At 43.3% G+C, this 109,106-nt stretch overlaps 1 protein-coding gene across 5 annotated transcripts; it reads right to left on the bottom strand.

The window, feature by feature from the left end:
• Window positions 1–4,218: 4,218 nt before the first annotated feature.
• Window positions 4,219–88,486, bottom strand: RBPJ (recombination signal binding protein for immunoglobulin kappa J region). 5 transcript variants are annotated; one of them, XM_081020087.1, is made up of 12 exons: window positions 88,210–88,486; window positions 86,583–86,755; window positions 26,949–26,987; window positions 24,149–24,244; window positions 21,498–21,663; window positions 20,197–20,371; window positions 17,245–17,382; window positions 17,026–17,138; window positions 14,728–14,868; window positions 13,037–13,192; window positions 11,727–11,830; window positions 4,219–10,040 (listed from the first exon to the last, which is right to left on the bottom strand). In XM_081020087.1, exons 4-12 carry the CDS (start codon window positions 24,235–24,237, stop codon window positions 9,725–9,727), a joined length of 1,398 nt encoding a protein of 465 aa, XP_080876213.1. In that variant the 5' UTR covers window positions 24,238–24,244; window positions 26,949–26,987; window positions 86,583–86,755; window positions 88,210–88,486; the 3' UTR covers window positions 4,219–9,724. The 5 variants fall into 5 exon arrangements, with proteins under 5 accessions (XP_080876213.1, XP_080876215.1, XP_080876214.1 ...); XM_081020089.1 differs by lacking the exons at window positions 86,583–86,755; window positions 88,210–88,486 and adding exons at window positions 41,259–41,301; window positions 45,596–45,615; XM_081020088.1 differs by lacking the exons at window positions 86,583–86,755; window positions 88,210–88,486 and adding exons at window positions 41,259–41,301; window positions 41,982–42,406.
• Window positions 88,487–109,106: the final 20,620 nt, after the last annotated feature.

The raw sequence follows: 109,106 nt of genomic DNA, 5'->3' as shown, positions 1-109,106 counted from the left end.
AGGTTAAGTACTTAATTCTTTCCGGAGGTCTGTTCTTAACCTGAAGCACCACTTTAGCTAAAGGAGCCTCCTGCTGCCGCTGCATGGCCGGAGCCAGATTTCTGTTCTTATCCTGAAGCAAAGTTCTTAACCTGAAGCACTATTTCTAGGTGAGCGGAGTGTGTAACCTGAAGTGTATGTAACCTGAAGCGTATGTAACCCGTGGTACTACTGTATATAGACTATATGGGTCAGTCACTGTCTCAGCCTCACCTACTACACAAAAATGTTGTGAGTATAAAGTGATTTGGGAGAACCACATGCATAGCTACGAAATTCTTGGAGGTATGGACAAAAACAATGCAGTGAAGGCTTAGGATTTACTTTTAAATGGGCACGTATCAGGTGACATACTCTTTGACAGGGGTGGCTGGGTGGATGGAGAGAAAAGGGTGTTAAAAGCAACTGCAAAGCCATTGCTTGCAACACAAGGCATCTAATCATCTAGCTCTTCTCAGCTAATAAAGCCAGTAATATTGTGTGGTTACCTCGCAATAAGCCCATTATCACCATTTTATTCATTAACAATAATGGAAGCCTGCCATTCACGACCAAAATCGAGTTTCTCCTGCGTAGCAGGGAAGGGAATAAATTATGAAATGAAAATAAAAGCAGTAACAATGACCCCAGAGTACTTTCGTGCACTTTGTGCAAAACCTCGATTTTTGTTAAGCACAACGGGGAAATAGTATGTTAAGATAGCTAATGTTTGAGAAAGGCTACACTTCAGTTTCACAGAATTTTAAAAGGATAAAAGCCAGGATGATTTATGCAGCCAAACAGGATAAATATGCCTCCCCACCTCCATGTTACATAAAATGTCAGGTGCATTATTTTTTAGCATGAAAATGGCTTACCGTATTAGAGCTGGTGTAGTAAAGGGAGCATTTCGGGCTAGGAATCCTCCCAGAGTTTGCTCCAGCCACATAAGCGGGAAACAGGATAAAAGAAGCCACTCTTGAAATAATACTGACCTATATTTAAAGGTTATTAATAGGATTAGTAAAGGTAAAGGGGCCCCTGACCATCAGGTCCGGTCGTGGCCGACTCTGAGGTTGCGGCGCTCATCTCGCTTTATTGGCCGAGGGAGCCGGCGTACAGCTTCCGGGTCATGTGGCCAGCATGACTAAGCCACTTCTGGTGAACCAGAGCAGCGCACGGAAACGCCGTTTACCTTCCCGCCGGAGCAGTACCTATTTATCTACTTGCACTTTGTCGTGCTTTCAAACTGCTAGATTGGCAGGAGCAGGGACTGAGCAACGGGCGCTCACCCCGTCACGGGGATTCAAACCACCGACCTTCTGATCGGCAACTCCTAGGCTCTGTGTTTTAACCCACAGCACCACCCGCGTCCCTTTCCATGACATAGTTTGCATCAAACCATACCTCATCTTTATGTACAACTTAATATGATTTGTGACCTGGACTGGAGTCCATCTGATCAGTATACACAGAATGTAGTGTCTTCTCCATTGCTGCATGCCCAGTGCAGGTATGATTTCAATACTATAGGATGGCCTGCTAAGCAACAAGGGCCTTGCACAAAAGTACAGTTGCCAACTGCACTGGGAAATGGCACGGTGGTTGCTGTAAATGATAATGAGAAACCTACTTTTCTCTGCACTTGTTGGAGGACTGCCTGGGAAGAGCTGGAGAGACACATGGAAGGGACTTGAGCAATGATCAGCAGTTGCCTTTGCCTGACTGTTCTGTAAAGGTAAAGGTATCCCTGACAGTTAGGTCCAGTTGCAGACAATTCTGGGCTTGTGGCACTCATCTCACTCTATAGCCCGAGGGAGCCAATGTTTGTCTGCAGACAGCTTCCGGGTCATGTGGCCAGCATGACTAAGCCGCTTCTAGCGAAACCAGAGCAGTGCACGGAAACGCCATTTACCTTCCCGCCGGAGTGGTACCTATTTTTCTACTTGCACTTTGATGTGCTTTCGAACTGCTAGGTTGGCAGGAGCTGGGACCGAACAACAGCAGCTCACCCCGTTGCGGGGATTCAAACCACCGACCTTCTGATCGGCAAGTCCTAGGCTCTGTGGTTTAATCCACAGTGCCACCCTGTCCCTGCATTAATAGGATTGCTAGGTGAAAAATACGTACGATTGCTTTGATCACTTTAAAGTACTCTATAAATGTGTGTTATTCTAACATCACATTTACAGACTTCTCTGACCCTCCTTAGGAATATGAACATAGTGCCTTAAGATGCTGTTTAAAACATGTATGTAACCAAGAAAATTTAAGTGTAACCATAGTGTAGCAAGAATCCATGATTACAATTACAGGCTGCTGGTGTCTATGTACTTTGCTGGCAAGACTATTACAAATGTGGCTTTGAACACATGGAATACCCACATGCTTTGAAATGTTTAAACCAGAAGATAAACCCCACTGCCTGACGGTTCTGGCAAGAAAAGACCAAAGTATTAGCAATGGCCAATGTTCCTCTGAGCAGCAGTAGCTAAGGTGCAAGATAGTTGTCATATGGAGATGGAATTTGAATCATAAACTCTATTTAAACATTTTAAAAATGCTTAAAATAACTGTTTCTAAAAAAAAAACACCCCAAAGCCTTTCTTTTAGGAATTTTAGGTGCCGAAATCACAATGGAGCAGAAAAGACTATTTATGTATGTGACAACAGCTGCGTGGGTGTTATTGGCCCAGAGATGTAAAGAAGACAAGGTTCCGACCGGAGAAGAATGCCTGAGGGAGCCGGCCATTTAAATTGATTATGCCAAAATGGCAAAAATGACTTGAAGAATTTTAATTCTTCTTATTAAATTTTAATAAGGAATGGGGGAATTTTTATAATTTACCTTGAAAACCATTGTAAACAGTTCAAATCGTTAGTAGGATTGGAACAGCACTTGCAGTTTAATGGTGAATTTCGGATATAATGGTGATGTAAAAGATCTGGATTAGTATAAAAGATGCAGGAGGAAATGACTAACAATAGGACCCATAAAGGGGAGGAGGGAAGTCCAGGAGATTCTATGGAAGCTTGTTTTCATGTTGGATGTGTGATTGTCATATTCAAATTTGAAACACTAAATAAATAAATAAATACACTTTAAAACATGGGTAGGCAAACTAAGGCCCAGGGGCCAGATCCGGCCCAATCACCTTCTAAATCCGGCCCATGGATGGTCTGGGAATCAGCGTGTTTTTACATGAGTAGAATGTGCACTTTTATTTAAAATGCATCTCTGGGTTATTTGTGGGGCATAGGAATTTGTTCTTTTTTTCCTTTTCAAAATATAGTCCGGCCCGCCCACAAGGCCTGAGGGATAGTGGACTGGCCCCCTGCTGGAAAAGTTTGCTGACCCCTGCTTTAAACTCTATGAGCTAAAAGTGTACATTTACTCCTCCTATGCAAGCATGCCTAGAAAAAAAATGTGTGTGTCAGGCGCTGATGGCTCAATTCCATCTTCAAGCAATCAAGTCTGACAGGGAGCAAAGTGGAATGCAGTATTAATTGCATGTAAAAAGGTCAGGACCGACAGATTTCTGTATTATGTGCCCAAGTGATTCTGTATAAAACCCTAGAGGTCCCACAGTCCCTTTTCTAATTCCAGATCTTCATGCTGCCTTAGTTACAAATATGGACCTCCTCAAAAAATAAAAAGACAACTTCTTGAGAACAGGTTTTTGGGGTTTTAAAATCCCCCACAGTATGCAGACACAGCTGTTTGTATCCCAGTCACATGTTCAGAAAAAAATAGTTCCTTCAGGTTAATCATTGTACAGTGGTACCTCCAGTTAATGAACTTAATTTGTTCCGGAGGTCCGTTCTTAACCTGAAACTGTTCTTAACTAGAGGCGTGATTTTGCTAATGGGGCCTCTTGCTGCCGCTGCGCCACCGGCGCACGATTTCCGTTCTCATCCTGGGGCAAAGTTCTCAATTCCAGGTAACTCATCCAGGTTAGCGGAGTTTGTAACCTGAAGCATTTGTAACTCGAGGTACCACTGTATTCATTTTATAAATTACATTCCAATGAGTTGATTAATTTCGCTTTCTGCATTATATCCAAAGCAGAATTTCAAATGCAGTTGTTGTTTTTTTAAAGTTTAAAATCTAAACCCAAACCAGAATTAAACCCAAGTTTTCTATGTTTCAACTATCTAAAGCCAACTTAATTAGCTATGAATTTAAATGAAATTAAACAGTTTGTTTTTTCCTTATTTAATAAATAATATCAAAAAGTGAACTAGTTCATATTTACAGTATTTGAATAAAAAAACAGTCTTGTCTAACTTCTGCAATTTTTTACAAGCTGTATGAAAAGAGATTCCATATCCAGTTTGAGTGGAGTCCAGAGTGCAGTTCCTCACAGAGTTGACTTCTTGCATGGGTATGTTCTGCTCTTCTGGTTACACAGATGACTTCACTGTCAACCAATCCCTTGTGTGCAGAAGCACATCCAAATTTTAACAAGTTTGCAATCATCTCAGTGTCATACATCTTTTTTGATTAATTAGTCACAGGAAGAGTAACAGAACATTAAATTTAATTTTGACACAGTTGAGTGAAACGTTGTAAAATCAAATATTGAACGAGCTAATTACACACTCTGTACATGTGACAACACACTTGATGTGGCATACATTTCACTTTTATTTATTCCTGGAAACTGCTGATTATTTGCAGGCTTTAAGTTTAACTGATGAATTATAAAATCTGAGCAGATTCGTTTTCCTACAAAAGGTATAGCAAAGACTTGATCAGCCTTCTATCTTATTGCTACCAAGTTTTACAGGTGCACAGTTTGCAAAATAAAACCCTTTTGAGGACTGAATGGGCACATACACACATACAGATAAACATCACCACAAGAAGCCTGCCACCAATGTTTCGTCACGTGAATTCCCCGTTCCCTCAATCATATGCAATTTTACTCAATTTTATCAACAGGGGCTTTACTACCGATGCGTGCTTGCAGCCCAAACTGTTTACTTTAAGACTGCATTCCCCATCTAGGGAAAACTGTGCTCTTCCTGTCTACTGATGTATCTGTTCCTCAGCCGTACAAAAACTCTTAACAGCAGCCAACGTCAAGAGATTGCTGCCAGAACAAATGGCTTCTTAGCAGAGAGCCACAAACAAGCACCAGAGAAGTTCTGACATTCTACGCATAACGTTGAAAGAACATGAAGGGCATTGCGGGGAATGCACCGATGCCTTCAGCCAGAGGATGGAGGAGTTTGACACATGGAGTGTTTGGCTGCAGTGCAGGTCAGTAGGAAGCTGGGAGAGGGTTATCTACGGGGCTTTGACTGAGGAAGGGTGCACAAAATGCCAATTTCATTCACAGCGAGAAGAAACTCCCAACTCACTTCTAAATGCACACGTGTATAAACAGATTTCCAAGTAGACATGAGCTGTGAACAAATCTCTCTCCTTCCAGGATGCTGAATGTCCTGTTTGTGGTGATGCTCTAATTCCAAAAGCACAATACAACATAAGAAGAGTATCATATAAAGCTCCACAAAACAGAACAGAATATTGGGGGGGGGGGCACACATTCACGATGTTGGAACAGCTGCTCAGTACTGTAGTTTCCAGAGAGAGAGAAAAACCTCAGTCCCAAAGGCGTTTAGGGAAATCCAAATTTTGCTTCTAACGCCAAGCTGCCACCCAACCCCACATTTACAGTGTTTGAAAACAAGTTAAAACACCTGGCACAGGGAAAGTACAGACGCTCTACACTCACATAAACCAGTTTTCTAAAGAAAAAATAAATGCCATGATTCATAAGTTAAGTGTTTTGTTTCAGAATGGAAGCCGCTATGAAGCTATTTGGTCTGAAATGGGTTGCGCTAGTGTCGGAGGTGCAATCAAACACATTCTACTTAAGAGATATATCGAGAGATTTGCAGACGACTTGTACAACCCCTCGAGACTGACCTGTAGAAAATATGTTCCGGAAGGTTTAACGGTGACCTAACATGTAACAGCAGCACTCAGCACTGAGCTACTTTTTCCATACAAAACAGAGCATACTGCTTGCTCTCTCACATTGTTCGGAAAGCAATTTAAAGCAATTTAAAAAGTGGTCTGAATCAACTCAAAAATGTTACTTATCCTCCCCAAAGATGCAAGAATAAGGACCAGGTTAGAAAACCAAGTCATATTTCTGCGATGTTCCACTACAAGAGGGAAGGACTGCATGTCTGAATGCTGCCACAGAGGGTGGAGAACTCCTTGAATGCAGAAATTTAGTATGAGCATGGGAAAAGGCTGAATCCTCTCCCCTCCATAAGCTGGTTTTATAGGGACTTAAGGTATTTAAAAGCCAAAACAGTCCCTTCCACCTATAGTAGTGAGGTCAGAAAAATTATATTCTGATTGTATAACATGGCCCTTAACAGGGTTCAAAGACTATAGCATAACACTCTTATGCCAGCTATGATCATTTTGACTGGTTATTCTGAGGTAGCCCTGTTTAGGCCAGTGACCTTATTCCGAAAGCATTTTGTAGACCGCAGTTTCATTCCACCCCCCCCCCCCCAAGTACTGCACATTAGCAGGCAAATTTAGCTCACTACGTTATGGAAGTTGAACAGCCAAACCCATTTATGAAAAAATAAGGATCCATCCATCAGCTAAAGAGATTTAGAAAATAAAACGTACTCAGAGCAATGAAAGATCATTTCTAATTTTAGTCTGGAAGACTATTTCCAATATACCAATTTTCCTACCTGAAGATAACAAGACAGCTAGTCCAGAAAAAAAAGGTTACAAAAGCCAAGTGTCCTAAGGTTACAAGGTACTGCTTAAAAGTGAATTTATCTCTCCCCCCCAAAAAAACCACTCTCTCACTATCCTGTAGTGTAGAGAGAAAGGCAAAAAGTAGATATAATTCCTTCAGTTCAATTCCTTAAGAGATACAAATATTGGATATATGCCATTTGGGCAACGCAGGGCAAAGAGATTTAAAAGGATGAGATGCAGCTATATGCAAAAATGACGACACCCGGGGTACTGTGAAAGCTGATAAGCTTGTAACAGTTATCAACTGTGTATGCAATTATTAGTTTTGATTTTTCTGAAAACCTCAAACACTAGCATGTGTTGATCCCAAACACATTCAGCAAAAAGCCTGAAGTCCGTGAGCGAACAGCGCTGCGTACGTCAATACCTCCTCAGCACACACCATGAAGCAATTTGCACTACATTACAACCGGGAGAAAATTAAGAACAGACAACGTATACAGGCTTGCAAGTAAATGCCAGTAAACAGCCAGAGATAAGGCCACAATGAATCCTGCCCTTGGTCACTAAAAGAGAGAGAGAGAGAGAGAGATGAGGAGAGGCAGTAACTGGCTAAGTATTAAGAACCAACGGCTTGCGACAATGTTGTTGGGAGCAAGTTACACAGTACGAAAAGACAACACAGCGCATTTCAAGACAGCGGCACCGATTTAACTGGATGGGTTTAGAAACTAAAGCCTTGATGTGGAAAAAAATCTACTCAAAATGTAAGTAACAGTGCTGATTAAACTTGAGGACTATGTGGAAGTCACTAACATTGCTTACTTGTGTAGCCAAACACTTCCCTTGTGTTTATGGAAGAATGTAGTTTGAGGGAGGATGAGAAATGCACGCCAGGACTATATCCTAGGAAGTGTAACGGTACTTCTGTGTGTGCAACAAATCAAAAGAGAAATCGCTTCAACTCAACCCATCAAAGTGTGGGTGGGGTAGAGAGATAAGACATGACAACTTCCAAATTTAAGTACCACCAATATCCAACTAGTGCAACTCAAGATCAACCACTTCTCCACTCCCACTAGTGGGGCTTGGAAATCCTAGCCGTGGGCAGAAAGGCTTGTGACTGGGTCTACTATGTATTGGGTCTTCTTCGCCACCTCAGCCCAACAAATCTTCATCCAATAAACCTCAATCACAAGGATTCCCACGCATATGATGGCAGGGGGAAACCCTGTGGCCATATAAGCCTGGGGCTTTTCGTCCCCTCCTTCCTGAGCAACTTTTGGTCCTCTCAAAAGCTGCTCCTAAAGGTTAGGACAGGCTCTGATGTGGCATGTTTGATGCAGACAGAAAGGGATACCCGCTGCCTCCCTATTGAGGGTGCAGAAATACTGCGCATGCACACTTTCCAGAGTGGTAGCCACGTTAGCCTATCTCAGCAAAGACAAGGATCCCTGTGGGACTCCATCTCCTGTTGCTTTCAACACATGAACAGGTATTTAAGATCCTGGCCCTGGTCACAAAAGTCCCTATGGAGCGTTCCACAAGAAGCTTTGGAAAAGGACTTTGGAGAGAAGCAGTAGTGTCAATCGGCCCTCCATTAATGTGCAATCGGGGAAAGATATGAACCTTGCAGTAGATTATTGGCAACGGAGAAAAGGAAGGAAGAAGTGTAGTCCATATCAGTGCTTTTGCAATTAGCCATTTCTAAGTACTATCATTTAACTGTACAATGACTTCACACTCAAAGAAAGTAATATCATACAAAAGAAGAAGCTCATTAGGTTGGCCTGACGTCTGAGGATATAGCCACGCTGGTTTGTGATGGCTCCCAACTCGCAAGGAAGAGATGCACCGACCAATCCTGTTTGTGGCTAATGCTTCGGGGGGGGGGGGAAATGTTGCCATATGCCAAAGAGACAGACAAACATGCTGCCAAATGAAGTTATTGGGAACAGTTCACTTAAAAAAAAAAGAATCACGCACACATTTAACTTACACTTAATAGCAAATTATGTACAAGATTAGCAAAAAATAAAAAAGCCAACCTGAATGCATGTATTGACCGTGAAAGGAAGAACCCTCCGAAACACCCAACAGATGCCAGTAGCATGAGCAGTTAAGAAAAACTGCACGAGGCCACATTTGTAATGTAAAAAACCTCATGAATCAACACTATAAATACATAACAAAGGAACACATAGAAAGAGCTGTCCACAATGGCGGAAAGAGGAGCTCTAAAGTTAACATACATTGCATGTATTGCAGGCAAGGCAGAGGCATTTTTTTTAAAGCTTTTGCACAAACTTCATATCATCTTAAAAAAAATATGCTGGCCTTTACAAGGTTCTACTTGGTGAAAATAAAAAAAAAATCAGTTCATAAAAAGTCACAAGACTTCAGTTTAAAAAAATGCAAGTTCCAGCCACAGACCAAAAATATATATATTTTTTAAAAACTGGAAGAGTATGGTGATTATACAAGAATGGTCAGGCTTGGAACCTGAGTATACTTCAGAGCAAACGCTCAGAGGAAAAAAAATAATATATAAACTATTTGGTAACAAAAGCATACTATATGTTGTGATACAAAAAGGTATGGTGAAAATGTACCTTTTATACTAAAGCGTTTCCTTGGTCCATAAAAACTATGTTATGTCCATGTTTTCGAGTTCAACTTGTATCCCAGCCACTTTTATTTTATTTTTTTTTAGTTTTGAACCCATTTTTAAAAGAGACAACTAAAAATAGATTTTGAGTATGAATAGAAATGGGCCTTTCCTCCCCGCGATTTTTTAGTTGTGGCTTCTACTGAGATCAGCACTTGTAGGTGAAAGAAGTTCAAAGAGCAGTGAAGAGGTTTTTCCACCCCACCGGGAAACCACAAAAGTTGTTCAGTTTCATTGTTCGAAGCACTTAAGTTTTTTTTTTTTTTTAGAAGTTCCACATAAAAGAGCAGTGGTTAGGAAACTACTGTTGCCGTGGACGATGTGACGTTGGTTGGATTTGTGCTGACGTTTGTGTAGCTTCCCTCGCTGTTTGTGTTTGTTTCGTTGGAGGCCAGGAGACTGGAGTTGGCTCTGAGGATTGCTCCAGCGGCACTACAGTGGGGTCGGGGTCCTGGCTCTGGCGTGTAGGTAAATGTAAGGCTGGTAGAGTAGATTATGCCATCATTGCGCACCAATGTGACTGGGACTTGGACCGGCTGGCGGACCCACCTCCAGCCTTCCCGGAATGCGGAAATGTCAGGAACGACACACAGCATGCTCTCTGCACACCTGGGGAAGAGGGAAGAGACGTTAGCTGTCGGAATATGCAGAACTGGCAAATTCAGCTATGGAAATTAGGGATCGAGGCAGCCTTTAAGGAGGATTGGAAACCTTTTGTAGAATACAGTGGTACCTCAGGTTACATACGCTTCAGGTTACAGACTCTGCTAACCCAGAAATAGTACCTCGGGTTAAGAACTTTGCTTCAGGATGAGAACAGAAATCGTGCTCCAGCGGCGCGGCGGCAGCGGGAGACCCCATTAGCTAAAGTGGTGCTTCAGGTAAAGAACAGTTCAGGTTAAGAACGGACCTTCGGAACAAATTAAGTACTTAACCCAAGGTACCACTGTATTTAAAGAGTGATTGTATACTTGTGGAAATTGCAAGTGGGATTTGAATGAAAAACAGCAGGAACTACGTGCCTGAAAATAAGCAGAAAGGATAGGGCATAGAAAAATCAAAATATGCAGCAGCATCAGAAATTATGGGGAAACCATTGAGGGCAAGTCAAATGGTAACTGAATATTAATAGGGAAGTGCGTATTTTGTATTAAATTTGTAATAATTATTGTTATTTTATTATTTATACCCTGCACATTTGGCTGGGTTTCCTCAGCCACTTTTAAAAATTATAAATAAATATTAAGAGAGAGAGAGAGAGAGAGAGAGAGCGCGCGCGCGCATTAGCTGACCAACACTTTTATTGCCAAGAAAGAATGTGCAAAGTTGTGGATACTCCATACGAAGTAAAAAAAATAAAATTCTGAACCCAGGCAATCTAAATTCTCTAACAGGAAAAATTTGATTCTGCAATCACCATACATTATACATAACTAACAGATCTTTTTTTATTTCATTCTCTGTAAGAGAAATTGCAGGAGAAAAAGTTTCCCCCTTAATTTGTTCTGGCTTTGCTTGTACTGTGGAGCAAGGGACCGGAGTCAAACACCCCCCCCCCCCAAAAAAACCCCTTAAGATAAAAATTCCAGCAGTTGTTTCCAACAGTTGCCAGTTGCTTCCCCAAACAAAAGTTATTCACCACTAACAAAGCCCTATGAGTCCAGAAAGTATCAGTTTGTTTAACTGATATACCTTTCCCCAAACTGAATTAATTAATTAATTAATTAATTAATTAATTCGCTTTGGGGAAGGTGTATTTGCTGGGAAAACTTTGGTGGGTTGGCACGGCTGTACAGATTACCAGTATGCATGGAAAAGGATGATCACTGAGGACCAATGGATTGTACTGTAAATTATCGGGAACACCACCATTCTTGCTATGAATATGAAGCTAACTTGTCTTTTTTAAGGGCCTTGAAAGGACTTTGTCAGAAAAGGCGGTATAAAAGTATTTCAAACAGATAAACGATGCTTTGGGCAAAATTTTAAGTGGCATGATGAAAGATAAAAGCATTTTTGGTTCCCTGTTTGCTAGTGTAATGGGAAATGGAAAAGAATGTTGGAAAGATGGCCTCCTAAATTGTAATTTACTTCAAAAGCAGGCACCTATATTGAAGTTTTGGTAATATGCAAGTTAATTTAAAACTGATATATTATTCAAGGCTAAGTGGTTAATTAACTCTCACACTTACCTAAACGGATGACAGACTTATCTTTAGAGTCCACAAAAACAACAACAACACACATTCTGAACTTGATGTGTGAAAAGAAATATTGTTAAGTGTGATACCGTACCTGTACATTGTTTCCGCTTCCACATCTCCAAACCAGACGCGTAAATTTGGAGTGAAGTTCTGTCCAGTAAGTTCCAACATTGCTACATCCCCTCCTCCATTCAACTAGGGGTTGGGGTGGGGAAATGAGATATAAACTTATCAGATACTTGTGAGAAGTGCACAAATCACTCGAGAAATGCACAAAATGCAGCTATGTGCATTTTGAGGCAACGTTTTTGAGACCAAGTTAGCTGAAGTACCAATTAGACTTGTTAGATTAATGCAATCAAGAAGCAAGAAGCAAAATGGTTACGTGTGATAACCAGTGGTGGCAGCCAAACTGTGCTAACCACCTTTCTATTCTGCTAGCCCCGCTTTTATTTTATTTTATTTTATTTTTAAATGATATTTATTAAAGTTTCAAAAAATAGAAGAAATACAAAATACAGAAAAAAGAGTAAAAATTTTAAAAATATAACAAAAAAGTAAAAGATAAAAAAGAAACATACAAAATAAAACAGTTAAAAAGACATTAATTTTCCAAACCTATCTTCTCTAGACTTATTTCCCCGGACCTCCTCATACCTCCCTTTTTTGTATTCCAGTTCAGTTTGTTAGTTCAGCAAATCCTTACCATTAAACTTTTGCCCAATTGTAAGCCTTTTTTCATATCTCTTAAGGCATTACAGCTAAAAAGCTCTTAGTTTCTATCCAACATCCTTCTAAAATTCCTTAATTTTACAATATTTCTGTAAATAGTCTTTAAATTTCTTCCAGTCTTCTTTCACCGACTCTCCTCCCTGGTCTCGGATTCTGCCAGTCATTTCCGCCAGTTCCATGTAGTCAATCACCTTCATCTGCCATTCTTCCAGAGTGGGTAGATCTTGTGTCTTCCAATACTTTGCAATGAGTATTCTTGCTGCTGTTGTAGCATACATAAAAAAGGTTCTGTCCTTCTTTGGCACCAATTGGCCGACAATGCCCAGAAGAAAGGCCTCTGGTTTCTTCAGAAAGGTATATTTAAATACCTTTTTTATTTCATTATAAATCATCTCCCAGAAAGCCTTAATCCTTGGGCACGTCCACCAAAGGTGAAAGAATGTACCTTCAGTTTCTGCGCTTTTAGTGTAGCACCACAGCCCAAGCCAAGGGGCGTCTTGCACTTGCAAAAGACGCTGTGCAGCCCCTAGCACAACTACTGTTGTTATGATTTGCAAGCTACTCCCGTTCTACCACTCGCAGAAGGTCAACTCTTGAACTTAGCAAGCTAATGTCAGGTGGCACCTATGTGAACTAAATCCCAAGATGAGTGCAGGGACATCAACTCACCTGGAGACTTTCTACAACAGGCACAGGTGTTACTGGAGCGTGGACAGGTCCCATTCCCTCATAAAAGGTGTATTCTGCTTTATCTGTGCTAATGATTGTCCATGAAGCTCCATCATTAATCATCTCTTTATTTGGTTCTTTTGGACATGGAGTGGCCTTTAAAAAAAAACAGAGAAGTAATCAGGTGGCCAAGAATGCTTCATGTTAAAACAAAACAAAAAAGCGGAGAATGAATCAACTGTAACACATCAAGCCACCTTTGTCTGGGGAGAGGGGCTTCCCCCCACCCCCTGTTGCAAAAGCATCATTCAGAAACTAGTTGTGTTCACTTGCATAATTTGTAAGCTAGGATCCTCAGGGAAGCCCCTCTACTGTAGTTCCCAATTGTTTAAATTAGGCTGCTTAGTACTGCACTATACTGAAGCCTAAGTTCAGTATAATGAATTTATTTATACCCTGCCCATCTGGCTGGGTTTCCCCAGCCACTCTGGACGGTTCTCAACAGAATATTAAAAAAACAATAAAACATCAAACATAAAAAATTTCCCTAAAGAGAGTTGCCTTCAGATGTCTTCTAAAAGTCCTGAAGATAGTTGTTTATTTCCTTGATGGGAGGGCACTCCACAGGGCGGGTGCCACTACCGAGAAGGCCCTCTGCCTGTAACCTCACTTCTCGCAGGGAGGGAACTGCCAGAAGGCCCTCGGAGCTGGACCTTATTAGGCCAGATACACAGATGCTGCAGATAGCAAGTCTCTGGCCATCTAGATATTATTGGACTCCGTCCACTGCAACCAGTATGGCCCAGTGGTCAGGGGTGGTGGCTGTTGTCGTCCAGCAACATTTGGAGGGCCACAGTTATCCCACCACAGAAATCCATCTTCTATTTGGTCCTTGCTTCTTTCTGCAAAGTTTTCCCCAGCCCTTTGCCTCTCCCTGCCCCCTTCAAGTCCCCATCGCGAAGCCTCTTCAGGACAGTATTTTTTGCTCTATAAGACACACTTTTCCCCTCTAAAAAAGTAAGGGGGAATGTGTGTGCATCTTATGGAGCAAATGCAGGCTGCGCAGCTATCCCAGAAGCCAGAACAGCAAGAGGGATTGCTCCTTTCACTGCGCAGCGCTCCCTCTTGCTGTTCTAGCTTCTGACTTAGCTGCGCGAAGCCTCTTCATCCCACTGCCCTGAAGAGGCTTCACGCGGCTATCCCAGAAGCCAGAACAGCAAGAGGGATCGCTTGCTGTTCTGGCTTCTGGGATTCAGAATATTTTCCTCCTCCAAAAACTAGGTGCGTCTTATGGTCTGGTGCGTCTTACAGAGCGAAAAATACGGTAGTTGCATCCATTTCAAGGCAGTTCTCCACCACACTCTGAGCTCCTAACGTCTGCCATGCTATGCATCAATCTGCAGCTCCACAGCTAGTTCTAAAATACTTTGCAGGATGAGGCAAGCTTCTGAAACCTCAGCTAAACCTCAAAGGAAAGGTCTGATCTGCAACAAAGGTGTGCAGTGCTACGTACAATCTTTCCCGCTAGCAGCGAATCTGATCCAGGAATTGCTGAGCCCTGCCACCCCGCTCCTTTCAACAGCTCCAGACCAGGAGCTGGAACTTTGTGTACTCTGTTCCCTTTGGATTGGCACTGCTGCAGTGTGAGATTATGTCGACGTGTAATATTACCCGTTTGTCAAGTAACTCACTTGAAATTGGATGATTCGCTCCTGGGAAAGGCACAAGTACATTCGTTCGGTATCTTTAAGGTAGAACGCACACTTATGGAGCTGTGACACTGGATCGTCTGCATCTAGCAATGCCGTCTGTTTGTCCACTTTTCGAATTATCTGTAGATTAAAAAAGTGCACATAAGACACACTTGGAATCAAAATGCAAATTGTTTCTGGGCACTGAAAAGTGGCAGCAGTGAACTTGTATGTGAATATATTTGGTATCAAAAGAGTGCTTGAGGGATTCGAACTGTGGGAGGGATTCATCAAGTATCAGGAGCCAGTTAAACACATCATCCGTGTTCATATGAAGCTTCTATAGTTCATCAAACCTAGCAAACTACAGGAGGCACTTTAATTTAAGCACTAAGCATACTGTAGTAAATTGACAATAAGGATTTGGACTCTGAAACAGTGCCTTATACTGTTCTACATTGGTATACCTTGCACAGAACCAATGTACAGTGGTGCCCCGCAAGACGAATGCCTCGCAAGACGGAAAACTCGCTAGACGAAAGGGTTTTCCATTTTTTGAGCTGTTTCGCAAGACGAATTTCCCTATGGGCTTGCTTCACAAGACGAAAAACGAAAACGTCTTGCAAGTTTGTTTCCTTTTTCTTAACACCGTTAATACAGTTGTGACTTGACTTCGAGGAGCAACTCATAGAACGCGGTGTGGTAGCCTTTTTTGAGGTTTTTGAAGACTTTGGTGATTTTTGAAGCTTTTCCAAAACTTCTTTTAAACTTTTAAAACTTTTTTTGGGGTTTTTGGATTTTGGGTTGGGGTGTTTGGAATTCAAGGACTTGGTGTTGGGGAGGGGTTTGCAAGAATCTGGAAGCTTGTGTGGTTTTTTTCTGCATTTTTATGATTTTCTGTGACCATTGGGCCACTCTGCTGTTTTTTTAAAAAAAATCTGGATTTGAATTTCTGTGTGGTGGGTGGCTGGGAGAACAGTTGAGGAGGGGTTTGCAAGAATCTGGAAGCTTGTGTGGTTTTTTTCTGCATTTTTATGATTTTCTGTGACCATTGGGCCACTCTGCTGTTTTTTTAAAAAAATTCTGGATTTGAATTTCTGTGTGGTGGGTGGCTGGGGGAACAGTTGAGGAGGGGGTTCTTCAGCAAGAAGCAAAGAGTGGAAGAGGAACCTTCTTCGAGTTGTCCCCCAGAGTCTTAGAAAATGTACTGTACACTTTGTTGATTTTTAAATGTTTTTCTGTCATGTTTAGAAACTTAATTTATTGTTCCTTCAATTTTTGAAATGCTCTTTACAGTATGTGTGACTTTAAAGAGCACTTAATAAACTCTTGTTGTACCAAATTTGGCTTTATTTGGACTTTTTTTGACCATAGGAACGCATTAATTGGATTTCAATGCATTCCTATGGGATTTCGTGCTTCGCAAGACGAAAAATTCGCTAGACAAAAAAACTCGCGGAACGAATTCATTTCGTCTTGCGAGTCACCACTGTACCGTATTTTTCGCTCTATACGACGCACCCGACCATAGGACGCAGCTTGTTTTAGAGGGGGAGAACAAGAAAAAAAATTCTCCCCCTCTCTGCTCAGCGCCCCTTCAGCGAAGTGGCAGGAGGAATGGAGCCCCTTCGCTGAATAGGCACTGTGCAGCTCTCCCTCTCTGCTGAAGCCAGGAGAGTCTTGCTCTCCTGGCTTCAGCAAAAGGAACCCGAAGCCTCCGGAGCACAGCGGGAGCGCTCCCTCTGCGCTTCGGAGGCTTTGCGTTGCTATCGCTGAAGTCAAGGAGCCTGCCTTCGCTCCACAGGACACACACACATTTCCCCCTTAATTTTTGGAGGGGAAAAAGTGCATCCAATAGAGCCAAAAAGTACGGTATATCAAAACATAGAATAGTTTACAACCATTAACAGCTATGTATAACCAGCCTGGTAGCTTTTAAAGACTGATTATCAGTTAAAAATTGTATTCTCAGTTCTCTATTCTTTAACAAGTGTGTGTGTGTGTGTGTGTGTGTGTGTGTGTGTGTATATATATATATATATATATATATATATATATGTTATCAGAGATCCAGTGTGGCGTAGTGGTTAGTGTGTTGGCCCAGGATCCAAGACCAGGATTCATATCCCTACGCAACCATGAAGCTCCCTGGGTGACCAGCCACTGTCTTAGCCTAAACTACCTCTTGGGGCTTTGTTGAGAGGATAAAATGAGGAGAGGGAGAACCGTGTACCTCTCTTTGGAAGTAAGGTGGGATATAAATATAACACTAGATCTAAAATTTAGAAACAAATATACCAGTCTTGGGAGTGCCATGCCAGTGACGGAACAAACAAGTTTAACCGTCTGCCCATAATGAATGTAGCCATCTCGAACTGTGAATTCTTCACCTTCCGATTCATCATCATCCACTGCAGAGGAAAAGAAAAGATTTTAGTATGCAAGGAGATCAATAGATTCCAAAAGCAATCATACAGCACAGACAAGTATGGGTTTTCAATCGCAAGCTTTACTTACAGAGGTGAATGTAAAATGCTCCCCACTGTTGCGAGCTGGCATGGAAGTTTCCTCCCTCCACGTGCAAGTATCTCGTGCTAACTGTTTGCGACCGAAGTCTATTGAATAGTGCCACTTTTGTCCCCGATGCAATGCACACTGCAAAACAAACCAACAAGCCAGATATTTAAATATGTCAGTCTTTAGACTGTTAAGCAATAAAGATTTGCATGAAAAGACCATGCATGCAAAATTAATCTAGGCAGCAACTCTAATAATCTATTGCTACATATTCCTTCCAAAAGTACTTTAATGTTTTCGGTTGCAGAGCTAAAATCCAGAGAATGTGTATATATAAGAAAGCACAATCCTGGAATCGCAACCTACTTCAGAAATTTGGAATCTATGCTTTATTTTAAATATCTATAAAATTAAAATTCCTTAAATGTGGCCATAGTAACAGATTCACAAGCCAATTGCAACCGACTGTTTTTCTCCAAAGCAGCAAAAACAAAGCATTTCCTTCTAATTCCAGTGTTTGAAATTAATATGCCAGGTATCCCTTTCAACCACCCTCTGTAGGCCTTATTCCAAATCTTGGCACTGTTTCCCCTCCTCCTCCTCCTCCTCCTCCAAATACTAAAATTGTAAAATCAAGCGGCTTCTTTGTGTGCAGCTTTGCCTAGCCATTTTCTCAGAGTGTCTGGAACCAACCAAAATAGAGGTTAACATGGCCAATATTCGGCACCACACCACCATTCTAACACATCTGAGCACTAGCTTAGAAGTTACTACATTTAGCAGGAAGCAGAAGGGAAGTGACTGACACTTCTGCACTTCCCACTTGGGCTGCAATTTATGATGTAGGATAAAGATCTGATCATTACGAGTTCCAGCTTTGCATTTTATAGGAGTAGCAGGGAAGGCAGGGAATATTAGCTATGAGACAGCAACGCCCTATCCATCTCCCTGGCTGAAATGAAGTGTCACACTTGGCACTTAAACATCTTAAGAGGGTTTCCTACAGGGACTAGTTCACCCGGTAATTCTGTAACGCTACAGGTAAAATTGCCTGCTGCCTTACAGGACATCTTCAGGAGAAGAAAAGGCTTAGGAGTAAACGCTACACAAATCCAGAATGGAGTCCCTAAGATAGTTGGGTGGCGTTTTGTACGCCTCCTTCTGGCAACTCCTGCGGACAAGCTGGTGCCAAAGAGGGGGGTATTGCCCAGGATCTCCATACACACTGCCCAGGCTTGTGCCCCAGAGGTCACTTTGGTGCTGCTAATGCAGCAAAAGCAACATAGGAGGCAGCAATTGCAATTACCGTATTTTTCGCTCTATAGGGTGCACTTGACCATAGGGCGCACCTAGTTTCCAGAGGGGGAAATCAAGGGGAAAAATGTGACCCCCCCGGCTCTGGGAGCAGAGGACAGGCTGCACGCAGCCTGTGCACTTCTCCCAGACCTTCTCCCTGCTATTGCTGGAGGTGGGGGAATTCCCCCATCTCCTGCAAAAGCCCACAGGAGGGAGAAGGGACTGACTCGGCCAGTCAGTCCCTTCTCCCTCCTTGGGGAAAAGCCCCCAAGAGCGGCACGCTCTTTAAAGGCTGCGCGGCTCCCGCGGGCTTTTCTATGAGGTGGGGGAATTCCCACCTGCTTTCCCCCACCGCCAGCCTCCAAACCAGGTCGGAGAGTAGTGCAAAGGTGCCACACGCCTTCCCGCTGCCCCCCGATCCTCTGGGGCTGGCAGTGGGGGGAAGCGCTGCTTTCCCCCACCGTCAGCCTCAAAGACCAGACTCTCCTGGCTTCAGTGAAAGCAACGCGAAGCCTCCGGAGCGCAGGCTTCGGAGGCTTCGCGTTGCTATCACTGAAGGCAGGGAGCCTGCATTCGCTCCATAGGACGCACACACATTTCCCCTTCTTTTTTGGAGGGGAAAAAGTGCGTCCTATAGAGCGAAAAATACGGTAGCTGGCTTCTGCAGCTACAGCAGTAGCCATGATTCTCCAGCGGTTTGGCTTCATTCCCGGAAGTGCACTCCATTGACCGTAGAGAAAGATGGATAGATCCAGGCATCCACCGGTAGAATGGACACCACTGGTCCAATGGATTCCCCCCCCCACACACACACCCTCGCCAATCTGCTTGAGGGCAAGGTGATCTGCTCAAAGGCTGGGCGTGTGGAAGGCTACCGGGGGTATGGGAATGACAAAAAAAGAAAACCTGTTATGCAAGCAGACATTCACTCACACAGCACTGGATATCACCCTTTGAAAGTCCCGAGTCTCTTAATTTGCTTTTTTAAAAGTTCATTCCATTATAAAATTTCAAAGACTGTAAACCATTTTTTTTTGAAACAGATAAAGTACTTTGAGTATTTGGGGGATGGGGTGGAGGTGGAAGCTATCTTACCAATTTATCAATGTAGTTTTGTACACATAGAGAGTATATTATGTGGGGAAACGTTCTCACATTTGACCCTCCCTATAGTCTGAATTGGGTTCTGCCCAGCAAACAATCCATTGCATGTTCCAGAATACTGTAGTGGCAAGTTGAAGAAATCACCTTTTCAAAAGTTAAAGGGTGTCATTGAGGTGTATAGCTCAGTTGGGACACGAGTGTCACTGTGGTCTAACCCCCCCCCCTTTTTTTAACCTTATTTATAGCTCAGTTGGTTAGACCACAGTACTGATAATGCTAAGGTTTCAAGTTTGATTCTCATATGGGACAGCTGCATATTCCTGCATTGCAGGGGGTCCTCAGGGTCCTTTCCAACTCTATAATTCTATGATGTATCTGTTAGAAAGGTTCATGCCCTTCTAAATTGCTAGATCAAGTTATCATATGGCAGCACTGCTGTTCCTACATACACACCCAATGGATGATTAAAGGCATTTTCTCGTTTGAAAATTATGACATACAAATAAAGGTGGCATTGTGCTGTACAAAGCAGCTTGCAAAATCAATACTTACAATCCGCATTCTTCAGTGACTGTTTCTTTTTAGATGGTTTGGAAATTACTTTGATTCGTTTACTGAGGAACACACCAATATCATCGCTATTGCCATAGAACATTTTTACCGATAACATGAAGTGCTTTCGCTTGTCGGAGTCAGATATGTACAAGGTTTTAGCTGTGCAATAGTTCTGTGGATAAGAACAGGAATCAATTCATTAGAAGTTTTAACTAGCAACAGAAGGACAAATTATGACTTCAAAGCATTACGTGCTAAGGCAATTTGTTAGCTGATCTGTTCAGAGTTTTGACCGGGCTTTGTGCCTTCTGAGTGGCTTGTACAAGACTGGGAGGACTGACTCCAAATGTCACGAGGTTTGTGGAATGGAGGAAATGATCAATCATGTTCTATGGGATTGTCTGAAGCATATGGGACATATAGGTGGCAGTAACAGGGCAGTAACAGTAAGAGAACTGAGCTGTGGTACCCATGATTAAAGGAAAGCATGGACGAGACTCATACTGGACTGAAGCCTCTCCCTATAGTGCAATCAATTAACAAACCCTAAGAAACAGGCAACTAACTACCTATAGGCACAGAACTCTGTTCATCCTTTTCTTCTCTCTGGTTGGTCAGGGAGTGAAATGCTCCTTCATAGAGAAAAGCTAGGACTATGATACTACAAGAGACTTCAATTAATCCCCCTTGACATCTAGGGATGTAAGCAATTTCCCCAACATCCCAGGTTGCTGTAAATATACCAACATTGTTATGAACTATCTTCGTAAGGTCTACGCATGCTGCTTTAAAAATCATACGAGGCTTTCCTAACACTTCAGGGAGCTGTATACTTCCTTAGCGAGCATCACAGATATGTGGCTACTGAATTATGAGACATCCCGTTTTTATGGACCCAAGTACAGCATGATTGGCTGCATTTTTGTTTGCACTAATAGCATTAGAAATGCTCATATGTGGAATCTTAATTTTAAACAGATCAGGTCCGTAAACGTTCAAATTCTGAAATGCGCCCCCGATCCAAACAGGCTAGTGTCTCCTACTCCAGGCAATCCTTACAACAAGTTTACACATAGGATGAATTCTTGTACACAGTCTCTACTCAGTATCTACTCATTTTCCTGAGAACGAAAAGAGTGACCCAATCAATGTCTTACTCCCAAGAAAGAGCACCACGTTCCATGTTTTATCTTCTTAAGCCGGTTTACTGCCATAAAACACATACTGAAAAATGACTCAGAAGGCCTTCAATACATCAGTGAGCTAGCATATAAAATACAGATTTGTACTCATCCTACCTTTCCTTCCAGATTTAACTGCTGCATTTCTTGGTCACTATTACCTATCCCAATAAAGGCGCAGGGTTGAGACTCTTGTTCAGAGCAGCCATCCCGTTCCATCTGTTCTTTTTTTTTCTTCCACCCACTACCCATAAGATAGACACAGGGAGGTGGGCAAAAGAACCTGAAGATGAAAAACAGAGTGTTGGGTTCAAGCTCAATGCATTTGGTTAAAGCTGTGTGTATTCTGTACAAAATAAATACAACTCTGAACAAAATCTGAAGCAAGAGAAGCTGGGTTCTGTGGTGCACTTGTAAAAGTGTAAAAGAGTATTGGAAAATGATCCATAATGAATTGAAAAAAATGATTAAAAGTGCCTTCCAAAAAACAACAACAACAGAGTCCTTTCCGCTGGGGATAATTCAGACTGAAATTCCCAGGTGTTAAAAAAGGTTATTTATGTATGCTACTACCGTGGCCCGTGTTTTGTTAGCCCAAAAATGGAAAACGAGCGAGGTGCCAACCAAAGAAGAATGGCAACTTAAGTTGACAGAATATGCACAACTTGCAGACTTAACATATAGAACAAGAGAACAAGAAGAACATACGTTTAGAGAAGATCAGAAAACGTTTATTGAATATATGGGAAATAATTGTGTACAACTGAAAATGCTAGCAGCATTAAGATAAATTCAACAGTGTAAATAAGTTTTGATGGATGGAATAATGGAATACTGAATGGTATAGTTTTTGTAAAATATGCAGGGATTTATGATATGTAAAATGAACCATGGAAAGAGAAAAAGGGAAATCATATCTTAAGGATGCAAAATGAGTATTTTAAATTGTAAAACAGAAAATTTAATAAAAATTATAGAAAGAGAGAGAGAGAAACTGGGTTCTGTGACCTACATAAATGATATGGCTTGCAGAGATTTACTAACTATACATAGTTTTATTTTGCTCCTGCTTAGCCATAAGGAACTAACTATGCAGGACACTAAAACTCATTTCCTACTTTGCAAGGATTTACAAGGCATTTCTCACATTTTCCAATATACTGTGCCAGCTATCATTATAAGAATAACTATTCAAGAATCAATGTTCTGAGTTTGATTCCCGCCCCGGCCACTTTCTCCCTGTCTGTTTTCCCTTGTGTGTCTTTTTTATTATTATTGTAAGCCTGAGGGAAGGGTTTTGGTTTTTTTATTGACTGTATATAGTCTTATGTTAATTGACTGGAAATAAGCCACTCTGGGGACACTTTTGGCTGAAGAGCTCTAAATGCTTTAAATAACGATGATAATAGTTTTTCAAAGAGCAAAGAGTTTCTTCATTTTAGGATGAAGAAACACACTATTTTTAAAACGAAAACTGAAATTCCTGGATACTCTGTTTTCAGAATCAATAGGAGGCGACTGTGGAATTACAGAGCAACACAGCCTTGGCTCCATAACAATATAAAAGGTATCTGCACTACTGCTTATTGCATGCTTCTAAGCCTGACTGATTTCTATTAGAGACATCAAACATGTACTTAATTTTCCCATTGAAGAAAGACAAATGTAAGACAGGAGTAGGGAGTCTTTGCCATCCCCAGAACTGCATTTTCTTGGAGAAAATCAGTCAGGGGCAGCAGGTCCATAGGGGACGGGGCCAGTGTCAAAAGTGGATCACTCCTCCCTCTCTCTAACATCCCCACTCCCACCAAAACCATATTACCTTGGAAGGTGGCAGACTCTCTTTCAGTGGAGGGTTTTAAGCAGAGTCTGAATGAGCACCTATCAGGATGCTGTGGTAGTGCTTTTCTAGCACTGGCAGGAAAAATATGAGATTTGATGTCCTTTCCAATTCTTATGATTCTATGATTCATTCATTCATTCCATTCCAGTCTCTCTCTTCCCCTTTTCACTATCACCTTCTCTCTCTTTCTCTCCTCTCCTTGTCTCCCTGTGCAGCAAATTTATGCTTTAAAAAAAACAACAGCTTCCATTGGGGATAATGCAAGCTGTTTAATTGATGCCAGGATGGAGGGTGGGGAGATTGGGATCACAGCATAGAGTTGTAACACCTCCAATAATAATTTTTAAAAATCACCCCCAAAATCACAAAAAACACCTGCTTTTATTCTGTTTTGTTAGGCTGTTTTTGAGCCTAACTGCTGACTTTTAAAGCTATAGGAACAAGGGGAAAACCGGAAAAAAATTTCCAGAGAAGTTAAGATTCTATCTAAAATATCAACTGATACTAAAAGTATCCCCAGAATAATCTCCACTCCAATTTTTGACTTCAGTATATTGAAAACACTTTTGTAAAAAAAAAACTAATATAGGTTTCATTAGCATTCCTCATTTGGCCAGTTGAAGAACGTCTAAACACCAAGCCAGCCTTTGTGTGTACACTAGGTGGAGCTCCACCCAAAGCAAATTTCAGGATTTCGAAGAACCAAGGACACAAACTTACACTGTACAAGTATAACAATTTTAAACAACCTGGAACCAAGCTTACACTGTATTATAGAGCTTTTGAGATGGCACTACTGAAATCTGGAGAAAAGATACTGTGGATGCCTGAAGTTCTTCTAGATCAGCCAAATATTGTTTTATGTGTGACATTTCCCATAATGTCTCAAAATGGCACAATAGAGAGCACACAGCACAACACTAACCTCTTTTCATTTCCATATGATTTCTGTGCAACCTTTGCATGAAGGATTAGGACTGTTTGATCACCACGCTCCTTTAAATAGTTTCTCATTGCTTCCCTGAGAATTAAAAAGGCACAATAAAATTAATAGAAATACTCTTCATTAAAAAAACAAGCTGTATGGCAAAGGTAGTCTCCAGGCGTTGCAGCTGTCATTGTCCCTGACCAGTGGCTATGCTGGCCAGGGCTGATGGGAGGTGGGAGTCCAAAAACTTAAGGAGGGCACCATGTTGGCTTTAAGTTTTGATATTTAAAAATATTCCGGCAAAATAAGCAGCCCAAGTGCGTGGAGTACAAGATATCTGTAAGCACATACCTTTATAACCTCAAGTAGCTCACTGGCGGGGCTTACAGAGTTGCCAAGGGGCGTGTAGGTGGCTTAACCTAGTTTCTGAGTCTGTCCTCCTGCAGAAAGCACCTCCCTGTCCTCAGGCAACAGTAGTGAAGTGAAAGTCCAAGACGTATCCACCACAAGGGTTAGAATTAGTGGAATACATGATTTAAAGAAGGACTTGGGATCTGGCCCTTACTTTCTAGCAGAGCTGGAAAAGACATCAGCCGGCCTTTGGACAGTGGTGGATTTTGGGAGTAAACACTACTAAGATAGATGGATCAAGAGCCTAACACAGTTGAGGCACTTTCATTTGTTTTGACTTCACAAGCAGTAGCCTATCTACAAAATCTAGCTCTACTCGGAAAGGATAAACAGCCTCTTTCAAGAGTCGAATATAGTGGTACTTCTGGTTGCGGACGGGATCCGTTCCAGAGGTCCGGCTGGATCCCAACTGTTAAATTGTTCAGCCTCAAAGTATACTCTGGTTGGAATTACATGCCTTTTAATGGCTTAACTACAGAGCAAGCAGGAACTCATTCCAAAATACATTCCTGGATGTATCCCTAATTCTGTATTTGCTAGAAATTTTTCTAAATGCACATGAACCAAAAGCAGCTAAGACAAACATGTTAGGATACTGACATCTGCCTATAGTTAGGGGATTTGCCGCTTAAGATTACCAGTACTTTCCCATTTCATTTCGAACAATATGCAGTTATCATAGGGCAGAACCTGTGGAAATGATTACTTTTCAAAGGCTTCCCTAGTAGGCTACCAAGAGAGGGGAAGAAGCAATAACATGCATGTTCCACTGTCTTTCTGAAAATTATGACTAGCATTCCATACTGGTGCTCCAGGGAGTGGGAACAGCTTCTGTTCACAGAACAAAAGGCTGCTTCCATTCACAATATTGAATGCCACCCCATTGTCACAAACTGTAAACTTTAGCTTTGTCCTTGGCTACTAGGAGAGAACCCGCATTGCAAATAATGCTAACATACAGATAAAATAGAACATTTGTCTGCAGGAGGACTGTTTGGAGAATACAAACTAAAGCAACAGGAAAAAAGGATTCAAAATCTAGTGTTTTGCCAAGGAATAGGGTATGATTTAACACTGGAAAGACCAGACACAAAATGTACTAATAAAATTATGAAAGTTACAACTTAAAAAAAGGGGTAGCTGAATATTTCAACAACAGTAAAAGCCATCAAGAAAGTACCGTATTTTTTGCACCATAACACTCACTTTTTTCCTCCTAGAAAGTAAGGGGAAATGTCTGTGCGTGTTATGGAGGGAATGCCTACGGGTGGCATGCCTACGGATTTTCCTCCTCTAAAAACTACGTGCGTGTTATGGCCGGGTGCGTGTTATAGAGCGAAAAATACGGTATATATTGTCCAATCCAGTTCAAGCTCTTTAGCCCTTTACCAGTGAGTGGTCTAACCTAAGTATAATGAGGGGTACCTAGGCCACTCTGGAAGCTGTTTTAGATGAGGAGAAGGTCTACATAAATAACTAAATGCCTGGATTGTTGTGTGTTTAGAATTTCCATTATTTAAAAAGGTCAAAAAGGCAATCCACGGTGCGTTTGTGTAATCCAGTTGTAGTCAGGTGATCCAGCCCAGATTAACATGCCATCACTGAATTCAGAACTCCCCCCAAAAAGGAGTGCTTTTACTGTGCTGGCCTACTGACTTTGGAAAAACCTGCATTTAAACAGAAGGGCTGCAAGACATTTTTTTGTTGTTGCAAACATTTCATAATTTTAGTACTTTATGGGCTGTGAACTGCCTCGGGATCTTATGATGAAGGGTGGCATATAAATCTAATAAATAAATAGATAAATAAATATAAAAAATTATATGACTGCATCTTATTGTGCTGTTTAATAGCACACTCACTTTGAAGGCTGAAAAAGATGTCTATAAATATTGAAAATTAATAAATGTGGTACCTTTAGGTTGAAAACTGACCTAATAAAAATGTAGAGGTGAAGAATTATTCCATAGTTGGATTGACTTGACTTCACCATTCTTTTTACAACACATTGTCATAAAATTTGTATTTTCAAGATGGGACAAGAAAGGAATCCAGTGTGTATTTAGGTCTAGTTCATTCCAATAACAGATGCAATAGTAAAACTGTTCTTAGAGTGCATCACTTCAAATTACAGCTAGGAATAGAGTTACATGGTCAAATGTAATTTCTCCGGGGGGGGGGGGGACATACTTGCACAAACAAATTTAGCATATTGGGAAAAGGCTAAGCTACAACCTGTTTTTATGACAACTAGATCTTCATACATAGTTCAAAAAACCCATGAATTAACAACAGTGAACCATGCAATTGCCTGCCCAAAGTCTGAAAGAACTAAGACACTAATTGTATAAACTTGGATCTAGCAACACAAATAATTATGTCTTACCTGGTGAGCCGTTTAGGTTGAGGTCGCTCACCAAATTTCCTGTAAGCAGAAAAACACACAAAACAGTCATTTGTAACATTTCTTACTCAGAGGTATGGCTCACTGTGTTGAGTATATCTTCCTCCAAGGTATGCATGTGCAGATTGCAGTTTCAATCTGTCCACCTAACAGAGTATATGAACTTTTAACTCGATCTGCAAACCTAACAGAGCAGCACAATCCTGCTAAAGAAGTGTTTAAAATATGCAGTTCTTTACGCTTTCCTGGGTCTCTCCAAACTTTAAAGCCCTATTAAAAATGGCAGATCTAACTTTTTCCAGTTAAGCCATTCATTATAGCATGGATGTGCTATGCAGCCTAAGTTTTTTTTTAAGACATATGAAAATTCACATTGTTAATGATTTTTTTAAAATTGTGCTTTCTCGATGAATAAAAGAAATCAACATTTTATGCCTGTTAACATCAGTTAGCAGTTCAAAAAATAGTAACTGCAGTAGAAGAAAACCCAGGACTCAGCTACATTAGTAAAAAAAAGTGATTTGGATGCATTATAAACATGCAACACCAGATGACACCAGAGAGCACAAACCTTTCTATAGGGTTTTTACATAGGGTTTTTCTTTTCTTTTCTTTTGTTATAACGATTTAATTTCTGGCTTATTTATAGCGGGGGTTTCCCCCCTGTGTGTAGAACCACCTCCAGATGCATGACTATTATCACACTATGGCAACAGAACAAACAAACCCCAAGACCAAATTTATACGAAAAATTATTGGGAAAACCTGTTTTCAATACATAGAATAAATATAATTTACAGAAATACCTTTGCATTAACAAATCCATATCAGAAAAGTAAAGAGCACGAGAAATAAAAAGGAGAATATTTGCTTCACTCCGTAAGCAAGCAAGCAAATGTATGGAATTGTCACTTTGTTCCTTCCTTCGCATGAGCAGGCAAGTAACTCAGAAAGCCATGACCCATAGCTTTCCACTACGTCCAAACCAGGAAAATGTGGTTAATGGCTGCCAGACATGGAGGCCCTGGCTCTTTTTATTTATAACCAGCGCTAGAAACTAAAGACATATAAGCTAGGTACAAAATTGCTCCTTAAAATAGGGTTACAGTCACCAAAACGGATTGTTTATTTGCCATTTTTGGATGAGATGGCTCAAATATCAAATTTCTCAATACAAGGTTTGGGTTTCTGAAATTCATTCTGATTGAACAGATAAAACATAACAGGATTCTACAGGATGTGTTGCTAGTGTGTGAAAACAGTTAAGATTCAAGGATCCCCAGGCTTGCACCTTCAAATGGTGGAGACTTCAGGCACCATCCTGGCACCCGGGCATCTTCACTTGGTCACAAGTGTCTGAAAGCCAGGAGCAAAATGCACCTGTCACCTTTTGAACACTGTTTATAACTATTAACCAAGTTGACCATGCTTTGGCTAACAGAGGTTCCTGGCTTATTTGCTAGCTTGAGTGAAGGACGATGGTAAACAGGTGTGTGGTGTTGCAACCTGTTTATATCTTGGCTTCAAATATAAGATTTGATTGTCTGAATGCAGCCAATTATAGCCTCTGTTAAATCTTCAACTTTCCCTGTCATTAGGGTGTTTATTCGTCCTTATTCAGTGACTGCTGCTGCAGCCTGGGCTCTGTCAGTCTTAATATCCGTGAACTAATTCCTGTATGTCAGCTATAATCCAATCTTTCTTAAGAAAAGCCTGTAACTTAACAAAAAGAAGATTATGGGGAATATTAAACACTAGTCCTACTCAGAGCAGACCCACTGAAGTTAATGGACATGACTTAGGTTCATTAATTTCAATCTGTCTATTCTACATAAGACTTAATACAACCCTATGCCTCGAACATTTAATTCTCAATCTCACTGAATTTTCAGAGAGCGAGTGTTCAGAAAGAGTTCTGGATAGATGTTGATTTCTTACTCATAAAGGTTCACAGTTAAGGAAGCTTATGACTTATTATAGCTTAAATAATATATAATATATTATACCTTAATATAATATATTATACCTTATGACTTATTATTGCTTAAACTGAATCCCAACATTTAAATATTAAGTGCATTCTACAACTATAGTCTGATCCAAATTTTAAATATCCTTTAAAAGGTGGTGTTCGTCTTATGGGATTCTTGTTAATTTTAAGATATATCCTGGATCAAAATGTATTTTCTCTTCCTTTCATTAATGCTTCTATAGTAGCATAGTTTTCATTCTTCAATCAGCTTTCTCTCTCCTTTCACTCAAGCAGTCTACCTTTGAGGCTGAAGATTGTGTTCAGCTTTTAATAGTTTGTTTCCTAGTCTTAAATTTGCTCAGATGAAGTTTTATTTTCTAATTCTCTCCCTTTCATCCAATTTCATTTGCTGCCTCCTTTCTCTCACACATAACTATTCTTCCACACCTTTTCTCTCTCTTCAACATCTCCTAAGGGGCTCTGGCCTTGGAAGCTTTTAATTTAATAATAATAAAATTGTACTCTGTTGAAAGTTTTCCCTTGATGATCCTCTTAGACAGTTATTTCTACCTTTTGGGTCATATTTCAATCACCTATTTGTCTCTGAGCTTTATATAGACATCGTTAATTCTAATAAATCAGTTCATAATTCAGATTTTTGACAACCAAGACAAATAATGCAGTTCTAATCAACTACATAAATTAAAACTAGAACTCTCTTAAATTAGCAATTTTAATGACTCCTCCATTTTCATGCATAATGAACTGATCAATTTCCTGACATTTTCTTAACCAAGTAAAAATTGGGAAAATAAAGTGTAAATTCAATTATCTTTATATAAATAATATGTATCCTACCAATTAATCTGTTACTCGTATCCTAGGATTCCTATGTACTTAAATACCACGAAACTCCAAAAATTATCTGTGGTGAAATAATCTATATATGCATACAATATGCAGACATACACCAGCTCAACATATTGACAGAACTTCTACAACTTGCAGTCCTGTGTGCTAGAGACCACCTGTGTTAAAACGTACTTCTATAACATTTGTATTTTTGATAATTTCTTGCAAACAGTTCTGACTGACTGAGTTAAAAATCAGTCCAAATATTTTGGCTACCTCACCTACTCATTGTGACAAACAGATGACCTAAATAAATAAATAAATTTCTAGTTCACCAAAGCTTTCCAACTTGATCGCCTGAAGGTAATACACAAGTAATCTGGAAAGTATCTTTGTCATCTCTAAACAGTGTACAAAAAAGAAGCAACAACAGACAATTTAAACAAAACATTATAAGAATACAGTTACATATTTTAAGTTACATTAATAAAAAGTTGCCAATATATAAAAATCAGTATCAATTCATTTTCCTTCTGATACAACCATCCCCCCAGTTTTTACCAAGGGTCTAAACAAACTTTCAGCTCACCCACAAAAGTCTCACAATGAGAAGAGTTCCTGCAAACAGCAGACATCACCCTAGTCTCTTACTCTAGACTTGCTTTTTACAGGCAGGCCCAAGGTGGATGGCAGTTCCTTAGGCTGCCCACAACTGTGTCCTATTCAGCTGCACCCAGTTCTAGGTGCAGAAAGTTTGCTGAGATTCCCAGGGGGTCCAAAGGATGGAGAAAGGGGCCCTCTCCACTCACAGCTCTTTCTTCACCCTCTGCCTCTGCCTCCTCCTTTAGCTGCTTTGTGAAAAATAAATGAAGAGTTGTATTTTGATGAACACCAGTGCCTTTGTTTTTTGGATATTAAAAGCCAACACCAGGAAATTACATCCTCTGAATGGAAAGCTGCAAAACCTAGATGGCAAAATAATGACTGCATTGGAAAGATTCTTAGTAAAAAGATTCCAGAAATTATTGATTGATATTGTTTGCATATTCCACCGCAAGTCACTTCAAACAGGGCACTGCAAAGATGCATAGGACTGATTCACACAACCATACTTAAATGGTAACTGTATTATGCTCATTAACATGCCACGTTTCATATAGAGAGCATATGAAGTGTGGTAATGAGTTCAGATATCATGTAAATGCCTCCTACACGTATAACATCACATGTGACACAAGCATTTGAAAATATATACCAATGACAAAATATATTATTACAGGTGAGGTGCATATAACCAAAGTCTTAAGTCATGCTTGACATGCAGTAGGCAAGCAAGAACAACCTGGACCCCATTTTTCACAGTATTTTAAAAACTTAAAACAGACATAGTTTCTGCATCTCAGGGAAATTTCAGGAATATTTTCATTCCCCTGTTCAGTTCCAATTGGGAACTATCCCTTCTTTCCCAGCTTGAAGCTTCCGCAAAATTTGTTGACCTCTTGAGAGGTTTCATATCCCACCCATACATATATTTTATATTTTATCTACATAAATCAGACTTGAACAATACGGATAAGCTAACCTGATCTTCCACCACTGCTATTTCAGCCCCAGAAAACAACAGGTTGCATACATAGACAGTTATGTTCAGTTTTGTGGGTCGAACATGTATATCTGAGACAAAATTTACAAGAATAATTCCAGGACTAGAAAAATATAAGATCTACCCTGGTTATTAGGAAATCTTCTGGAAATTGTTGATACAATGCAACTAATCAGTTGAAATTAATTTCCATAAACAGTTTTTTTTTAAAAAAGAAGAAAGCAAGCTTAAATAGAAAAGCTGGACAAATTTGAAGATTAGAAACAAAATAAATCAAGACAAAATATTTCAGAAATCTTTCTCTAAGCTGCACCCTTATTTTCAATATTCCAGGATAGCTGACTTTATCATAAGATTACTCTTTTCTGTGTAACCACTGCAATATAGTGGACAATTTTTAATGTTTTTAATGTGGGAATATCTGGATTCAAATCTCTGTTCAGCCATGAAGTTCATTGGTGGCCTTGAGCAACTTATTCCTCAATACCTCATAGAAATTATGTAGGATAAAATGGGAAAGAGGATTGTGAACCTAATGCATTCTACTTAAACGCCTTGGGAAAACGATAGCAAGGCATATCTAATCAAATAACATTGTGTCTATCCACCTGCTTTACTCAACTGATACTTAAAATCAGTAAGGGGAAAAGTGGGTAGTTTGTATACTTTTTGTCCCCACTCTGCACTCAGCTCTCACCTGAAGGAGCGTCTCCACCCCCATTGTTCTGCCCGGACACTGAGGTCCAGTGCCAAGGGCCTTCTGGTGGTTCTCTCGCTGTGAGAAGCCAAGTTACAGGGAACCAGGCAGAGGGCCTTCTTGGTAGTGGCACCCATCCTGTGGAATGCCCTCCCACCAGATGTCAAAGAGAAAAACAACTACAGTATTCCAGACTTTTAGAAGACAGCTGAAGGCAGCCCTGTTTAGGGAAGCTTTTAATGTTTGACCGACTACTGTATTTTAATATTTTGTTGGAAGCCACCCAGAGTGGCTGGGGAAACCCAGCCAGATGGGCGGGGTAGAATTGTTTAAAATTATCATCATCATCATCATCACCTGTGGCTCCTAGAAGCTCTCAGTATGCAAGAGTAACTATACCCCAGGAAACGGCTCCAACTGGCCAGCTAAACCAGGTGAGGGTAACCAATGGGTCTCAAACCCTCAGATAGGATCTTTCCCTGCATGTAAAGACAGACTCTGGTGAACTGAGCAGACAAGACCAAACAGTGGGTCCAATGGTCAAGAAGGCATTTTTTGAATGAGGGAAGTGAGGGGCAGGTGGGGCTTGCCAGACTGGGAAGGTAACCCATCTAGGAGATGGAAAACTCTGATCCTAAACTTCCGCTGCCTTGCAGGATATCTTCCGAGAAAAGAAAAGGATAATAATAATAATAATAATAATAATAATAATTGTAAACCCTACACTAATCTGGAGAAGAGTCTCCAAGATGGCTGGATGGCATCTTGTAGCCCTATTACTGGCAACTACAGGGCCAAGTTGGTGCCAAACATATTGATCTGCTTTCCTTTGGACCATATCAGCGAGGCCAGGACCTCCATACATACTGCCCAGGCTTGCACCCCGTGAAGGTCACTTCAGTGCTGCTAACGCAGCAATTTGACTTCACCCCTGGAGGCGCACTCCATTGCCTCTTGAGACAGAAGGATGCCAAGAACTTAAAAAAAATCATTTTTGCATTTTAATTTTCCACCCCTTATTTCATTTTCCATGTGTAAATCAAATAACCATAGAATGAATATAGCAGTTTGAACATTGTTAATATGAGAAAACAAGAGTGATGATCAACAGTAAGGCCTTTATTTCAAAAGGCATTTTTGTGCATGACTTGTAAAGATGTCTTTTCATCATTTCTTTGTGGTTTCAAGTGAAAGTCAAGAGTTCACTGTTGTGTGATATTAATCAAATACTACACATACTGAGAGAGAAAGCTCTCTGTCTCATTTAAACCAAAAATTTTTTTTTAAAAAATTGGACTACATGCCCATGTCTATCATAAGATCCAATACCATTTCTATTAAACTGCACTAACCTTTCTATGACCATGTCACCTCAGTCATTTTAGAAGTTCATGGACAGGCAAAATGTCACATCACGGCACTATGTAAAGATAAAAGGACAACAACCGCCATGCCCCAGCAAACTTTTACTCTTACTACAAACAAGTTGAAAAGTCAAAGGCTCCATTTACGTAAATGGCTGCTGTTTTCCTGGAGAACATCAATGCAATAGTAGTGTGCTTTTCACCTTTATGTTCGATGGTGTGTTTATTTTTTCTCCCATGGTCCAATTTATTTCTAATGCTACATATTCAAAGGCATTCACTCGTGCTTTAGAGAAGTCACTTATTCCTCTGCCTGGCATTTAGAAATTTGCCAAAGAGTTCACAACATGTGGTGGTAACGTCTAAAGTGCCCCAGTGGAATTGATCGTGCACCTGTGATCTTCTACAAAACTTAAATATTCTGCAGCAGGCATGGCAACATGGGAAAAGGTTAATCAAATGCAGAATAGTTTTTAAATTACTGCAAAAGGGAATGGAAAGATTAGCAATTGTCTTTTTGTCTTAACAACTGGTAACTAAAAATTCAAAATAAAAAAGTCTTACACATGCTTCCCTGTCTCAAAAGGGTGTATTACTTAAGGTTTTAGTAATATGTAGTGTACGCTTGGTCCCAAATGCCCCCCAAATTTTGAAGTCCCATTCACTAGTGGTGAAATGGAGAAGCATTCCCCCAGGTTTTAAGAGATATACAGCAAAGTAACCGCCAATGAGAGAGGTGGGTTTTTTTTTTAACCTTTAACAGCTGCAGCAACTTTGTTGTTGTTTACATTATTTTACCACTGGCAGAGGTGGCAGGAATAGCCTAGCTCCAATCTCACTGTCTTACCACAATTGTCTTTTGCCTACTATACCCTGGACAACATTCACATCTGTATGTCTTACAAAATCAAAAGTCACCCAATAAAACTGAACTAGTTGGCCTAGATAACTGAGTTGATTGATCTGCAATAATATTGGCATCAATGGTGTGATGAATGTCCTCAAAGTGCCTAGCAAACATGATGCAGTGTGCCTCCAAGGGATGTCCAGGTTGCAAAGGGCCCCAAAACACTTGGAAGTGCTTCACTAGTGGTGGACAAAAACTGCTTCTTCACCTCCTTCATGACACAGAATAGGCAGATAGACAGATAATGTGCTCTTGTTTTTGTTTGATTGAACTTATTAGTCCTTCTCCATTTGCATTCTTGATGTCTCCCAAACTGCTTCCCTGCCCTCAGCTCAGGTGTATACTAAGGAGCTTAATGGGCTCTGCTCCTTGCAAAAGGGCACTTGGGAGCGATTATGCTAACTGCCCAAGTCCTCCATCTATATTCCAGAAAGTAATCAGGACTCTGACAAAAATACCAGCCACACTAGCTGAAAATCCCTCAGAATCCATTAGTCTCTGGGATTGACTATTCTAATAGGTTCCTCCAACCATGGAAGGGATAAAGCAACAAGCTAAACCTTCACAGAATGTGGTCCAGCCATAACAAGGGAGTATATATAAAATCTACCTTCAGACCACCATCCTTCTGTCCAGGATGTGTTAGGCTGATGACATGTTGTAACAGCGCCACAACTGTCATGGCACTCATGAATTTTTCAGCCACCATAGACAAAGCACTTAGCATGGGTGCTGAGCTCCCCTCAGGGCAATCATCCCAGCAGTCCTCAACCCCAAATCTGAGACTATGACTCCCAGCTCAGCTAAAGAGACTGGTGAGCAGTGGAGTGGGTGATATTCTAATAGGATTCTAATGTTTCCTGAGTATGTAACATAATATATGAACACTCAAAACTGGCACTCAAAGCCAACAGGAAGACTGGAGAGGCAGAATTCTTGTAGAAGACAGCAACTGCTTCTCCCCAACCCTCTAATCTATGCTGATTCTGAAACAAGCACCCAGAAGACCAGAACTGAGAGAGAGCAACTCCATTCAGCTCACTCACCCACATCTTGGTAAAACAGCAACAAAATCCAGCAGATGAAAAAGGAATTTAATCCTAGACAAAGCATCCAGTGAATCACTCCAATAACTACTTTAATTTTTTTAAAAGTGGCAGTAGAAGTTCCAGTGAACTCCAAAAGCTTTGCCACCTCATTCATGCTACAATTCAGCCCAAGGCAGAGAGTGCACACTGCTCCAACCAGGAACAATTACATTTTTTTCAAGACAAAGCACCGGAGTTAATCAAATAATTCATCTACACTCAACTCATGACCCAAAAAAGTAAATGAATGTTTGAGTCAAATAATTAAAATTGGTCTGAAGTGGTAGTACTTGTACAAGCAAAGCAATATATCCGACAATAATTTCATTAATTTCTAATCCATGTTGTTCAACCAGATAAATATTTTTAAATGCCAGAAATGTTTAAAATGGCAATACTTATTAATTTTCCCATATTCAACTTTTGCTGTAGGTAACAGCCTTTAGCACATAAAGGTACATGGACCAATAATGACATGCCATGCTCAGTAATTCTAAATTCATTCAAAATATTGTGTAAAAACAGTGGCAATATCAGAGCTCTTCTCTTTAGCTTCCCCCACCCCCACCTGTCAACACACTTCCCCCAACTTTCCTGAATGCAGTATCATTCTAGGAATTTCGGGGGGGGGGGGGAACAAGCTTTCACAAATAAGCAAGTGGCTAATGCATCCAGGACTTTCTGAAGAAGGAAACTAGCAGCCGCCACCTGCCAGCTACTGAGAGGAGCTCCACTTGTAGCAACTTGTAGCTGCAAAGTTTTTTTAAGCTAAAGAAAAAGGATCCACAGCAGCTGAAATGTTTCCACAAAATTCACCATTTTCTATGGAGCACAGAAATGGGGCGGCACTTGTGCTTAACCCTACCCTTCCCTCCCTGGGCGCAGTACACCATTCTGATCAGCTGTTAATCACCTGCTTCCTACACCTTGTTGCTGTACCCAGCTGACTGGAAACCCAGGAATTGCATAGCAACAAGCAGTCACTAAGTGCAGCTGGAACAAGACAGCACATGTCTCTATCTGAATGAGGGGTTAATGTCAACCCAGACAGACAGGAAGGGGATTCCTGTCTAAAAACAAAACGCCAGCTGTCCAGGAATGTCTTAACACATGTTGCTGGCTGAAATTAATTGGAAATCAAAGAATCATACAATCATAGAGTTGGAAGGGATCCTCAGGACCATGTAGTCCAACTCCCTGCAGTGTAGTAACATACAGCTGTCCCATACAGGGATAAAACATGCAACCTTGGCATTACAGTATCAGTACCACTCTTTAACCAACTGAGCTATCCAGGCGCAGGCCCCATTCTAGGACCAATACTTTAAACAAAAAATTCTAAACCAGACAGACAGACACTAATTCCTGACTTCATCTACCTGCGACCTCCCCAGTACCACCTGAAGCAGGTCATTTCACCTTGCTGCATGACTAATCCAGCATTGGAGCAGCACATCCTCTCACCCGAATCCAAACATTTCACTAAGCTCTTAAAAGTGCTTGGAAACCTAACAGGTTTCCTGTGGTCGTGGTGGTGCAGTAATGTAATATTATAGAAAGGAATTTGCTACCAATCACTGTCAGACGCAGAAAGCCAAGAAAAGTGCAACGTGTTGCCAGATGGGGGAGCTTAGACACCAAAGGAAGACAGAATATCAGCAAAAGCAAGCTCCAATAAAAACCAAAAATTATTTTAACCTAAGCCTGTTTAACTTATTCTTCAAGATCCCACTACAGAAATGATTATAAATATTTTCCCAGCACTTTCAGAATAGTATTTAAAAATAAATAAATTTATTGTTAGTCACTCCAAGGCCTCTTAAGACATGAAGACAGTAGCAATTTGAAAAAATTAAGTCCATTATGGCAAATAAAAACCACCCAGGAACAACTTGAGAGTGGGTCTAAGGAGTGATTGATTCTCTATGATGAAGAGGGTGCAGCCAATTGCTCTGGAGATGGTGAGGCTCCTTCTCAGGAGGTCCTACATGGATATAGTGATATTAGGTAACTACCACACAGTCAAAAATGTCCCTTATGGGAGCAAGATGATTGAGAAGGTAGTGATTAGTCAGTCCCAGGTGTGTCTGGATGAAGCAGATTATCTAGACCCATTTCATTCTGGCTTCAGGCCTAGGTTCAGCATGGAAATGGCCTCGGTCACCCCGATTGGTGACCTTTTTATCAGGAGAGTGAGACCGTGCTAGTTCTCCTTGACTTCTCATCAGCTTTTGAAAGAACCAACCATAATACTGACTGGCATGAGTTCTGTGGATTAGGAGCTAGAGGCACCACAATACAGGGCTCTACTCTTCTTATCTGCAGGACCAGTACCAGACTGTAGCAGCTCAGCTCCCCAGCACTTGTGCTGTGGGGTTCCATAGGGTACTATTTTGTCCCCAATGCTTTTTAAAGTTTGTCATCCCGGGATCTGAAGTACTATGTCATCAGTAAAAACATAAAGGTAAAGGACCCCTGGATGGTTAAGTCCAGTCAAATGTGACTATGGGGTTGAGGCGCTCATCTCGCTTTCAGGCTGAGGGACCAGGCGTTTGTCCACAGACAGCTTTCCAGGTCATGTGGCCAGTAGGACTAAATTGCTTCTGGCGCAACGGAACACCATGACGGAAACCAGAGCACACAAAAATGCTGTTTACCTTCCCACCGCAGAGGTACCTATTTATCTACTTGCACTGGCGTGCTTTTGAACTGCTGGGTTGGTGGGAGCTGGGACAGAGCAACGGGAGCACACCCTTGCGGGGATTCGAACCGCTGACTTTCTGATCAGCAATCCCAAGAGGCTCAGTGGTTTAGACCACAGCCCCACCTGCATCTGGAGTTGGGTAGAGTGCCCTTTCTGGACTGAGTTGTACTCACCGTGAAGGAGCAGGTAAATAGCTCTTGGCAAAACACTGCTATCACTTGAAGCCCAGATAGCGTCAAGGACTGCATATGTCCTTGAAGCCCAGATGGCAAGGACTGTATATGTCCAGCTCTGACTTGTTCCCCAGCTACAGTTGCTCCTGGACTTTGATAGCTCAACTATGTTAATACATACTCTGGTAACCTCTCATTTAAACTACTGCAATGTGCTCTTTGTGAGACTTTCCTTGAAGTCTGTCCAGAAGCTGCAGGTGGTGCAGAAGAGGCTGCTGACTGCCTATTTGATACCTGAACTGTCTGCCTATTTGCTACTGAGTCAAATTTAAGGTACTAACATTTGTCTATAAAATTCTATACAGCTCCCCTAGTACCTACCAACCAATGGCTTAAGATCTGGAGGAGACCCTACCCAATAGTTCTATTTACAGCTATTTTCTGCAGTGTAGTTATGAAGAGCAGGGCTTATCTGTTGTGGCACAAGAGGTATGGAATTCCTTCTCCATGGGGATAAGATTGTTCCTTATGCTAGCTGATTTTAGGCATCATATTGTGATGCATTAGTATTCTTAGGCTTATAGAAATGATTACTCAAAGAGCTAGGCTGCTGCTGAATTATTATATTTTTAGTAACCTCCCGATATTCTGACCCTTGTTCTATTAATATTTTTGGTTTTATGATTTTCTTGTATTAAAGTGTTATTTTAATGGATTGGTGTGTACCATCCCAGGCACACACCTGGAACCCTCTAATTTCTACAGCTTGTATTTAAAAACAGAGCAATGTGATAATCAGTAATTCAGAGTTGACATCCAGGTTCTACCATCCAATTATGAACAAAATCCTAAGGTTTCTTAGCTCCTGCGCATATTTCCACTCTTGCAACATAAAGTAATATTAATGTTGTACATATAATGGAATGTTTCAGAATCCTAATTAGCTAACACACTTCTTCAAAGACACACAACAGGCACGTTTTAAAGTGATGGTTTTAAATTAAAAAGCTCTAAATAGCTTGTGCACTTTATACTTATAAGCATACTTCTTGCCCCAGTGTCTTAGAGTGATCACTACTTCAACATGGCACAAGGCAATACAGAAGAGTAATTTTTTTAAGGATTGCTTCACAATGGTGAATACATTTATTAGTACAAATTCTGAACAGTAAATTAGAGAGAGCATGTTTCCTGCCGGTTTTATGTGGTGTAACCTGCCTGAGCATTCCAGAAGCTATTTAAGTCAAACACTGAAGAGCTTTCCATAGCAGGTTACAAAACCTAGTCTCTAGTCACCAACTAAGATTACCAATCCAAAGAACAAGACAAAAGAAATAATAGTTCATTATGACAACACCTGCCAATCTAAATCACCAATGACAACAATAACTAGAAGCAGCAGAACAGGCAAGGTGATGTTAATTGTGTTTATGAATTACCAATCCACTTTTAAGTGCCCGAGATGATGTGCAACGACACACAAGAATGTATATCACTTGAGTTCAAAAACTTTGTTCCAACAGCTGCCACCTTGCTTCTCAGATGCTAATGAAAAGCATACATATACTCTTGCCTGCTCCATTCATACCCCTCTCTTTAATCAGGTAATCTAACAGTCTGTTCTGTTCTCTATTCCCTCAGGAAAGCTTTCCTTATAACGCTTCCTAGTTTTTACAGCATTTAATAAATATAAAAGTTCACAAAGAGCTTTCTAAAATGAATATCATGATAACCAGCGTTCTAGGCACATTTTGCGACAAGGAATTTCATTAGCGTGAGCAGTTTCTGATCTCTGGGCGCAGTACTGTGCCTAAGATTTCAGATTAAAACTGCAGAGTGGAAGGAAAGGAGGGTCTTTTTCTGCCTCTCCACTTCCAGTCACTCTCTGCAGACTATAGGAGAGACCCTCTTAAGAATATTAGGGAGGTGTACAGGGGAAGCATGGCTTTCTTTTTTTGCAGTCTTCAGATGAGGACTAGAGCATGTGAAAAATGAATATTAAGATTTTAGCTGTTCATTCATTTTCAGCTTTGTATTCTTGTTGTAAAAGAAGTGTGCCTAGACATTCCATTGTTGCGCCCATAACCTAGGTTTAAGGTGCCATTTAGCTGCTAGCTTTCATATCTCAGTTTCTAACACTGATGATAACCTATAAGATGCATATAAAAGTTACCCAGCTTCAGTGGGGAACTGAATCTACTTCATTTGACAATAGTTCGGTTATTTTTTTCTAAAGCCACACTAAGATCAGCCACAAACCCATTCCCCTGCTTTTGCTAATTCCTCCCCATTCTGTACTGTTTAATAGGAAGTGGGGAGGGAAGCCTATACCAAATTAACTGTGAAAGCAATGGCTCATGACTTATGCTACTGGAGAGAAGATTTAAGGTCAGAATTTCAAAGGATTGTGTAAATATATTTTTGTTCACAAAGTTTTGTTCCAAATGCAGAAACAAACAGGTAATACTATCATATTTTTCAATGATAAAAATTATCTACATTTGAAGACAGAAAAGTTAATAAGTTTGGTAGTAAGTTTATACTGTGGATCCCACAACTACTGCTGTTATCAAATCCACTCTTTTTAGCACATCATCTTATTTCATTCATTTGTTTTACTGTTATTATATTCAGGAATATATTCAATAGCTGTACAGTGCCTAAACACAGTAAGATACCAAGTAATCAACACTTGTAGTACTGTACAGCCAATTTCCTAACCATTCCCTTTGAATAAAAAACAGAGGTGCTTATTTGTTTATTCACATTTTTAGCATGACCAACTACAAATCTCAGTGGGTAGCCAAACTTAATTCACAGTCAATTCAACTTGTAATGGGGTTTTATAACAGAAAGTAAATACATGCAAATAAGCTCTGTGCTACCTAACCTCAACTATCAAATAGCAGACACAATAATGATGAAGACTTACTTAGTATTTCTGAAAAATCCTCAGTTTAGGCTCCAATAAATGTCTAGGAAGAAGAGATTCCTAGTTATGAGTCAAGCAATTAAACTCTTTATAAACACCCTGATTCCACGGCACAAAATTAATTCAGTCAGTAAAATACTCTTGATAAATCTTGGTGTGCAAGACAGAACATAAAGAAGGAGGACATTTCTTAGATACACTGGACACAAACCATTATATGCCCTGATAAAGGCTCGCAAACAACCCCACAAGAATTACAAGCCTACCTGCTTGCCTCCACATGGCAGTATCAGTAATCTGTGATGTATCAACAGCCTGAGAAAACACAGAACTACTGATCCAGATTATAGAAGCCTTCTTACCTCTTCACACAAAAGGAATTCATATTTGCCATGTAAGACTTTTTTACAAATGTGGGACAATACTTAAAAGGCTACAAAGCACTATCTACTCTACAAACTTGGCAGTCTCTAAAAAACTATGAGACATTTTTGTATGAGTTTCATATAGATGTGTAAAGGATCAAGTGGCCTATAAATTGGTTAAATAAATAAGAAGAAACCAATGTCTTTTTAAAAAAACCTGAACCAAGTCAAGATTTATTTGGGGGGGAAGTAAACCAATTTAATACAGTATTCTGATCAGAGAGGCAACTTTTACAAGCAACACATCACAAGTTTACAGCTATAATTTTTTGTTCTAAGCAGTCTCTTACAAGCTTACCAGTATCAAACTTCCGTCACTTGGGACATTTAGAAATCTGGTTACTCTTTCAGGTGTTAACTCTTCAAGCACAGTTGACAGAGTCCAGTGCCCTTCATCTCTGTGTGATGTCACCCCCTCTACCTGTATATATGCACAAGTTGTACTTTTATTTGGGGCAGGTAGTCAACTTGCCTGATGACAGATAGAGGCAAGGAGAAGTAATACTTGCACTCTCATATTATTTCTTTGCTTCCAAATCCCCTTCCACTGAGGAAGCTGTTTCGTTGCTGATAAATGACTGGTGGGCCACCAGAAAAGGAATACAGAAGAATCCATCCTCAAATATACCATGTCTTCAAATACTTTAGAGCAGGAGTGGACAGACTTGAGGTTTGTTGGGTCTACTTGTTCTCTGTTAGCGCCACAAGATCTACTCAAGAGAGCTAGGTGCAAGAGAGACATAGGGTTGTTGTTTTTTTAAAATAGGGGGATGCTTCTGAGCACATTCGAAACCTAGGAATTGGTTTTCAGTCCAAAACAACACTGATATTTTAACCCTTTCCTGCAAAAATACATTCCCGGTTACTTTTATTTATTTCAGCAGTCTTAATTTAGCAAAGAAACTAATTTTTGCTGGTACTGTTAAACAACTGAAAGTACAAAACCCTGACAATCAGTCGAAGATCTACCAGTAGATCTTGATCTACCTTCAGCCCACCCTTGCTTTATAGGGTACAGTTGAACGGTTGCCATAGGAATATTTTGCCGCAGGAACCTCACATTGCAAAGCAGTTTTCTAAGCTTCCAAATGTCCCTCTTCTCTCTGCAACCTGTCCAAGTTCTTCATTGTTGTTTCCACAAGTTTACAGAGGGTACAGTATTCAAACAAACACTGATTAGAAAAAGGTAAAGGTAAAGGGACCCCTGACCGCTAGGTCCAGTCGTGGACGACTCTGGGGTTGCGGTGCTCATCTTGCTTTACTGGCCGAGGGAGCTGGTGTACAGCTTCTGGGTCACGTAGCCAGCATAACTAAGCCACTTCTGGTGAACCAGAGCAGCGCACGGAAACGCCATTTACCTTCCCACCGGAGCAGAACCTATTTATCTACTTGTACTTTGACATGCTTTCGAACTGCTAGGTTAGCAGGAGCAGGGACCGAGCAACGGGAGCTCACCCCATTGCAGGGATTCGAACCAGCAACCTTCTGAGCAAGCCCTAGGCTCTGTGGTTTAGATCACAGTGCCACCCACGTCCCTATAAAAATGTGGTATCACCAAATTAAATCCTTGGATATGAATGCATGCTGTTCATCTTATAAAAGCATGGCAATGACCCCCCCCCCAATATTCCTGCTGGTGTCCATCGTCCCTCTTAAGTGTGTATCTGCCATGCATTATTTTTCACCGGATGGAATTTCTCCTTAGGTTTCAAAGTAAATTTCAAAGCCTCCCATCAATCAAATTTTCTCCAAATATGCTGCACTGCTGCTTAAGAAAATGATACCTATGTCTCTAATAATGGTCTCAGCATAGCATCTGCACAATGGAAGTGTTACATAAAATATTAAATTATGTATGACAAAGTGCCCAATAATATGTAAGTTATTTTTACAGTGATAAAGCAGCAACTAAGATCCAGCCAGAAGAGGCCCAAAGTGTGAAGAACAGGGTGGGAAAGAAGTCAAATTCTGTCTGCACAAAACAGTAGCTCTCAATTAGCAAGGTACTACTTTTTATGACTTTTCAATATACTGACAGAAGAACATATTCCACAAGATTTTTGATGTTAAATTTGTGTCAGAAATAGATCTAGGAATATTAACATCATAATAATTAACTGTTCAGTGCAATACTCGATGCTTATTCAAGCAGAGAACTAGATCCTGAGGAACACATTTACCTTGCCTTCACTTACAAGCAATTTGAATTTGTAACAATCTAAAGCTAGAAGGAACTACTTTTCAGTTCAGAATGTTAGGAGCAATTTATACTCAACAGTAAAAAAGCGTACCCTGAATACATGACCAGAATAAAAAGAATCTATAAACCACAGAATAGCTGAATCAAATAGTCCAAGCCTACTTTCATCTTGACACCCCGACTCTAAAACCTTAAATAATTTGAAATTTGTAAGAAACAATTCCTGCTTTCTTTGGAGGGGAAGGGAGCAACATATTAGTTGCATACTGTGATACTAAAGCATATTAGAAAGTGATTTTATTGAAGGACTTTTCTGATATTTTCAATCAAGCTATCAGCACACTAATCTTAAAGACACTTTGTAGAAGTAAATTCCATAAATATTAGAGGTGGTATACTTTCACTTCGCAAATTATAGCGTAAGACTGCAGACACATTCAGAGTTTGGAACAGGAGATTGTTTCTGTAATGTCTGAACACCAGAAATCTCTATACAACAAATTCCTACCCAGTCACCAAAAAGCATCATTTGTTTTCAATGAAATCATGTGACCTAAATGACACCGGCTACCTTGAAGGCTAACTCTAAGCCCCAATGGACTGATGCTGTTGCCAGAAGACAACCCATAACTTAAGTCAAGCACAAGTGTGATATGCCGCAGCAACCTTTAATAAAGACTGGAGGGCCTCGTGAAGCAACACAAAAAGGCATCATCAGCTTCTGAGAGTCCAACCCCCTGCAAGGCAGGAACCTTTGGCCCATTGTAGGGCTCAAAACCACAACCCTGAGAGTAAGAGTTAGGGCCCCTTCAAGGAAAACCGGAACATGCTCAGTATGTCATTAAGACCCAAAGCTCAACTCACCTAGGGGGACGTTCCCATTAACCGCACACCACAAAGCAAAGATACGGAAGCCTTTGCTTTCAATCCAACCAACTTCACGCAACAACCTCAGGCACTGCAAGGAAGCTGGGGAAGTTAGTTATGCAATGCAACACACAAGAGGACAGCTTAACCATGCAGGGCATTGGGGGGGGCTTGAAGTGACAGCTCTCACTTTGGGGGGGGGGGTCTGCGCCTCATTCCAGGCACCACCAACACGAGCACCACGCAAGTGTCAAGGCAACGCGATGCAATTCCTCCTTGCATAAGTCAGAAAGGCAGAGGGTAAGATGCACCCCCGAAATAAAAGCAGTCAAGAGCGCGCAGACGTGCCAAGTTCCTCAGAGCCCCTGAAGTGACTTTTACTCCAGAGCGCTTTTTACCCCCCTCTCCTTTTTTTGGGGGGGGGGTGTTAACACCACTGAGCCGGAGACACGCAGGACCAGGCAGTTTTCACGTGTGGGGGTGTTTTGCCTCTTCTCCCCACAGAAGCCCCCCGAGCTCCGCGCGTCGAGAAGCGCTTCCCCACAGCGACGAGGCTCGAGGCGGGACTTTCCCGCCACCCGGACCCCCGGCCCGTCGAGGGGCCCAGGCGACTCGGCCTCCCCACAACCACCACCACCACCACCGACCACCACCAGCACCGTTCCGGTTCCCCCGCAACCGGAGAAGCGGCAGCGGTCGTGAGGAGAAAGGAGACCCCACCCGAATCCGGAGCTCGAGGAACGGGCGGCGGAGGGGCGAGAGCCGGGCAGGCCGGCTGAGGGACGGGAAGGAAACGGGCCCCTGAGGAACTATGTCGAGAGAGCCACCCCCCCCCCCGCACTCACCCTGTCACAACAGGCGCCATCTTCCACAAACTCTCGCTAAAACTCCTACTCTCGCGAGAAGGGAGGCGAGGTAGCCGTCGCACACGCGCGCGCGCGCCTCCCAGCGGAACCAGCAGCGCGCACGCGCGCGCGCGGGGGAGAGGACAAGCTTGTCGCAACCGCAAAGGAGCGAAAAGGGGGCGGGGCGTGCGGGAAACCCCGCCCACTCGCTCACGTCACTTACGCGCACACACACACTCACTGACGGCGGTCTGCGTCGCTCTCCCGTCTCAGAAGTCAGACACAACAGGCGTGGGAACTCGGCCCGAAGACTCGCGAGACCTCTTCGAGGGAAGCGGAGAAAGGATATCGCGAGAAGGGAGATCATAGGAAGAGGGAGGGGCAGGAGGGGGATTCCCTTTACGCCTGACCGAGCGAGCGCAGAGGCTTCGGCGTGGGAGAGAACGGACCGAACCATTCGCGTAGGGCCGCGGGCGAGACCATTTCATTCATTCATTAAAAAAATATATATACTTTTTAGGTTTATAGGATTTCACTGATTTTACAATCATTTTGACATTTCAAAACTTGACCTCCTTCCCCTTCTTTCTGCTGTTCCTTAAATTTATTTTTAATATCTTCTGCATATTCCAAATTAACTTAATTTGCTCATTTATTCATCTTCTTTAAATACATACTCTTATGAAACTGCATGTTATTACAACAATCCTGCAAATGTTCTTATCTGTTTACAATTTATCTGTAAATATTCCATAAACCATTTCCATTCCTTTATATATATAAAAAATATCTTGATTTATTCTTCTTCTGGCAAGTTTGCCATTTCTGCATATTTCATAAGTTTTTGTATCCATTCTTTGCTGGGACTTCTGCTTCTTTCCATTTTGCGGCAAGTAGCATTCTTGACGCTGTAGTCACATACATGAATAAGTTTTTATACAATTTTGGTAGTTCTGTCCCTATAATTTCCAAAAGAAAAGCTTCTGGGCTTGTTGTTGTTTTTTTACAAACATTATTTTAAACATCCTTTTCATTTCATTATATATCATTTCCCAGTAAGCTTTAATCTTACTAAAAGACCACCACATATGATAAAAAGAACCTTCTTTCCCTTTACATTTCCAACACTTGTTTGATTTAGATTTATACATTTTTGCCAATTTACTCAGTGTTAGATACCATCAATGTATCGTTTTCATATAATTTTCTCTTAGACCATAACATGCTGTAAATTTTATATCCATGTTCCACAGTCATTCCCATGCTTCCATGTCTATATCGGATGGGACCATTTCAGACAGCATGAAGGGTGGCGGGAAGGAGTGGACTCCGAATTGCGGGCATGGAGGCAGCGGCGTGAGGTGTTTTAGGGAGAGAGAAGGAAGCCAACAACGAATGTGAAGGAGCTTAAATAAACAAAAGGCTCCTTTGTGTGTGTTTCTTAAATGTGCATTTTGCATCCCTCCCCTCAGGTTACCACAGACTAACCCGGTGCATTTTTTAAAAATTGGATTAACTGGTTTTTAATTACATTTGGGTAAGCCTGCATGCGTTGTGCATCATTTGGGTCACTGATGAATTGCCTCTAAGTCAGCCTTGTTGGTTGCAATAGGGAGAGTGAGCTCAGTTGGGCGTGGGCAGCGATCCTCAATATCTTCTTCTTTGGCAATCACTCCTAGCCGAGTAAGATTGTCTTCCATGAACACAATCTTAACAGCGAGTCCGTAAGTGACTGTGAGGCCAATTCTGGATCCACACGTCCTTCCACAGTGGGGAAATAGGTTTCCGGCTTGGTGTTGATCTTGGTGAGGGTTTGCTAAACGTACCTTCCTCCTATCAAGTTTCTCCCTTTCATCCTGAGTTCAAGCATCTTCAAAGTCCATGACACCTAGGTAAAGGCTGTTCTCCAATTGGAGCACTAACAGCCAGTGTTTCCCAATTGTCAGTGTTTATACTACATTTTTTTAGATTTGCCTTGAGAGAGTCTTTTGTTGACCACCAGCATTACGCTTTCCATTTTTAAGTTCGGAATAGAGTAGTTGCTTTGGAAGACGATGCTCAGGCATCCACACAACATGACCAGTCCAACAAAGTAGATGTAGAAGAACCATTGCTTCTTCCAAAAACCCACCCCAAACTCAACTCGCTGGATCATCACCTTGTTGTGGTGAGTGGGCTTGCACGTTCCTATGACCCTTGTGAGCGAAGCCCTTGGGAGTCTCCCAGTAGGGTCACCCAAGGCGGTAAGGTCAAAGGGGAGGAGCTAGACAAAGAATGATCCAAGAAGTCCTCAATTGCAAGATAGGTGGAGGATAACAAGTGGTATGTTACAATGGCTGGTAAGGCAGATGAAGGCTGCAGCAGATAAGAATTTACTAGTTGTCATGATATTCATTCCATTGGACCCTCAATACTGTATAATTACCATTTCCACTTAAGGCGGAAGGACTTGACTTTCACTTTATTTTGCTATTACTATTATTTTTAGATTTGTTTGCCGCCCGTCATTTGAAAACCCTGGGGCTTTTCACAACAGAAAAATACAAAATGAGAACACAGGACACATCGTAAAACAAAAACAAACCAATAAGCTCCACAAACTCATTAAAAAAGCCATAAATGTTCATCAGACAAACGTCTGGTTGAAGGGAAATATTTTAGCCTGGCACCTACAGATATATAACGAAGACACCAGGTGAGCCTCTCTGGGGAGAAATTTCCCCAAGCTTAAGAGGAGCAGAAAATAACTTTTAATACTATTAATCGAGGAGAAAGTGAAAGGTGTGTGGGTTTGTGTTTAAATACATTAAAAAATATGGGGTTTTTGCATTCAAATTACTATCAATACACTTGTGTTTAAAAAAAAGACGGGCTAATTTGTGTAATGTCTGTGAAAAAAACGTGTATTTCTCCTATATATGTGAACCGTGCTAAAACCAATTCTATTTATGGCAAGCTAACCAACCTCGATTTCCCCTCTATTTTAATTTAAGGGTGAGGTGTAAATATATAAAATGAAGTTTTTCTCGCTCTTTGTTGTATCTGCATTACTGAAGTTGGTTCCATTCAAGGAACATTTCCTGCATTCAGTGGACTTTTGCAAATCCTCTATTTAAAGTTCATGAAACAATCCATAATCCTTTTAAGTTCTCTTTTTGAAAATAGGTATCCCTCCCTCTGGGCTCATGCTGCTTCAGTTCAGCTATGAATGGCTTCTGGATTTTTGCCATAAACTGTCTCTAGGTGATAATTTTAAGGGGCCTTTAATTTATGTGCCTTAAATCCAACTGGGATGAAAACATGTTGGAAAAAAATAGGTCAGCCTTTAATACATTTCAAACATTACACACACACCCCAACACACACACACACACACACACACACAAAATACAAGCATTTATTCATTTGAATATTTGCTTGTAATTGAAAAAAGCATTTGCCCTGGAAGAATTTCTCAAACTGCAGGGCACACAAAATAAATCTGATGCAAGCCCCAAGTCTTTGTCTGCCAAGGAAAGTTCCTGCTGCATATATGCAGGATTCATTGCTCTTAACTCTTTGAATGAGACTCAATGGGAAAAGCAGGTAGTAATTCTGCCTTATTGTTATGCTGGGTGTGATTGGATTTTTCAGTCACTCTCAGAGCAGGTATGCAACCTGGTTACTTGCTTAAAGGTAAGGAACGCAGGTAGTGCTGTAGTCTAAACCAGTGTTCCCCAACCTTGGGCCTCCAGCTGTTTTTGGACTACAGCTCCCATCATCCCTCGCTAGCAAGACCAGTGGTCAAGGATGATGGGAATTGTAGTCCAAAAACAGCTGGAGGCCCAAGGTTGGGGAACACTGGTCTAAACCACCGAGCCTCTTGTGCTTGCTGATGGAAGGTCGGCGATTTGAATCCCCGCAACAGGGTGAGCTCCCGTTGCTTTGCCCCAGCTCCTGCCAACCTAGCAGTTTGAAAGCACACCAGTGCAAGTAGATAAATAGGTACCGCTGTAGCGGGAAGGTAAACGTCTTTTCTGTGCGCTCTGGTTTCTGTTGCTGTGTTTCCGTTGTGCCAGACGCGGTTTAGTCATGCTGGCCACATGACCCGGAAAGCTTTCTGTGGACAAACACCAGCTCCCTTGGCCTGAAAGCAAGATGAGCACCGCACTCCATAGTTGCCTTTGACTGGACTTAACCATCCAGGGGTCCTTTTAAAATACTCATTTTACATCCTTAAGATATCAATGACTTCCCTTCTTCTCTTTCCATGGTTCATTTTACATATCATAAATCCCTACATATTTTACAAAAAACTATACCATTATTACATCCATCAAAACTTATTTACACTGTTGAATTTATCTTAATGCTGCCAAACGTTTCACAATCTTCTTTAAACATATGTTCTTCTTATTCTCTTACTCTATATGTCAAGTCTTCGAGTTGTGCATATTCTGTCAACTTGAGTTGCCATTCTTCTTTGGTTGGGACCTCGCTCATTCTCCATTTTTGAGCTAACAAAACATGGGCCGCAGGAGTAGTATACATAAACTTTTTGGACACCTAGGAATTTCAGCCTGAATTATCCCCAAAAGAAGGACTCTTGAGTTTTTTGGGAAGGTAAAGGTAAAGGGACCCCTGACCATCAGGTCCAGTCGTGACTGACTCTGGGGTTGCGGCGCTCATCTCACTTTATTGGCCGAGGGAGTCAGCATACAGCTTCCGGGTCATGTGGCCAGCATGACTAAGCCGCTTCTGGCAAACCAGAGCAGCGCATGGAAACACCATTTACTTTCCCGCCAGAGCGGTACCTATTTATCTACTTGCACCTTGATGTGCTTTCGAACTGCTAGGTTGGCAGGAGCAGGGACCGAGCCACGGGAGCTCACCCCGTCGCGGGGATTCAAACTGCCGACCTTCTGATCGGCAAGTCCTAGGCTGTGTGGTTTAACCCACAGCGCCACCCACGTCCCTTTTTGAGAAGGTACTTTTAAACTTTTTTTCAATTCATTATGGATCATTTCCCAATACTCTTATCCTTTTACAAGTCCCCCACATATGAAAGAATGTTTCCAATGGGTCTCAAACGTTTAGTGAGTCGGGGACTTCCCCTGCATGCAAAGACATGAGTCGACAAGACCAAGAGTTTGTCCAACGGTCAAGAAGGTGGTTTCTGCATGTGCTGTAGGGGGAAGCAAGGGGCAGATGGAACTCATCAACCTGGAAAGGTCACTCATCTAGGAGAAGGAAAACTCTGCTCTTAAACCTCTGCTACCTTGTGGAGAAGAAAAGGCTAAGGAGTTAACACTACACAAATCCAGAGCGGAGACCCTAAGACAGTTGGATGGTGCCTTAGAAGCCAGATGCCAGCATGGTGTAGTGGTTAAGAGTGGTGGACTCGTAATCTGGTGAACCGGGTTCGATTCCCTGCTCCTCCACATGCAGCTGCTGGGTGACCTTGGGCTAGTCACATTTCTCTGAAGTCTCTCAGCCTCACTCACCTCACAGAGTGTTTGTTTTGGGGGAGGAAGGGAAAGGAGAATGTTAGCCGCTTTGAGACTCCTTAGGGTAGTGATAAAGCGGGTTATCAAATCCAAACTCTTCTTATTATACTTCTCCTTCCAGCAACTCCTGCAGCCAAGCTGGCGCCAAACATCTTGCTCTGCTTTCCTTTGGACCCCATCAGCAAGGCCAAGAGGGGGTTCTTGTCTTCTGGGTAGCCCATGACCTCCATACAAACTGCCCAGGCTTGCACCTTGATGAGGTCACTTTGGTGCAGTTTGATTTCACGCCATTGTCTCTTGAGAACTATGGCAACAACCGCAGTTGGAAAATCTTACTAGTGCAGCACTGCTCAAAGTGGTGGTCTGCAGAATGGGTCTGCCAGTCCTCAGTGACCCCACCACAGCCCAGGTTGGGCGGGAAGCTTCAGGGACCAAATGTGGTATTGGTCCTCTGCACATTGCAGGAGGGAAGATGGCTTTACTAGCCAGATAGTCTGAGAAGCACTGCGTTGAGGGGGAGAAGTTTAAAAAAGATTACTAGTTACCTCATTATGGTGCTGAAATTTTTTTTCCTATAGCCAAGGGTATTGTCAAATCTGTCACGCTCTGAGCACCCATTTGCAGTAATTATGGAGCCTTTGCTGCTGTCAACACACTTCCAATTCAAATGCCCTTCTCTTCTGTGGTCCCCAAATCCTTCTGTCAAACACAAACACACCAGCTGTCTAGAAAGAATCTGGAATTCACAGAGGTGCAGGTTTTTAACCTGGCATTTTATGGAATTTAACCATTGTAATTATTACATGTTATAGTGCTACAGAACAACAGATCATTATTCGTGATCAGAATCTTGTGGAAATTTAAGGCAAATCTAAGGCCAAGGCAGAGGACAGAGTTAGAGCAGACAGTCTGGAATGTTAATCTCAACACTGGTTAGCAGATCTACTGTATACATTTAAAGCATATTCAACACACATTTAAAGCACATGACTTCCCCCCCCCCCCAAAAAATGGGAAGTTTCCACCTCATAGAGCTACCATTTCCAGCATTCTCAACAAATTACAGTCCACGGAGAGTTATGTGCTTTAAATGTGAGTCAACTATTCCTTAAAGCCTACTGAGGGTTATGTGTATATATTTTAATTCCACTGATGTTTAATCGTTTTTTTGATTATTGCTTTTTAAATATATGTTTTTAGTTGTTTCTATTTTAGTTGTAAGGCGCCTTGAGTCCTGCCGGGAAGTAAGGTGGGGAAACGACAACAACTGAAGTGAGATACGTATTGCTTTTCAAGAGAATCCTTCGTTTTTGCTTTTTGGCAGGACAGTAATGGATTCAGTGCCTCAGGCTTTTCAAATAACTTCCCAAAGAGAAAAGGCACAGCTAATGCTGAAACGGTTTATTGTGGTCTTCTAAAGCTGTGAAGAAATATTATGCAGGAAAGGGGAATGCGCGTGGTGGTTTTCATTTCTTTCTCCTTTTAACATCCGTCGGTTTGGACCCGAGTTGGGAAGCGATCCCCAGCCTCCTACCCCCTGTCCCAGCTCACGGTGTGAAGAACCGCAAGCATCCGCATCAAATTTGCTCAGACGAGATTTTGACTGTCCAGGAGTTCTTCTTAACGGCAGCGAAGACACCCCTGAAGTGACAGTTAGCATTTTGCCAGCTTTTGCCATGTATACAGCTGTTGTCACAAAAAGGAGGGCAACTCACAGCCCGGCTTCTTTTCAGAAACAAAAAGAGAAACAGCGTAGGCTATTAGTTCCAGCTCGATGGAGACCCTGTACCACCATCTGCTGGGGGTCTGAGCAGTGGTCCAGGTCAGCATCAGTCAGGCACAAACTTGATGGCTTCCGCTGAGCTGAGCCCAGCAGTACAGATCTGCAAGAACAATAAAGCAAACCTGCTCCTGGGACACAAGCCGCACGTCTCCAACAAAGGAAACATAACCCCAAGTTAATATGCATCACAAAGGAGGTGCTTGAAGCAGGGGAGGTAATTGTGGCCTGAATATTTCAGGCTCTAATGGGATGGAGAGAGGAGCAAAGTGTCAAGGTAGGGACGGAGAAGGGGGAAATGGTCCTCAGCTAGAAATTGGTGGTCGCAGCCATGTATACATATATAGGGTGTGAAAGGTGTCTTACCCTATCTAATGATAAGTCTGGCTCTGCAAAAAGAAAAGAAAAAAGGCTGGTTCTGCTGACACCCAGATTAGATGCCACTGGGAATGCACCCCCAATTTCAGCATATGAAGTTAACCCAGGCAGACATAACTGAAACTGCAAATATTCGAATGGCTGTTATTTCACGAGTCGCTATTGGGTTCTCTATACATTGCTGTTCAAATTCTCTTGTTGCTACCATGCACCTAATACAGTGGTACCTCAGGTTAAGTACTTAATTCATTCCAGAGGTCTGTTCTTAACCTGAAACTGTTCTTAACCTGAAGCACCACTTTAGCTAATGGGGCATCCTGCTGCCGCCGCGCCACCAGAGCATGATTTCTGTTCTCATCCTGAAGCAAAGTTCTTAACCTGAGGTACTATTTCTGGGTTAGCGGAGTCTGTAACCTGAAGCGTATGTAACCTGAAGCGTATGTAGCCCGAGGTACCACTGTACTGTGTTTCCTTTTTTTGTGTAATGATTTTTATGTGATTTTACAAGTGTAGAGTTATAACAATACAAAATACATATCCACATTTAGAGATTTCTAGAATCTCCGGACTTCCCACCATCACCTCCACGGGTCCTTTTGTCAACCTTTTCAACTGCACATTATTTCATAATCCATGTTTTATATCTCTCCATATCGTCCATGATAATTGCTACATTACAAGTTACAAACATTACTGCTCATGTTTACATCTGCTTACAGTGGTCTACTTAATAAATTATAATTTTTTCCCCATTCTTTCTTGAAGTTTTGGTCTTCTTGGTTCCTGAGCTTTCCGGTCAGTTTTGCCATTTTGGCATAGTCCAACAGCTTAGTTTGCCACTGAGTCCAAATGTGAAGGACCGATTCCTGCCCCAAGTTCGGATCCTGTTCCAGAAGCTTCACCCCTTGAACCAATTCCTGCTCCTGTGTCAAATCCAAAATCCCTAGCTTTCTTTTCCAAGAATCTTCTCTTTTCTTCAATTGACCTGATTTGATATTTCCTTTGCTGGTATTTAAATGAAAGGCCTTGTGGAAATTCCCATAAAAAAAAAGATGTTTTTTCTTCTCAAAGCATTTGTAAGATCTAAATAGTTATTCCTTTTTGCTAAGAAAAATTTTGGAATTTCTTTAAACAAAACAATTGAGTGTTGTGGTACTTCCTAATTCTTCTTGTAATGCAATCCCAGAATTTTATCTCTTTGAGCCTTTGTTTGGAAGACTACCATGCAATCATTTAAAATTTCTGAGTCCTTTCTACCTCTAGGTCCAAATCTATAGACCTTTACAATTGTAGATTCCACCTCTTCCTTTGTTAGATCCCAAAAGGACACAAATTCCTGGCCCAAACACTCTTTCAAATCATAAAAAGTCTTTTCTACTCCTTTGGGATAACGGTACCTACAATTCCTAATAAAAAAGGCTTCTGGTTTATTTTAAACATTTTTAAAATTCATTATATATCATTTCCCAAAATGCTTTTATTACCTTACACGTCCACCACATGTGGTAAAAGGTACCTTCTTTCTCTCTTTTTTTAATTAATTTTTATTAAGTACAAATTAGAAAACATACATATTTACAACAAAAGAAAATACAAAATACATTTCCAGCAGGTATTTGTACCCCTAATACTGTGTTTCCTTACATCTACCCAGTATGTGTTGCCTTAGTAAAGAGCATCTGCCTAGTTTTCAAGTTCATTTGTTGCTCTTGCTGAGGCTGCTGCGAATTGCATAAATTATATTACCGATCGACTCTAATGATTTTCTCTGTCACGACCACCTGGCCACTTGGAAGGACTCTGAGAGAACAAAGAGTCCTACCTTAGAGGCTACTCAACAGACATAAGATGGTAATGACTTTCAGCCGCTGTGCATTCTGGCCACATTAAGATCAGTGACCTAGAGGTGAAAGGCCCTTTATCCTATTACCAGTCCCCAGGGAGAGTCCGTCTGCAAGGCTACCCCCCTTCCCTGCTCCTGTTCAAAAGGAACTATCTAATTTCTTAATTTCCATTCAGAGCATCAGGCTATGCAGGGCAAAAACCTACGAGCACTTTTTAAAAAATTTATTTTGATTTTACAAGTATAAAATTATAACAATACAATCATAAACATCCAAATCTCTGGACTTCCCACCTTCCCCTCTGTGGGTCCTATTATTAAACCTTTTCTACTACATCTTTTTCAGTTGTATGTAACTCCATTATCCCCATAGTACTTGCTACATTATGAGTGTTATTGCAGCCCTGCTAATGTTTTCATCTGCTTACAGTGGTCTCCAAGGTAAATTATAAAAATTCCCCATTCTTTGTTGAAGTTTTGGTCTTCTTGGTCCCTGAGCTTTCCGGTCAGTTTTGCCATCTGGGCATAGTCCAACAGTTTAATTTGCTCCCTTGGAATATCAGCACCTAGAATAGAAAAGCCTCTGGTGTGTTTTAAATAAAAATTGAGGATCTTTTTCAGCTCATTATATATAATTTCCCAGAATGCTTTTATTACCTTACAAGACCACCACATATGATAAAAGGTGCCTTCTTTTTCTTTACATTTCCAGCAGATATTTGTACCTGTCTTACACATTTTTGCTAACTTACTGAGAGTCAAGTACCATTGGTACATCATTTTCATATAGTTTTCTTTCAATGTACAGCACGCTGAGAATTTCAAATTAGTTTTCCATAACCTTTCCCAATCTGAAAGTTGGATATTATGCCCCAAATCCCTCGCCCAGTGTATCATTACAGATTTAACCTGTTCATGCTTTGTATGTGGTTCCAAAAGCATTCTATACATTTTGGACCAAAAATCTACAGGCACTTTGCTATCACCTCAAGCCTTTCTGTTCAAAACGAGCTCTGGATGTTTTGGATTATTCTAATCTATTCTACATCCAAATAAAAAAAAAGGCAACTAAACAAACATTTTCCCTCCTTTGCAGACATCTTAACCCTAGGAAAAGTCTCTCCAAAGGTTTGGGAGATCCTTTTGAGCCAGGGGTCAGCAAACATTTTCAGCAGGGGGCCGGTCCACTGTCCCTCATACCTTGTGGGCGGCCGGACTATATTTTGAAAAAATATATAAAATGAACAAATTCCTCTACCACACAAATAACCCAGAGATGCATTTTAAATAAAAGCACACATTCTACTCATGTAAAAACACCAGGCAGGCCCCTCAAATAACCCAGAGATGCATTTTAAATAAAAGGGCACATTCTACTCATGTAAAAACACGCTGATTCCCGGACTGTCCGCAGGCCAGATTTAGAAAGTGATTGGGCCGGATCCGGCCCCCGGGCCTTAGTTTGCCTACCCATGTTCTGAACCATGTGGGATAGGGTGAAGAGGAAGGGAAGAATTTCTCAAGCTGGGTAATCCTACTTAATTTGGGACAATTCAGCCCCAACTCTTACCCCACTGCTCAGAAGAGCCCCTAAACTCCAAAAAGGTTTCTTGGAGGTGCAAGGGGAGAGGGGAAACTTTCCTCTGTGAATTTCCTGGAGTTGACATCTTTCACATAAATTGACTTTTAAAACCCATTTCCACCTCTAAGTAAGGAAATGAATATTTACCACGCAGCTGTAGTAACTAACTGTAGAAACTATTGCATGCTTTAAAAAGGCACGCCAAGAAAATCCCAGGATATCTGGGCATCCATATAGTGCACAGTTCCATCTGAATGGTGCTCAGTCCCACTCCACCAGCTTGGTTATCAAAGAGAAGCTTGCCTTCTGTTATAAAGCAACTTATACAGGGTAACTAAAAATACAGGCAGAATAAGGCCCATGTCTGAGGCATTACATCATTTCCTAGTATCTTCCCTAAGGGCAAAAGACTGGAGAATATGAGTCAGCCTACAGAAAAATAATAATATTGAGCTGAAAACAGCAAAATGCGCTTTTCTCTGCTCAGATAAAGTAAGGAAAGTCAGTCGAATCTTTATCCCAGAGAGCACAGATGTTACAAAATAATGTATTTTTGAAAATTACCATCCTCGGTTTCTATTATTCTTTATTGCTGTTATTATACGTAATTTTAAAAAAATGTAATAAAGCACTGGTGGAAAAAATTGAATAAATAGGTGTCACTGGGGTGTGTGGGATGTTAAAGGAGGGACAGCACTTCTAGCGGGAGTCACAAAGTGCTCCATCTGAGGTAGATTGTCCAGGTTTGGTACCCACCCTGCGCTCAGCAGTTCTCACCTGTGGCTCCTAGAAGCTGTCAGCATGCAGTGGGTCTCAACTTGTAGGTCAGAGGTCTGGTTTAACCAGTGGCATGCGGTGAATTTTTTTGCAGGAAAACCGTTAGGGTCAGAGGTGCCAGCCTGTGAGGGCAATGGGGGGGACACGGTGCAACATCGCCTGCATGATGTCTTGCCAAAGAAGAGAAGAAGATACGATATGATATGAACATAGTACCTCCTTCTGTCAGCTGGGCAAAAGCTTCCCGAGCTTTAGGAATGACTACTCCCCACATTGTTGCTTTTGAATTATGGTGCTGGAGGAGAATCTTGAGAGTCCCATGGACTGCAAGAAGATCAAACCTCTCCATTCTGAAGGAAATCAGCCCTGAGCGCTCACTGGAAGGACAGACCCTGAAGCTGAGGCTCCAATACTTTGGCCACCTCATGAGAAGAGAAGACTCCCTGGAAAAGACCCTGATGTTGGGAAAGATGGAGGGCACAAGGAGAAGGGGACGACAGAGGACAAGATGGTTGGATAGTGTTCTTGAAGATACCAGCATGAGTTTGAGCAAACTGCGGGAGGCAGTGGAAGACAGGAGTGCCTGGCGTGCTCTGATCCATGGGGTCACGAAGAGTCGGACATGACTAAACGACTAAACAACAACAACACTCCCCACATTAAATGGGGGGCGCCCTTTGCGTGGACGCGCGCAGCTCCTGGATCTGGAGCGGCACCATTAGCACAGGCTTGGCTTCGCCTTCCTCAGGTGGGATACCTGGAAGTCTCCGCCTACCTCAGCCAGTTGCCCAATCCCGCCTGGGGAGGCGTTGCCAAGGTGATCAGGCCAGGTAGGGGAAGGGACTACCTGTCCACACAATAGGGGGAGCATCTTACCTGGGAATCGTCAGTTGGCTCCAGAGCTTCTCCCACCCTACCCACCCTCAGTTAAGGCTTCTTTTGCAGGTTAACCTTTTCTTCACAGGTATGCGGGCACTGCTACGTCAAGGTCGCTGTTGAAGGGCCAGAAAGGAATTCTCCTGCATTGGCAGGTTTGCCCTTTCCGTAGCAAAATGTCACAACTTTGGCAGTATCAGGCCTTGGGCGCAAGCCTTTCGTCTGTGTTCCCTAATTGGGGGGGGGGGGGCTGCAGCGGTGACCCACGCCCCCCTCCTTTGCCGCGGCAATACCAGGGTTCCCCGTTAAAAGGGTTGTTTGAGGGGAGGCTTTGCCCGTACGCCTAGAGGTTGTCATTGCTCTCGCCTGCGACTCTGCTTGAACATATGTTCTCCAGAGCCAGCCCATCCCCCCCCCATCAAATAACCCTGATGTTCCCCAGATCCCCGGCGGGGGACTGGGAAGGATAAGCGCCCAATGCCTGAGCCAAGGTCTACCCACATCTGAAATATAATAAAGTTGTGGCCAATTTTAATCCCATAGCACATTGTCTTGAGTCGTTATTCCACACGGAGGACGCCCAGGGTTTGGGGGACTCTGCCTGTCCATGCAAGGAAGAGCTTAGTCCCTCCAGTCCACTGACCGCATGCCACTGGTTTCCACCTCTAAAGTCCTAAATGGCCCAGATTAACCAAAGGACTGGCTTTTCCTTTATCACCTGCACTGGAAGCAGGAAGAATGACATCAAACAGAACTGTCTCTCCACCGATTGCATTCCTATGGTCTATGTCCGCTTATCTAAAAATTTATAGCTCTATGGTCGTTAGCATCTAGACTTACTAATTGACAAGAATCTCCATGACGGGGTGAGCTCCCGTTGCTCGGTCCCTGCTCCTGCCAACCTAGCAGTTTGAAAGCACATCAAAGTGCAAGTAGATAAATAGGTACCGCTCTGGCGGGAAGGTAAACGGCGTTTCCGTGCACTGCTCTGGTTCGCCAGAAGTGGCTTAGTCATGCTGGCCACATGACCCAGAAGCTGTACGCCGGCTCCCTTGGCCAATAAAGCAAGATGAGCGCCACAACCCCAGAGTCGGCCACGACTGGACCTAACGGTCAGGGGTCCCTTGACCTTTACTATGCATTGTTAGATTTGACTGCAAATATCCCACTTCCATGTGTAGCATGGAACTTCCTCTTCCTTTCCTGATCCCCCCAGCACCATCAAAATCAGCTTTGGAGGGTTGAGTGGCCCTCCAGAGCAGACTGAGGACATGTGGTGAATGAAGAGGAAATGTAAGTCCCACTGGGAAAACAGAACTCCACTCACGCAGCTTTGGATACAACCCAGCGTATTTATTACTTCCAAGTTGAACCAAGCCTTGCCAAACAAGCTTTGAATAGCTCTCATTGTTTTTACAAGCATGGGACACAAAAATAGATTTTACAAATGCCGGAGCAAAAAAGCTAATGGCAATAGTCAAGGCTAGTGTGGGATCCTCATGCTAGATTAGGTGGGATGTCGGTCTGCTTCAACTGGATTCTTCTCATGTTCATCTGCTAGTTTCTTCCTGATTAAATAACCTCCAGTGGTTAATAGGAGGTCTCTCATTGGGTTTTAATTTTTTTGCTAGTTAGTGAGATTCCCACAGATGGTGAGAATGCTCATGGAAATGTGACTTGTGGATGGATGAGATCTTGTACAATTATCAGAATGTATGCCCTGCCCCTCCATGCTGCTTCCCAGGTAATAATAATAATAATAATAATAATAATAATAATAATTACAGTGGTGCCTCGGGTTACATATGCTTCAGGTTACAGACTCCGCTAACCCAGAAATAGTACCTTGGGTTAAGAACTTGGCTTCAGGATGAGAACAGAAATCGGGCTCTGGCGGCGTGGCAGCAGCGGGAGGCCCCATTAGCTAACCTGGTACCTCAGGTTAAGAACAGTTTCAGGTTAAGAATGGAGCTCCGGAATGAACTAAGTATGTAACCAGATGTACCACTGTATTATTGTTATTATTATTATTAATTCAACTTATACACCACCCTGTACCCAGAGGTCTTAGGGCGGTTCACAACAAGACCGCAACATATAAAAGCAAACCAAAAGCAGTAACCCAATAACGCCCCCCCCCAAGCCACATTCTAAAAGGGTGTTGGATGTCAGTACAGTGGTACCTCGGGTTAAGTACTTAATTCGTTCCGGAGGTCCGTTCTTAACCTGAAACTTTTCTTAACCTGAAGCACCACTTTAGCTAATGGGGCCTCCCACTGCTGCTGAATCGCCGGAGCACGATTTGTGTTCTCATCCTGAAGCAAAGTTCTTAACCCAAGGTACTATTTCTGGGTTAGTGGAGTCTGTAATCTGAAGCGTATGTAACCCGAGGTACCACTGTAAGATCAACCATTCGGTTGCGCCCTCGTGATAGCTGTGCTGATGGTTACAATGCATGGATTTATCGGTGGTCATTCATGGGGAGATGGTGGCACAGGGCAAATGGCTCTCTCAGGGCTACAAAACTGGCTGCAGTTCATGTGAGCATCTAAGTTTGAGGTGAGGGCTGATCAGTCGCTAGGCAACTTGATGTGAGTTAGCAGCATGGAATGCGCAGCAGCTACCTGTCAAAGATCAAATAGGTGCGAAAAGAAGGAAAAGGCTGTCATGATGTCACCCTGGAGCGATTTTCTGCTCGGTTGCTCCAAGTGGGAAGAAGAGGCTTTGAGGAGAACCTGTCATCGATGGAAAGTCGCAGGCAAACGAAACCCGGCTTATAAACCCCAACGCGGAACTTCGCTGCCTAAGTCAGCAAACAGGTCAGGAGGAGAAGGTGGACAAACAAATTTACAAAAGTCGAATATCATATGGGAAGAAAGAGCCCCACCCACCTTGAGTGGCTCAAGCTGAGAAAATGGCTCAGGATGCGATCTTTCATCTAGCCAGACTATAATTATACAAAGCAGTACACACCCGGATTATCTGTATCCCAGTGGGACTAATATCATTCTGGAGATTATGTATTTGTACCTCTCTCACAAGCTTATATAAGACAACAAATACAGTGGTACCTCAGGTTACATACGCTTCAGGTTACAGACTCCGCTAACCCAGAAATAGTGCTTCAGGTTAAGAACTTTGCTTCAGGATGAGAACAGAAATCGTGCTCCGGCGGCGCGGCAGCAGCAGGAGGCCCCATTAGCTAAAGTGGTGCTTCAGGTTAAGAACAGTTTCAGGTTAAGTACGGACCTCCGGAACAAATTAAGTACTTAACCTGAGGTACCACTGTATAGAGCCTAAGTAAGATAGCAATCCTGTACCATAGGAGCCAACTCCTAGGGGCCAAGGTCCCTTTGCCCCCCTTATAAAATATTTGAGGGAGCTGCTCTCCAAGTTGAAGGGCACTGCCATTCAATTAGCGTGCATGTGTCTCATTTTGTCAGTGATTATGGGGAGCAAGGCTTACCTGCCCCCACCCCAGTATCGTATTCAAGTTGGCACCCCATATGAATTAGAACGAATGAATTTGAAGAAACTTAACTCGGTCAAGGAACAAACTAGAAGCTTCTCTGAAGTACTCAACACAACAGCTAGATCCATCTCAGGATAGGGAACCATGATGTGAAGTACTCCCCTCTTTTATTTCTTGCTTTCTGAAAGAACTGTATACAACATGTTCCAGCCTTGACGACCCATATTTACTTTCGAGTTCTGTTCTGTCTGTTCAGCTGCTCTATGCAAGAGAGGCTTAAGAATCAATGTCTTCTCTTGCCTCCCAGTCGAACCAAGTGTCAAATGTTTTTGTTTGACTCCATTAGCTAGAATGGCTAATGCTCAGGGGTGATGGGATTTGTAGTCCAAAACCATCTGGAGAGCCACAGGTTTCTCATCCTTGCTTTGGAACTGAGTTTTGTAAAAATGTACATATACATATTGGGATGCGGGTGGCGCTGTGGGTAAAACCTCAGTGCCTAGGACTTGCTGATTGTAAGGTTGGCGGTTCAAATCCCCGCGGTGGGGTGAGCTCCCGTCGTTCGGTCCCAGCTCCTGCCCACCTAGCAGTTCGAAAGCACCCTTAAAGTGCAAGTAGATAAATAGGTACCGCTTTATAGCAGGAAGGTAAACGGCGTTTCCGTGTGCTGCGCTGGTGCTGGCTCGCCAGCTGCAGCTTCGTCGCGCTGGCCACGTGACCCGGAAGTGTCTTCGGACCGCGCCGGCTCACGGCCTCTTGAGCGAAATGAGCGCGCAACCCTAGAGTCGGACACGACTGGCCTGTATGGGCAGGGGTACCTTTACCTTTACCTTACAAATACATATACTCTTACTCTTTTAGGAACTCTCTATACCAGAAACTGCAGGCAGCGGGAGAAGATCTGGGTCTCCCACTGAACTCAGTGAAAATGATGACAACTGGTGAAATTCTGTGATAAAAATTAATATCATTCTAACAAATTTAAAGCTAAGCAAATTCAGGTTATAGTATCGCGGAAGGCTTGTCTATAAAATTTATACACTTTGTGATTGTTAAAAAAAAAGAAAAACCCTCAAAAAGAAAAACCCTCAAAGCTATTTACAAAAAGAAAGACAACTATTTACAACATTAAACAAATTAAAATCAGTGATTAAAAAAACAGATTAAGACTTCAACATTCTACATAATAGGTGGGAAACAGAAAAAGAAGACATTTTGCTGATGCATCAAACATCTGTTTCAGAAAATTAAGAACATTTAAACTAAGGGGCTTCCAAATGCTTATTTATTGTGAATTGTTGCTGCTCATACATGCAAGTTTCCCCCCAGCATCCACACACCATCATGGGCATCAAAATGCCAGCCAGTATTTCCCACCGCCATTTAATCCAGATTAACCCATCTCTGCAGAAAACCCAGTGGTTTTTTTTAAAAGAAAACTTCTTGCCAACTACTAGCTTCCAGTATTCAAATAACCCATTTGCAATATTAAGTCTCCATCAGGAGGCACACAAATTGTTTGACTAAAGGTGTAATCCTGATTTTTAAAAATGAGATTGTCTAACTGATGTAGCGTTTCAGGCAGACTGTAAAACACGAGAAGACCTTGGCTATGGATTAAATCAAGATGGGACAGGCAATGATGTCCAATGCAGTCAGGCAATCTATAGAATATTATATGCAATAGCATATAGTCTCATTGACTTCTATGAATACAAAGTACAACACACTTAGGCTAGATCCAACCTATTGTCCACCATTACTGATCTTCCTGATATACAGTAATGTTGGTCTCACTCAGTTTGCATGTAGAGATAGGTAGCCGCCAGATTTGTAACCCACTAAAAGGGCGTGTGAACCCTGGAAGGCATTCCAGTCTGCAATGGGCATGTGTTTCATATAACAAATTGCTATTAGGATTAAGACCAGGGATCTAAATTACATTGTTGCACTGGTCCATAGGGATTTGTCCAACCTCCCCCCCCCCCCCCGCAAAAAAACCCTCTTTCTCGAGTTATATTGTGCTAAGAATGCTGACACATCTAAAAACTAGATAAGAAATGGGAAAATTAATGCCAGCAACCATTAGATTGATTTACCGGAAAAGAATTTTGCCTAGAATGTTTGGGAATTGAAGAATGCAAGAACAAGCACAAAAGTAATGCTTTGGCCAAGAATGTCTGAGCAGCGTGGAAGAATCAGCCAAATGTCAGCATAGCGCATATTGTTTAAATGTCAGCTACGATATTAAAATAAATAAATTAATGCAGCCCTCGGCAAGAATGGACACTAAGTTTGTTAGTTTCCATGTCACCTACAGCTAGTTCTGAAAAATACGTCTGTAGGGAAGAGAGCGAAATAGATCAACAACAGATGGGTAAGGCTGAGCATTGTCTGAAGCAGTTTCCCAAAGGAGAAGGACTGATAGTCAGGGAGGGGGCCATTTTTCAGTGGTAAAGCACCAATTTTGCATGTTGAAGGTCACAGGTTCATTCCCTACCTGCATCTCTAGAATAGCTGTCAACCGTCCCTTATTTGGCGGGAAAGTCCCTTATCCCAGTGCCGTGTCCCGCTGCTGTCCCTTATTGATGATGTCCCTTAAATTTCCCGGGTTTCAAAGGAAGCAGCTCCTCTCCCTCCCTCCCTCCCTGCCGGCCAGGGAGGAGGGAGGCTCCAACTGTGTTGCTTGGATGCGTTGCTCACCCAATAAGGAGTCTAAGAACGACTGGGGGGTGGAGCTTGCATGCCTTGTGCCAATCAAATCAGCTGCATTGCCTGGGGACTCGCCTTTGCTCAGTGCTTCCTAGCGGAGAGGTGACGGTGGTTTTCCTTGCTGCATCCCCTTTGCCGGGTTGCTGCGCTGTGGGAACCACCGCTTGAGGTTTCGTTTGGCTGCTGGCTGGGCTTTCTGCCTTTGGCTCGGAGGGGCACAGAAGTCGAACATACCTGTGCTCTGAAAATCCCTTATTTTGGCTGCTGATCCCTTGTTTTCGAGGCTGCTGGTCCCTTATTTTCAAATCTGTAAGTTGACAGCTATGGTCTCTAGAGTTAAAAGCGTTGCATAAACCAGGGGTGGAGAAAGATCCTCTGCCCAAGATCTTGGAGAGCCACTGCTTGTAAAAGGTAAAAAAAGGTAAGTGATCCCTGGTTGGTTAAGTCCAGTCAAAGGCAACTATGGGGTTGCGGCGCTCATCTCGCTTTCAGGCCAAGAGAGACTGCGTTTGTCCACAGACAGCTTTCCGGGTCATGTGGCCAGCATGACTAAATCACTTCTGGCACAACGGAACACCATGACGGAAACCAGAGCGCACGGAAATGCCATTTACCTTCCCGTCACATCTATAAAAATAATAATAATAATAATTTATTATTTATGCCCCGCCCATCTGGCTGAGTTTCCCCAGCCACTCTGGGCGGCTCCTAATCAAGTGTTAAAAACAGTACAGCGTTAAATATTAAAAACTTCCCTGAACAGGGCTGCCTTAAGATGTCTTCTGAATGTCAGGTAGTTGTTTATCTCTTTGACATCTGATGGGAGGGCGTTCCACAGGGCGGGTGCCACTACCAAGAAGGCCCTCTGCCTGGTTCCCTGTAACCTCACTTCTCACAGTGAGGGAACTGCCAGAAGGCCCTTGGCGCTGGATCTCAGTGTCCGGGCTGAACGATGGGGGTGGAGACACTCCTTCAGGTATACAGGACCGAGGCCGTTTAGGGCTTTAAAGGTCAGCACCAACACTTTGAATTGTGCTTGGAAATCTACTTGCACTTTGACGTGCTTTCGAACTGCTAGGTTGGCAGGAGCTGGGACCGAGCAATGGGAGCTCACCCTGTCGCGGGGATTCAAACTGCCGACCTTCTGATCAGCAAGCCCAAGAGGCTCAGTGGTTTAGACCACAGCACCACCCGCGTCCCTAAACCTTTGCCACTTTACCTTTGCCACTGCTAGTCACTCACAATAGACACCCCTGGGACAGACCAACCATTCGCAAGCTGAGTTTTGGAGCACATTAGTGTGATACGTAGGAGAACTGCTAGTATGCTGTGGGGGCAAAAAAGCTCCCTACAAATAACCCCACAGTCAATTATTTAAACACTTCTGCAAGTTAGCTGTGTATGCACACTAATATATTTTGCATCCAGTGTTGTTTGGGAAGAAATTGTGCTTATGCCATTAGCCACAGTCCATAGCTTTCCTGCATCTTTCCTGTTTTTTCTTGAGAAATGTGTGTTTTGATGCCTTTCCCCCCAACCCACGAAAGCCTCTTGACTTTCCCCCCTTTTGCCCGCTGCTTCAACTGCCCAAAGGCTTTCATGGTTAAGAAGGGGCAGCGATAAGGTGGAAGCAAACATACAGCGCAAACACAGGTTTCGCTTGCAACGTAAATGTGACGTGGGGGCTCTGAGACGACTGGCTCTCCCCGACAAATGCCTCCTGCTCTCTTCAGCAAACATGAGTTTAGGTCTGGGATCACGTGTTCATTGAAGCAATGTAGTTCTACCTTAGTACAAGCTTGTGGGGATTACGGTATATTTTTTAATGGAGTAATGGGAGTAACTTTAAGCAAAGCTGTACTACCATTCTGGCTCTTACAGCCCATTGACAGCTTGATAAACTACTGCAACAAAGAAGACAGCCATGCTGTCTTGTTTGCTATTATTATTATTATTATTATTAACAGAGATGGACACCTTAGTGATAAACCTAGATGTCTGGTCAGAATATCTAGACACTTATTTATTGGAGAGCTGAAAGGAGTTTGAAAAAGCCACCAATTCCTACAGCCGAGAATTTCCTTTGTTTTATTCTTACTTATGGTTATGCTTATAGGGTTGTTGTTTTTTGGGGGGGATACAACAATCTGCAAATCCTTTTTAGGTGAAAGGAGGGGCTGTCTTTCAAGCTGCCTTTAGTTCTTATGGGGGAATTTGTCTTCACGTATGCTGCTTTCAACCTGCAGCATACGTGCAGACAAATTTGTCAAGGACACTGACAAACTGGAAGGTGTCCAGAGGAGGGCAACCAAAATGGTCAAAGGCCTGGAAACGATGCCTTATGAGGAACGGCTAAGGGAGCTGGGCATGTTTAGCCTGGAGAAGAGGAGGTTAAGGGGTGATATGATAGCCATGTTCAAATATATAAAAGGATGTCACATAGAGGAGGGAGAAAGGTTGTTTTCTGCTGCTCCAGAGAAGCGGACACGGAGCAAAGGATCCAAACTACAAGAAAGAAGATTCCACCTAAACATTAGGAAGAACTTCCTGAGAGTAAGAGCTGTTCGACAGTGGAATTTGCTGCCAAGGAGTGTGGTGGAGTCTCCTTCTTTGGAGGTCTTTAAGCAGAGGCTTGACAACCATATGTCAGGAGTGCTCTGATGGTGTTTCCTGCTTGGCAGGGGGTTGGACTCGATGGCCCTTGTGGTCTCTTCCAATTCTATGATTCTATGATTCTATGCTACAACGGTATTTCTTTATGCTCTTTATCTTTTATTTTTGTTTGCTAATAAAATAAAATTTATTTTAAAAATTGGTAAATTAATAGATGACCTGGGTTCACTTCAGGAATAGCTTCCTACCATTTAGCTGCTTCTGGATACCGGGGGGGGGGGGGGGATTTGTGACTAACCATATCAAAGCGGAGGGTTGCTCTTGAAAAATTAGTTCTGCCAGGGTTGTTGTTTAGTGGAAGAGGGAGGCAATTCCATCCTATATGCCAGGGGTCAGCAAACTTTTTCAGCAGGGGGCCAGTCCACTGTCCTTCAGACCTTGTGGGGGGCCGGACTATATGGGGGGGGGGGAATGAACAAATTCCTATGCCCCACAAATAACCCAGAGATGCATTTTAAATAAAAGCACATATTCTATTCATGTAAAAACACGCTGATTCCTGGACTGTCTGCGGGCCGGATTTAGAAGGCGATTGGGCCGGATCTGGCTCCCGGGCCTTAATTTGCCTACCCATGCTATATGCTTATAGCTGGTTCATTCTCCAAATGTGCGTCCTTATGCCATCAAAACAGCACCATCTGTATGGAAGAGGGAGGAGGCACTGATGTGTGTTGGGCAATCCCATCGTTTGCAGCTGTAAAACAAATATTTAGAGGGGGGAAATGCTAATGGGGACTGTTATGTACTGAGCTTAGGTCTTAGATCAGTAGGCAAGTAGGATCCTATAAGACAGCAACCTGATTGGCTTGCACAAGCCACGCAATCAGGCCACAATAGGAAGTGAATCAGCCTATCACTAGAACAATAGGCAGGTAGGATACGTACAATACTAGAATGCTGCATCCAATTGGCCTGCAGGAGCAGCCCAATCAGGCTCCAGGAGGGGAGCAGAATCAACCAATCATGCGGGACCCATTGAGCGGGACCCAGAGGTTGGGGGGGAGGATTAAATCACTGTTCCTATGAGCTGAAATAGGTAAAGGTATCCCTGACCGTTAGGTCCAGTCGCAGACGACTCTGGGGTTGCACGCTCATCTCGCTCTATAGGCCAAGGGAGCCGGCGTTTGCCCGCAGACAGCTTCCAGGTCATGTGGCCAGTGTTAAGTTGTGGGTGAACATATCAGATGACACAGCGATTCTTCAAACAGCTCTTGTTTATTCAGAGGCCAGAACACAACTGAACTGGAGGGTTCAGCCAGCCTGCATATAAAGCTCCACTGCAACGCAACAGTAACCACATTCTGTAACTAACCAATCACTGAACGTCACTTTCAATCCTTTATTTGCATATGTGGACCTGAGTGAAAACTATCTACAGTATCCCCCTGCTGGCCCAGGGTGAGAAATTCAGCACATAACACCCAGCATGACTAAGCCACTTCTGGCGAACCAGAGCAGCGCATGGAAACGCCGTTTACCTTCCTGCCAGAGCGGTACCTATTTATCTACTTGCACTTTGACATGCCTTCAAACTGCTAGGTAGGCAGGAGCTGGGACCGAACAATGGGAGCTCACCCCGTCACAGGGATTCAAACCGCTGACCTTCAGATCGGCAAGCCCTAGGCTGTGTGGTTTAGACCACAGCGCCACCCACGTCCCATGATGAGCTGAAACAGAGAGCATGCAATCACTACTCAACTCTGAGTATATTTCAGGGACCCAGCAGCTACCATCACAAAAACCAGCCCAAGATATGCTCCGTGACCACAGAATGCTGGTTGTTTGTTGGAGAGAACAGGGTAATGACAGCAGAAACCTAGAGTGGAGAAATGGAATGGTGTATCCTGGAAAAGGGGATGTCTGTCTGGCTAGAACTCTGAAACTGAGCACTCCACCCTGTTGCAAGCACCACTTATAGATGACAGCTAATTCGGTAACCGGGAGAGGGTGTGCCCATTGCCTCTCAGCTGCATTTGCTGCCGTGGCCTTGTCTGTTTCCAATTATCTCTGCATCGCGGGATAATTGGATCACGCAGCAGAATTACCTGCTCTCAGAGGAGGAGGCTGCGTGTGGCATCACTGAATGAGTCACCGCTGTGAACTTGCTGCCTTCTAAATCAGGACAGACACATGCTCAGAACAGAGACTTGGGCAGAGAAAGAGGCAGTAGCCTTCTCCAAAGTCATACCTGAAAGCGAAATCGTCACTGGGTGCCAGAGTAACAGGCAGACCTAATTTTCATTTGGATAGAATGGCTCAGCTATCAGATATGCGGAGAGCAAAGTAATTCTGATTTATAATGAAAATGATCGTTCAAATATAAGCTGAACGCTATGTCAAAGGAAAGCATTGCCTTCCATTCAGGGATGGAAAAATCTGGCTATTTCTGTTTCTCTCAGTTCCTGTTCCAGTTCCCCCATCTTCAATTCAGAAACATTACACAGTTCACTATTGTTGTTGCTGTTGTTTGTTGTTGTTTAGTCGTTTAGTCGTGTCTGACTCTTCGTGACCTCATGGACCAGAGCATGCCAGGCACTCCTGTCTTCCACTGCCTCCCACAGTTTGGTCAAACTCATGCTGGTAGCTTCAAGAACACTGTCCAACCATCTCGTCCTCTGTCGTCCCCTTCTCCTTGTGCCCTCCATCTTTCCCAACATCAGGGTCTTTTCCAGGGAGTCTTCTCTTCTCATGAGGTGGCCAAAGTCTTGGAGCCTCAGCTTCACGATCTGTGCTTCCAGTGAGCACTCAGGGCTGATTTCCTTCAGAATGGAGAGGTTTGATCTTCTTGCAGTCCATGGGACTCTCAAGAGTCTCCTCCAGCACCATAATTCAAAAGTATCAATTCTTTGGCGATCAGCCTTCTTTATGGTCCAGCTCTCACTTCCATACATCACTACTGGGAAAACAGTTCACTATATTACATTTTAAAAAAAACTCTTACAAAACATTTCTGAGCATTTTAGTTTTGTACTGGATTCACATTTCAATGCAATTTTGCTTAATGTATGTTACATTTACTAATCAATGCAGTTTTAGGTACACTTTCTACCCATCTTTGACTGGAGAACTTCACTGCAAAAGAGAAGTGTGAGTTTCAAAACTCAAATGTGCTTCAGTTCATATTATTTAGAAAAGTGCAAGAATCAAACTGATTTTCTCCTTCGATACTACACTGAATTGCAGATGCAGGGAATGTGAAAAGCAATGCAAACATAACGGGGTTGCATTCTGCTCAGTCCTGCTCAAAGTAGACCCATTGAAATAAATGAACATAAATTACTCGTATCTATTAACTTCAGTGGGTCTATTCTCATTACGACTACCATCCCATGTGAAGAAGCATACTAATTTCAGGACACCATCAGCTACACAACAGCGCCTTAATTCAGAACCATGCAATTTCAGGACTCGATACAACTGTGGAGGAAAATGAATGTATAGAACTGAAAAGGTTATCTGAATGTTTACTTGCAGTGACCTAGTGTTCCCGTTGCAACCAAAAGCGAGGCATGGTTTTTTCTGGAAAGCTAAATCCTCTCATTATTATAGTTTTGAAAATCCTTGGAGCTTTGCTTTGAACTTCAACCAAGAAAAACCCAGTCTTATAAATAATAGCGTTTGTTGATTGGATGAAGGACTGGGTCAATATTGGTTTTGGCAAGTGGTTCTGGCTGCATTTGCTTGGAGAAATATGTTGGTCACAGTGCTAAAAAGTTATGTCAGTATGTGCCTCTTTTCCTTGGAGCTCTGCAGCGAAGGGGGGCGGAAATAGTTTCCAAAGTAACTTCCAGAATTTAACCTAGTGTTTGGACACTCACACATATATATGAATGAGATGCCTTGGACAAAAGTAAGTTTTACAGGGGTGAGAGAGGAGAATTCAGTGCAGGATAGTCAGTTTTCAGAAGCAGTCCCATATTTATTCATGCTTGCTCTCCCTATTTTGCCTTTTGGAGAGACTTTGGAGTTGCCAGGCTAAGGAGCTCAAGGCTGTTGGTTAAAAAAACCCAACAACCTAAGTTACACATCATGGCAGGGAGGAAAGGACAGTGGTATAGCCCTCATCGAGGCTGGAGTCACAGGGAGGCAAGCTGTGCCCGGGTTGGGCCTTCGGTGCTCGGGTGGCAGCGGTGCCTCCTTCTCATGGTTGGCCAAAGGACATCTGCATGTGCCCTGATCCTGGGCTAGCTGAGAGGGAGGTAAATAACTCACATATTTATTAATTGGTGGAAGGAGGGAATGGAATAATATTAATAATTTATTTATACCTCGCCCATCTGGCTGGGTTTCCCCAGCCACTCTGGGCGGCTTTCAACCAAATATTAAAATACAGTAATACATCAAACATTAAAAGCTTCCCTAAACAGGGCTGCCTTCAGATGTCTTCTAAAAGTTTGGTAGTTGTTGTTCTCTTTTACATCTGATGGGAGGGCATTCCACAGGGCGGGCGCCACTACCGAGAAGGCCCTCTGCCTGGTTCCCTGTAACTTGGCTTTTCGCAGTGAGGGAACCGCCAGAAGGCCCTCGGCGCTGGACCTCAGTGTCCGGGCAGAACGATGGAGGTGGAGACACTCCTTCAGGTATACTAAACTGAGGCCTTTAAAGGTTAGCACCAACACTTTGAATTGCGATTGGAAACGTACTGGGAGCCAATGTGGGTCTTTCAAGACTGGTGTTATGTGGTCTCGGTGACCACTCCCAGTCACCAGTCTAGCTGCCGCATTCTGGATTAGTTGTAGTTTCCGGGTCACCTTCAAAGGAATGGAAGGGCTGTGACTACAGTCATACCTCAGGTTACAGACGCTTCAGGTTGCGCGTTTTCGGGTTGCGCACCATGCCGAACCCAGAAGTACCGGAACAGGTTACTTCCGGGTTTCGGCACGCGAGCATGCGCAGAAGTGCAGAATCGCGACCCACGCAGGTGCGGCGCTGCAGGTTGCAAACATGCCTTCCTCATGGATCACGTTCGCAACCCGAGCATCCACTGTACAGGCACAAAACCTTTCTGACTCTAAGTGCATCCCACCTTTGGTGTGGATAGGAAAAAGCACAATCGCCCTCCTAAAAACAGTGACCAGTGGTGTGGATAATCCTATTCACTCCCAAAACATTACACTGGCCCCCTAGACTCCTTTTAGCACAGTCCTAGGCCAAATAGGGCACATGCATGTTGCTTTCCCTCCTCCATGTTTAGTAAATCGGTAAGAACACAGGTATGATATCAGTGAAGGATCCAGTTGCAACTTTGGTAGGGCAACTGAAAGGATGTTCTCCAGGGAGTAAGAAGAGAATTGACTGGTAATTTATGGCTAGGGTGACTTTTGAGAAACAAGAACTGTGCCTGGAATGCAAGTTTGGCTAACATCTGGGAAAGCTCAATGATGCTAAACATTTCCAGTTATATAAGACTGAGTCAAAACTCACTGAGGGGAAGGAGAATTAGAAGCAAAATGGAAACCTTCCAGAGCTTCTTAAGTTTATGGCAGCGAAGTGTAGGAAATGAGTTTAATATGTTCAAATTTAACGCTACTTTTAAATTTCTTAAGGTGAATAAGATGGGATCCAAGAAGCTACTTTATGTTGCTTACATCCTCCACAAATGCTCAGGGCACCATTTGTAGGTTTTGTTCTCAAAACCCAGATTTGGATGACAGATAGCAAATAGCCCAAGGTCACCCTCTGTGCTTCATGGCTTAGTAAAGCCTGAACCCAGATCTGCTTTCAGTACTGTACTATTTTCCTCCTGCTTCACTTCCAGTCAGTGCATATCCCATAACATTCTGCTGAAATTCCATAATTTTTCAATACCACAAATATTCTGATTTATTTTGGTTCCACTTTTGTTGTGCTGGGCAGCAATAATGTGGTAGCTTTGGGAAGCATTTCACGATGAACTAAAGCAGAATTAATCCACCACTCGTCCACCATTGCTGCCTCAAGAATTTACTTGTTGATCCAATAAAGTTAATACTGCAGGTACAAACAGTATTGGAAGTGGGGTTGCGGGTGACAAACCTAAAAAACATCAAGAAATAAGGCATTCAGGGGAAACGAACTGAAAAGCATTTTGGTACACAGAAGAATCCGAAACATAACATTTTAGGGAAAGTATAGTTGTTGTGTTGGTCACGGAGTGTTTATTTTCCTTGATCTGTGATGTTAACCTCTGGAGTGCTTTGAGGCCTGGCACAGGCTGAGAGAAAAGATATTTTTGAAAGCAATTGGCTTTCCGTGTGGAACGCTGCGCTTGGCTTCGACTCTTTACACCATAGTGAAGCACAGTACACTCTGGTAACTAATTAGCATAGAAATCCAAATATTGTGACCATTCCTTAGGGCAAAACTACATGTCAACAGAAAACCATAGATTTCCTGGAGCTAAGTTATCCTCATAAGTCGAATGCTGTGGTGGGAATGCTTGCAGGGAAAATCACTAGGTAGGAACATGCAGGCCAATTCTGAGTCAGGCTCCCTTTGGCTATGCACACGTTAGCAGCTTAAAATGGAGCAAAGTTGTCGTTGTTGTCCTGCCCCTCCCCCCACATTTCAAGTCATAGTGTTGCGTTGCTGTGCACACCAGGGAGAGGCTGAGGATGGCTTCACCCGATGTGCGTTACCTGCTCAGTAAGAAATATTCACTGTTTTACATAAAACAGAATGCGCTTCCATGAAAAATGAGGAGCAAGGTGGCTGAACGAGGGTGTGCCAATGATGATGGTAGTGTTACAGACCCTCCAAGTGTCCCTATTTACCAAGAACAGTCCTGGATTTACAGAAGCCATCCCAGTTTCTGATTTGATCCTGGAATGCCCCACTTTTCCTTAGGCCGTCCCTATTTTCATCAGAGAAATGTTGGATGGAATGGAGTTATGTGACCCCTGAGCCAAGGAGATGAGTATATAGCTTTTAAAGGTAAAGGGACCCCTGACCATTAGGTCCAGTCGTGGCCGACTCTGGGGTTGCGGCACTCATCTTGCGTTATTGACCGAGGGAGCCGGCGTAAGCTTCCGGGTCATGTGGCCAGCATGACTAAGCCACTTCTAGCGAACCAGAGCAGTGCACAGAAATGCCGTTTACCTTCCCGCCGGAGTGGTACCTATTTATCTACTTGCACTTTGACGTGCTTTCAAACTGCTAGGTTGGCAGGAGCAGAGACCGAGCAACGGGAGCTCACCCCGTCGCGGGGATTTGAACCGCCGTCCTTCTGATCGGCAAGCCCTAGGCTCAGTGGTTTAACCCACAGCGCCACCCGCGCCCCCTATCTTTTAGAAGACATCTGAAGGCACCCCCTAGCTTTTAGAAGACATCTAAAGGCAGCCCTGTATAGGGAAGCTGTTTAATGTTTTATTATGTTTTTAAATATGTTGGAAGCTACCCAGAATGGCTGGGGCAACCCCATCAGATGGGCAGGCTATTATTATTATTATTATTATTATTATTATTAAATAGGACGTCCCTGTTTTCTTTCATAGAATTCTACTCAGTATTGATCCAGAGTAGATTCCAATGTATAGTTAGCAGAGTAAAAACTTAAACACGTTGCAGTATTCCCCCCAAAATAGACCAGAGGCAATTGTATTTCACCCAGCAGAGCTTTACTGCTACTGAAGGCAAATGAGCATCATGGTCACAAATCCAATACATTCAGGATTGGCACTGTCCATAAGAAATCCAGTTGCAGCAGACTTAACTTAAACTTACAATAAGTCTAAACCTTAACTCTAAGCATATTATGTATAGCATAACCTTGACAGAAAGAGATAACAGAGTCAGTTTAATCCAGCTGTACTCAGCTTCTCTGAAGGAATAACCCAAACATCATGAACCTTCTGCTTGTTTCTTTCACACAGAGAAGCTTCCTGAACCCTCTTGAATTAATTAGAATAGGAAAGATCTCTACGCATCAGATCAATACTTTCTGTACTAAGAAATGCAACTGGCATTTTCATCAGAGAAATGCTGGAGGGTATGGTTTGGTTTTTAAAGCGCTTTGCGGGTTTTGTTTCGCTTTGTTTACAACCAAGTCATATGCAAGTCATTTCGTATCTCCATACCTGAACCCACCCACTCCAAACTCTCAGTGTCGTCAATACATGAGTTGTTATTTGCATATGCACAACGGCTCTCTGGAATGTGCAAACTGAAAGTAGCTCAAATCGGATGGAAGCCAGTTTGAGGGGAAATACATTGAAGGGCAGCATTTCTCAAGAAAGTACAGGCTAGATAGGGATTGTGGATTGTGCCTATATGGCTTCAGACGCCAGCAGTGGCCGTGCACTGGAGCCAGAATAAATTGGTAATGTGCACACAGCCTTGGTGTTTGCACAAGGTAATTAGGAGGATCCATGATGTTAGATTTCTGAAATTTTAGGCATCTTTTGCTAGACTGGAGACTTCAGTTACAAATATATTTTTAATGCCTTCGAAGTGCTTTTTTTAAAAAAAAAAAGCTTGTGGGATTTGTGGAATTAGAGTACCTTAATAATAATGAGATGAAAAGATCTGTGAATTTGCACCCCTGAGCTGAATAATCTATTTTTATCTAGCAGAGAATTCTCTGCAGAGAATTCTGTAGAGGACATCAGGCACCAGAATGAAAGTTTTGAAAGCAATTTTCAAAAAATTATATTTGTTTATTTGAGCTGTGGATGTTCTCCAGGTAATTAGTTACACATGTTTTGGTTGTGCCCCAGGGTTAGTAAGTTCTTGGATGAGGTAATAAATAGATGGTGTGGCTTTGGAAACTGACAACCGCAATACCCCAAACATCCAGTAAGTAAGAACATTTGAATCTTTAAGAACTTTGAAATCCAAAGAAACCACAGAGGGGAAAAGGAAAATCCAGCCATCGCATTACATAGCTGTTCTGTGAAGGAGAAAAATACTATAAAAAAATGGAAATCAGAACCAAACATTCTTTCACCATCCTGAAGAGCTGAAAACAAGAAGGAGACTATTTGCCAGGGGCAATTTACCCCAGCATTTCTGCATAAATCATTGTGTGCAGTGATGACAGTTTGGTTCCTGCCTGGACTTTTGAGGGGTAGGGACTCAAAGGGTTCTCAAAGGCTTGGCTAAGCTAGGCTGACTAGGTCTCTCCTGATGCAAATACCTTGGGGTGAGCCAGGTCAGGGAGCTTCCCAGTGGCAGCGAATTCATGATCATTAGAAAAGTACCCAGTTTTTACTTGCTCCCCGGGAGATGAGCTATGCAATTGGTCCCACTTTGCACCTCCGCATGAATTCTTAGCCATGGCATTGAGCAGAGGGCATAGATTGGCTCCTAATTCTTTCTCCCGCTTTGAGCCGGGCTCATAGCTGCCAACTTACAGATTTGAAAATAAGGGACCTGCAGCCTCGGAAATAAGGGATCAGCAGCCAAAATAAGGGATTTTAGTCAACCAGCAGCCAAACAAAGCCACAAGCGGTGGTTCCCACAGCGCAGCAACCCGGCAAAGGGGATGCAGCAAGGAAAACCACCGTCACCTCTCCGCTGGGAAGCGCTGAGCAAAGGCGAGTCCCCAGGCAACGCGGCTGATTTGATCGGCACAAAGCATGCAAGCTCCACCCCCCAGTCATTCTTAGATTCCTTATTGGGTGAGCAACGCAGCCAAGCAACACAGTTGGATCCTCCCTCCTCCCTGGCCGGCAGGGAGGGAGGGAGAGGAGCTGCTTCCTTTGAAACCTGGGAAATTTAAGGGACATCATCAATAAGGGACAGCAGCGGGACACGGCGCTGAGATAAGGGACTTTCCCGCCAAATAAGGGACGGTTGACAGCTATGGCCGGGCTGTGAGTGTCAGTTTGCATTTCTTAGTACAGAAAGTATTGATCTGATGTGTAGAGATCTTTCCTGTTCTAATTAATTCAAGAGGGTTCAGGAAGCTTCTCTGTGTGAAAGAAACAAGCAGAAGGTTCATGGTGTTTGGGTTATACCTTCAGAGAAGCTGAGTACAGCTGGCTTAAACTGACTCTGTTATCTCTTTTTGTCAAGGTCATGCTGACTATAATAAGAGGCCAGAAGGAACCTGGGTTTTACTTTTCTCTTTCTATCTCTTTTCCTTCTGGTGTGGTGTTCTGTACATAGTATGCTGAGTGTTAAAGTTTAGACTTATTATAAGTTATTGTAAGTTTAAGTTAAATGTGCTGCAACTGGATTTCTTATGGACAGTGCCAGTCCTGAATGTATTCGATTTGTGACCATGATTCTCATTTGCCTTCAGTAACAATAAAGCTGTACTGGATGAAATGCAATTGCCACTGGTCTGCTTTTTGGGAATCCTGCAACGTGTTTAAGTTTTTACTCTGCTAACTATACATTGGAATATGCTCTGGATCAATATTGAGTAGAATTCCATGACAGTGAGTTCACAGCATACTAAGCGAGGGTTAAAGATAAAGGTAAAGGGACCCCTGACCATTAGGTCCAGTCATGACCAACTCTGGGGTTGCGGCGCTCGTCTCGCTTTATTGGCCAAGGGAGCCGGCGTACAGCTTCCGGGTCATGTGGCCAGCATGACTAAGCCACTTCTGGTGAACCAGAGCAGTGCATGAAAACGCCGTTTACCTTCCCGCCGGAGCGGTACCTATTTATCTACTTGCACTTTGATGCGCTTTCAAACAGCTAGGTTGGCAGGAGCAGGGACTGAGCAACGGGAGCTCACCCCATCGCGGGGATTCGAACCACTGACCTTCTGATCGGCAAGTCCTAGGCTCTGTGGTTTAACCCACAGTGCCGGTTGGGGGAAACTAATTTGCTTCTCAGAATCTCCTCTGCTGAACACTCAACCTTAAAGACATCCACATTTCATTGGGTGTAAAACAAATTACTGTTTTAACGGGGATGGGGTTTTCAACTTGGGTGCGTGCTGTTTTGTTTGGAGGGTGGGGCTGTTTTAAATTGTTAAATGTTATAGGTTAATTTTGTACTTGTGTGCTGGAGTATTGTTTAGGGGCTTTTGTTATGCATGCATTGTTTATTAGCATGTATACATTAGTATTATTGTTTTGATTGTTTTGATTATTTTTATTAACTTGTGTGGAAGACTTGCAACGTATCAGCATTCAGCTAGGGTTTGCTATCCAACATAACTTTGACTAGCATGGATTTTTTGAAGTAAAATAACAGCACATAATTCTCAGGGGAAGAAACAAGACCTTTTAACTGCTATGATCACACCCATTTTATCATGTCCTAACAGATCTTGCACAGAAAAGCGCCAAAAAATTAGTCACATTTAATAAACAAAGTGCAAAGATGGAAGGGGTGTGTGTGAAATATCATTCTTTTCCCCTGGCTATACGCATATTCTTGCATAATTTGTACTGTACTGCTAAATGCCTAAATATTTGGGGGGAGGGGATTACCTCACACTAGATGTCAAAGCAGCATTTCCCCAGCGAATTTTCCCATAACTCGCTGCTGTTCCTTCCCTCACTTTTGCTGGAGTAATTTGCAGCTACTTCTATTCCCACATATGTGATGCGCTCCAATGTCTCTGCTAATGAAAGCCACCAATTCCCAGTAACTCCCAGCATTCGAGGACACTTATTTGGTTAGTCAGTTTCATACAATTTATATTCTGCTTGGTTGTAAAATAAAAATAAAAATCCATCAAGGCGTGAAGCAAAGTTATGACAGGACAGCCATCTCTCTTGTCCCCGTGCTTTCATTATACTTCTCCAGCTTTCCCGCCACTCAGGAATAACGACAGAGAGAAAAACTATTTCCCTTAAATTTACTTTTCCAGAGACCAGGCAACCAATGTTGGTGACCTTGGGCCAGACATGGCGCCAGAAGTTGAATGGAGACTGTCAAGAGGAGAGACTATAATCTTATACCCCCCCCCCCCCCGCATTACATTGCATAATATCCACTTCAAAGCCTACTGGTGCCCGGTGTTTCCTCTGTGAGTTGGCCAGGAATTTCATAGAGTTATATGGAAGAAGAGATAGAAGTTCAGTAAGGTGCCAAAATCCCAAGGGAGCAGAAAAGACCACTTATGTATGTGACACAGCTGCACAGATGTTATTGGCCCAGAGATGGAAAGAAGATAAAGTCCCTACCAAAGAATGGCAGAGCAAGTTGACGGATTATGCCGAAATGGCTCAAATGACCGGAAGAATCAGAAATCAGAAAGACCGAAATTTTAATAAGGAATGGGGAACATTTATAACCTATCTTAAAAACCATTGTAAACAGTTAAAATCGTTAGTAGGATTGGGATATCCCTTGTAGTGAATTCTGGACACAAGGGAGATGTAAAAGATGTGGATGATCATACAAGATGCAGGAGAAAAGGACTAACCATAGGACCCACAAAGGGGAGGAAGGAAGTCCTAGAGATTCTTTGGAATCTTGTTTCTATGTTGTATAATAATAATAATAATAATAATAATAATAATAATATTTTATTTATATCCCGCCCTCCCCAGCCGAAGCCGGGCTCAGAGCTGCTAACAACAGTAAAATGATGCAACATTCTAAAATCAGTTCATTATAAAATCAGTTCAAATCAGATTAGTGGCAACCATTGGGCTAGGGTTCTGTGAAGATTGCCAGAGGAGGGGGTCAGACTATGCCCTAGCCAAAGGCCTGGTGGAACAGCTATGCCATGTAGGCCCTGCGGAAAGATGTCAAGTCCCGCAGGGCCCTAGTCTCTTGTGACAGAGTGTTCCACCGCATTGGAGCCACAGCCGAGAAAGCTCTGGCTCTGGTTGAGGCCAGCCTAACCTCTCTGTGGCCCGGGACCTCCAAGATGTTTTTGTTTGAAGACCGTAAGGTCCTCCGTCGGACATACCAGGAGAGGCGGTCCCATAGGTACGAGGGTCCTAGGCCGTATAGGGCTTTAAAGGTTAAAACCAGCACCTTAAACCTGATCCTGTACTCCACCGGGAGCCAGTGCAGCTGGTATAGCACTGGGTGAATGTGATCCTGTAGCGAGGACCCCGTAAGGAGCCTTGCCGTGGCATTCTGCACCCGCTGGAGTTTCTGGGTCAGTCTCAAGGGCAGCCCCACGTAGAGCGAGTTACAATAATCCAGTCTGGAGGTGACCGTCGCATGGATCACAGCGGCTAGGTCAGGGCAAGAAAGGTAAGGAGCCAACTGCTTAGCTTGGCGGAGATGAAAAAATGCCGCCTTTGTTATAGCTGCAATCTGCGCCTCCATGGAAAGGGAGGTGTTGAATATTACACCCAAACTCTTAACGGACGGTGCTGGCACTAATTGCGCCCCCGCAAGATTTGGGAGTTGGGAGTTGCCCCCCAATCCCATATCGTCCTGACCCAGCCAAAGGACCTCTGTCTTCGAAAGATTTAACTTCAACCGGCTCCCACGTAACCATCCAGCCACAGCTTCCAAACATCTGATCAGTGTGTCTGGGGCCAAGTCAGTATGTTCAGTATGTGACTATAAGGTTTTGATCTGAAAAAACAAATAAATAAACATGGGGGGGTAGAAGCTCAGTGAAGAAGGTAACTCCAACAATGGAGAACAGGTGGATTCACTTAACAGCGAGAAGCAGCAGCAGTACTTCAGAAACCTAACTACAACTGGAACAACATCACCACTAAATACATCTGGAGCAATGTCGTACCTCATAAATTGCTGCTGTATGAGGATTGAACTGCATTGTGTTATGTTGAGAAGCAGATCATTAGGTGTCGCAAAAGCCTCCTTTGTGGTTGAGGTCTGTCAGGATCTCGCCTTCCCAAGGCAGGTGAATATAAGCCAGACAGAGAAGCAGGGAATCGGGTCTTTCAAGATCCATACCTAGATAGTCTCCAGTTGTCTGGCTGCCTAGCAAAATAAACTTTCCCTCCCTGGGTGGGTCTTGAACAGGACGACTTTGTGAGCTTTCTCCAGGATTTGAACTCCTGGATGCAGGGATGCCTTGGTACTGTCAGTAGTGGGGTCACTACTATTTTCCTTGTCACTTCCTTTTATCTTTCCAGTTTCCTTTTATAACGGTTTCTATGCAAAGCCAGATCTTTGGTTTAATGTCACCCTAGAACATGGGTAGGCAAACTAAGGCCCGGGGGCCGGATCCAGCCCAATCGCCTTCTAAATCATAAGTAGAACATGTCCTTTTATTTAAAATGCATCTCTGGGTTATTTATGGGGCATAGAGATTCGTTCATTTCCCCCAAAAAATATATATAGTCTGGCCCCCCACAAGGTCTGAGGGACAGTGGACCAGCCCCCTGTTGGAAAAGTTTGCTGACCCCTGCCCTAGAACATTAAATCTTATATTTTTTTGCTTTTTCCGGTTTAAAAAGAATCGTTGGGACCACACTGATTCTCAGGCAAAGCAATAACATTGGGGTGCAGCGGGACAACTTATTTTCAGGTGGACATAACTGGGTGTGGCCTAATACAGTGGTACCTCAGTTGTTGAACGCAATCCGTTCCGGAAGAACTTTTGACTTCCGAAACGTTCGAAAACCAAGCCGCAAAGGGCGATCTGCAAATTAAATGGAGAAAACGGGGGGGGGGGGGGGAGCTCAGCAAAAGCCGTTCAACTTCCCAGGCATGTTCAAAAACGGAAGCATTTACTTCAGGGTTTTCGGTTTTCGAAAACCGAAACATGTGGCTTCCGAGACGTTCAACAACCGAGGTGCCACTGTAATCCCAATTACACACACCTGGTGCTGTATAGAAACATGTTTAGGGGATTGTGGCGTGAAAATCTTTAAAGACTGAGAGCATTACGATGACAAACCAGTCGTCTTCTTTTGTAGACTGGCATTAGCAGTGATTCTGACTAATATGCAATCACTCAACGAATGGTGAAAAGCCTTTGTTGAAATAAATGAAGCCAAATGTTTCATCACAATGCACTTGCAAGCCACAGTTATGCAAGCATAGGCCACATGTGATATATTTTACAGAGCTTTACAGTGGAAGAATTCCTTGTTATGAATGTCAAAGTCAGTTGATTTTATTTTTTATTTTTGAAAAGGATTCCCGGCATTTCGTTCTGGCTTCAGACTTACTCTGTTTCAAAAATAAAATGGTTCCCAACCGATTCTATTGCTCAGGACCACAATACCTCAAAGACTGCCTCGCTCCATATGAATCTACTCAGACCCTGAGTTCATCATCTGAGGCCCTTATTTGTTTGCCTAAATGTAAACAGAGAAACTAACCTGGTAATTGCCTAACTGTGGCTCCTTCCATGACAAGCCTTTGCAGTTTTATCCAAAGGGAACATAGCAGTGTCGTGTTAGCCATGTCATTCTCATGTGAATACTGAAGGAGACATTTGACCCAGGTGCTCTGCAATGTCAACTCCTCGTTGCTCGGCAGATTTTGCTTCCAGTAACATCGCCTATGCTGCCATTCAGCATGCTAAGGTCTCTGGAAATGGACTTTCCTAACTGCCTTCTTCGGTAGTTCTTATGGCTACTGCTGCCACTCTCAAAGTTCATTTCTTCCAGTTCATGTAAACGTTTGAAGTTAGGTGCTGGCATCATAGGGTTGTCAAGTCTGAGTTTTCAGGTTCTCCCAGTCCTCTAGGATATAGGTAAAGGACCCCTGGACGGTTAAGTCCAGTCAAAGGCGACTATGGGGTTGCGGCGCTCATCTCGCTTTCAGGCCAAGGGAGCCAGTGTTTGTCCACAGACACCTTTCTGGGTCATATGGCAGGCATGACTAAACTGCTTCTGGTGCAACGGGACACTGTGATGGAAACCAGAGTGCATGGAAATGCTGTTTACCTTCCCGCCGCAGCGGTACCTATTTATCTACTTGCACTGGTGTGCTTTTGAACTGCTAAGTTGGGAGAAGCTGGGACAGAGCAACGGAAGCTCACTCCGACACGGGGATTCGAACCACCGACCTTCTGATCGGCAAGCCCAGGAGGCTCAGTGGTTTAGACCACAGCGCCACAGGATATACAAGATAAACAAGGATATACAAGAACTACTTTGCCTCTCCCACGTCTTTCTGCATTTGAGATCTTCTCCAGTGAATGCATGCAGAAGAGGCTGCAAAGGAATTGCTTAGCCCTTCCACTTCCTCAGTCCTCATCCTGTATCATCTACGAAGTGGCAAAGGGGGGTTTGTGTGTCAGTGTGTCTGCATTAAAAAGAAGACACCCAGGTTCAGGACTGTGTCTGCTTTTTAATGCTGAACAGTCAGCCTTAAGACTCACATTACCTGCAGTTGATCAGCAGTAAGGGGGAAAAGCGCCATGCACCTGCTTAAAATAGAAGAGGAGGAGTCTGGATTTGATATCCCGCATTATCACTACCCTAAGGAGTCTCAAAGCGGCTAACATTCTCCTTTCCCTTCCTCCCTCACAACAAACACTCTGTGAGGTGAGTGGGGCTGAGAGATTTCAAAGAAGTGTGACTGGCCCAAGGTCACCCAGCAGGTGCATGTGGAGGAGCGGAGACGCGAACCCGGTTCACCAGATTACGAGTCTACCGCTCTTAACCACTACATCACACTGGCTCTCAAAATAATTCTCAAATGGCATTTCATATCTGTTTCTGCCAATGAATAGCATGATTGCAAACAGGAGAGGCCTACTTAAAGGAGGACAGGTGAGGCTACAAAGACCAAGAGCAAAAGCTGTGAGTTATTTCTGTTTTAAACTTACACAAATGTTTATATATACAGTATTTGCATTACAGAAAGTTTAGAAATCTGGTCCTCTCAGTGCAAAGCAACGTGTGTGTTGTTGTTGCTGTTGTTGTTGTTGTTGTTGTTGTTGTTGTTGTTGTTGTCATCATTTATTTGTTTAGTCATGTCCGACTCTTTGTGACCCCATGGACCAGAGCATGCCAGGCACTCCTGTCTTCCACTGCCTCCCGCAGTTTGGTCAAACTCATGCTGGTAGCTTCAAGAACACTGTCCAACCATCTCATCCTCTGTCGTCCCCTTCTCCTTGTGCCCTCCATCTTTCCCAACATGAGGGTCTTTTCCAGGGAGTCTTCTCTTCTCATGAGGTGGCCAACGTATTGGAGCCTCAGCTTCAGGATCTGTCCTTCCAGTGAGCACTCAGGGCTGATTTCCTTCAGAATGGATAGGTTTGATCTTCTTGCCGTCCATGGGACTCTCAAGAGTCTCCTCCAGCACCATAACTTTCCAGCATCATAACTTTTCCATGACTTTGTTTTTCCCCATGGAGTTTTCTTGGCAGGGATACTGGAGTGGCTTGCCGGTTCCTGCTCCAGGTGGACCATGTTTGGTCTAAACTCTCCACTATGACCTGTCCGTCTTGGGTGGCCCTGCATGGCATAGCTCACAGCTTCTCTGAGTTATCCAAGCCTCTTCTCCACAACAAGGCCGTGATCCATGAAGGATATTGTGCCACCACTGTGATCGCTTCCCCTCTGCCACCAACCAGTTACTCTCTGGTAAAACACTGAGTACAGTCAGTTGTTAAAAGTGGACCAAAAAAACAAGTTTATTTTACAAACATTGACAAGCTTATGGTTTCTCAGATAATATTCCTGTCAGTATCTTAACTTTAGTTTCTTTACCGACCTATACCTTCCTAATACATTCTGACTGATTATCTCAACTGTTTGACTCCTCTTAACAGATTTTCTCACTCTCTCACACCAGACTAGTCCAACCCACAGACTTATCTTCTCTCTCTTGTCTAACTCCAGACTGTCTTCTCAACCACTCTAACTCTTCTTAACAAATTCTCCCTGTGCTTAAACCTTATACACAGTTAACTCTGCCCCTTGGGTTCCCATTGTTATTCATTTAACAATTAGTTAACCCTTTCCCTATGAACCCAGTATGATGTCATACACTTAGGAGGGCAAACGCCACAGATATGTATATATACACACACATATATAATTTTTTATTAAATTTTCTGTTTTACAATTTAAAATACTCATTTTACATCCTTATCTGAAGTATGCATGCACACAAAAGCTCATATCAATAACAAACTTAGTTGGTCTCTAAGGTGCTACTGGAAGGATTTTTTTTATTTTACATTCTTAAGATATAAATGACTTCCCTTCTTCTCTTTCCATGGTTCATTTTACATATGATAAATCCCTGCATATGTTACAAAAACTATAGCATTCAGTATTCCATTATTACATCCATCAAAACTTGTTTACACTGTTCAATTTATCTTAATGCTGACAGCATTTTCAGCTGTACACAGATATTTCCCATATATTCAATAAATGTTTTCCAATCTTCTCCAAATGTACGTTCTGCTTGTTCTCTTATATGTTAAGCCGGCAAGTTGTACATATTCTAAGTTGCCATTCTTCTTTGGTTGGGACCTTGCTTGTTTTCCATTTTACCCTTTTACAAGTCTACCACATATGAAAAAACGTTCCCTCCACCTCTTTGCATCTCCAGTACTTATCCGATTCAGTCTTATACATCTTACAATTTTTGCATTTTGAATACTGGCAGAAGAAATAAACAGTCTGGCTTTGGAGGCTATGGAGAAAATAATGCTAGTGCCAAGAGATTTCTGGCTATCAAAAGCAATTTGTGGGATGCTGGGATACTTGAGCTGATGCAGCCTGAGACCTGGTACCGATGGCATGAGTACTTGTTTTCCATTTGTTCAAATTGTGTATTTGCAAATGAGCTGCTTATCTGAAAAAGAACCACACCTCTCTAGTGCTCTCTCCTAGCAAGGAGGCTAGCTCTGCAATTTCCCACCCTTGGGGGGCAGATTGACGTGAAAAACGCTAATATTATTATTAAAAGGTAAAGCTAAAGGGACCCCTGACCATTAGGTCCAGTCGTGACCGACTCTGGGGTTGCACCACTCATCTCGCTTTATTGGCCAAGGGAGCCGGCTTACAGCTTCTGGGTCATGTGGCCAGCATGACTAAGCGGCTTCTGGCGAACCAGAGCAGCACACGGAAATGGCGTTTACCTTCCCCCCAGAGCAGTACCTATTTATCTACTTGCACTTGGACGTGCTTACGAACTGCTAGGTGAGCAGGAGCTGAGACCGAGCAACAGGAGCTCACCCCGTCACAGGGATTCGAACCACCGACCTTCTGATCAGCAAGTCCTAGGCTCTGTGGTTTATTCTGTATTGATTTGTTAATCATGTAATATGACTTTTGCTTCAGTTGTGATGTCTAGCTTATTTTTTAGTTGTTGCTCTGTTAACAGTGTTTTATAGCTTGCAATTGTTTCGCTGAGTGAAAAATGAGATCCCAGAATTTCCTATGTGGGTGGTGAAATAGGGGGTGGGGGGAGCAATTTACTGATTTTTTTTGAGGTGGGGCGAGATGGTAATTCTCCTGACATTTGGATGGAGACAAACGAAATAATCAGAAAATTAGCTAGAACACTCCCTAGGAGCATGGGATTTATGAAGGTCAAATAACCAAGGAGCATCTTTAAAAACTGCCCAAGGGGTGGAGGGAAGAACAAGGCTTCAGAATGTCTCCCCTCTTACCTTATCTTCTGTGGCAGCAGCGGAGGCAGAAGACCATTTTCTGGGCTTTCAACTGAGCCAAAGATAGTTGTCAGAAGGAGACAGGTGTCTGCGGTGTCAACCGATCTGAAGGGAGACAGCTGAAGGAGCTTTTAACTGCTCTCAGGATCCTTTCAAGCAACTCACCTGGTTTCCTGGGAAACAAAACATTCTGCAGCCCATTGTGAAGTCAGATCTTGGCCAAAGCCTCACCCAATGGACTGTGGGCTCTCTCTCTCCATCTCAGGCCCATGTCAACACTTGGTATCTTCATCCAGCTTCCAAGCCTGCCTGCCCCCTTGATTTACCCCTCACTGGGAGGGCCAAGCATCTGGATCTGGGCTTCCCTTATAGTTTCCCACCCCCTGCCTTACATCCCTATGGGAATCGAAGGAAATAAGGTGGGCCCTGACTGTGAAAACTCACCTGCCTGCCCAGGGTGTTGGGTGGCCGGCTGTTCCTCATTTACTCATTGTGTATTAGCTGTTCCAGTGGTTTGAAACTTCTTGCTTTTTCATTTTAGTGTGTGGGCTACACCTTCTCTCTCCACCTGGCTACTCACCACCTCTAGGCAGCTTTAAAAATAAAATTGTACTCTCAAGGAGTTTTACTTGGTGCTTTATTTTCACTTGAAAACCTCACCTTTCCTCCAAGGAACATGGTATGCTTTCCCTGTCCATATTATCCTCGCAATAACCCTCAGAGGTAAACTAGGCTTCCTCCAATACTAGTAGTAGTATGAGGCTATGGTGGCTTTGAGTGATGCCCCACACACCTCAGGGTGGGGGGTGAGAGCTGGAGGGTGGGGGTTCACCCCGAGAGAGCCCCATCCCCATTATTCAAAATGGTATCCCAGAACTTTAAATGTGTAGCACAGATACGGCTTAATAATAATAATAATAATTTATTTATACCCTGCCCATCTGGCTGGGTTTTCCCAGCTACTCTGGGTGGCTCCCAACAGAATATTAAAAACACAATGAAACATCAAACATTAAAAACTTCCCTAAACAATACGCAAATAAGACAAGTAGAAACAGAAGTTACCTCAGACCCAGATAAACTACAACACAAACTTATGATGCTGAATCCTACTTGAAAAGGAAATATTGCCCCTCGTTTAACAAACATTAAACTGAAACGTTAAAAAAAAAATGAATCTGGAAAAAGTGACCTAAAACAAAAACAAAAAACGGATAAAAGCATAAAAGGAACTTAAGAGTCTCAATCTCTCTAGCACAGTGGTGTCCAAACTTTTTTCAAAGAGGGCCAGACTTGATGAAGTGAAGGGCCGTGAGGGCTTACCAAGGGGCCAACCAAAGAGTTGTTAACCTTTTTTTAAGGATTGAAATTGTTGAGCTTTTTACCCCAAAATTGTTGAGCTTTCTTAGGGATGGAGTTATTGAGATTTTCTTAGGATTTTGAGGTGGCAGGGAGGTGGTAATTCTCCTGACATTGGGATGGAGACAAAAACGAAATAATCAGAAAATTAGCTAGAACACTCCCTAGGAGCATGGGATTTATGAAAGTCAAATAACCAAGGAGCATCTTTAAAAACTGCCCAAGGGGTGGAGGGAAGAACAAGGCTTCAGAATGTCTCCCCTCTTACCTTATCTTCTGTGGCAGCAGGGGAGGCAGAAGACCATTCTCTGGGCTTTCAACTGAGCCAAAGATGTCTGCAGTGTCAACCGATCTGAAGGGAGACAGCTGAAGGAGCTTTTAACTGATCTCAGGATCCTTTCAAACAACTCACCTGGTTTCCTGGGAAACAAAACATTCTGCAGCCCATTGTGAAGTCAGATCTTGGCCAAGGCCTCACCCAATGGACTGTGGGCTCTCTCTCTCCATCTCAGGTCCATGTCAACACTTGGTATCTTCATCCAGCTTCCAAGCCTGCCTGCCCCCTTGATTTACCCCTCACTAGGAGGGCCAAGGCATCTGGATCTGGGCTTCCCTTATAGTTTCCCACCCCCTGCCTTACATCCCTATGGGAATCGAAGGAAATAAGGTGGGCCCTGACTGTGAAAACTCACCTGCCTGCACAGGGTGTTGGGTGGCCGGCTGTTCCTCATTTACTCATTGTGTATTAGCTGTTCCAGTGGTTTGAAAGTTCTTGCCTTTTCATTTTAGTGTGTGGGCTACACCTTCTCCTTCCACCTGGCTAACTTACCACCTCTAGGCAGCTTTCAAAGAACTCAAAGTGGTATATATGGTGTGCTTTCCCTGTCCAAATTATCCTCGCAATAACCCTCTGAGTTAAGATAGGGAAGTTTTTAATGTTTGAAATTGTATTCTGTTTTTAATCTTCTGTTTAAAGCCCCCAAGAGTAGCTGGGGAAACCCGAAGGCGAGCACTCCTCCTGTGAGTAGTCGGGTCTCTCCTTCTCTCAGACCTCAGTCTCTGCAGCTCAGGAGATGTTGGTGGGTTACTAGACCCAGAGGCCGCCTCAGCCTCTCCTGACCCAACTGGTAGTGGAGCAGCTGTAAGTGATTGCCCAGCTGGAGGCAACGAGGTAATCCCTGCATCTGGAGCCAGGGCAGGCTCAGGCCCCTGATTCGGCCCAGCTGGTGCTTGTTGCAGGGGAACATGTGCAGACGGGGCTCTTCAGAATCAGGCCCCAGACTAGGTTCAGCTGCCGCCTGAGGCAAAGGATCCAGTGTGGACTGAGACTCCTCTGGCTCCGAGTCTGAGCCCGAGACCCAGGCCATCACAGTAGAGTTGGAAAGGACCACGAGGGTCTGATCCAGCCCTTACAATGCAGGAAACTTTTGCCCAGCATGGGGCTCAAAACCATGACCCCGAAACTAAGAGTTTGGTCAGTGCAGGAAGTGGCCCCATAAAGAAGAAGAAGAAGAAGAAAAGGAGGAGGAGGAGTTATGGATTTGAGGTGAGTGAGGCAGAGAGATTTCAGAGAAATGTGACTAGCCCAAGGTCACCAGCAGCTGCGTGTGGAGAAGCGGGGAATCAAACCCGGTTCACCAGATTACGAGTCCACTGCTCTTAACCACTACACCACACTGGCTCCTCACTGGCTCCACACCACATGCATGTACTGGCCAATGCCCAAAGAGCACCTCCACCCTAGGGATACTCTGAACCCGTGAGAATTTCCCCGTGTGCATAGTTACTCTAAGTGTGTAGGTGTCAGGCTTCAGAGAATCCAATCCCCCTCCCTCATGGCTGGCAGCCAGAAATGGGAAAACAAGAAGTTCTTACCATAATATTTTATTCCATATTTACAGAGAGAGACAGATGATGCTGCCTCTCAACTAATGCCATTGCTCCAAGTAAAGTCCCACCTCTGTCTCTCCTATCACATGTCATCCCTTCACCAGCTGATCTGTGCTTTCTGCCTCTGAGCTCTCTGTTCTCCTACTCTCAATTTTTGCCAGGACCGGCTCTGGCATGCTGCCCAAAGACACTGAGTCTCTCAGCTGTCTCTCCCCTGGTGCTGCTTCTTCCTGCTGTTCTTCTCCCAGTATTTCCCAGCTTCTGCCCTCTGCAGTCTCTGAGTAAAATATACTCAGAGTTGAGAGTGGATTTCATGCTCTTTATTCAGCTCATAGTGGTGAGGAGGAATGAAAGTTCCCCCAGAATGTCTGCTTTATATACATTATTTACACAATGGGCCCCACGTGATTGGCTAATTCCGGGATTCTCCTGTAGGCCAATCAGGTTACGGATTCACTTCCTCCTGGAGCTGGATTGGATGGCTCCTGTGGACCAATCAGACTGCTGCATTTTGGATCCTATTGTTCTAGGACCAATCAGACTGCTGCATTTTGGATCCTATTCAACTCAGTACATAACACTGAGCTATGGCTTTCCGCAAACCAGTGTTCTAAATCTATACTGCTGTTATGTACTAAGCTTGGATCCTAGAACAATAGGCAGGTAGGATCCTAGAATGCAACAACCTGATTGGCTTGCAGGAGCAGCCCAGTCAGGCCCCAGGAGGAAGTTAATCAGTCTATTAGGCTGGAAGGATCCTAGATTGCAACAACTGATTGGTCTGCAGTAGCAGCCCAATCAGGCTCCAGGAGGAAAGTAGAATCAGCCAATCAGACCGGACCCATTGTGTAAATGATGTATATAAAGCCTGAGGTTTGGGGGGAACATCACCCACTGTTTACCAGCTGCAATAAAGAGCATGAAATTGCTATGTGACTCTGAGTATATTTCAACTGCCCTGTTCTCGGGAGGGTTCAGGAGGAGGGGAAGCCCCCCACCATTCTTCCTCAGTCCAGTCCCTGACAGTAGGCCAGCACACACATAGGGCTGCTTTGCATGCAGCTGGTGGGTTGTGTGTGCGTTATCAACAGCAGAGGGATGCAAACCCACTCCAATGCATGAGGGATGTGCACATAAATTCTCCCACTGCATTCAAAGTAAGTGGGAATGTAGCTGAAAAATAAACACTTTGTTGTTGTTTAGTCGTTTAGTCGTGTCCGACTCTTCGTGACCCCATGGACCAGAGCACGCCAGGCACTCCTGTCTTCCACTGCCCCCCGCAGTTTGGTCAAACTCATGCTGGTAGCTTCAAGAACACTGTCCAACCATCTCGTCCTCTGCCGTCCCCTTCTCCTTCTGCCCTCCATCTTTCCCAACATCAGGGTCTTTTCCACGGAGTCTTCTCTTCTCATGAGGTGGCCAAAGTCTTGGAGCCTCAGCTTCACGATCTGTCCTTCCAGTGAGCACTCAGGGCTGATTTCCTTAAGAATGGATAGGTTTGATCTTCTTGCAGTCCATGGGACTCTCAAGAGTCTCCTCCAGCCCCAGAATTCAAAAGCATCAATTCTTCGGCGATCAGCCTTTTTTATTTTCCATGCTAGAAAGGGCTTAACCTGTTGGATTTCTGCCTCTCACACACCTGTTAGTCAAAGGCACAAGAAACCTGTTTTCCCCAGTGCTAACTGTAACCCTAAGCCTTGACTGCAATCCTGTATCCACTTAACTGGGAGTAAGTCCCATTAAACACAAAGAGACTTACTTCAGTGTAGGCATGTATACCATTGTGCGGTGAATTCTTAACTGCTACCTGGTCTTTAGGCTCCTGCACAGCAGAATATATTTCTGGGTTTGCTGTGATGCATGTGTGTGTAGTCAAACATGTATTGGATGTGCCTAAAACAGTCACTGCCTGCATTAAAATTAAATTGAACCACAAAAGAGCTGTTTTTTTTCAGAAATTAACTTCCTCCCTACATTAAGGCATGCATTTTCCCAGCTTAGATTTCAAGCGATGCCCACAAAGTGTTTGGCTAGTAAATTTTGCCTTTGTGTATGTAGATCAGATGAGAGATATTGTGCACCATATCCTACGTTGCCCTTACCATAGTTCACCTAGGGACAACTTCCTCTATTCATTTCAGAATTTTCTAGGTCAGCCGATTTCAAAATTAGACAGTTGCGGTTTGATGAAGACAAGTTTGTTACCTACAGGATAGCTTTCTATGCATTAGCAACAGGAAAGTTGATTTTTAAAAATCCAAAACAATGTCAATTTCCAAGGGAATTGTTTTAATCTACGGTAAATAATTTAGGGAACTTTGAATTCTGATAATTTAAAGTTAGGAAAATTGATAGGTTTTTAACTTACTCTGGAATTATCGTGTTTGCATTTTGTTATTTCTGTTGCAATGGCCATTGGCCTCAAAAAAATAAAAATCTGACTCATTTTATTACACATGTCAAATCATACGCAAGGACACATCTTCCTTGTGCAATTGTTTCCCACACAGACACAACATAGTAGTATCATTCTGAGAGAGTCGGGGAAGATAAAGGGCAGCGACTTGTTTGTGTGGCCAGGCTGTGTAGTGACACACAAGGCAGGAAAGATGTCACCTTGGTGCGGTGAACAGTGTGAAACCAATTGTCCTCCTAGAATTGCATTTGTTGTTTGCGGTGGGTGGGGAGAAAATGTAGGCAGGAAGTTAAAAGCACACACCTATGCATTTGCAAGTGGGCAGAGAGTTTTAGTTCTGCTAGACAGAAGGGGAAAACCCAGACAAGTCTTGAAGGAGGGAATGATGCACTTATGCCGAATGATTCTCCTTCTGCCCTCCATCTTTCCCAACATCAGGGTCTTTTCCAGGGAGTCTTCTCTTCTTATGAGGTGGCCAAAGTAATGGAGCCTCAGCTTCAGGATCTGTCCTTCCAGTGAGCACTCAGGGCTGATTTCCTTCAGAATGGAGAGGTTTGATCTTCTTGCAGTCCATGGGACTCTCAAGAGTCTCCTCCAACACCAGAATTCAAAAGCATCAATTATTCGGCGATCGGCCTTCTTTATGGTCCAGCTCTCACTTCCATACATCAGTAAACACTTCCATACATCACTAAACACTTAGCTATCTAAATAAGCTTGTGTGGTATAGTGAATGCTGAATTGGACTGGATCCAGGAAGATGTGAGTCTACCTATAATACCGCGTTAGAAAGTTCATTATCTCTCATCTTAATGTACCTCAATAGGTTGATGGGAAGATACAACTAGGAACACTCCTGTGCTATGCTGTCCTGAACTCCCTGAAGGAAGGGTGGGTTGTAAGAAATCCTTACGGGGCTGCCATGAACTCTTCTTTTAAAACGACAGACTTCCAAGCTGTGTACCTGTTTTATATGGGATTTTCCCTCTGGTTTTCCAAGTAAGCAGCCTCCCTATTAGTCATGATGTATGAACATGAGCCAAGCTGGAAGGAAGACTAAAATCAACTCATAAAAATAGGCTATTCCTTCCTGTCATTTATAATACTTTTAGTCATCAGAGGAAGAAATAGAAATGCAAATTATTTCCAAATGGGTAAATTCTCCAGTGAGCACTGCATAGGCCCCTTTAAATGTGCAATTGGATGTAAAGGCTATTAATCTATTAGCTGTTATTCCAAAAATAATAATGCATCACTCTAAACAAGTTTATTCCACCAATTAATTCTGTTGTGCATGACTTGGAATCTGTTTGTCTAAATTCTTATTTACTGAGCTACCTAAAGAGGGGTGGCGTGGTTTGGCCCCCTGGAAATAGGAAATATTTTAGGCTGTTGATACTAATGGGAGAGTATTTGATCCTTGAAACACAGTTTGGATTTCGGTTGGAACTGAGCCTTCTCCAAAATGCAGTAGGGTGGAATTCCAATAAAGGCAGAAAAAAATGTGAACTGTCATTGGATAAAAGGGTGGGTTCAGATTTTCCACAGCTGGTAAGGATATTTGGATCATGTGCTATAGCTCTGGTATTTCCATTTGGAACATAACTTTGAAATGAAAAATGCTACCCGTTGACTTTATCATGCTCTCAATACTGCTTATTTCTAGATTTAAATGCAATGCCAATCGGTACAGAATAGGAGGCGGGACAATCACAGAACTGTCAGGGGACCCCTGAGCAAAGTCCTGTGGTCTGTTTTAGTGAAAAGGACAAAATCATTGTATGAGTTGTGATAGTACTCCCTCATCTGGAAACTAATAAAACAGTTGCTCCCTAACAAGGGTTTCGATGTAAACTCTGTAACCCTTGTTACTGAAAATGGCTTTCCAAGGAAAACTGGGAACAATTTTACAGATGGTATTTATCACCACAAATCTTGCAGTGTTCATCCCCTTTTGCCAAGGTAAAAATTTGACTTTGTTCAGGACTTAACTGGTTGTTCTAAGATCTTAATTTAAAAGTGATGTCTCTTTACTAAGTACTAAATACTCCCTTAAGTTGGGGACGTGGGTGGCGCTGTGGGTTAAACCACAGAGCCTAGGACTTGCCGATCAGAATGTTGGCAGTTTGAATCCCCGTGACGGAGTCAGCTCCCGTCACTCTGTCCCAGCCAAAGGAATGCACATGGCACATAGTAAACTCTTTATTGTCAAAGGGACGCGGGTCTAAACCACTGAGCCTCTTGGGCTTGTCGATCAGAAGATCTTGCCGATCAGAAGATCAGAAGATCAGAAGATCAGATCAGGGCCTGCAAACCAGTTCCACATGTTAATATTACTTTTGTCTGTATGAAACAACACGCATTTATATGCCATGTGATTGGTCCCTGAGGCATGTTTGGAAATCTAAGGAGCTGTTGCGGGCACCACAAAACACCCATTTCACAGAAGATAACTGGAGACACTCAGAAAACACACGGAAGAAGAGGCACAATGCCTGGGCACAATCAATAGCAGACAAAAACAAGAACCACCCCCCAAAAAGCAGTCAGTCTAAAACATATGCACAAGCAAGCACACTTACAACATACAAACAAGCAGGCCAACAAATGGGTGATGCTGGGAAGATGCTGCTGGTGCCCACACCATGTTGGCAGGGGGCAGAGTAATGCCATGGCTGAGCTCACATGCTCCAAATTACTGAAGTGACATTACAGATAATGCCAAATGATTCATTGTGAAGCTGACAGCTTGCAGTCCCAACCCACTGTCTGGAGAACAAAGACTTCTTCCTCCACACACTCTGGTCCTCTAAGCCTACAGCACAGAGCAGAGCTTTCCAAATTATTCATGTTGGTGACACACTTTTTTTTAGATGTGCATCATTTTGCGACACAGTAATTCAGTTTTACCAGCAAACCAGAGGTTAAACTAACGCCTTTCCACACACACACACACACAAACATATGCTTTTCAGGTTTATACATTTCACTAATTTTACAAACATTTTAACATTTCAAAACTTGACTTCCTTCCCCTCTTTCTGCGGTTCCTTCAATTTTTTAAAAATATATTCTGCATATCCTAATTAACTTAATTTGCTTATTTATTCATCTACTTTAAATATATACAGTACTTTTATAAAACTGCAGATTATTACAGTAATCCTGCCAATGTTTTTTTATCTATTTACAATTTATCTGTAAATATTCAATAAGCCATTTCCATTCTTTTATATATAAAAAATTTTTTTATCTTGATTTCTTAATCTTCCAGTAAGTTTTGCCATTTCTGCATATTCCATCAGTTTTGTGTCCATTCTTCCTTTGCTGGGACTTCTGCTTCTTTCCATTTTGGGGTGAGAAATGTTCTTGCTGCTGTAGTAGCATGCATGCATAATCTTCTATACAGTTTTGGTAGTTCTGTCCCTATAATTCCCAAAAGAAAAGTTTCTGGGTTGTTGTTTTTTACAAACGTTATTTTAAACACCCTTTTCAATTCATTATATATCATTTCCCAGAAATGATAAACTAACCCTTTTCCAGCCCCGGGAGGAGCGCTGGGAGCATTCATGCGACACACCACCGCAGCCGACACTAACGTGTCACAACACAGTTTGGAAAGATGTGGTATAGAAGTTCACTAACTTCCTGTTTTTGGTCCAGCTACGGTCCAATCTGCAAACTAGTCAACAAGAGTCCATGGGTCTCTATTGGATGCTGATGGTCTCTCTCAGAATTGCCATGGTCCTGCCTACAGTGCTTGTCTTATTTCAACAAATAAGAGGACTGCACTGACCAAGCCGACAAGGGACGCGGGTGGCGATGTGGGTTAAACCACAGAGCCTAGGACTTGCCGATCAGAAGGTCGGCGGTTCGAATCCCTGCGACATGATGAGCTCTCGTTGCTCGGTCCCTGCTCCTGCCAACCTAGCAGTTCGAAAGCATGTCAAAGTGCAAGTAGATAAATAGGTACCGCTCTGGCGGGAAGGTAAATGGCATTTCTGTGCGCTGCTCTGGTTCGCCAGAAGCGGCTTAGTCATGCTGGCCACATGACCCGGAAGCTGTACGCCGGCTCCTTCGGCCAATAAAGTGAGATGAGCGCCGCAACCCCAGAGTCGGTCACGACTGGACCAAATGGTCAGGGGTCCCTTTACCTTGACTTTTTACTGACCAAGCTGTTGTGTGTCATTCTACTCTACTTTGAGTGCTATATTTAACCCTGGAAGCCCTCACACTGTCACTGGCCTTAAGAAAGCCGGTAAGTGGAAGGGGCAAACAGAATATAAAATGGAAGAATGGTATAAAAAGGTGTGGGATATGGCTATTGATGATAAATTAACAAGTGCCATTAAGGCAAGACGGGGAATATGCAGGAGAAATGATTTTGAGGAGATATGGAGGGTGTTTGTAGAATTTGTACTGTTAACACGGAAAGGGGTCAAACCATCGCGAGAGGTGTTGGAATTTTGGGAGGTTGGTCCTGGAGGGCGCCAGGGAAGAGGTGGAGGCTGGGCGCGGCGCCTCCCGGCATCAGCTTGCCGCCCTCGCCCGCCTCACTGAAGCAGCACTGCGCCCGGAGCCTCCGCCTTTTCCCCACCAGAGGAGCCGCCCTCCAGCCCCTGCCTGCCTCCTCCAGCCCCGCAAAGCTGCTGGAAGCGCAGTAAAAAGGTCGACAACTCTGGGAAACGGGGGCAGTGGCATAGCGTGGGTTGTCAGCACCCGGGGCAGAGAGCTGCGAGTGCGAGCGCGCCCCCCCAGATGTTGCGCCCGGTGCGGCCGGCCCCCCCTGCACCCCCCACGCTATGCCACTGAACGGGGGGGGGGAGGGATCTTTGCACCACGGCACCGGATATACTTAAGACAGCCCTGGGTTGAATAGTTAAAATGGAATGGTCTCGGGGGTGGGGTGCACATTTTTATTTCTATTTACCGTATTTTTTGCTCTATAAGACTCACTTTTTCCCTCCTAAAAAGTAAGGGGAAATGTGTGTGCGTCTTATGGAGCGAATGCAGGCTGCGCAGCTATCCCAGAAGCCAGAACAGCAAGAGGGATTACTGCTTTCACTGTGCAGCGATCCCTCTTGCTGTTCTGGCTTCTGAGATTCAGAATATTTTTTTTCTTGTTTTCCTCCTCCAAAAACTAGGTGCGTCTTGTGGTCTGGTGCGTTTTATAGAGCGAAAAATACGGTATTTATTATCATTACTTTGTCAAAACCAAAATAAAAATAAAGACCCAGATGCTACAAGACAAACACATTTTGCTGAGAACAGGAGAAGCTTTTCAGAGAGGCCGGACGCAGCACCACTGGGAACTGTCAAGGGCCATATTTTTGATATATCCTACTAAGGGAGGAGGCTGCTTTTTTTTTTTTTTTTTTTTTGCCTGAGGATGTTTAATTCAGTATGTGTGGAGGTCACACATCACTAGGAAATGAATACGAAAACTGTCTGAAACATGCTTTGTATACAGAGTGGAATGGAAGCATATTTTGTTGCTATTTATCACAGAAAACAGATGTCATTAAAAACTCTTATGCCTTGCCCTCCCCCCCCCCCCAAAAAAAAGTGAGAGGGGATAATTTTTCTAGTGGTTTGAATATTCCCACAAAAGAACAAACCATTGTGTTGGCCAAAGCCAACGCTCTGTGAGTCTGCCACAGTGCACAGCAAGCTTAGCCTTCTCTGCAAAGAAGGGACCCCCCCCCATAGCAACATCTGCACTGTTGAATTTCTTCTCCTCTGAAATTCATGAGACCAGCGCTACTGCAATCTCTAGGAGGTCTGGGCATTTTTTATTCAGCAATGCTTCCTGATAACTGCTCATTTTACCATGGAACGAGCTACTGTTTGTGTTTTTTGTCTTCATGCATTCATGATTTTATTGTACAGTGGTACCTCAGGTTACATACGCTTCAGGTTACAGACTCTGCTAACCCAGAAATAGTGCTTCAGGTTAAGAACTTTGCTTCAGGATGAGAACAGAAATCGTGCTCCGGCGGTGTGGCGGCAGCGGGAGGCCCCATTAGCTAAAGTGGTGCTTCAGGTTAAGAACAGTTTCAGGTTAAGAATGGACCTCCGGAACGAATTAAGTACTTAACCCGAGGTACCACTGTACGGCAACTTGCTTTGAGGGCCTGTGAGACAAGAAAAGGCTTTAAATGCTAATTATGGGAGAAAGTAAATACACCTTAGAACACGTAGCAAGCTATTAATTGAATTAATTAACGTATAGCCATCATGACTGGTAGCCATTGACTGGTAGCCATTGACATTGACTGGTGCACAACACATTAAGCCATCATATGCACGACTCCTCAGAAGTAAGTCCTACTGAATTTGGTGAGACTTACTCCCAAGTATCAGACTGCAGTCTTATGCACATTTACCTAGAAGCAGGCTCCACTGACCACATTTATGGTTACATCTAAAAAAACATGCGTAGGATGAATCTGTTTAGTCTACGCTTATCTGGGAGTAAGTCTCACTGAACTCATTAGGTCTTACTTTCAAGGGGTCGTGCATAGGACCGCACGATTGGTCACCAGCACTTATTCCAGGGAGACCTGGCAATTTACACACACACAGCAATGTAAGCAACTGCACATGCATTTGCCATTTAAATTCAGACGTTTTCATATCTGTGTTTCACATCTAAAGCATGATTCATTTCTTACTGAAAAGCTTTAAAGTGGAATGAATAACCTGAAAGTTAGTAGCATCACAGGAAATGCCAACATATCATGCCACCTTGCAAGTGAACTTGTGAGTCCCTTTGTCTCTAGGGGAAAAAAGCAAGAAGGTATTTATTTTTTTTATTTTTTTTTAATTATTTTATAAAAGGATGTCTGCTCTTTTTAAACCCCAAATGTAAGGATCACAACCTAGGAAGAGTGGGAAGCAAAATCTCCCTCTGTCGATGGTTTCTAGTTACCAAAGCAATTCAGTTAAATCATAATTAACTATAATTACCCTTAAATGAGGGGCACGAGTGGTGCTGTGGTCTAAACCTAGAGCCTAGGGCTTGCCGATAGAAAGGTTGGCAGTTCGAATCCCCGCAATGGGGTGAGCTCTCGTTGCTCAGTCCCTGCTCCTGCCAACCTAGCAGTTCGAAAGCACGTCAAAGTGCAAGTAGATAAATAGGTACCACTCCAGTGGGAAGGTAAATGGCATTTCCGTGCGCTGCTCTGGTTTCGCCAGAAGCGGCTTAGTCATGCTGGCCACATGACCCGGAAAAACTGTCTGTGGACAAATGCCGGCTCCCTCGGCCAGTAAAGCGAGATGAGCGCTGCAACCCCAGTCGTTCACGACTGGACTTAACTGTCAGGGGTCCTTTTCCTTTACCCTTAAATGATCCGTCAATATTTTACCAGGAGCTGACTGGTTCAGAAAGACCTTTGAATCATTTACACTCATGAAAACACCAACAAATGCAGTCTTAGCCAACATGGATAGCTAACTCTTTGCAGGTGTGAGGCAGGCATCCCAGGGCTTCTGCCAGGCTTCAAGGGCATTTCCCAGCCAAAGGAATGCACATGGCAGATAGTAAACTCTTTATTGTCAAAGGGACGTAGGTGGCGCTGTGGTCTAAACCACTGTGCCTCTTGGGCTTGCCGATCGGGAGGTCGGAGGTTCGAATCCCTGCAACTGGGTGAGCTCCTGTTGCTCGGTCCCTGCTTCTGCCAACCTAGCAGTTCAAAACCATGCCAGTGCAAGTAGATAAATAGGTACCACTGTGGCGGGAAGGTAAACGGTGTTTCTGTGCACTCTGGTTTCTGTCACGGTTTAGTCATGCTGGCCACATGACCCAGAAAGCTGTCTGTGGACAAATGCCGGTTCCCTCAGCCTGAAAGCAAGATGAGTGCCGCAACCCCATAGTCACCTTTGACTGGACTTAACCATCCAGGGGTCCTTTACCTTTTACCTTTATTGTCAAAGACAATCTGCACAGTCGCAGATGCCTATGCATCTAGCGTCCAGGCAGCTATTCGCAGGTCCACGCTGTACGGAGCAGTTGCAGTAACATTCCACCTTCACCAGTTTATGTACCTTCCCCTGAGAGGCTGCATGCATACAACCTGAGACTGTACCTGTGTGGAAACGTCCTCTGCTCATCCCTTTTTAATCCCCTCCTGGTACTGGGAGACACCGATGCAGTGGTGCTTGCAGTGGTGCAAGCCCTTCGCTTGCCTAACCTGCCACTTTTCCCTCTCCTTCCAATCCATCCTGTGCTCCACCAACTTTGGGGTGTTTTTTTTTTAATAAAAAAAAAAGGTGTGGGGGACAGATGTGAATGAAATTGTGCATAGTGCACAGGACCAGATTTAGGTTTGATGATGCCCTAAGCTCCTGAAGGTAATGGGGTCCTTTATATGCCCAGCTGTCCTTTGTCAACAACAAATTGTCACTGTTTTATGTGTTGAATATATGCTATATGGTAATTTATGGACCTAATGGGTATCTAAAGCCATTTGCACATAACGAAATATGTATTTTATCAAAGTAATTGATATAGAAATGAGCAAACCAGTGATATTTTAGGGAGCAGGCTAGCAGGCGGGGCCCATTACTTACATCATGGGAGCCTATACAACACAAAACACTGTTGATGTATGTAGGTTTTATTTTATTTTATTTTATCTTATATTTTGGAAATGTACACCCAGGTTTTTTTCCCTTTAATTTTTTGGGGGGCCTCAAGAGAGTGGGGCCGTAAGCTATAGCTTGTTTAGCTTATACGTCAATCCAGCACTGATAGTGTGGAATGAATCTATGGGGAGAATCGTAAATAATAATACAAAACCCAGTGTCCCCTTCATCTCTTCCTCCATGCCTTAATTGGAAGAAGGACCACGGGGGTCCTTTCTCAGAGTGAGACATTCCCTGCATGATAGCCAGGATAGGGCTTGCACTTCTGCCTGGAATGCCACAGTCTGAGAAAGGGGCCCTGTGACCCTTCCTCAGAACAAGGCACTGAGGCAGAGAGAGGCGACAGCTGAGAAACTGTCCACTACTGTAGAGGGGGGAAGAGGGGAAGTAATGAGGCAGTGGCAGGGAAGAAGAATACAGTGGTACCTCCGGTTAAGAACTTAATTCGTTCCAGAGGTCCGTTCTTAACCTGAAACTGTTCTTAACCTGAAGCACCACTTTAGCTAATGGGGCCACGCTGCCAGAGCACGATTTCTGTTCTCATCCTGAAGCAAAGTTCTTAACCCGAGGTACTATTTCTGGATTAGCAGAGTCTGTAACCTGAAGCGTCTGTAACCTGAGGTACCACTGTAGTACCAACCCAGTGAAGACGCTGGGAGGCGGCAGGAATAAGAGTGGGGTGAATGCAAAGCCATCGTCTGCCGCAGGCGCTGTGCAATCCCTCGCGCCAACCCTGCTGCCTGCTCCCCCAGTGCAAAGTTAGCCAATTCACAAATAGCAATTTTGAAACCACAATCATTTTCCAGTCCTCCCTCCTCACGGAGGAACTGACCCCGTAAATAGCTGCCCCTGAAACTTCCTACCCATGGAGGAAGTGGGAACAGCAAAATAATATTTTCCACAGGAGGGTGAATGAGAAGAGCAGTCGGAGAAAGACCAAAAGGCAGGTCTGTTTTGTGCGAGTGCAAAGTTAACCTTGACATTTTTCATTCTTTAACAAACATTCCAACTTCATCCATAGCCGTCTAGAAATGTTCTGAAGTTGTCCATGCCTTAATAAGGCCAGAATTACAAGAGAGATAGATGACTTCAACATTTCCTACCGGACATTTACCTCTCACTTATCTTGAAAGGAAGAAAACAGAGTTTATTATTGTTTCCTCACCCACCCGTGGTAAAATGAACGTTAGAATGACTGGACCATTAGAAATGGATTAGAACTATGGCTAAAATGCTGCACATTCATTGAAAATTATCAGTTCTAATGAATAACACTCAACAAAAATTCTATTTGGCTTAATCTAGTGGTTTTGATTAGGGTTGCTATCTGTCCCTAGAAAAATGGGATTGCCCCTTTTTGGACAAAAGTGTCCCCTGTCCTGTTCAAACGGGAGGCCTCCCCCCCCCCCATTCAAGTTTGGCTGGCCCAAAATGGCGACCATTATTCTGCCCTTTATTTTGCCCGACGCGTCACATATTTTGCCCAACCAAAGGTGGCAACCCTAGTTTTTGATCCAATGCGCAGCCCTCTCCAAGGAATGTGCATTCAGAAGTGTCGTTGAATTCAGTGGTACGTATCATGGCCACTGGGCCCATCACCTCCTGGCAAAGAGAAGGGGAAGAAATGGAGGCAGTGAGAGATTTTACATTCTTGGGCTCCATGATCACTGCAGATGGTGACAGCAGTCACGAAATTACTTTTACTTACGCCTGCTTCTAGGGAGAAAAGCAATGACAAACCTAGACAGCATCTTAAAAAGCAGAGACATCACCTTGCCGACAAAGGTCCCTATAGTTAAAGCTATGGTTTTCCCAGTAGTGATGTATGGAAGTGAGAGCACAATTCCCGAAAAAACCTCAATTTCTACAGTTCATTCGAAAAAGGTGCCAAACGGTTGCAAATGCTCCCCTGGAAGGTTTGGCGGTCGAAACAGAAGGCTTTTTATCACAGGAGAAGAAAGCAGCCCTCCACAACTTGACCTGCGGAAAAAGATATTTTTGAAAAAATCCCTAAGCCCTGGGGTCACAATTTCAGCAAAAATCACAATTTCTCCAATTCACTATAAAATGGTGCCAAACGGTTGCAAATGTTCCCCTGGAGGATTGGCGGTCGAAACAGAAGGCTTTTTATCACAGGACAAGAAATCAGCCTCCACAACTTGACCTGCGGAAAAAGATTTTTTGAAAAAATCCCTAAGCCCCGGGGTTACAATTTCAGCAAAAACATCAATTTCTCCAATTCACTCCAAAATGATGCCAAACGGTTGCAAATGTTCCCCTGAAAGGCTTGGGGGTCGAAACAGAAGGCTTTTTATCAAAGAAGAAGAAATCAGCCCTCCACAACTTGACGTGCGCAAAAAGATTTTTTTGAAAAAATCCCTAAGACCCGGGGTCACAATTTCCGCAAAAATCTGACGTTCTCCAATTCATTCAAAAATGGTGCCAAACGATTGCAAATGTTCCCCTGAAAGGTTTGGCGGTGGAAACAGAAGGCTTTTTCTCACAGGAGAAGAAATCAGCTCTCCACAACTTGACCTGCAGAAATTTTTTTTTTTTGAAAAAATCCCTAAGCCCCGGAGTCACAATTTGCGCAAAAATCTGACGTTCTCCAATTCATTCAAAAATGGTGCCAAACGCTTGCAAATGATCCCCTGAAAGGTATGGCGGTCAAAACAGAAGGCTTTTTATCAAAGGAGAAGAAATCAGGCCTCCAGAACTTGACCTGCGGAAAAAGATTTTTTTGAAAAAAATCCCTAAGCCCTGGGGTCACAATTTCAGCAAAAACCTCAATTTCTCCATTTCACTCAAACAAAGGTGCCAAACGGTTGCAAATGCTCCCCTGAAAGGTTGGGCTGTCGAAACAGAAGTCTTTTTATCACACAACAAGAAATCAGCCCTCCACAACTTCTCCTGCGGAAAAAGATTTTTTTGAAAAAATCCTTAAGCCCCGTGGTCACAATTTCAGCAAAAATCTGACTTTTGACAATTCACTCAAGAATGGAGCCAACCGGTTGCAAATGCTCCCCTGAAAGCTTTGGCGATGGAAACAGAAGGCTTTTCATTACAGTACAAGAAATCAGCCCTCGACAACTTAACCGGCGGAAAAAGATTTTTTTGAAAAAATCCTTAAACCCCGGGGTCACAATTTCAGCAGAAATCTGACTTTTGAGAATTCAGTTAAGAATGGTGCCAACCAGTTGCAAATGCTCCCCTGAAAGCTTTGGCGAGGGAAGCAGAAGGCTTTTTATTAAAGGCAAGAGATCAGCCCGCGACAACTTAACCAGCGGACAAAGATTTTTTAAAAATTCCCTAAGACCTGGGGTCACAATTTCAGCAAAAATCTGACTTTGGCAATTCACTCAAAAATGGTGCCAACCGGTAGCAAATGCTCCCCTGAAATGTTTGGTCACAATTTCAGCAAAAAACTGACTTTTGGCAACTCACTCAAAAATGGTGCCAAACGCTTGCAAATGCTCCCCTGAAAGCTTTGGCGATGGAAACAGAAGGCTTTTTATCACAGGACAAGAAATCAGCCCTCGACAACTTAACCTGCGGAAAAAATCTGACTTTTCGCAATTGACTCAAAAATGGTGCCAACCGGTAGCAAATGCTCCCCTGAAATGTTTGGCGATTGAAACAGAAGGCTTTTTATCACAGGACAAGAAATCAGCAATCGACAACTTAACTGGCGGAAAAAGATTCTTTTAAAAAAATCCCTAAGCTCCGGGGTCACAATTTCAGCAAAAATCTGACTTTTGGCAATTCACTCAAAAATGGTGCCAAACGCTTGCAAATTCTCCCCTGAAAGGTTTGGCAGTTGAAACAGAAGGCTTTTTATCGCAGGACAAAAAAATCAGCCCTTGACAACTTAACTGGCGGAAAAAGATTTTTTTTGAAAAAATCCCTAAGCTCCGGGGTCACAATTTCAGCAAAAACATCAATTTCTCCAATTCACTCTAAAATGGTGCCAAATGGTTGCAAATATTCCCCTGGAGGATTGGCGGTCGAAACAGAAGGCTTTTTATCACAGGACAAGAAATCAGCCCTCCACAACTTGACCTGCGGAAAAAGATTTTTTTGAAAAAATCCCTAAGCCCCGGGGTCACAATTTCAGCAAAAACATCAATTTCTCCAGTTCACTCCAAAATGATGCCAAACGGTTGCAAATGTTCCCCTGAAAGGCTTGGGGGTCGAAACAGAAGGCTTTTTATAAAGAAGAAGAAATCAGCCCTCCACAACTTGACGTGCGGAAAAAGATTTTTTTGAAAAAATCCTTAAGCCCCGTGGTCACAATTTCAGCAAAAATCTGACTTTTGACAATTCACTCAAGAATGGAGCCAACCGGTTGCTCCCCTGAAAGCTTTGGCGATGGAAACAGAAGGCTTTTCATTACAGTACAAGAAATCAGCCCTCGACAACTTAACCGGCGGAAAAAGATATTTTTGAAAAAATCCCTAAGCCCTGGGGTCACAATTTCAGCAAAAATCACAATTTCTCCAATTCACTATAAAATGGTGCCAAACGGCTTTTTATCACAGGACAAGAAATCAGCCCTCGACAACTTAACCTGCGGAAAAAATCTGACTTTTCGCAATTCACTCAAAAATGGTGCGAACCGGTAGCAAATGCTCCCCTGAAATGTTTGGCGATCGAAACAGAAGGCTTTTTATCACAGGACAAGAAATCAGCAATCGACAACTTAACTGGCGGAAAAAGATTCTTTTAAAAAAATCCCTAAGCTCCAGGGTCACAATTTCAGCAAAAATCTGACTTTTGGCAATTCACTCAAAAATGGTGCCAAACGCTTGCAAATTCTCCCCTGAAAGGTTTGGCAGTTGAAACAGAAGGCTTTTTAACGCAGGACAAAAAAATCAGCCCTTGACAACTTAACCGGCGGAAAAAGATTTTTTTTGAAAAAATCCCTAAGCCCCGTGGTCACAATTTCAGCAAAAACATCAATTTTTCCAATTCACTCTAAAATGGTGCCAAACGGTTGCAAATGTTCCCCTGGAGGATTGGCGGTCGAAACAGAAGGCTTTTTATCACAGGACAAGAAATCAGCCTCCATAACTTGACCTGCGGAAAAAGATTTTTTTGAAAAAATCCCTAAGCCCCGGGGTCACAATTTCAGCAAAAACAGCAATTTCTCCAATTCACTCAAAAATGGTGCCAAACGGTTGCAAATGCTCCCCTGAAAGGTTTGGCGGTTGAAACAGAAGGCTTTTTATCACAGAACAAGAAATCAGCCCTCCACAACTTGACCTGCGGAAAAAGATTCTTTTGAAAAAATCCCTAAGCCCCGGGGTCACAATTTCAGCAAAAATCTGACTTGGTGCCAACAGGTTGCAAATGCTCCCCTGAAAGCTTTGGCGATGGAAGCAGAAGGCTTTTTATTAAAGGCAAGATATCAGCCAGCGACAACTTAACCAGCGGACAAAGATTTTTTAAAAAAATCCCTAAGCCCTGTGGTCACAATTTCAGCAAAAATCTGACTTTGGCAATTCACTCAAAAATGGTGCCAACCGGTAGCAAATGCTCCCCTGAAATGTTTGGTCACAATTTCAGCAAAAATCTGACTTTTAATAATAATAATAATAATAATAATAATAATAATAATAATTTATTATTTATACCCCGCCCATCTGGCTGGGTTTCCCCAGCCACTCTGGGCGGCTTCCAAAAGAATATTAAAATACTATGATACATCAAACATTAAAAGCTTCCCTAAACAGGGCTGCCTTCAGATGTCTTCTAAAAGTCTGGTAGTTGTTGTTCTCTTTGACATCTGGTGGGAGGGCGTTCCACAGGGAGGGCGCCACTACCGAGAAGGCCCTCTGCCTGGTTCCCTGTAACTTGGCTTCTCGCAGTGAGGGAACCGCCAGAAGGCCCTCGGTGCTGGACCTCAGTGTCCGGGTAGAACGATGGAGGTGGAGACGCTCCTTCAGGTATACTGGACCGAGGCCGTTTAGGGCTTTAAAGGTCAGCACCAACACTTTGAATTGTGCTCGGAAACGTACTGGGAGCCAATGTAGGTCTTTCAAGACCGGTGTTATATGGTCTCGGCGGCTGTTCCCAGTCACCAGTCTGGCTGCTGCATTCTGGATTAGTTGTAGTTTCCGGGTCACCTTCAAAGGTAGCCCCACGTAGAGCGCATTGCAGTAGTCCAAGCGGGAGATAACCAGAGCATGCACCACTCCGGCGAGGCAGTCCGCGGGCAGATAGGGTCTCAACCTACGTACCAGATGGAGCTGGTACACAGCTGCCCTGGACACGGATTTAACCTGTGCCTCCATGGACAGCTGTGAGTCCAAAATGACTCCCAGGCTGCGCACCTGGTCCTTCAGGGGCACGGTTACCCCATTCAGGACCAGGGAATCCCCCACACCTGCCCGCCTCCTGTCCCCCAGAAACAGTACTTCTGTCTTGTCAGGATTCAACCTCAATCTGTTTGCCGCCATCCATCCTCCAACCGCCTCCAGACACTCACACAGGACCTTCACCGCCTTCACTGGTTCTGATTTAAAGGAGAGGTAGAGCTGGGTGTCATCTGCATACTGATGAACACCCAGTCCAAACCCCCTGATGATCTCTCCCAGCGGCTTCATATAGATATTAAAAAGCATGGGGGAGAGGACGGAACCCTGAGGCACCCCACAAGTGAGAGCCCAAGGGTCTGAACACTCATCCCCCACCACCACTTTCTGAACACGGCCCAGGAGGAAGGAGCGGAACCACTGTATGACAGTGCCCCCAGCTCCCAGCCCCTCAAGACGGTCCAGAAGGATGTTATGGTCGATGGTATCAAACGCCGCTGAGAGATCCAGCAGAACTAGGAAACAGCTCTCACCTTTGTCCCTAGCCCGCCGGAGATCATCAACCAGTGCGACCAAGGCAGTTTCAGTCCCGTGATGAGGCCTGAATCCCGATTGGAAGGGATCCAAATGGTCCGCTTCTTCCAGGCGTGCCTGGAGTTGTTCAGCAACCACTCGCTCAATCACCTTGCCCAGGAATGGAAGATGTGAGACTGGGCGATAGTTGGCCATCGTGGCCGCATCTAAAGATGGTTTTTTAAGAAGCGGTTTAATAACCGCCTCTTTCAGCGGGTCTGGGAAGGCTCCCTCACGGAGGGAAGCATTCACCACCCCACGAAGCCCATCGCCCAGCCCTTCCCGGCTAGCTTTTATAAGCCAGGATGGGCAAGGATCAAGGAGACAGGTGGTTGGTTTCACTCGTCCAAGCAGCCTGTCCACATCCTCGGAGGTAACAGATTGGAATTGATCCCACACAATTTGACTAGACAGGACTCTAGCACTCCCCCGCCCCGGCCCTGCTCCCACAGTGGCGTCTACCTCTTCCCGAATCTGAGCGACTTTATCTGCAAAAAACTTTGCAAAATCATTGCAGGAGATCATGTGGCCCGTATTGGGCCCCGATGTAGCAGGTGGTTCCGCTAAATTGCGGACCACCTGAAAAAGTCTCCTGCTGCTGTTTTCTGCAGATGCAATAGAGGCGGCGAAGAAAGCCTTCTTCGCCGTCGCTACCGCCACTTGGTAGGCTCGACACTGAGCTCTAACCTGTGTCCGGTCAGCTTCAGAATGGGTCAACCGCCACCGGCGCTCTAGCCGTCTCAACGATTGTTTCATTGCCCTCAGATTCGTGGAAAACCACGGGGCCATCCGGGCTCCATGCAATCGGAGAGGGCGCTTCGGAGCCAAACAGTCAATAGCCCTGGTTAACTCCACATTCCAGCGGGCCACCAGGGAATCAGCTGAAAGGCCATCAACATGGGATAAAGCATCCCCTACCGCTCTCTGGAAACCATTTGGATCCATTAAGTGGCGGGGGCGGACCATCCGAATCGGTCCCACCTCCCTGCAGAGGGGAAGGGTCGCGGAGAAGTCAAGTTGCACCAGGAAGTGGTCTGACCATGGCACTTCTTTTGTTTCGCTTTTACTTAGTGTCAGAACACCAACATCCATGGAGGTAAACACCAGGTCCAAGGCATGTCCGTGGCTATGGGTTGGGCCAAACTTATTCAGGGACAGCCCCATGGAGGCCATGCTTTCCACGAAGTCCCGAGCGGCCCCTTGTAAGGTCGTGTCGGCATGGATGTTAAAATCCCCTAGGACAACCAAACTAGGTGTCTCCAGGAGAACATCCGCCACGACCTGAAGCAGCTCGGGCAGGGAATCCTTGGTGCAGCGGGGAGGTCG

The sequence above is a fragment of the Podarcis pityusensis genome, assembly GCF_964106645.2.
Source record: "Podarcis pityusensis genome assembly, chromosome: 9".
Classification (NCBI taxonomy): Eukaryota; Metazoa; Chordata; class Lepidosauria; order Squamata; family Lacertidae; genus Podarcis; species Podarcis pityusensis.
This window is presented reverse-complemented; position numbering and strand designations above follow the sequence as displayed.

Coding starts and splice junctions, on each gene's coding strand:
- RBPJ (XM_081020091.1), bottom strand. CDS start 45,615: ATGGCGCCTGTTGTGACAGG. Junction 14,869..17,025: donor GCATGGCACTCCCAAGACTG/GTATATTTGTTT, acceptor TTTAATCTACAG/ATAATTCGAAAAGTGGACAA. Junction 13,193..14,727: donor AGCGAATCATCCAATTTCAA/GTGAGTTACTTG, acceptor TTTTTTTTAAAG/GCCACTCCATGTCCAAAAGA.